At 42.3% G+C, this 136,644-nt stretch overlaps 2 protein-coding genes and 1 pseudogene across 2 annotated transcripts; 1 reads left to right on the forward strand and 2 right to left on the reverse strand.

Moving 5' to 3' along the window:
- Window positions 1–4,149: 4,149 nt before the first annotated feature.
- On the forward strand, window positions 4,150–112,191 carry SH2D4B (SH2 domain containing 4B). The gene is made up of 8 exons (XM_037805317.1): window positions 4,150–6,032; window positions 36,196–36,359; window positions 37,498–37,645; window positions 54,816–54,963; window positions 71,219–71,435; window positions 77,476–77,600; window positions 103,624–103,844; window positions 112,063–112,191. Exons 1-8 carry the CDS (start codon window positions 5,835–5,837, stop codon window positions 112,153–112,155), a joined length of 1,314 nt encoding a protein of 437 aa, XP_037661245.1. The 5' UTR covers window positions 4,150–5,834; the 3' UTR covers window positions 112,156–112,191.
- Window positions 11,121–11,650, reverse strand: LOC119510878 (annotated as a pseudogene).
- On the reverse strand, window positions 73,272–76,520 carry LOC119510731 (serine/threonine-protein kinase H2-like). The gene is made up of 4 exons (XM_037805096.1): window positions 76,510–76,520; window positions 76,202–76,218; window positions 73,619–74,162; window positions 73,272–73,569 (listed from the first exon to the last, which is right to left on the reverse strand). The coding sequence occupies exons 1-4, from the start codon at window positions 76,518–76,520 to the stop codon at window positions 73,272–73,274; spliced, it is 870 nt and encodes a 289-aa protein (XP_037661024.1).
- Window positions 112,192–136,644: the final 24,453 nt, after the last annotated feature.

Consider the following 136,644-nt stretch of genomic DNA (forward strand, 5'->3'; position numbering starts at 1 on the left):
GAACTACCATTTTGCTTATATACTAAATACTTACGTAGATATATAATTTTTTTTTTTTTTTTGCACCTGTGACTGGGCTTTATGTGCTGTTTCTCTGTTTTCAATCTGCCTATTCTTGTGCCAGGACTGAAATGTATGATTTTTTAAGTTTGAAAACCTGGCAGTATAGAGTTCAATATTCTTCAATATTTTCCAGGCTCTTCTCACCTGTTCATTCTTGTGGCTAACTTGGGAGTCATTTTATGAAGCCCCTCCTCACTTTCCAATTTCCTTTCAGGTTTGGAACTGTATCAAATATATACATGAATTTGAGATTGTATTAGTTAGGTATTGCTGTGTAACAAATAACCCCAAAAGTTAGCAGCTCAAAACAACACAGATGTATCTCACACCATTTCTGAGGGTTAGAAGTTCAGGAGCAGCTGAGCTGGGTGGGTCTGGCTCAGGGTCCCTGGTAAGTTTCCAGTTGAACTGTTGGCAGGGGCTGCAGTCTCTGAAGACTTGAGACTCACGAGACTGTTGGCAGGAGTCTTTGGTTCCTTGCTGCATGGGTTTCCCCCAGAGCGAGTCATGTGAGAGAGAGAGAACACCCATGATGGAAGCTGCAATGTCTTTTATAACCTAATCTCAGAACTGGTGTATCATCACTTCTGGCATATTCAATTGGTCACATGGTCCAGCCCTGGTTTGTGCAAGGGGGGACTACACAAGGCTGGGAATACCAGGAAGTGGGGATCACTGGGAGCTAGCTTGGAGGCTGACTAGCACAGAGAGGGGAACATTTTACACTATTAGGCCTTTTTGATGATGAATGTGGTATGTCCTCTATTAGCTTAAATCCTAGGCATGCCCTCAGCAAAGATTTTACTTCTCTTCATACAGGTCCCCACATGGTTTGTTCAATTCATGCCCAGTATTTCATTTGTCTGGTTCCTATTGTATGAACGGATCTTTATCCCACTGAATTCCCTAAGTGGTTGCTGCACTCATATGGAATCACTATTGATTTTTATGCCCATGGTTTTTCAGTGGAGCTTAACTGGTGACAGAGCAGAAACCACTCCAGACTTTATCTGAGTCCTTCGGTTGCAAGCAAGATCCTAAGTGTGCTCTTGGGAGCAGCTTCCCAAAATGATGCTGTGCCAGGGGAGGGGGACGGAATGTAAGGAAAGCCCTCCTGCGGTCGATCTTTCTATTCTGGTTGTGCCCTGTCTTGGCCTTGGCTGAAATGACAGGGTTCTCTAGCCATCAGTTGACCTTGCCTGTGAGGGAGGCTGTGTGGTCAGGGCATCAGGGGACATCCAGGTTCAGCAGTCCACCTCACGCCCCACAGATGTAGCCCATCTGCCCACAACTCCCCTGCCAAAGTTTCCAGTGACCTCTCTCTGGAGTCCTGTCCTGGACACCATTCCCCTGCATTTGCACAGGCTCTGGTCAGTCCTACCATGAAAGTTCCTTCCATTCTTCTCTTTTTAGATAGATATTTATCAAGTACCTGCCATATGCCAGACAATGTTTTAGGCACTGGGGACCTAGTGAGTCAACCACTTGGAGGGACCTGCCATTGTGGTGCTTATTATCCAGTGGGGAGAGAGGGACAAACACACAACCAATCAATCAATGGTATTTAGAAAGTTTAAGTTCTAAGGGAAAAAACAGGGCAGAGTAAGGGGGATCAGGAGCCTAGAGGAGTTAACATTTTAAGCAAAGACTTCAAGGAGGTGACAGCCATGCAGGTTCTAGGTAGAGGAAACCGCCTGAGGACACTGCCCAGCTGTGTTTACAGGGGAGGCCTGCATGGCTAGTGCAAGAGATGGAAGGGGGAGAGGTGGGACTTGGGTTTCCACTTGGAATAAAATGGGAGCTGTGGCAGTGTTTTGAGCAGAGGAATGACACGATCCAATTTAGGTTTTAAAAGGATTTGGGTGGAAGCAGGAACACCCTCTCGGAGGCTTTGCCTGAGAAATGTCTTCTGAACTGCACCCTCCTTGGCCCCCACTGGTGACACCCAACCCTACAGCCCCCATCACCTCCCTCCTGAATTTTGGCCCAAATCTGCAGGCTGTTCTCCCTGCTGTCCTTCCAGGGGGAACCAGAGCCATTTCTGAGAAGGCCTCAAAGTGCTACTCCAGCTTAGGAAGCTCCAGTGGCAGGGATGGTTGGTCCTTCCGGCCTGGAAGGTCTGGCTTTGCCCTCAGGTCCCTCGCTGGGGACTCATGCTGAGGGGTAGGGGTGGGACAGCAGGTCCTTGCCAGAGCTGTGCTGACCTCCAGGGGCAGAATTTAGCATTTTTGAAATACATTTCACTTCAGTCATATTAATTATATAATTATTTGTTGCTCACTGTATAAAACAATATAACTTATGTAAAGCGCTCCCTCTCCCCCTAACAAGAAGTAACCAACCATTCTGAACATTTAGCCGTGTGTCCTTCCACATTTTTCTCTTTGTCTACACAAAAGTAGGCAAACATAGAATTTAAAAAATGGATCGCAGTACACTCAATCTTATGCATGCTGCGTTTTCATTTTGTCTGCCGTGGAGATTTTCCCTCGCCAAGAGACAGCTCGACCCTGTTCTTTGTGACAGACGTAGCGTTCCCTACTGGGAGCCCCACACCTCCCCCGCTAAGGGGCCCTGAGGTGGTTTCGAGTCACTTGCACAACAGTTCGCGCCCTGCACCTCCCGCTCCCCGGAAGGAACTGCGTCAGCATGCAAACGTAAACACCCCACATCGACCAATTAAAAGTGAAAATAAAATCAGTTGAAAGACGGCAGAAACCCTGGCCCCTAAGATCCCAGGACCCCACCGCTTCGTTTCCAGCCGCCCGGAGCGGGCTCGGCTCCCCTGCGCGGCCCCTGCCCTGGGTCCCGGTCCTGGGACCCCTTCTTCTTCCAGCTCCCCGCCCGCCCGCGCGCCCCCAGCCACCCTTTACTCTCCGCCCCACATCCAGTCTGTCCCGCGCCCAGAGCGGCCGCGAGGGGGCGCCCCAGGCCCGGCCCAGCGGCCTCCACCGCTGCGGGAGCGCGGACTCGAGTCGGTAGGCGGCGCCCAGCCCCGCCAGGCGGCCCCACCCCCGCGGCGCGAGCGCGTCTTTCAGAAAACCTGATCCCAGCCGTGCTCAGGCCGCGCTCCGCTCCCGGGTCACGTCCCCGGGATTCCGTGTTTCTTGCCTCCTGCCCCACTGACCTGCCAGTGCCCGCAAGCACCCCTCCCCCAGCGAGATCCCCCCTGCGGCACCAAATGGGGTGCAAGCCGGGTGCGGAGTTGGGGGTTAGGGGGAGACCTTCAGGTGGGCATGGCACCCCTCAGACTGGCCGCCCCCGCATCCCACCCCCGCCCAAGGACACCATCATCACTCCTCCAGAGGACTGGACCTCGCCGCCACCAGGCCGGCCATTGCTGTCTTCTGTGGAGTAGGCTCTGGTCCCCAGCAAGAAGGAAGAAGGAAGCCGCCTTCCAGCGAGGCCCAAGGGGACCTTCCTGCCCCTGTCTACTCTCAGGACCTCTGGACTCCCACCTGCCACAATTAAAGCCAGAAAAATCATGGCTGTGCCAGAGGCTGAGGACTTTCTAACGCTCTAGAGGAGACTGGGGAAGGGCCTCCCTCAGAAACAACGGGGAGCCAGGACTTGGTGTGAGGGAAGAAGGTGAAAGAACTGAGGTGGGGAGAAGAGAGTTCCGCCATAGGTCTGCGGGTGGGGGAGCCCTATGTGTGGGAGCTCTGGGGGGGAGCCCTGTGAGGGGAGCCCTGTGTGTGGGAGCTCTGAGGGGGAGCCCTGTGAGGGGAGCCCTGTGAGGGGGCCCTGAGGGGGAGCCCTGTGAGGGGAGCCCTGTGTGTGGGAGCTCTGAGGGGGAGCCCTGTGAGGGGAGCCCTGTGAGGGGGCCCTGAGGGGGAGCCCTGTGAGGGGAGCCCTGTGTGTGGGAGCTCTGAGGGGGAGCCCTGTGAGGGGAGCCCTGTGTGTGGGAGCTCTGAGGGGGAGCCCTGTGAGGGGAGCCCTGTGTGTGGGAGCTCTGAGGGGGAGCCTCTGAGGGGAGCCCTCTGTGTGGGAGCTCTGAGGAGGGGAGCCCTGTGAGGGGAGCTCTGTACCCAGGCTCCAGGGGTTTGGCCACACGGGGGTGGGGGTGGGGGCATGGAGTCCTGAGACTTGCCTCCTGGACCTGGGGGACAGGCAGCCTGGCTTTACACTCTTCTTTTTGACCTTGTGGGTTTAAAGCTCATCTGAACCTGCTTAATTCTTCCTGTTATGTGTGCTTTCCTTGTGGAAGGAGGAGACAGCCCACTCATACCCCTTTTCCATCACTCGTGGGTGCCTGAAACACCTTGGGTCATCATGGGGAGGGAAGGAGACCTGAAGATCAAAAATCCAGCCAAACCGCAGGGCCATATCCTGTTTTTTTGTTGTTGTTGTTGTTTTTTAAATTTTGTTTTGTTTTTACCTGATAAGGTTATATTTTGAAACCATCAACAGATTCATAGTTGCAATGGACTTCCAATTTGCAAATTGTTGTCTGGGTAGCCAGAAACGTGTCACTTACCTTCTTGGAACCCCAATTTCCTTGTCTAAATATAAGAACAGCTGTGAGTGGCTTGAGCACATGCTTAGCATGAACTTTTGGTTTCAGCAACAGCGGCTCCTACCAATCCTCACACACAGAGAGAGGGTGGGTTCCCTCCAAGCAGAGGGCACAGTCCTGCCCTGTCCAGGTTTCCTATGATTCAAGGCCCTGAGAAGAGGGAGCTTCATTCTTCTTTCTGGTGAACTCCAGACACCTACAACAGCAGTGAGATCAGCAATGACAATCACAACTGACCCTGTCCCTGGGGAGTTAGTCTGCCAGCATATGCCTAGCTTTAGAACCTCATTATAGGGAAAATGTATCTGCTTGTTCTTGTCCTTGAATTACGTAATAAAGCCCCCATTGGTTGTCCCTACTGATTCTATTTTGTTTCCTTCCTTGGCATAACAGATAGGAGGAGATAGCTTTCCTCCTCCCAAGGCAGAGTTGGATTTTCATTTGTTTGTTTTACTTGTACAATTCAGTGGCATTATGTTTACAATGTTGTGCCACCATCACCAACTTCCATTATGAAAACTTTTTCATCCCTAAAACAGAAACTCTGTAACAATTTAGCAGTAACATCCTCCAAGATATTTTAAAAGCATTATCTCAGGGTGTGCCAAACATCCTGGAAAAGAAAGAGTTTGGGTGTGATGAAGCAGGTAGAGCTCCTGGATGGGGAGGCCAGAAGTTTCTGGTTGACTCTTCTGGCCTCTGTTTGAAATTGGCTCAAAAGACATGGAATTAGTAGGCAAAGCCGCCTCCTCCTTTTCCTCTTATCTGCAGAGATCGGTTCCCAGCTGGCCAGGGCAGTGTCATCGATACAGCTGGTGTCATCGTTACCTTCCACTAACAGATCACTCGACACCTGCCAGCCCAGTCAGGGCCGGGCCTGGGCATTGTCCTTCTGAGCTGGAAGCTTTAGCCCTCCCCATTCTGCCAGAGCCCGAGGTGAGGCCAAGACACAGGTGCTGTTGGGATGCAGGGCTTGGTAACCCAACAGAAGAACTAGATTGCTCCTGGTGCCCGCCCCAGCCTTGCAAGGTCCCAGCTGCCTCTCTGGTTCCTGCTGCCTGGTGCCTGCTACTGTCCAGGGTGGAGGAGGTGAGTTTGTTGCTGGCTGGTTGAGACTGCGGCCATGCTGCACAGAGCAGGAGCACGGGGTGTTGTCCCAGAGTGAGGAGCCAGAGGTGAGGAGCAGCCTGGGTGTCCCGCCTGGCCTGGCTCCCCTGCTAGCTGCCCCTCTGGTGTGTGCATCCCAGGTGGCATCATGCTGCAACAGATCCTGCATGACATGTACATTGACCCCGAGCTCCTTGCTGAGCTCAATAATGAGCAGAAACACATCCTCTTCTACAAGATGCGAGAGGAGCAGCTCAGGCGTTGGAGAGAGCGGGAAGCCTGGGAGGCCCTGGCCCAGTTGGAGGGACTCAGGCCCCCGAAGGTCAAGCGAGGTATGTGTCTGGGAGTTGCTGAGGGGGCTGACACATGGCTTCTGGGGAGGTGGAAAAGGGAGCCATGGCCAGGCTGGGTTCTTCTTCAAGAACTGGCATGAGGAGGGCTGTGGTCTATTTCTCTCTTCAAATCTGTCAGTATTTGCTTTATGTAAATTGGGGTTCTCATATGAGGTGCATATATATTAATAATTGTTGTATCTTCTGGATTAATTGACCCTTTAATCAGTATATAGTGTCTGTCTTTGTTTCTTGTAACAGTTTTAGACTTAAAGTCTATTTTATCTGTTATTTGTATAGTTACTCCAGCCTCTCTTGGTTACTATTTGCATGGAATATTTTTTTCCCCAACCTTTCATTTTCAACCTACTTGTGTCTTTGAACTTAAGGCGAGTCTCTTGTGAACATCATGCAGTTGGGTCATCTGTTTTATCCATTCTGCCAATATCTGCCTTTTGACTGGAGGGTTTAATCCATTTACATTTAAAGTAACTACTGATATTGCAGGATTTTCTTCTGCTATTTTGCAATTTCAGTTTTGTAAGTCATTGTTCCAGCTTGCTAAAGCTGCCAAAATGCAAAATACCAGAAATGGGTTGGCATTTTCAATGGAAATGTATTAGGTTATAAATTTACAGTTCTACGGCCATGAAAATGTCCAAACTAAGGCATCCAGAGAAAGGTATCTTGACCCTGAAGAAAGGCTGCTAGCATCCAGGTTTCCTCTGTGTACCAGTTTGAATGTATTATGCCCCCCAAAACGCCATTATCTTTGATGTAATCTTGTGTGGGCAGATGTATCAGTGATGGTTGGATTGTAGTTCTTTGGGTGTTTCTGTGGACATGTGCCCCACCCAACTGTGGGTGATGACTCTGGTTGGATGATTTCCATGGAGATGTTACCCCACCTGTTCAGGGTGGGTCTAAATTAAATCGCTGGAGCCATATAAATGAGCTGACAAACAGAGGGAACTCAGTGCAACTGAGAGAGACATTCTGAAGATGAGCTACAGCCAAGAGGGACACTTTGAAGCATGCACAGGAGCTGAGAGAGTAGTTGCAGATGAGAGACAGTTTGAAGACGGCCATTAAAAGCAGACTCTTGCTCCAGAGAAGCTAAGAGAGGACAAACACCCCAAGAGCAACTAAGAGTGACATTTTTGAGGAACTTCAGCCTAGAGAGGAACGTCCTGGGAGAAAGCCATTTTGAAACCAGAACTCTGGAGCAGACACCAGCCACGTGCTTCCCAGCTGACAGAGGTTTTCTGGACACCATTGGCCATCCTCCAGTGAAGGTACCCAATTGTTGATGACTTACCTTGGACACTTTATGGACTTAAGACTGTAACTTTGTAACCAAATTAACCCCCTTTTTAAAAGCCAATCCATTTCTGGTATTTTGCATTCCGGCAGCATTAGCAAACTAGAACACTCTGTCACATGGGAAGGCATATGGTGATGTCTGCTGGCCCTTCTCTCCAAAATGTCTCTGGGCTTCTGTGTGTTCTTGCTTGTTCCTCCTGGGGCATTTCTGTCTCTAAGCATCTGGGGATCCTCTCTTAGCTTCTCCCAGGGGTAAACTCTGGATTGCCTATCTTAGCTTCTCTCCAAAATGTCTCTCTCTCAGCTTTTCTTTAAGCATCTCTGAGGCAAACTCTGGATTTTGTCTCTTAGCTTCTCTCCAAATGTCTCTGAGCTGTCTTCAAAATGTCTCTGCATTTTATCCTCTCATAGAGGATGCCAGTAAACTAATTAAGACCCATCTTGAATAGGCAGGGTCACATCTCTATGGAAATAATCTTATGAAGGGTCCACCCACAATTGGGTAGGTCACATCTCCATGGAAACAAACTGATCAAAAGATCACATCCACAATAGGTCTGCCACCACAGCAGTGGATTAAAAGAACATAGTCTTTTTATAGTTGAATAACAGATTCAAACTAGCACAGTTATATACCACATTTTTTCCTCAGTTCTTCCATTACTGTCTACTTCCTTATTTATTTGATATTTTGTTGTGAACCATTTTGTGTCTCTTCTCATTTCATTTTGTGTTTATTTTCCAGATATTTTCTTTGTGGTTACCGTGGGGCTTAAATTTAGCATCCTAAATCTTTAAGAATCTTGTTTGCTTTGATACTAACTTAACTTCAATAGTATACACAAACTATGGTCCTTTGCCTCTTCGTCCTCTCACCTTTATGTTGTTTTTGTCATAAATTACATCTTTATACTTTGTGCATCAAAAACCATGGGATTATCATTGCTTTTTATGCATTAACATTTTAGATCATGTTAGAAGTACGAAGTGGAGCTAAAACCAAAATTACAATAGTACTGGCATTTATAATTACTCATGCAGTTACCTTTACTGGAGATCTTTATTTCTTTATGCTGTTTCAGTCCACTGTCTATTATCCTTTCCTTTCAATTTGAAAAACTCCATTTAGTATTGCAGATCTAGTGGTGACAAACTCTCTCAGTTTTTGTTTATCCAAGAATGTTCGAAAGTTTTTCAGCATTTTAAATATGTCATCTCACTGTTCTCTTGCCTCCATGGTTTCTGATGAGAAATTGGCATTTGATCTTGTTGTAGTTCCCTTTTACATGACACATTGCTTTTCTCTTGCAGAATTCAGGATTCTCTTTGTCTTTGGCACATGGCAGTTTGATAATAATATGTCTGGGTGTGGATCTCTTTGAATTTATGCTGTTTAGAGTTTGTTGCGCTTATTGGAGATGTATAATTGTGATTTTCATTAAATTTAGGAAATTTTAAGCCTTTATTTCTTTGAATATTCCTTCTGCCCTTTTCTCTCTTTCTTATTTTCTGGGACTCCCATAATGTACCTATTGGAACTTTTGATGGTGCTCCATAGGCCTCTCAGGCTCCATTCACTTTTCTTCATTCTTTTTTCTTTCTGCTGCTGAGACCAAATAATTTTAATTGTCTTGTCTCTGAGTTCACCTACTCTTCTGCCAGCTCCAATCTGCTGTTGAAACCCTCTAGGGAGTTTATTTCAATTATTGCCATCTTCATCTCTAGTATTTCTGTTTGAATCCTTTTTTTAACAGTTCTATTTCTTTATTGAAATGTTCATTGTGTTCATAAATCATTTTCCTGATATCGTTTAGTTATTTGTCTAAATTTTGCTATAACCCTTTTTTTAAAATTTTTATTAAAGTTGTAGGTTTACACAAAAATCATGCAGAAAATACAGAGTCCCCATATACTTCCCCTGTTAACACCTTGCATTAGTCTGGTACATTTGTTACAATTGATGAAAGAATATTATTACAATTTTACTGTTAACTGTAGTCTATGGTTTACATTAGGGTTCTCTGTGTTGTATAGCCCTATGGTTTATTTTTTAAAAATTTTTATTCTAGTAACATATACAACCTAAAATTTCCCCTTTTAACAACATTCAAATAGATGATTCAGTGCTGTTAGTTGTGTTCTCAGTGTTGTACTATCATCACCACCATCCATTACCAAAACTTTCCCATCAACCCAAATGGCAACTCAGCACAATTAAAGCATTAACTCCTTTCCCTACCCACTACTCTAGTTTTTTTTTAAATTGCGTATCTTTATTTTATTATTCATGTGACTATACACTGGATAAAGGAGGTTTCTTTAACTCTTTGAGGATATTTAAGACCATTTTTAAAAGTCTTTGTCTGGTATGTCCAGAGTCTGGCCGCCTTCTTTGTTATGGTTTCTTATGTTTTTCCTTGTTCCTCTGGATGGGACATCATTTCCTGTTTCTTTGTCTTGTAGGCTTTTGTTGTGTACTGTACATTTTAATATTTTAATGTGTTAATTTTGGAATTTAATCCCTGAGCTGTTTATTCCTTAAGTTTGTATACAGCTAGTGTTATGGCAGAGAGTTCCTTCAATGACAGGAGCTAACAAAAACAAACAACAACCACAAAAAACAAATCCACCTTTCATAATCTTTGCAGATTGGCTCTGTGTTGGCTGATTATCTCTTTCAGATCTTAGTCTTCCTACCAATGAACTGAAGGACAGCCGAAGTGAAAGTGTAGGGTCCTCTCTGGTCTTTTCCAAGCATGTGTCTTGTCCTAGGCATGTGCTCATGACTTTAGGAATTCCATCTTATACACAGATCTGAATACTCTTCTCCCTATGAAATAGTCTTTGCTCCCAGTCCTGGGCACTCTATTGTATGTCTTAAAACCAGTAGTCCTTTTCCTCAAGCTGCTTGGTTTGATTGTTCTTACATTTATTTGGCTGGCTAGCAAGCTGCTACTGCATGCAAGGCAAGTTCTGGGGCAGGGAGCCAGAGACAGGTGTACTGGTTTCATCCTTCAGGCTACCACCAGATAGATTGGCACCAACATACATACACCCTAGTATGCACATAGGGTTGCTATATTTTCTCTGGAACTGGAACCAGGGACCTGTATTGAGAGTACAGGCTGGCGCTACACCAGACCAGGGAGGGTGTGTATGGGGGGGGCAATAAGGGTACCATGGGGTTTTCCTACCATTTTTAAAAAATGCAATTTTATTGAGTTATATTCACACACCATACAATCCAAAGTATATGATCACAGGTATCATCACATAGTTGTGCATTCATCACCATGATCAATGTTTTAGAACATTTTCATTGCTCCAGAAATATAAATAAAAATAAAAACTAAAACCCAAAATATACCATACTCCTAATCCCCCCTATTACTGACTCCTAGAATTGGTGTGGTACATTTGTTACTGTTGATGAAAGAATATTAAGGTATTACTGTTAACTGTAATACATAGATTGTAATAGGTACATTTTCCCCATATACCCCTCTATAATTTTTTTTTTTTTTTTTTTTTTGGTGTGTGTAGATGAGAGTACCGTCTTATTTATTCAAAGTGTAGTGCTCTCTACTTCCTTTGTAAGACCCGAAAATGATCAAAATAGGGTGGATGGACAGTACAGGCTACAGATCATTCAGATACTTGGAAAGAATTTACCTCTCCCCCTTTCCACGAGGGCAGAATACAGAGTCAAAACTGAAGAGAGGCATAAATTCGAGAGGAAAAATTTTTCCTAGCGAAGCAAAGGGCACGCAGCTTGCAGGAACCAGGGCTCGGCTGCGGGGGAGGCGGCTCTGGTCTTCCTGGGGCCCGGACGGACCGTTCACTTCCCCAAATCACAGCAGAGTTGCTCTTTCCAGGCTTTTCAAGGCATCTTTCAGTTTCCCTACCAGGTCCTGTAATTGTTCCATGGTGCAACTAAAACTAATCTCGGGCTGGGATCCTGAATCAGTGTTCTCTGTATTTAAGATCACCAAATATGCAGGTCTGTGCATCTTATGAAGTTGATTGGTCTTTATCTGATATTCCAAACACCAAAAAACATCAGTTATGTGAGGGAGAGATCTGCCCATACTTCCCAGTAGGATTTCTAGGGAATTCTTATTATTCTGATACTCCATGCAAAACAGTTCTATTCATTCTCTGTCAAATTTACAGTCTTCTAGATAAGAGCCAGCACGGCCCCATCGGCCTGCACGCCCAGCAGGCCTGATGAGCGTGAAGGCGCCGGGCCGTAGGCGCCGGTGTTGGCCAGCAGCTGGAAGCCCTTCTGCACGCTTTCCGAGAGCTCCATTGTGCACCTACACCTCTATTATTAATTCCTTCTAATAGTGCTATACATTTGTTCTAGTTCTTGAGAGAACTTTTTTATATTGTATAGTTTATCACAATCATCATCCACCACAAGATTCACTATGTTATACATAGACACGTTTTAATCTCCAGCTTTCCTTCTGGTGACATACATGAGTCTAAATTTCCCCTCTCCATCACATTCACCCACAATTCAGCACTGTTAACTATACTACTGTCACCTCTATCCATTTCCAAACGTTTAAGTTTGACCTAGTTAAAAATTCTGCACATACCAAGCAACCGCTTTCCATTCTCTAGCCTCATTGTAAATAATGCCACTATGAACATTGGTGTGCAAATGTCTGTTCACATTCCTGCTTTCAAATCTTCTGGGTATTTATCGAGTTGTGGGATTGCCAGGTCATAAGGCAACTCTTATATTACTTAGCTTTCTGAGGAACCACCAACTCATCCTCTACAGTAACCGTACTGTTTTACTTTCCCATCAGCAGTGAATAAGTGTTCCTATTTCTCCACATCCTCTCCAACACTTATTAGTTCCCCGTTTATTCAATAGTGGCCATTCTTAGAGGTGTGAGATGATATCGTGATTTACTTTCTTTTTTTTTTTTGCAGGTTTTATTGTGATGTAGTCACATACTATATATTCCATCCAAAGTATACAATCAATATCTCACAGTATCATCACTTACTTGGGCAATCATAACACACAGTGCTCCAAAGAGAAAAATAACAAATAGACACACAATATGAAAACCCCAAACACCCCATATTCCTTAAATGCCCCCCCCCATTATTGATCCCTAGTATTGGTGTGGTACATCTGTTACTATTGATGACATAATATTAAGGTATTACTGTTAACTATAGTCTGTAGCTTGCGATGGGTAATTTTTTCCTATATACCACTCTGGTATTAACTCTTTGTACAAGTGTTATACCTTTATGGTAGTTCATGTAAGAACTTATTTATATTTGTAGTGTTAATCAGTGACATACATGACTTTAATAATCCTTCTCAACCAAATTCAGCTACAATACAACACTGTTACTTATAATCCCAGTAATGAGCTATCATCACCTCTATCCCTTCCCAAATATTTTTCAACCTCGTTACCAATTCTGTACATATTAGGCAACTGGTCCCCCTACTCTAGCTTCTCTCTTAAGGTACTCTATATTCTGTTTTAAGACTCTGAGTTTACAAATTTTAGGTAATTCATATTAGTGAAGTCATACAATATCTGTCCTTTTCTATCTGACTTATTTCACTCAGCATTATGTCCTCAAGGTTCATCCATGTTGTTGCATGCTTCAGGACCTCATTCCTTCTTATTGCTGCATTATATTCCATCATATGTGTATACCACATTTTGTTTATCCATTCATCTATTGATGGACACTTGGATCGTTTCTATCTTTTGGCAACTGTGAATAGTGCCACTATGAACATCGGTGTGCGAATGTATGTTCTTGTCCCTGCTTTCAGATTTTTTTGGGTATGTACTGAGTAGTGGAATTGCTGGGTCATAGTGCAACTCAATATTTAGTTTTTGGAGAAACTGCCAAACTGTTTTCCACAGCAGCTGTACCATTTCACATTCCCCCCAACAGTGAGTGTGTTCCTATTTTTCCACATCCTCTCCAACATTTGTAGTGTCCTGTTTGTTTCATAGTGGCCATTCTTATAGGTGTGAGATAATATCTCATTGTGGTTTTGATTTACATTTCCCTAATAGCTAGTGAAGCTGAGCATCTTTTCATGTGCTTTTTAGCCATTTGTATTTCCTCTTTGGAAAAATGTCTATTCATGTCTTTTGCCCATTTTTAAATTGGGTTGTTTGTCTTTTTATTGTTGAGTTGTAGGATTTCTTTATATATTTTGGATATCAAACTCTTATCAGATATGTGGTTTCCAAATATTTTCTTGCAATGAGTTGGCTGCCTTTTCACCCTTTTGAAAGAGTTTTTGGAAGCAGAAAAGTTTTTAATTTTCAGGAGGTCCCATTTATCTATTTTTTAACCATTGCTTACCACAAGCTCTTGAAGGTGCTTCCCTACATTTTCTTCTAGGAGTTGTATAGTCCTGGTTCTTATATTTAGCTCTTTGATCCATTTTGAGTTAATTTTTGTATAGAGTTTGAGATAAGGGTCCTCTTTCATTTTTTTTTGGATATGGATATTCAGTTCTCCCAATCCCGTTTATTGAAGAGACTGTTCTGTCCCAGGTGAGTGGACTTGGGAGACTTGTCAAAAATCAATAGACCATACATCTGAGGGTCTATTTCTGAACTGTCAGTTTGATTCCATTGATTGATATGTCTGCCTTTATGCCAGTACCATGCTGTTTTGACCACTGTGGCTTTATAATATTCTTTAAATTCAAGAAGCATGAGTTCTCCCATTTCTTCTTTTTCAAGATGTTTTTGGCTTTTTGAGACCCCTTACCCTTCCAAATAAATTTGGTAAGTAGCTTTTCCATTTCTGCAAAGTATGCTGTTGGAATTTTGATTGGTATTGCATTGAATCGGTAGATCAATTTGGGTAGGAATTGACATCTTAGTGATGTTTAGCCTTCCAATCCATGAACACAGAATGTCTTTCCATTTATTTAGATCTTCTTTGATTTCTTTTAGGAACGTTTTGTAGTTTTCTGTGTACAGGTCCTTTAATCCTTGGTTAAGTTTATTCTTAGATATTTGATTTTTTTATTTGCTATTGTAAATGGAATTTCTTCCTTGATTGCCTCTTTGGAAAGCTCATTACCAGTGTATAGGAACACCACTGATTTTTGCCTGTTGATTTTGTATCTCACCGCTTTGCTGAACTTGTTTGTCAGCTTAAGTAGCTTTGTTGTGTTTTTTCCCAGGATTTTCTAAATATAGGATTATATCATCTGCAAATAGTGAAAGTTTTACTTCTTCCTTTCCCATTTAGATGCCTTTTATTTCTTATTCTTGCCTAATTTCTCTAGCTAAAAATTCTAGCACAATGTTGAATAACAGTGGTGACAGTGGGCATCCTTGTCTTGTTCCCAATCTTAGAGGGAGAGCTTTCAGTTCCTCACCATTCAGTATGACGTTAGCTGTGCATTTTTCATATATGTCCTTTAGCATGTTGAGCAAGTTTCCCTCTATTCCTGTTTTGAAGTGTTTTTATCAAGAAAGGATGCTGAATTTTGTCTGTTGCCTTTTCTGTGTCAATCGAGATAATCATGTGGTTTTTCCCTTTTGATTTGTTAATGTGGTGTATTATATTAATTGATTCTTTTATTGTTGAACCACCCTTGCATACCCAGAATAAAACCCACTTGGTTATGGTGTATAATTCTTTCAATGTGCTGTTGGATTCTATTTGCAAGTATTTTGTTGAGGAATTTTGCATCTATATTAATTACAGATATTTGTCTGTAGTTTTCTTTTCTTGTAGTATCTTTATCAGCCTTTGGTATTAGGGTGATATTGGCTTCACAGAATGAGTCAGATAGTGTTCCCTCTTCTTCAATTTTTTTTGGAAAAGTTTGAGCAGGAATTGTATTAATTTTTCTTGGAATGCTTGGTAAAATTTGCCTGTGAAGCCATCTGGTCCTGGGCTTTTCTATTTTGGGAAGTTTTCAATGACTGATTCAATATTTTTACTTGTAACTGGTTTGTTGAGGTCTTCTGTTTATTCTAGAGTCAGTTTAGTTTGTTCATATATTTCTAGGAAGTTGTCCATTTCATCTAAGTTATCTAGTTTGATGGCATACAGTTGTTCATAATATCCTCTTATGATCTGTTTATTTCTTTGGGGTCTGTGGTAATGTCCCCCCCTCATTTGTCTTTGTCAGTCTAGCTAAGGGTTTGCCAATTTTATTGGTCTTCTTAAAGAACCAACTTTTGGTTTTGTTGATTCTCTCTAGTGTTTTTTAATTCTCCATTTCATGTATTTCTGCTCTAATCGTTGTTCTTTCTTTCCTTCTGTTTGCTTTGGGATTAGTTTGCTGTTCTTTATCTAGTTTCTCCAGCTGTTCAGTTAAGTCATTGGTTTTAGCTCTTTCTTCCTTTTTAATGTAGGTGTTTAGGGCTATGAATTTCCCTCTCAGCACTGCCTTTACTGCATCCTATTAGTTTTGCTATGTTGTGTTCTTGTTTTCATTCATCTTGAGATTTTTACTGATTTATTTTGTAATTTCTTGTTTGACCCACTGGTTATTTAAGAGCATGTTGTTTATCCTCTCTATGTTTGTGAAATTTCTAGTTCTCCAGTTGTTGATTTCCAGCTTCATTCCATTCTGATCAGAAAAAGTGCCTTTGTATAATTTCAAGCTTTTTAAATTTATTAAGATCTGTTTTGCCCCAGCATATGGTCTGTCCTGGAGAATGTTCCTTGAGCACTTGAGAAGACTGTATATCCTGCTGTTTGGGGTTGCAGTGTTCTATATATATATCTGTTAGGTCTAGTTCATTTATTGTATTATTTAGGTTCTCTGTTTCCTTATTGATCCTCTGTTTAGATGTTCTATTTATTGAAGAGAGTGGTGTGTTGAAGTCTTCCACTATTATTGATAGAGACATCTATTCCCTTCAGTTTTGCCAGCACCTTGATTAGGTGCATAAATATTTATTGTTGTTATCTCTTCTTGGTGAATAGTCCCTTTTATATAGTGTCCTTCTTTGTCTTTTATAACATTTTTGCATTTAAAGTCTGTTTTGTCTGATATTAGTATAATTACCCCAGCTTTTTTGGGTTACTGCTTGCATAGAATATCTTTTTCCATCCTTTCACTTTCAACCTATTTGCATCTTTGGGTTTAAAATGAGTCTCTTGTAAACACTATATAGGTGGATTATATATATATATATTTTGCCAATCTGTGTCTTTTGATTGTGGAGTTTAATCCATTAACATTCAATGTTGTTACTGTAAAGGCAGTACTTCAACCATTTTATCCTTTGGCTTTTAGCTATGAACCTTTGTTTTTTTTTCTCCTTTTCTCCTTTTAGTTACCTTTACTAATACTCTTCAATTCTGTACCCTCCTCCAGAGCTCTCTTCCCCACCTTTTCTCTTCAGCCAACAGAACTCCCTTTAGTAATTCGTGTATGACAGGTCTCTTGTTAATGAACTCTCATCTTCTGTTTATCTATGAGTACCTTAAACTCACCCTTATTTTTGAAGGAGAGCTTTGCTAGTTAGGGAATTTTTCTCTTTCAATATCTTATATATATCATGCCACTGCCTCTTGACCCCCATGGTATCTGAGAAGAAATCAGCATTTTGTTTTATTTGGCTTCTCTTGTAGGCAGTGAGTCCCTTTCTCTTGCTGCTTTCAGAATTTTCTCCTTGTCTTTGGCATTTCATGGACTGGCTAGTATTGGTCTATTCAGATTTATTTTTTTTGGAGTGTGTTGGGCTTCTTGGATTTGCATATTTATGCCTTTTATAAGGGTTGGGAATTTTTCAGTCATTGTTTCCTCAAATATTCTTCCTGGCCCTTTTCCCTTTTTGTCTCCTTCTGGGACACTCATGATGCCTATGTTTGTGTGTTTTGCACTGTCAATCATTTCCCTGTGACTGCTCAAATTTTTACATATTTTCTCCATTTCTTCTTTTGTCTGTTCAAATTTGGTTGCTCCATCTTCTAGCTTGCTGATCCTTTCTTCTGCCTCTTCAGATCTGCTGTTGTGTGTCTGTGGTGTGAGTGTGTGTGTGTGTGTGTGTGTGTGTGTATAGTTTAATTTTATTTTGAAATAAATTCAAACTTACAGGAACAGTTGCAAAAACAATACAAACCCCATACACAGAACTCCAGCACATCCTGACCCCCTCCCCCGAAACCCCGATCCACCAACTTTAACATCCTGTCACAGCACCATTTCTTTCTTTCCCTCCCTCCCTCCCTATCATCCATCTTCTATTGCTCTGTCTTCTGAACATATGAAAGCGAGCTGCACACATCCTTGAACAAACAATATAATTCATATATACATTTCCCATGAACAAGAACATTCTTTTATGCAATCCCATTAAGCGCAGCTAAGAAGTTCAAGAAATTCAACATTGATATAAATCTTACATTCTGTATTTCCTTTTTATTTTTTTTTTATGTCTCAACTATGTCCCTTTGAGCCTCCTCTCCTCCGTCCTCAGATCCCATCCAGGATCATCCTTGGCATTTAATTGTCATCTATTTAGACTGTTTTTTTTTTTTTTTTGTCCAATTGTGGAAACATATATACAGCCTAAATCTTCCCATTCCAACCCCTCCCTAGCATTCCGTTAGTGGGATTAATCACATTTAGAATATTGCAGTACCATTACCTTCCCACCATCCATTACCAGAAATTTCCCTTCACCCCAAACAGAAACCCTACACTCATTTCTTAACTCCTCATTGCCCCTTCCCCCACTTCTCGTATCCCATACTCTACTTTTCATCTCTATGGTCATATTCTCTGATACGTTCTTTATGTTTACCATGGGGCTTACATTTAACCTCTTAAATCTATAACAATCTTGTTTTTCTTTGAAACCAACTTATCTTCAATAGGACACATAAACTATGTTCCTATACTCCTCCATTTCCCCACCTTCATGTAGTTCTTGTCAAAAATTACATATTTTACATTGAGTCCAAAACCACTGATTTATCACTGCAGTTTATGTATTTTAGATTCTGTAGGAAGTAAATAGTGGAGTTACAAATCAAAAATACAGTAGTATTGGTATTTATATTTACCATGTGATCTTTACTGGAAATCTTTATTTCTTCATGTGGTTTCAGTCAATTGTTTAGTGTCCCTTCCTTTCAGCCTGCTCAATTCCCTTTAGCATTTCTTATAGGACTGATCTACTGGTGATGAAGTCCCTCAGCTTTTGATTATCTGGGAATGTTTTCATCTCCCCCGCATTTTTACCCTCCAGGTGTTTGTGAATTTTCTATGTCTCTGATGGTTATTGACTTCTATTTGTATTCCATTGTGGTCAGAGAATGTGCTTTGAATAAATTCAATTTTTTTAAAAAATTTATTGAGGCTTGTTTTGTGTCCCAGCATATGGTCTATTCTGGAGGAAGATCCATGATCACTAGAGAAGAATGTGTGTCCTGGTGATTTGGGATGTAATGTTCTATATATGTCTGTTAAATTTCTCTGTATCTCTCTCTCCTTTCTTTGCCCCTTCATCAGCAGGGCTCCCCCTAGCATCTGAAGTAGGGCAGGTCTTCCACTAGCAGAATCTCCCAGCATTTGCTTGTCTGCAAAAAATTTAAGCTCTCCCTCAAATTTGAAGGAGAGTTTTGCTGGACAAAGTATCCTTGGTTGGAAATTTTTCTCCCCCAGAATTTCAAATATGTCATGCCACTGTCCTCTCGCCTCCATGGTGGCCACCGAGCAGTCACTGCTTATGTTGTTTCCTTTGCACATGGTGAACTGCTTCTCTCCTGCTGCCCTCAGAACTTGCTCCTTCTTGCCAGCACCTGACAGTCTGATCAGAACATGTCCTGGAGCGGGCCTATTTGGATTTATTCTATCTGGAGTTCGCTGGGCATTTATGCTCCGTGTACCCATATTGTGTAGAAGGTTCGGTAAGTCCTTCCCAACAATTTCTTTGAATACTCTTTCTGGATCTCCACCCTGCTCCTCCCCCTCTGGGACACCAGTGAGTCTTAAATTTGGACATTTTATTTTATCTATCATATCCCTGAGATCCACCTTGATTTTTTTGATTTTTTCCCCCATTATTTCTTTTGTCCTTTCATTTTTCATTCTGTGGTCCTCGAGGACACTGAATCATTGTTCAACTTCCTCTAATCTTGTATTATGAGTATACAGAGTCTTTTTAATATGGCCAGCAGTTTCCTTTATTTCCATAAGATCATCTATTTTTGTTACTTACTCTTGCAATTTCTTCTTTATGCTCTTCTAGGGTCTTCTTTATGTACTTTATATCTGGTGCAATGCTCTTCTTCATGTCCTTTATATCCTGTGCCATGCTCTCATTGTTTGTCTTTAGTTCCTTGATTAATTGCACCAAGTACTTTGTCTCTTCTGATCTTTTGTTTTGGGTGTTCGGGTTTGGGTTCTCCATATCATCTGGTTTTATCATATGCTTTAAAATTTTCTGTTGTTTTTGGCCTCTTGGCATTTGCTTTACTTGATAGGGTTCTTTCAGGATGTAAAAAATACCACTCTCTAATTTGTCAGATCTACAGCTTGGTGGCATACACTTTCTCTAACCAGCAGATGGCATCTGTGGGTCACCTATTCCCCTCTAACTTTGTCTTTGTGGTATGTGGGGATCTGATTCTTGTGGGGTTCAATTGGTGCACTAAGTTTGGGTGTGTTGTTGATGCTGTCCGTCCTGAATGTGGGGTGTGTGTCTGGGTGGTCAGGGAGGCAGGGCAGCTTTAATAATCAAACATCCCAGGTGTTCCTGGAGATTTATGGCTGTTGCAAGAGTCTAAGCCTTCATTTCAGTCTTGCCACAGATTGTCTCTGCCACTGACCCACAAGTCCTTGGTATTGGTGTAGGGTCCCCAGGATTTCCAAGCAGGTCTCCTTTCTCAGCCATGCTCTTCCAGGACCTCTGCTGAGGGAGGGTTGAGCCCTCCAGAGAAGCCCTGGGCCACCGGGCCATGCAGGGGCATTCCCAGCCTGCTGTAAAGATGGTTGAATGGGGCATGTTAATTTCCCCCTTTTCGCACAGCTCCACCTTCCCAGCTCCAGGACAGTTAGCTGTGGGTGCATTAAAGGCCACTGTCCATGGCTGATGTTGTGGCATGTGTGCAGTGTTGTGGGAAACACTCCCCGTCATACTGGGACCCTTGGCGCGGCTCTGGGCTATGGCTCCAGCCCCGGGCAGGAGCGTCCCCAGCCCGCCGGGGAGATGGCTGCAAGGGGTGCAGTTTCTTTCTCCTTTTGGCTCCCCTCTGCCCCCCTGGCCCTGAGACAATCAGCAGCAGGTGTGGGAAGGGCTATCCTCCACGCCAGACACCGAGGCATTGGCATAGTCTGCTCCTGCTATGCTTCACTGCACAGTTCTCACCACCATATCCACAGCCGCTCCTGGGTTTTTGTTTTTTTTTAAAGAACTAGTCCATCTCCAAACACCAACCCACGGTTTCCCCACACCGCAGCATGGCCACTGGACTTTCAGCTGGCTCATTCACTCGTTTCAGAATGCAGACTCCCAGTTTCACCAAATGCATGGCCCTGTGGATTTAGCAGATCTTGTCCAGCTGGTGCATCACTGGAACTGGCGTTCTGGGTCACTTTCTTGTTTTTATCTAGTATTTTTCATGAAGGTGTTTTTTTTGCCCTGTCTCACCTAGCCACCATCTTAGGTTCTCTCCTGTGGTATATTTTTAATTTCATCTACAGTGTCTTTCATTTCCATAATGTCTGTTATTTTTTATGTATTCTTTCAAATTCATCCTTATGCTTTCTTAGTGTCTTCTTAATATCCTTTATCTGTTTATGCATATTTTCCTTCATCTCTTTGAATTGGTTTAGGAAATTTGTTTGAAACATCTTTGATTAGTTGTTCCAAATTCTGTATCTCCTCCAACTTTTTAATTTGTTCCTTTGACTGAGCTATATCTTCCTATGTTTTAGTATGCCTTGTGATTTTTTGCTGATATTCTGGTCATCTGATTATTTTGACAGGCCTGTTCTGAAGGTTGGTTTCTTTCTCTTGTGTAGGATTTAGTTACTTCCTGGGTTTGTATTAGGGCAAAGCTTTGACTGTTGGATCATCAGTATTTCCCAGCCAAAACAGGGGTGTCTACTCATGCAGGGGGTGTAGGCCAGCTCTGATTGATCTAGGATAGGGTCTGGAGAGGCTCGAAAAAGCCCTGTTTTTTTCCCTTGCACTTTCCAGAATGCCAAGCAGATGGCGCTCTTCAATTACTTATTTGTACTCAGAAGGCGTTTAACTGGTGGACCCAGCAGGGTCTTACCAGGTGGGACTGAAAACTCAGGGATCCTGTATTCTCACTTTGCTGGCCAATATCTGGCTCAGTGTTGGGCTGTGTCCCTCTCTGTACTTGACAGAGGACTCCCACAGCTGCCCTGGTCCACAGCCACCCCCCAGGTGTGAACTGGGCCTCCTGCTGCTGCTTCCCTCAAGGGAGTTACAGTCTCTGCCCATGTTTTTTCAGTCATCTTTCCTGCACTGACCTGGTCTTGAAATATCTCTCCTTGTCTCCTGGGTCCACAAACAATTGCTGACAGCTTCTGTCTGCCTACTTGCTGCTTTGGGGAAAGTAGTAGATTGTGCTGTTCCCTCCATAATCCTCCATTTGGTAAGTTCCTTCTTGGTGCCCTTTTGAGTTCCACTGTCCCCAGCAGCTTGAGACCTTACGTGAGTCCCTGTGGACTTGGGTCACTATGTCTGGGTATAGGTGTGGATCTGTCACCCTGCTGTGAGAGATTTTGTAGTCTTTCCCTGGTGGGAGGTGGGAAGAATCATGGTTGCTGCCTCTGGGCACTTCCCAAGCTGCATGGGATCAAGTGAAGGGGAGGGAAGAGGACCAGCCTGTCCAGGATTGAAGTTTCCTACCTAATATTTTTCTCTTTCTTTGATTCAGAGTTTTTGGAATCCTTCTGCAGTCCTTACCTTCCTCCAGAGTTCTGAGCAAGTGAGAGTTGCTATATCTCTGGGGAGTGGTTTTCAGTAGCTGTCTTACATCATTATGTTTATCTTCCTTCCATTTTTTAAGTTGATTTTTTCTTGATTTGGCATTCGCCCAGGTCACCCACCATGGCAGGAGAATTGAAACTGTTGTCCTCTGAGCCCCATCAGCCTGAGCCTCTTACTTTTGACCAGAACTATAGGGCTTCAAGGCTGCAGAGGGGGTTACCCAGGATCCCCAATGGAGTGGGGAACAGGGACTTGCTTTGTCTTATTGTAGGAAGTTCTGGGAAGTCACCAATGGGATCTCAGATTGTGTTCAGTTCACAGTTGGTGATTGTGTGGTCAGTGATGAAGGCATGCCTTTGACCCCTTACCAGTGGTTCTGGGACAGGAGGACAGAGTACCTGGAAGACATGCAGTTCCTCTCACCCCTGCATGTATGGCATAGTAGGTCTCAGCTGGGGCCAGTACAGGATACTGTGATTCCTCATCCTGTGTGTAAGGATGAGGGTCATGCCAGGAGACCCACCCAGCATCGGGGGAAAGGGTGTCAGGAATGTCCTGCATGATGAGTGGCCACCCACAAATGACATTAGCGACTACAGACAAAAATCAAGGGCCTAACCCACATTTCAGGTGGTTTATACCCATAGTCATGTGCCTATCAAGGCCATGGACTGGTGCACCTGTAAATGAGGGGGATTGTTCAGAACCCCTGGAACAGAAGCAGGCAGGCTGCTAGGGACACAAGGCACTGGCAGCTACATCACTAGCTGTTGATTTGGCAGCTTGCAAAGCCTCCTTCACCTTCTCTCTTGTTGGCTCCCCATAACAACCTTCCACTTGGCTTTCACACCATTCACCAGAGTGAAGTGCAGATTTGATCTGCCAGACATTTCCAGTCTGGGGCAAAGTCTTGTTTCTTGGCTGGGCACACAGGCCCTTGGTGGTCTGGCTCTTGCTCTCCACTCCAGATTCACCACTGACTGGTCCCTGCCATATGCCACAGGTCACACTCACACCCACCTGGAAAGGCTTGTTCTCGCCTCTGGTCTTTGCATGCATAGTTCTTTCTACTTGGAATGTCATCCTGCCTCATCTGCCTGACAAACTCCTTCAGTCTTTGGGGTATGCTCCTGGCACAGCTTCTTGGCACGTAGGACCCATCCCTGAACTAGCACTTGCCATACTGTTGTTAGTCATGCTTGCCTGGCTGTCCCAGTGGATGCAAAGTTACTGGAGTGAGAGGCCATACTCCATTCTGTCTGTCATCCTTGGGAGTTGGAATAGTGTTAAACCCGCATTTTGCAATAGGCAGAGCAGGACTCCAAGGCAGGGAGGTTGTGCCAGAGCTGTGACTTGACTGAGTGGCTGGGGCCTTTCTGCTCTGTCTTTCCAGGCTGAGCTGCACTGGCAGTGACGTCACTAGCTGTTGAAAAATGACAAGCTGCCTTTCCAGCCCTGCCCATCCAGAGCCCTGGAACCTCACATTCACCTATATGGTGGCTGTTCTGGGAGAGAGACAGATGCCTAAAGTTTTAACTGCAAAAATATTTATATGACAATTTGTCACACATTGACATCTACATTTCGTATATAAATTATACATTAAACTCATTTGGATTTCTGATGCAGAAAACTCTTTTTCTGGGTAATTAATCTTCTGATTTATAAAGAATGGAGAAGAGGAGGCAACATGCTGAGGACTGTGTGTCTCCCAGGTCAGGATCCCATTCAGGTCTCAGGTCTTTGCTTCAGTCCTGCCTTTTGGAACTGAAGGATGGCCCTGCCCCAGGGAGCTGGGGGAGCTTTTGCTGCAGGGTCCGGGATGCCCAGTGCTTCCTTCCTGTCCTGGGATCATGGATTCACACTGAAGGGTCTCAGCAGCCCCACATCTTGTCTCTAAGCTTTGTGTTTACCAAATTCTATACTTAATGCTCCCAGTAACCCTGTGGGGTGGCAGGGGGAGCCCATTTCAGATGAGGAAGCCGAGGCTCAGAGAAGTGACAGGGTACATCCAAGGTCACCCAGGCACTAGGTAATGGAGCCAGATGCACATCCCATGACTCTGTCCTTGGGTCCAGGGACTGATGTTCATCTACTTATTCACATCTGAACATAGGACTTCAATTAAAAGAATGATCTGCGCACACATTCACTGATTGACTCATTCACTCATTCGTTCCCTTATCCATCATGACCAAGAGCTGACTTTGGTGAACTAGATAGAGCTTTGACTCTGGAGACCATGGGTAGACAGACACCGCAGCAAGCACAGCCAACATTGCCACAGTGGCAGGTGTCAAGGTTGGTGCAAAGCAGCCTCCTGGTGGCTCAGAGGAGGAGTATGTGGGGACAGGCTCCCTGGGTCCTTTCTCTTCCCTTCACAGGCACATCTCTGGCCATCCCCCTGCCTAGTTTTCTCCTCCCCCAGTTTGTCCCAAAGGAGATATCTGTGTACTTCTGTTGAGCTGAGAGTCAGCCTGTGAAGCCTGATGCAGCATCTCATCCTATCCATCGTCCCCAGTTCTCCTTGTCCTCTGAGACTTCTCCTCCCACCCTTCTCCTCCCACCCCTCTCCTCTGGGAACATTTCCCAGCTCCCAGCAGGCCTGACCTTGCTGTCCCTAGGGCTCAGGTAACACTCCCCATGGTACTATAGAGCAGGGGAGGACAAGCTGTGCCCTGTCCCTGATAACCTCTCCGCTCTCGAGTTGTGCCTGGAGAGGGTAGGAGTAAACACTGATGACATGGATTGTTCTAGTTTACAGAACCTTGGGAATTCATACTGGGCCACACTGAAATAAGCTGGGCTGAAAGCTCAGAGGTATACGGTAAAAGAAAGGAAGGAAAGGAGGGGGGTGGCTGTCAGTAGCTCTCAGGGGCATTTCTTTTTTTGTTTTCACTTTTCACTCTGGTGAGAATTATCTGATATTCTATGCTGTTGTGGAAGATATGGACTCCCAGCTTAGGTAGTTTTCTTGTCCACCATCATTTTCACCATTTTATCACATTTCTGACAAAATTTGTTGTCCAAAGGGAAGATGTGTTACACTGAGACTCTGGGAAGGCATGGTATAACATCATACTCCTACAAGATTTAACTCGATGTCATTAATCATGAGGGAAATGCAAATCAAAAACACAAAGGATGACTATTGTAAAACAACAAAAATATAACAAGTCTTCACAAGGATGTGGAGAAATGGGAACCTTTGTGCATTACTGGTGGGAATGTAAATTGGTTCAGCTGCTGTGGAAAACAGTTAGGTGGTTCCTCAAAAATCTAGACATAGAATTATTATATGACCAAACAACTTCACCGCTAGGTATATATCTCAAAGAATTGAAAACGTGAACTCAAATAGAACTTGAACACCAGTGTTCATAGCAGCATTATTCACAATATACAAAAGGTGGAAAGAACTCAAGTGTCCATCAACAGATGAATGGATAAATGGTATGTGATGTATCTATACAATGGAGTACTATTCATAAACTAAAGGAATGAAGTTTGATGCATGCTACATCATGAATGAACCTTGAAAACATTATGCTGAGTGAAATAAGTCAGACACAAAAGGACAAATATATAATTCCACTCATATGAAACAAATAGCAATAGCAAATTCACAAAGACAGACAGTAGATTAGAAGGTAACAGGGGTCTGGGGAGAGGGGAAATGGAATTATTGCTTGATGGGTATAGAGTTTCTTTTTGAGGTGATGAAAAAGTTCTGGAAATGTACTTAATGCTGCTGAACATGGAAAAATGGCTAAAACAGTAACTTTTAAATTATGCCTATTTTATTACAGTAAAAAAGGATTTAGTTCAAGCTCCTCCAACATTATTATGACCTTTGTAATCTCTTCCCTCTTAGTCCCCGTTTGCCACCCTAAGAACCCAGTATGACACTCCATATTAGGCGTTGCAGCTTTCACAACCTCTGGGGCCCTTCTGTGCTTGCTCTGTTTCCCACAGTCTGTCGGGGCTGGGCTAGGTGTTGCCTGGGAACACAGAACTCAGGACACGTGTTCCCTTTGCCGCCGTGACCAGGGGGCTTTGCATGGTCCCCTCAGTTCTGCCACAATTGATGGTTTCTGCCAATGTTGACTTGGTCCTTCTGTGGCCACCTGCTTATCTGTCTGGATATTCTTTGCTTCGGAACCAGACATCTTTCCCCGAATCTTTCTTCCTACTTTCTTCTTTAACATGGCCAAAACCAACCACTCTGTGACTACATCTGTCCCTTCAGGTTGGTGGCCTATTCTTGGCCTTCCTTACCCATGCTGCTGGCCTGTGTTGTGTCAGAATTCCCACATCCCTCTGTGGGAGTTGATGGGCCTGCATATTTCAGCCTATGCAGTGTTCTGGTGGGAAGTCCATCTGGGCTCCAGCCTCCACTGCCTCCATTCCCATAACTGAGGTCAAGAGGCAGCTCCCGTCCCCTAAGCCCACCTTGACCACCCTCTCTGCCTGCCCTTGCTCCCCGAACCAGCCCAGAAGGGGAGCCAGAGGGACTTACCTGGCTCTAGCATCCTCTCAGTTTCTCAGCATTAAATCCCTCCCTCTGCATATCTGACTTGGTGGCTTAGGTAGGCCTGGTCCACCCATGCCCTAGGTAAGCTCTGTGACACAGTCCACCTCACTGGGCATCTGCCTTCGCTGTGTCCTGTGGACTAGTCTGGTAACCGTAGCAGCCTCACCTGCTAGGCTTGGGCCCTCCTAGTCTGAGTGTGTCCCCACTCTAGGCATGGAAGTACCGACCTTAAACACCAGGTGTGCTTGGGCCCTGGCATTGCCTGCAGACACTCCTGATGCAGCCATGTTCTCAATGCCCCCTGCCTCACGCTCGCCTCCCAGGACTCCTTCTTCATCCCTATACCCCTTCTCCACACAACAGCCAAAGTGACCTTTAATACTAATTAGCTAATGCATTCCTTTGCCTCAGTGGCTTCAATTGCATGCACAGTAAAAACCAAAGGCTTTTCACTGGCTTTTGCCCACCTCCCCACCCTAGTTTCCAGCCATTCATTTCCCTCTGCGTGAAATGCTCTTTTTCCAAATCCTCCATGAGGCTGGTTCCTTTTCATCATTCATTTGTCAGTTAAATGTTATAATTCCTCACTGACTACCCCCTCTCAATTAGCTGTATCCCAGTCTCCCTCTTACAACACTGCTTAATTATCTTCATAGCACTTCCGAAAGTATCTTTAAAAAATGTGTGTGTGTGTGTGTTTGTTTATGGTCTGTCTCCTCCACTCACCTGAAAGTACCCTGAGACCATGGATTGTATTGTCACTCACATCGTTCAAGGTCTTCCGCCCAGCACCTAGAGGTACGGGGCTGGGAGTGGGTGCATAGTTGCTAAGACCCTTGCATCCGTAGTGTGTCAGAGGGCCTTGATGGAAGGGACAGGTGTTACAAGATTTCTTTTTGGAGGAAAAGACAGTGTGCTATACATTGTGATCTCCCCTAGACCTTGAAAATAATTAGTAAAAATTACAGAACCCAAAATATCCTTAAGTTTTGGACTGAAGGTTCCTGAAGAGCTTGGGCACAAACGCTCTTGCCCAGGTTTGCACAGCTGATCAGTGGTCTGTAGACCAGCAGGAAACTAGAGTTTCAGTGTAGTTCCCTCTCTCTTTACTGTTCTCCTTCTATCTCCCAGCTACTGCCCAAAGCCCAAGCAAGTACTGTTTGCACAGGACACAGTTTTGCCCAGTGGTGGATGGAGGCAGGCACATCTCCTGCCCCTCATGCAGGGTCCCGGTCCAGGAAGGCTGGACTCAGCCGCCCAGGTTTAATTTCTCTCCCCTTGACTCAGGGATGGTTATAGCTGCCACCTCCCTGTTTCCCCACCTCTCCACCTGCCTGCCTCCCCTTCCAGCCTGGAGGTCAGTAGGGGCATTTTCTGAGAGAAGCCACCTGCTGGTTATCTCCTCACGCCTGTAACCCAACCCCAGGTCCCAGCTCCAGCTTAGAGTAGCAGGGTAACGGTTGCAGACAGCTGCCCGCCCCTCTGCTATCTCCCTGAGTGGCTAGCATTACGGCTTTCCAGGTTTTTCTCACCCGAGAAACAGCAAAGCTTCTTAGGGTTTTCCCATTTGGAAACAGATTTTGCATGTGACTTTCAGGTCTAAATTCTTTGGGTCCATTTTCACATCTATGACCCCCATGTCCTTTCAAAATTACATGACTTTGGACCTCATATTTTCATCCTCTCATTACATTGATGTGCTTATATTCTGGCCATCACGGTTGGGTCCTTACCTGGTCAGACTCTGTGCAAGATGCTGAAGTCCCTGCCCCCAGACATATACAATCTTCTTATTTTACCGATTGAGTGACCTGTGCATCACAAATGAGAAAACAGAGCTGGTAGGTAGCAGAATCCAGGGCTGCTCACCAGCACATTGTTTCTGCTGTGTCTCAGTACTGAAGGAATTTCAGACAGGAGGGAGTGCGGTGTGGGATTTCCCAATAATAATTACACTATATCCCAACATACATAGGTCAGGCTGGCCCTGGTGGAAGATCTTGGGTTTGTCCCTTGTTCTTCTCACAAGAGAGGCCAGGGATTCAGCAAGAGATATGGCCTTGAGCTGGGGGAGCCATTTCAGGAGCCCCTGGCCACTGGGTTGGAGAGAGTGATGTGATGGTTTAGTATGACCCGACCCTGTCTATGTCACTCTCCCACAGGACATTTCTGAATGCAAAATAAAACAGCCTGGCATTATTGACAATGTATCATATGACCAGCATCATGCGGTACCTTTACATCCTTGGTGATAGTGTATGGCACTTTCAACTTTACTAAACATTACTAAATATCTTCCAAGTGGTTGCATCAGGACCTTCTCCCGCCAGCAGTGAGAGTTCTTATTGCTCCATATCCTTTCCAACACTTGCCACCATCAGACCTTTTAATGCTTTCCAATCAGTAGAAGTGAAATGATAGCTCATTCTTGTTTTAATATGCTTGTCTCTGATTAGTGGTGAACCTACGTATCTTTTAGTGTGCTAGTTGACTATGTTTCCTTTCCTGTGAAATGTCTGTTCATATCAATAATCAGACAGCAATGTGTTGAGCAGCAAGCAACAGAAAACCCAACCACCAGAGACTTCAACTAGTGGTGGTGGTGGTGTTGTTTCCCTTTTGCCCAACAAACAATCTGGAAATAGGCAGTCCTGGGCTGGGGTGGGGGTCCCATGATATCATTAATGTCTCTGACTCTTCTTTCATGATTTTCAGGGTCTCCAGGTGGCTAATGTGCTGCTAGGCTTCACATCTGTGCTCCAGTCATGAAGGAGGGGGAAAGAGAAACTGAGGGGGGAGGCGGGGGAGAGGGGTACCTATATCACGACAGCCCGAAATTTCCCATAACATTTCAGTAAATTTCTGTATACGTTCATTGACACAAATCTTGTCATATTCCACCCTTTACCTGGAAGGGAGACCGAGAAAATGAATGTTTTAAAAAGGAATATTGCTGTCCTGATTAAGCTCAGAGCACTAATAGCAAGGAAACAGTGAGGGAGGAGGATAGAGGGATACCTGGGAGGTAACTAACATATTCTGCCACAGTATCTGCTGCCCATTTCTTTATAGGGTTGTTTATCATCTTCTTATTGATTTATAGGAATTCTTTGTGTATTCTAGATAAATTCTTTTCAACTGGGATTCTGTGAGAAAATTAAGCCCTGATGCCCTAGCAGAGATTCTCATAGTGTGGTCCGTGGATTCCTGGGGGTTTGTGAGACCTTTCTGGGGGTCCACAAGATCAAGACAATTTTCCCAATAATACTGAAATATTATTTGCCTTTTCCACCATGCTTACACTTGCAATAAGGATGGGCAATCAATAGTAGGTAAAACTGCTGACACCTTGGTAGTAACAGTCATTGTATTTTTCACCATCTCACACTCACGGTAAAAGTAATCTTTCACTCCTTGATGGAGCAGTACACTTATTAATTTTGTTAAATCTTGATCCTTGACTACATGTCTTTTTAATATTCTGTGTGACAAAATGGGAAGTATGCGTAAGGCATTTCTGTCGAGTACTGAAGTATGACACATGTTTTGAGGAAAAGCACTTGTAGGATTGTCTGAATTATGTGCTCAACTAGCCTCTTTATTCATGGAACACCATTTTTAATTGAATGCTGACGAACTGTTTTTTTCAGACTTGAAAATTTGAAAATGAATTTCAAAATGAATAAAGTGAATCTGTCACTTCAAGGAAAATGGATAACATTTATACCAATGATAAAATTCCAGCTTTCAAGCAAAAAGTAGAATTTTGGAAAACTTGTGAGCTTATTAGCTTCCCAATATATAAAGAATTTTCTCATGAGATTAGTGGTGATATTAGCACATTTGATTTTCTAAAAATGTGTCCAGTTTGGAAGATCTGCTTAACTCACTGAAACCAGTATTTTCCAAATGACCAATGAATTGTTGCAAAATCATGCATGGGTAAAAAAGATTCATTCAAAATACAAAAGATCATTGGATTTTTATTTTCTTTTCCTTTTAAAATTTTTAAACTTTTTAATTTTGAAGTTCCGTTAGACTTGGAGAGTTGCAGAGTAGTTCAGTGAGTTTCCCTATACCTTTCACCTAACTTTTCCTAATAGCACCATCTTACATTACCACACACTGATCAAAACTAAGAAATTAATATTACCAGTGGATTTTAATAGAATGAAGAATGAAAAATTCACTGATAAGATTTCAGATTCCAAATTGCAACTAATGTTTAAGAAACTAACACTTGTTCAAGTTTTGTTGTAGTATCAAAGAAGATTACCAATGATTATCTTAAAAGGCTATTCAGATATTCTTCTCTTTTCCAGCTACTTATTTGTGTGAAGTCAAAATTTTTTAATATACTTCAACCAAAATGACATATTGGAGCATATTGCAGAAGCAGATATGAGAATCCTGTTGCTTTCTATTAAGCCAGACATTAAATAGATTTGCAAAAATGTGAAACAAAGCCACTCTTCCCATTAAATAGTTTTTGTTTTGGCAAATATAATATTTCCAAAAAATGTTATATATTTTAATATGTAATGAGTTTCTTATTATTTTAAATGAATAAATATTTAATTTATTTTTAATTTCAAATATGTTAAATAATGATAGCTATAACCCACATAAACAAAAGTTCTTTGGATACTCAACACTTTTTAAGAACGTAAAGGTATCCCGAGACCAAATTATTTGAGATCTGCTGTCCTAAAGCATACATTGTATGAAATGAGTCAACTTTTCTACTGTGCATCTAGGCTAGTACTATCTTTGGGAGAATTGAGAAAAACCATCATTCAAATGATGTTTTGTGGGGCTTGTTTCTCACAGAAACCCAGTTGAAAAAGACTGCTTTAGATATTAATATGTTAATACATGTAAAATATGTTGAACACTGATTAGCAGATGATAAGGCCTCTGTAGATGTTAGCTTTTATCTTTCCTTTTATTATTGTCACAATCATTTGATGGTGATATGTATTCAAATATCTTCCCTCAGTTGGTGGCTCAATTTTTAATTGCCTTTATGATGTTTCTTTATGCAGAAATTTTAAACTTTAATCTGTATTCAAATTTATTAACATTTTCTTTTATAGTTTATGTTCTGTAGAAGAAATTCCTCCTTTGCCCAGATCATATAATTTGTTTTTATATATTCCTCTAAAAATTTCCAAGTATTCCTTTTCACAAGCTGATGAAATCACTCTTGCCAGTATCACCAGTGACCTCCATATTGCTGAACCCAGTGGTCAGTTCTCAGTTCTTGTTCTCATCAATCCATCAGCAACATCTGACACAAGCATCTCACCTTGCTTCCTGAAATACTTTCCCCACTTGGCCTCTCCTTTTGTTGTTTTCCTACCTCACAAGTCTCTTGCTGTGGATCTTCTTTGCTGTTCCTCCTCTTCTCCAAGTGTTGGAATGTTCTGGGACTGCATCCTTGGACTTTGTACTGGGCTCAGTAGTGTACCTCAAAAATTCACATCTGCCCAGAACCTATGAATGTGACCTTATTTAGAAATAGGCTCCTAGCAGATATAATCAAGTTAAGGTGAGGTCATGCTGGATCAACGAGGGTCCCAATCTAATTACTGGTGTCCTTATAAAAAGAGGGAAATTAGGATACAGACACATAGGGGAGAAGGCCTTGTGAAGAGACAGAATTTGGGTTGATGTCTCTACAAGCCAAGAACGCCAAGGATTGCTAACAACCACCCATAGCTAAAAGTGCCAAGGAAGCTTTCTTCCCTGGAGCCTTCAGAGGAAGCATAGCCTCAGCAACACCTTGATTTCAGGCTGCTAGCCTCCAGAGCTGTGAGAGATTACATTTCTGTTGTTTCAAGTCATCCAGTTTGTGATACTTTGTTACATCTCTAGGAAACTAAGGCAGACCGCTTCTGTTTTCTAGCTGTATTCACTCTAGCTGATCTCCTCCAGTCTCTTGGCTTTCTATACACTTTAAATATTGTCTATACACTGATGATTTCAAAAATTTATATCTTACTCCCAGCATCTCTCCTGAACTCTATTTTGTATAACTGCCTTTTGGAAGTCTTATAAGTCAAACAGAAAATTTGATTTCATCAACCTGTTTCTCCCATGTTCCCCGTCTCAGCAACATGTCCATTCACATCATCGCTCCAGCTGAAACACTGTAACTTTCCTGTTCTTCTCCTTTACCAATTTATATCCAACATTTAAGCAAATCTTGCTTTTTCTTTAAGAATATACCCTAAATCTTACCACTTAATATCTCCATCACCACTATCACCTTAGTTTTCTTTTCACCAAGAAAAGATCATCTTTCACCTGGAGTACTGCAAAGGCTAACTGGCCTCCAGGTTTCCTTGCTCCCAATCTATTTTCCACACCACAGGCAGAATGAGCATTTTGGAATGTTTGAAGGATAAGTCAGATCATGCCACTTTTTCTACTCTCTGCTTTCAGTGGTTTCCTTTCCCAGCATAAAAGCCAAAGTCTTTATAGGGCCAACAATGTCCAACATGATTGGGCCTGCAGCTGTCTCTTTAGCTCCATTCCTTCACCTTGCTCACTCTGCTTCAGACAAAGTGGCCTCCATGCTGTTCTGCACCCTGCCAAGCACGTTACCAGCACCTGGCTTCAATCAATGATCCTGTTCAGGCTCCTGTGTCACCTGGAGGACTTTTATTCTCCTTTACTTTGTAGGAGATGGAATCCAGTATGCCTGAGGCTTCAGTTTTGCCCTCCTTCCCCACCACCGTTTCACACTTCTGTTTTGAATGTGTTCCATGGAGATGTTTCTTGTATTTCTATGCATTTCTTCTTGTTATTTTGTATCTGTTACTGTTTGGAGATGAGAGGTATATTTTCACCAGGACATCAAAAAGAATATCTTTTAAAACTATAATTTTTCTTCTAACATCACTTTTTTTTTTTTAGCTGTGCTACATAGATTTTGCTACATTCCCCCCCTACATAATTTATAATTGCTATTTTGATTTTTTTTTAAGATCCAGTGGTTATTTAGGAGACATTTTCTTGATTAAGAGCAGTTAAGGGTTTTTAAAAATTACTTTAATCCATTGATTTCTAATTACTGAATTATTATTGAAGAATGTGGCCTGTAAAAATTTTCTTATAATTCCAGGATCAAAAGAGAAAAAAGTGTATTTTCAATTTTTGAGGAATAACGTTCTATAATTATCTAGTGTAATTTGTAGATTGTTATTCAAATCCTCTATATTCTTACTTTAAAAACATCTATTTGCTTCATCAAATTCTGAAATAGATATAGTAAAATCCCCCCACCATGAGTCTGTGTGTGTATATATAAATGTATATATATGTATATATATTTATATGTACATTTTCGAAGTCTCCTTGAATTGTTCGGAGTTTTTGTTTTATGCAGTTGGCTGCTATTTTGTTGGTTGTATAAAGTTTTATGACTGACATATCTTCAGGTGGGTTTTATCTTTTATTATCATATAATATTCTTCTTTGTCTTGTTTAAAGCATTTGTCCCTGAAGTTTGCTTTGTCTGACATTGCCACTTGTGCTTTCTTTTTGCTTGCCTTTGCATGGTCTATTGCTACCTAGCCCTTTATTTTCAACTTTTTTTTTTTTTTTTTTTTTTTGGCTGTTTCGTGTGTTTTCTTCAAGTAACCCATAGCTGGATTTTATTTTTTCATCAAACCTAACAGTCTCAGTTTTTCATCAGGATAATCTACTCTATTCACATTTATTGTGCTAATGAATGTACTTAGGTTTCATTGCTTCTATTGTATTTTGTGTTTATTATCTGTATTAGTTAGGGATGGCTTTGACTGGGAGTAACAGAACACATAACGAATAGTAGCTTAACTAAATAAATTTTTCATGTTTCTATTATTATATTTTATTTAATAATTACCAAACTTTTTTCCTGAAATTTTCTCAAATGACAAGAAACTGGAGTTGGGCTAGAAGAGGTGGTATTAATTTAGCTGCTCAATAAGATCATCAAGGACCCAGACCCTTTTTTCTCTCTGCTTCCCCATCCTTAGCATGTAGCTTTCATCCTCATGGTTGCAAAAGTCTTCAAGTAACCCTAGGTGTCACTTCCTCAATCCAGGTAGGAAGAAAGAGGAAGGGTAAAGTAGCAAACAGTGAAAGACTTTCTGTTAAAAAGACTTTGCCTGTTTATTGGGGAAGGAAAGCCCTGCACTGGGACTTCGGCCTGTATTTGCTTTGTCAGAAATGGGGACATCTGGTCACTCCTAGATCTATCAATTGTCAATGAGAATACTATTAAATGAAGGGTTTAGACTAATTATCATTTGTCTTTTGAGGCTGGGATAAGACTTGTTTTTCCTGAACCTTAGAGATCTCTGCTACTTCCTGGACAAATTGGGGTTCTGTGTTCAGGGAGGAAGATGGGCTGGTTCATTTTATTCATTGTAGAAGTTTTACTGGGCTTGTCATGTGAAACCTTTAAACATCCAGTCTCTTGTAATTTGGGCCCTTTAAGCAGACAGTTTTCCAATCCTGCAAGTCCCAAATTTCTGTGTTCTCTCTATTGCCTTCTACTTCTACTTGCAAAGCACTCATTCTTCCTTGAACTCATTTCTTTTTCTTAACATCTTGCCAAACACAGCCACTAGCAACCAACACACACTATTAACGTTCTATTTTCCGACCTTTTCCCTTACCATGACAAATACAGGGGCCAGGCTTTCAGTTATAGTGTCCAACAGTTTGACAAATGGTTTTCTGTTACAAAATGTGGATCTCCAGCCACCCAGCTGTGAAACATCACTCTCCACCAAATCGCTGTTTACATTTCAGTTTCAGCAGCACCCCACTTTGGGGATCAATTTCTTTGTTATCATGGTAATTAATGGAAGTTGTTGCAATAGGCAAACGGAGAAATTATTTTTAGCCCACAGAGCAGTCTGATGTGGTTTGCGCATTTTCCTGTGAGGTTCTCTCCTCAGGGGACACTCAGGATCCTTGACTGCTTCCTCTTGCAGCTGCACAGTCTCAGGGTCCTTATTTCCAGCCAGTGGCTCCTAAATGCCTTTGCCTGGGAACGACACAGTCATTTCCTCTCAAGAGTTCTGGGCTGTCACCTGCTGTCCTCTCTGCTGAAGATCTCAGGAGAGTTAAGCCTCAGTCACCGGCTCCAGCCCCAGACTTGGCTGACCTGGTGACTGTGTTGCTCTCTAGAGGAGTGGGAGGGAGAGAGGGTTGTGGACCCATCTCTCTGGAATCCTTTTTTGTAGATGACAATGCTCTGTAGTGTGGTGTGATGGTTGTGCACCATCGGCCAGCTTAGGTCATTGCTTGACTAATTAGAAATCAGACTTGTCCTTCTTTCTTCTTTGTTCCTCCTTCGGTTGTGAGGCAGCCAGCGACAAGCACATCCAGTGGCTCCTGGGGGCAGACGGCGAGGTCTGGGTCTGGGTCATGGGTGAGGGCCCTGGTGACAAGCCCTACGAGGAGATCTCCGAGGAGCTGATTGCAGAGAGGGCACGGCTGCAGGCACAGAGGGAGGCAGAGGAGCTCTGGTGAGGAGCCCCCAGGGGAGGGAGGGATGCTGGCAGGACTTGAACACAGAGCCTTGGGGTGGGTCCATGCTGAGGACAGCAGATGGTGGGTGGGAGGGAGGAGGTGCCAGGCCCCTGGCTGGCTGTTTTGAGCTCTGCTAAGATTGCATGACCAAAGCATCAGTCTTGCATCAAATGGACCTTTTAGATTCAAATCCTGGCTTGTAGTAGTTGATCTGGGGCCTCAGTATTCATGTCTGTGATGTGGGTATAATAATACCCTTCCATATAGATGTAGCTTGGAGTCGCTAAGGAAATACCTATGGCATTGTTTTTCTTTTTCCCTCACTGGGTTGTCCAGTGTGTAGTCCAGGGACAGTAGAGCAGTATGGATTCATTTTTGGGACCTTCTTGCTCCCCTTCTTATTACCCTTGTTTCACAGATTAAATAAATGGACAGTTGAGCCCCAAGTGAGGTTTGGAGTCAGGCTCCTTTTGTCAACAACTTTAAAATTTTTTTCACCAAACTTGGAAATCCATGTGAAGTTGACACCAACACTTTCTTCCCAATTTTTAATGATAGTGTTTTAATTGTAAAATTGTAAAAATGCATAAATAATACTGAGAACTATAAAAATAAATTAAAGAACACCTCAACACCCTTCACCTAAGATAACCATGGTAAACATTTAGGCAACACATGCTTTGTGAACTGCTTTATTCATATTTTAACATATTAACTACTATAGATCCACCATTGTGGGCATTATCTAAGATTCTTATATAGCATTCCATTATATGAAAAACCCAATTTATTGGTCCTACTGATAGACACTTGGGTTGTTTACCATTTTTTAATGTTATTAAAATCTTCTGATGAGCATCTCTACATACATCTTTGTAAAACTGAGCATGAAATAGGATTTCTGAGTCTTATTTTTTTGGGCTCCCAGAAAAATTCTACTGATTTACACTCCTATACATGAGATGCCTATTTCTCCAGACTTTTGTCCACACTGAATTTTGTTGACCTTAGATAATAGACCAAAAAATAATTGCTCGTTATTTTTTAAAAAAAATTTAAGCTCTGTTGTTATATGGCCTTCAATTTTTTGTTTGTTTTTCACATGAGCTTATACCTGCTGGTGCTCTCTTGAAGGAGACAGAAGGAGGCAGAGATCACTAAGAAATTTCGGGATGCTCTGGCCAATGAGAAAGCCCGGATCCTGGCTGAGAAGTGGAAAGTGGAGATGGAAGACCGCAAGGCAGCCAAAATCCTGGAGGAGCGGATCCATGAGGAATTCAAGGTGGGCCAGTGGATAGGGTACCTGTGTGCACCCACCTTCTCCAGCCTGGAGGCCATTGAGGCTGATCTCTGGCTTTGGCTGTTGGTCAGCACTGGGTGCTCCGTGAGGGGTCCTTTTAGGAGAATGGAACTCTGGCAGGTCTGAGCAGAAAGAAACTTGACACACTGTTTGGGCCATCTTGTTATCCAGATGGAGGGTTAGGTAGGGGAAGAGACCTTCTAAGGCCACATGTAGTAGTGATTAGGGACAGAGCCAGGATCAGAAGTCAGACCTTCTGCATCCCCAGTCAAAAGTTCTGAAATGAGAACAGGAGCTGGGTTTATGGTCAGGCCTGGGATACCAACCTATTGCTTATTGCTGTCTGACCTTGTTTCCCAAGGTCACTGAACTTCTCTGAGCTTTAGCTTTATTGTCTGTAATACTGGGGTCATAAAAACACCGTGTTTAAGTTTTTTGTGAGGATTCAAGCAGATGAGGTATATGTATTTTCTGGACCAATACAGGGAGTCTTTGGTAACCGTGCCACTCACTCATCCTGGGGAAGTTTGGATTGGATGGAGAAGGTAAAGGAGCTTTACGATAGCTCTGGTAGGGAGCTTAGGTTGGCTGAAAAGAATTTTTTTTCCTGGTTCCCCTTCTGAGATTAGTTTTTGCTACAGAAATAACACATTTTTTTTGGGATTAGAAAACCCAGAAAATCCAGATAAGAAAAAAGAAAAGAAAAGATAAGAAAAATCATGTCCAATCTCTACATTGTATTATTTTGTGAATTGTATATTTATGGCATTTGCTCATTTTAAATAAAAATTGTTTTCATACTGATTAGATGGTAAGGACATTGGCCTTTTTTTTTTTTTTTTTTACATTCAAAACATGAAAACATGGCATTTTTCTTTGTTTTATTTGATTATATTCACAGACACATATCATTTATACACATTACCATAAGTGGGGAATCATTTATGCATGAGTCATGGAAGTGTCAAAGGTAAAATTAGTTAATCTGATATGGAAATGCAACTTAGACTGTTACTACTCTCTCTTGGCTAGCCTATTAACTGGACTCTGATTCCAGGATCAGTTTCTCTCCAACCCTACCTCTCTAGACTCATCAGGTAAATATTTCTGAATTGCTGCTTTCATAATGGTAAGGACATTGGCCTTTTAAAATCATTTATGTTGCAATTCTTTTTCTCAGTGCTGTTATTTAAAAAAATTTGGTTATAGTACTTTGGATGTAAAGAATATTAAAATTTTTATTAGCCAAATCAAACTTTTTCTTTATTATATATGCATTTCATGCTTAGATCTATGCCACCACAAGTTTATAAACATACTATTCTACATTATTGTATATATATTTCATGATTTCATTTCTTTACAATTAATTTTCATTCATCTTGGGTTGTGGTATGATGTAGACCTCTATCATTATTTTCTTGCAAATGGTTGGCCAGTTTTTCTAACATCATTTTTCCCTCTAATAGTACTGTACGTATTCTTAATTCTTTCTTCTTCTGTGTACCTGGATCTCTTCATGGATTTTCTCTGATTATTCCTGAGTCAGACTAATTTTTTTAATTAATTTTATTTACACACACTCCTTATCCATACCAAACATATGCTCCCCTTTTTCCCAACCCTTTGTTACCGCTAATCTACTTTCTGTCTTGGTGGACTTGCTATTTCTAGTCCTTTCTTATAAGTGATATCATGCAATATTTATACTTATGTGTCTTGCTTATTTCACTGAGCATAGTGTTTCCAAGGTTCTTTCACGTTACAGCATGTCTCAGCACTTCATTCTTTCTTATGGCTGAATAATATCCCATTGTTTGTATGTACCACATTTTGTTTATCCATCGATCTGTGGATGGGCACTTGGATTCTCCGGTAGCTTGAAGCTTTTACATACCCCAGAAAAGGCCATGTTCTTTTTTTTTTTTTTTTAATTAAAAAAATTTTTTTGGCCATGTTCTTTTTTTTCCTTGTAATTTTATTGAGATATAGTCACATACCTTACAATCATCCACGATGTTCAATCAGTTGTTCACAGTGTCATCATATAGTTGTGCATTCATTACCATATTCAATTTTTGAAAATTTTCATTACTCAAAAAAAAAAAGAATAAAAATAAAAGTAAAAAAGAACACCCAAAACAACCCATCTCCCCCCACCACACACATTATTCATTTACCTTTTTGTCCCCGTTTTTCTACTCCTCTGTCCATACATTGGATAAAGGGAGGGTGAGCTACAAGGTTTTCTACAATCACAGGGTCACACCATATAAGCTTTATACTTATACACTCATCTTCAAGAAACAAGGCTACTGGGTTGCAGTTCAACAGTTTCAGGTATTTCCTTCTAGCTATCCTAATACACTAAGAACTAAAAAGGAATATCTATATAATGCATAAGAATAACCTCCAGAATGACCTCTTGACTCCATTTGAAATGTCTCATCCACTGAAACTTCATTTTGTTTCATTTTTCTTTCCCCTTTTGGTAGCCCCCAAAGCTTGTGAGTATATCATTGATTCCCCAGGTGGGGAAATTTAATATTTCCACATTTTTCCCCAGTCCCTCAAGGGGGCTTTGCAAATACTTTTTTATTCTCTGCTCAGAATACTCTGGGATGAATCTGGGCTTCACACTAACCTGTACAAACCAACCAGATCTCACTCCCTATTCAAGATTCTGTGTAATTATGGTGTTTGAGTAAACTGAACCTACAAGTTAAATTATATAGTGTGCTACAGAAAATATAGATTTTGCACCAAATAAACATCTCCTTCTTTGGCTCCAATCAGAAGCCGAAGTTTTAAAACATAGATAATATCATCCTCTACCCTTTAGTCTGACCTACCCAAGTCTCAATCCCCATCCGTTTCATTCATATCTCCAATCGAAGTTTGATCTCCTTTTCAGCCACTTTAACGATTGCTGCATGGGGCAATGCCAACACTCATAGCTGCCAAACTCTGGCTCTGAGTCCCAGGTGCCATACAGACACCCAAAGCTCCAGGGACCAACCAGGTTACATACAAACAGCTCAGCTTCTCAGAATTTAGAGATAAGTGTTACAGCTCATAAATAGATGTGACTGCTGTAAGAGTTTACAATGTAGAAACCTTTACATAAGCCTTCCCCTGATAACCCATGCTCCCAGATTCAATTCTCAGAGTTTGCACATTATTATTAGTTCATATTAATGAGGCATTATAATGTTTGTCTTTTCATTTCTGGTTTATTTCACTCAACCTACTGTCCTCATTGTCCATTCTCCTAGTTACAGACCTCACAACTTCATTCCTTCTTGCTGCTGCTCAGTATTCCAGTGTATGTACACACCACAGTTCACCATTTAGTTTATCAGTCGATGTACCCTTAGGCCACCTCCCTCCATTGCCAATAGTGAATACTGCTGCCACAAACACCATTTGTCTACTGAAGTCCCCATTCTCAGTTCCTCCAAGTATACAAATAATAGCAGGGTTGCAGGACCATATGGCAACCCCATACTTAGCTTCCTGTGGAATCACCACACTGCCCTCTAGATGGACTGCACCATTCTACTTTCCCACCGACAGTGAATAGGTACTTCCCTCTCTTCACATTTTCTCCAGCACTTATATCCCTCTGTTTAATTTTAAAACAGTTTTATTCACACATCATGCAATCTATCCTAAGTAAACTATCAGTGATTCCTGGTATAATCACATATTATGCATTTACCACCACAATCTATATGAGAACATTTCCATTTCTTCCACAATTGAAGAGGAAGAGGAGAAAAAAAAAGTGAAGAACAAAAAAAGATAGAAGAAAAAATAAAATAAAATACAATGAAAAGGCCATATAACAACAACACCAACACCAAGAATCCCAATCCACTCCCTTATGTCCCCTTCTTATAGGCATTTAGCTTTGGTATATTGCCTTTGTTACAATTAATGGAAGCATATTACAATGTTACTGTTAACTATAGACTCTAGTTTGCATTGAGTGTAGTTTCCCCCATACCATCCAGTTTTCAACACCTTGCAAGGTTGACATTCATTTGTTCTCCCTTATGTACAAACATTCTTATATTAGTACACTTAATCACCATCATTGCACTCTAGGCTTCACTAAGTTATACAGTCCCAGTCTTTATCCTCTGTCTTTCCTTCTGGTTTCATACATGCCTCTAGCTTTCCTCTTTCACCCATATTCACACTCATCTTTGTTCAGAATACTTACAATATTGTGCTACCATCACACAGTATTGTGGTATCTATTCTAGATCTATACAATCAATCCTGTTGAGCATTCTGTACTCCTTCAGCATTAGATGCCCGATCTCCACCCTCTTTCCGTCTCCTGATAACCGTTTTCTCAAGTTTAACTTTCAAGTTTCACTCATTAATGTTAGTACACATTAGTGAGACCATACAGTATTTATCCTTTTGTTTCTGGCTAATTTCACTCAATATAATGTCTACTGTCTACCATTTTGTCTTTTGGATTTTATATGTCACATCTTATTTTGTTTTTATTTTTTCTCCCTGTTTCTTTTTATACTTACTGATAGTCTTCAATTCTACACTCTTCTCTGAACTTCTCTCTCCTGTCTTTTCCTATCAGCCTATAGTGTTCCCTTTAGTATTTCTTGTAGAGTAGGTGTCCTGTTCACAAACTCTCTCAGTGTCTGTTTGAAAATATTTTAAACTCTCCTGCATTTTTGAAGGACGGTTTTCCCAAGTACAGAAATCTTGGTTGCCAGTTTTTCTCTTTCAGTGTCTTAAATTATATCATACCAATGCCTTCTCACCTCCATGGTTTCTACTGAGAAATCCACACATAGTCTTGTCAAGCTTCCCTTGTATGTGACGGATTGTTTTTTTCTTGCTGCTTTCAGAATTCTCTCTTTGTCTTTGACGTTTGATAATCTGATTATTAAGTATCTTGCAGGAGGTCTATTCAGATCTTTTCTGTTTGGGATGTGCTGTGTTTCTTGGATGTAAAATTTTATGTCCTTCATAAGAGATGGGAAATTTTCAGTGATTCTTTCCTCCATTATTATTTCTGCCCCTTTTCCCTGCTGCTTCTGGGACACCTGTGATATGTATATTCATGCGCTTCATATTGTCATTCAATTCCCTGAGACACTGCTCATATTTTAGCATTCTTTTCCCTATCTGTTCTTTTATGTGTAGGATTTCAGATGTCCTATCCTCCAGTTCATGAATCCTTTCTTCAGTCTCTTAAAATCTGCTGTTGTGTGTCTCCATTTTGTTTCTTATCTCTTCTATTGTGCCTTTCATTCCCATAATTTCTGCCATTTGTTTTTTCAAGCTTACGAATTCTTCTTTATGGCCACCCAGTGTCTTCTTTATGTACTTCATCTCTTTTGCCACATTTTACTTCAGCTCATTGATTTGATTTAGAAGATTTATTTGAACATCTTTAATTAGTTGTTTCAACTCCTGTATCTCATTTGAAGTGTAAGTTTGTTCTTTTGACTGTGTCATATCTTCATTTTTCCTAATGTGTGTCATAATTTTTTGTTGTCTAGGCATCTGATTTCCTTTATTACCCCAATCAGATTTTCCCAGATAGATAGACCCAGGTCTCAGGAGGAAGATGTAATCAGTATCAAGTTTCCCTGAAGATGAGACCAGAAGGTTGTCAGACTTTCCTGTGAGGCCTCTAGACCTTGTGCTTTTCCTATCCTGCTTAGCAGATGGCACTTATCAGCCCACAGCTTCCCACTGGTGTAAAGAGGTGCAGTGCCTTTAATTATCAGTGGACCCTTTCCTGGCCAGTGACCGAGGGTGTCAGGAGCCAAGCTTAAGCTGTTTCTGGTTTTCTTTTCCCCAGGCCCTGGGGTCTGAATTCTCTGAGGGAGGGCAGCCACTTGAGCTGGGCCCCACCCCACTTTTCTTAGGGATGATATGCCCTTTAGGGAATTATCTACTTCACTTGACTTTTTCCTTTGTCTCTCTGACTCTTAACTCCACCTGTGCCTGGGTCAATGCTGACAATTGAAAATGCCTGAGGCTTTCTCTGATGAGCTACTTTGAATGAGAGAATAAAAAAGAAAAAAGAAAGAAATCCTCTTTTCAGAGCTAGTCCCCAGCCCCCCTTTTTGGCCAGTGTACCAGAGTTGGTACCTGGTTCTGTGTGCCCCTTTTCCAGTATTCTGAGCTCAACTGTCTCCAAAAGCCTCTGTTTTTATTTTTTTATTATTTTTTTTTCTTTCAGTCCCACCTCCTTTCTGTCAAGAGAGACCTCAGGGTTCTTTTCCTGCTCATCCCAGGTTTATCTGTGCTCATAGCTTGATAGCTTGTATTCAGCATCCAAATTTATAAATTAAAACCACCATTGGAGCTTGGTTGAGTTACCTCCCTTTGCACCTGGTAGACTGCTTCTTTTTCCCACAGGGGAGTGTTCCAATTCAGCCTGTGTGCCAGTGGGGGAGGGGTGCCAGCTCCACAGTCTGGGGAACTTTACTTACAGTTCTATGCAGCAATCTCAGCTGTTCCACCCATTCCAGGTGTGTCCAGTCATGGATGTCCTCCAAACAGTTGTTCCAGATTATTTACTAGTTGTTCCTGGCTATTTAGTAGTTGCTCCAGAGGACTAACTAAATTCCTCACCTCTCTATGCTGCCATCTTGCCCCACCTTCCAAATATTGTCCCCATGTTCTTTTAATCTGTTCCTGTGGGTGAAGACTTACTGTAGATGGGACATTTTGATTAGGTTATTTCAATGGAGGAGTGACCACCTCATTCGAGGTGGGCTGTAATTCTCTTACTGGAGTCCTTTATAGTAGGATAAAACACTTACAGAAGCAAAGAGATGAAATTAAGAGAAGCTCAAAGAGAAAAGCCCTGGAGAAGCCAAAAGAGGACCCACAGAGAGCAGAGAGGAAACCAGTGAAGCCAGAAGCTGAAAGCAATGAAACCCAGGAGAGAAGGACCAGCAGACACCGGCCATGTGCCTTCCCATGTGACAAGAGGTAGCACGGATGCCAGCAGCCTGTCTTCAGGGTCCACGTAGTGCCTTGTTGATCCCTTGAGTTGGACATTTTCATGGTGTAAGAACTGTAAATTGTAAGCTAATAAATCCCCCTTGCAAAAGCCAACCCATTTCCGGCATATTGCATTCGGACAGCTTTAGCAAACAAAACAGATTGTTTCCACCCTTGGGCTATTGTGAATAAAACTGATATAAACACTAGTGTTCATGTATCTGTTTGAGACCCTGTTTTCACTTTCTTTGGGTATATACCTAAAGGTGGAATTGCCCCCGAGTCAGACTAAATTTTGTTTATTGTAATTTAAAAATAAAATTTAACATCTGCTAAGGCAGGAACTCTATCATTACTCTTCATTTCCAAATGTACTTGGCTAATCTCACCCATTTTTTTCCTGCCAGGGCAGTTTATAAATCATGCTGTTCCCTTGTACTGCTCTCCCCCTCAAAAAAGACATGCGGATTTTCATTGGAATGGCATCAGTGTTATAGTTGTGTTTGTGGAGAATGGACATTTTTACAGTGTTAAATCTTCTTCAGGAATGTGGTATGTTGTATGTTTTTCCCATTATTCAAAGCTTCTTTTTGTCTTTTGGTAAAATTTTTTTTTTAAACACTTCAGAACCCACTGTCCACCCAGTCCCAAACATTATGAGTAGCTTACATATACTTACATGTTTCTATTTTTGGACTTTGCTAAAATTTATAATTTTATTTATTTAAGTCTCCACATTTCTTTTTAAATTAAACCTAAGATTTAATGTTTTTTGTTGCTATTATGAATGAGATGGTTCCCATTATTTTAAAACTTATTTTGATTAATAGTTACATACTTATTTTGTTAATTAATCTCCTTATTTAACTTGCTTATGATTTAAAATTTTAAGGTGATTCTCCTGAGTTTTTAAGTAAAACGATGTTTACTGCTCAAACTTTTTGTTTTGAAAAAAAAATTTCAAACATACTGAAAAGTCAAAATAAAAATATAATGAACACTCATATATCTTCCACTTAAATTCACCAATTATTAACATTTTGTCACATTTGCTCTCTCTCTCCATATATTTATAAATACATACATACATGCACATATACACATACACTTTTTTTTTGTTTTGTTTTGCTAAACCATTTGAAAGGAAGTTGCAAACCTTATGACACTTCATGATGCTCTCATCCAGCGCTTAGCAAACTTTTTTTTCTAAACATGCAGACAGTAAAGATTTTAGGCTCTGAGAGCCATATGGTCTCTGTTGCAACTATGCAACTCTACCTTGTAGTACAAAAGCAGCCATAGCAAAAAGGGTGTGCTGTATTCCAGAAAGTCTTTATTTACAATAATAGATGGAAGCTGGATTTGACCCAGGAGCCTTCATTTGCTGACTCCTGCTCCAACCCCAAATCCTTCAGCATGCATCTCCTATGAACAAGGACACTTTCCTGCATAGCCACATGATCATTATTGCATCCATCTAAATGAATAATAATTCTGTAGCAATATTTAAAATCCAGTTCATATGTGAAGAGGCATTTAGTTTATATTGTTGGATTTTGCACATGACTGTTTACATCTGCTGGGGAAGAAAACCAAATCTTTGAATATATCTCAAACAGTGAGAATCACCTGTTCCAATTTCTGGTCTCTCTCTTTCCCAGCTGGAGAGGACAGTGGCTCAGTAAGGGATGCAGTTACTAGCAGAGATTTTCTGGTGGATGCCCTCCTTGAGAACCTCTGTGATAGAGGGGATGGTAAATTGTGGGGCGCTCCACACCAGGGCTCACGGAGAGGTCAGTAAGGCTAGCTGGCCAGGCCCTCGCATTCACTGAGGGACTCAAATGCAGGTTTTTGGTGCTGTTTCTAAATGAGGTTATAGTTATCACATATTTGTTTTAGCTTTAAAATCAGTTTGCTAAATGTGAATATTTAAATTTTAATACAAATACTAAATCTGATTTGGTGTGTCTTCATTTTGAGAAACCTCAGAAATGCAAGTAGCCTCATGAGGGCAGTATCTTAGTCTGCCAGAGCCACTGTGACAAATACCACATGATGAATTGGCCTAAGCAATAAGCATTTATTGTCTCATGGTTTTGAAGGGTAGAAATCCAAAAGCAAGATGTCGGCAAGGCCATGCCTTATCCCAGAGTGGGTAGCCTTCTGGTGGTGGCAGACCTCAGTCACATGGCACACTCTCTGTCCTCCCTGGCCTCTACTTCTGGCATTTACTGGTTCTAGCTTCTCTCCCTGCATCCAAATTTCCTCTGCCTCTGGTCATATGGATTAATACCCACCCTGTTTTAATTTGGCCACATCTTAACTAATAATAGCATCTTTAAAAGGTCCTATTTACAGATGGCTTCATACCACAGGAACACCGATTAAGACTTCAACATGTCCTTTGTGGGTGTATGATTCAATTCCCGAAAGGCAATTGGACACTGGATCAGATCATGGGCCCTAGACCTGGATGGTCCTGGTTTATAACTGAGATATTTTCTGCCAGAGCTGTCTGTAAATGAACCGCCCTTGTGTTGTGGTAAGCTTTTCATTGCAGGGAATATTTAAACAGAGGCTGAAATATTAGCCAAAAAGGTTTCTGTGGTTGTTTAAAGATGGCTAGCTGCAAATTCTATATCACTCTTCCCTTCAAGAGGTGGGGTCTACTTTTTCCTCCCCTTAAATCTGGGCTTTAACTTGTAGGATGCAGTAGAAATGACTCTGTGTAATTTAAGAGCTCTTCAGCTTCCACTTCTGTCCCTTTTGGAATGCTCACCTTTGGAAGCCAGGTGCCATTTAAGGAGCCCTACACACAATGAGGGTTTCAGATCACTGTGCTGTAAGGAAACCCACTCTAGCCCTGTGGAGAGAAAGGGGCTGTGTGGAGGAGCATCAAGGCACCAGACGTGTCAGTGAAAATTTCTTGGTTCTTCCAGCCTGTTATGGATAGAACCAGGTCTTCACAAAGACATGCTCAAGCTCTAAACCCTGGTGCTGTGAATGAACTCATTTGTAAATAGGGTCTCCAAAAGTCCAATTGGGTGAGATGAAGCCAACTGAATCAGGACGGGCTTTAATCCAATGTCAGGAGGAAATTTGGTCACAGTGGTGGGAGACAGGAAGAGACAGATGGAGAGAGGGATGGCCAAATGGCAGAGGCAGAGGCTGAGTTATGGATTGCCAGGAGCCACGACCAGAATGCGATGGACTTCAGAGCCAACACATTGATGCTGGGCTCCTCACCTCCCAAAATGAGAGGAAATAAATTCCTGTTGTTTAAGCTCACCGCTCTGTGGTATTTGTTACAGCAGCCCTGGCAAACTGAGACACAGCCCATTCCAGTGGATGATCCCAACCAAGGGAATGACCTCAGTTGACACCTTGTCTAGTCGTGGAGCCTCCTGGCTGAGCCCAGCCCAAATTATTAACCCACAGAATCATAAGGAAAGAAAATAGCTGTTGTTTTAAGTCACTAAATCTTTTTGTAGTTTGTTACTCAGCAACAGATAACAGAAACACCTTTCCCGATAGGATTTATGCACTGGGTTAGAGATTGGCTTAGATGATTTTTACAGTGTCTTTCAAATCCAGGATTCTAGCATTCTGTGGGTCAAGCATGTAAGATTGCACAGACAGCCTTCATTGAATTTAAGACCTTGTTTTTCTTCTGAGAACCTACTAAGTGTGAGTTATTTGGGAGTTACAAACTCCCTACTCTCAAATGGTTTACAGTGAGCTAGGGGAGAGAGGCAACTCTACCAACAACCCTCAGGCCACACCATACCCTGGGAACTACCCTGGAGGGTAAAGGAGTGTATCCAGGAGTCTGGGCATGAGCAAAGGCAGGAGATGGAAAGGATATAATGTGCAACCATGAACGTTCTGCTGGGATGAGAGAGAAAAGCATATCATGGGCACAGTTGGACATAAACCTGGAAAGGTAAGTTGTGGTCAGATCATGGAGACCTTGAATGCTAAATTAAGGAGGTGGACTGTCCTTTGTAGGCAAAGCAGAGCCTGTGAGGATATTGGTCCAAAGAGGGGTTTGGTCAGGTCCAGGTTTTATGAGGACAACTTGTGGCAATGGTGTGAGTCAAGTGATGAAAATTTGGGGCAAGGAGGCTAGTTAGGAGATTTTGCAGTGATCCACATGGAAAGTGATGAGGGCATGGACAGTCCGTGACTGTTAGCGAGGAAGGGATGGGACAAAGAAAGGGTGGTGGCCAAATCAATTTGATGTTGGGATGTGGGAAAGCAAAGAGCAAAACATTTGTGCTCCAGGCTGGGGGATGAGTAGAGGAGAACCACACTCCTGCCTTGGGGAGTTGGGGAGGAGGCCTGGACTTGGTGGCAAGAGAATCTGCTGGGTTTGGCTGTGCTGAGGCTGGTTTAACATGCAGAAGAGGGAGATGGGGTGGAGGCTGGTGGAGAGGAGAGAGCCTGGAAGAGAAAGCCTGGGTGATAGAGGTAGGTTGGCTGGGCTGGGCTCATTTTGGGCAGCCTGTGTTCTGCTAATTCTCCTGGTCATAGAAAAGATAATGAAAATTCCTTTTAGAAATTAGGAAAAAATATCCCAGAATATTTGTGTAGAATTAAATGGTGGTGTTCTGGTTTGCTAATGCTGCCATGTTGCAAAACACCAGAAATGGATTGGCTTTTATAAAGGGGGTTTATTTGGTTACAAAGTTACAGTCTTATGGCCATTAAGTGTCCAATGTAAGGGATCAACAATAGGGACCTTCAATGAAGAAAGGCCACTGGCTTCCAGGAAAACCTCTGTAAGCTGGGAAGTCATGTGGCTGGCATCTGCTGAGCCTGGGTTGAGTTCCAGCTCCTCTCTCGGTTCCTGTGCATTCTTCAAATGTTTCTCTTGGGGCATTTGTCCTCTCTTAGCTTCTCTGGAGCACAAGTCTGCTTTCAACAGTCATATTCAAACTGTCTCTCTAAGTTGCAGCTTCTCCTTCTGTCTGTGAACACTTTTATAGGACTCCAGTGATTCAATTAAGACCCACCCTGAATGGGTGGGGTAACACCTCCATGGAAATTATCCAATCAAAGATCTCGTCCACAATTCATTGAGTCACATCTCCATGGAAACAATCAAAGAATTCCAACCTAATCAACACTAATACGTCTGTCCCCACAAGATTGCATCAAAGATGATGGTGTTTTGGGGGACATAATACATCCAAACTGGCACAAGGGGAACTCAATAATAGAAGTATACAGACATCTGGAAAACTGTATTTTGAAGAAAAAAAATTCTATTGTGTTTGGTGCCAATTTACATGCATATGAGAATATTCCTTTAAAAAAAGGAGATGGGGAGGCCAGATGAAATTTGCAATTTTTTTCTGCTTCCTTAACTCATAAGATTGCTTTTTGTTGCTTCTCTCTGTGCTCAAGACCACTGAACATGGATCAGTAAGGATGTCGCTGTATCCCTCTCCTTCAGGTCCTGTGATCCTCCTTCTCCACCTCCAAGTCCCCACTCCACACCTCTCCTCCCAGTTTTCCTGGCAAGGCAGACACAGTCAATACAGTTAAGTTATTTTTCAATTTTTCTCCATTTTCTATTCAAGGCACTGTTTTTTTTCTCCTTTAAGGTTGGAACTCGTTTTGGTCACTGAGTATCTTCCTCTCAAGCTGTAGAAACTTTCTCTGCTTTACTACCAAGGAGGTTCTGAGTGGTGAGAAAATTGTCCATTTTTTAATTTTCTCTTGAAAGTTTTAAACTTTATCTGCGTGGACAAGGGTGACATCAACAAACAAGATGTGGCTGAACCCACCCCTCTCACAGTTCATCACAAACCTTGTCTTACTTTTCACCTGTTCTTCCATTCACTTTCTCCTCTGCTGAGTATTAACTGAGCACCTACTACCTGCTAGGCCCTCTGCTGGGACCCGGCAGAGGAGGAATGGGTGACACAGACCCTTGTGGAGTCCAGCACCTTGCAGAGGCCCAGTGGTATTGTTAGGGTCATACAGACAACACAAACCACAGTGTCTTCCAGAAAAGGCATCTGTCTCGGTGGCATTTTCCATCGATGTGAAGCATGCTGTGCCTCTGTAGGCTCCTGCGGCGTGCTGTTACCAATGGGTTATCAGGGAGATTGAATGAGCTGGACAGCTCAGGGGGCTTGGGACTTGCCAGAAAAAAAGCATTTGATTCTGAAGGTGGAAGAGGAGGGTTTGCGTATCTGCCTTTTGGCTGCATTAGCCTTTGTCTGATAAACATAAGGGGAATTTTACTTTAGCAATCTCCACGGAAGGGGGAAAAACAGGGACTAGGGCTGATGTGGGACCTGGTCTGGGCACCTTACCTGGAAATCACTGCTGCACCTTGCCTGTACCGGGGAGTGGAGGAACGGTTTTTGGCCAATCCCAGGGGGTCTAGAAGAAAAACTTCCAAAGAAGGTGTTTCAAAGCATGGGGGTATCCCTGAACTGTGGGGCCTAAGAAGGGGGCCCTGTTTGCTTAGGTCTAAAGGCTGACCCCCCCTGGAATGCTGGGAGTCAAGTACCACCTGGTCGGATAGAGGCGAAGACACTGAACACAGTGCAAGGATCTCTAGATACTTACCTTTGAAGGTCTCTCAGTGAAATGGCTGGTTCCCCATCCAGTCACCCTAGAGAGAAGCCCACCTCTCAGCAAAGCCCCACCTACCCACTCCATGCCTCACAGTCAGATATTTGCTTCTTCTCTGGAATATGAACAGAGAGCCAGGGAACACCAGGTCTCTGGGGAAAGCCTCCAACGTGAACGACAGGACCACATCAAAGAAACTGAAAAGAAAAAAAGCAGAGGAAAGAGACCTAAATTAAAGTATGGGGAAGAAAAAGCTCTAAAATCCCCAGAGAGATGGGCTACTGCATTCATGAAACAAGTGTAGGATGCAATGAAGAGAAAGGAACAACCAAAGAATAAGTAAGAGGGCTTGGTAATTACAAACACGATAGCTGAAATAAATTCCATAGAAAGTTTGGAAGGTTAAGTCAGTGAAATCAACAAGGAAGGAGAAGAAAAAAAGACAAGGGATGGAAAATATAAGAGGGAAACGATAAGGGATTTAGAGGATCATCTCAGGAAGTCCAACATTTGACTAACAGGAGTTTTAGAAAAAGAAAAATAAGAGGAGAATAAATTATCAAAGAAATCCTAAGTAAAGGTGTATTAGAACAGAAAGCCACGTGCCTCCAGATTGACAGCACCTTGAGTACCTAGCACAATGAATGAAAGAAAATCCATCCTAAGACACATAATTTAGAAAAATTCAGACCATCAGTGATAAAGAGAAGAGCCTAAAGGCTTCCAGAGAGAAAAATTAATGTCTCAAAGAGGAGACTCAGAGTGGCGTTACTGGATTCTAGAAGATAAAGGAGCAAAGTCTTCTAAATTCTGCAGAAAGATTTTCAATCAAATTCTATGCTTAGCTGAACTTGCAGTTACATGTGAGGGTAGTTTATTGATATTTTCAGAGATGTAAGAAGTACTAAAAGGTGTGTTGTTGCAAAATGAGCAAGTGACAAGAAAGAAGACATGGGGACAAAGAAGCAGGGGCTCCGCAAGAACTTGGGGAAGACTCAGGGATGGGAGGTGGGATAATGGATGGATAGGACACCTGGAAAGCAGGAGCAACTAGTTCAGACTGGGAAGGAAATATGGCTCTCAGGGGGAGGGAAGTTCCCCTTGGAAAAAGATAACTGCTGTATTATCTGTTATAATAGAAAGAATTTGGTTAAAACAGAGAAAGATTTCCTACAGATCTGAGAGAGATTTGGGAAAATTCAATATTCAACTTCAAGATAAAACAATTATTAGCCCAGAAAACAACAACAACAAAACACATTTGAAAAAAAGCAATCATACCACCATATGTTTCTGAATTTAAGATGCCGTTAATTGAAAAATGCATCATTTTACTTAGTAAGAAGAAAAAATGGTTGCCAATTGAAAAGGCAAGTTATAAGTTGTAAGACACCTGTGTCAGAGATGTTGACAAGTTTTAACTTGTGCTTCTTAAAACAGATGAAAATAGCAGCCTATTTGGCTTTGCAGCAAATTATATTTACACTGATTATTGATTTAACCACAAATAGTGGTGTAAATTTATTGTAAGGTTAAGGAGAAGTATGGGTGTATACATGTGGGGGAAATATGAATGCTAATTACTCATTTACCAAAAAAATAAAGGCAGTAGTTATGTCTAGAATTGATAAATTAAGAATTGGCAGCATTATTCAGATATATGGGTGTAAGCATCCAAAAGGACAGCTAAAATAATTGAAAATGCTGGCCTCTGATTACCAGCCTGGGCTGGGGTGAGTTGAGGTGAAGTGGTTCAGAGACCTGCCATTTTTCATTATAAGCCTTTGGTACTATTTGATCGTTTAGCAAACACATTTTACTTAGACATAAAAAAAGGTAGAGGAAAATAGACACAAACACACTATTTTGTTGGTGCTTAAAATGGGACAAAAGTTGGAGCCATTTGGGGTACCCACACCTGCTCTCTCTTTGATCTATGTTAACCTGACATAAGGTTCAGGCATGATCTTATCCTGCTGAATTGTCTTGCAGGAAGAAGCGCACCCCCCAACTTACCTTCCTTCCCCCTACCTCCCTCACTCTCTCCCTTCCCCAAACTTCCCCTCCCCCACCCCTGTGAAAACACACTGGAGTCCTCTTATCTTTGCAAAAAGCTTTTTTTTTTTAAATTAAATTCAATTTTATTGAGATACATTCATATGCCATACAAGCATCCATGGTGTACAATCACCATTCACAGTACCATCATATAGTTATGCCTTTATCACCCCAATCTATTTTTGACCCCTTTCCTTACACCAGAAAGAATCAGAATCAGAATAAGAAATAAAAGTAAAAAGCACCCAAATCATCTCCTCCATCCCACTGTATTTTTCATTCAGTCTTTGTCCCCATTCTTCTACTCATCCATCCACACACTGGATAAAGGGAGTGCAATCCACAAGGCTTTCACAATCACACTGTCACCCCTTGTAAGCTACACTGTTATACAGTCGTCTTCAAGAGTCAAGGCTACTGGGTTGGAGTTTGATAATTTCAGGTATTTACTTCTAACTATTCCAGTACATTAAAACCTAAAAAGTGTTATCTATATAGTGTGTAAAAGTGTCCACCAGAGTGACCTCTTGACTCCATTTGTAATCTCTCAGCCACTGAAGCTTTATTTCATTTCATTTCACATCCCCCTTTTGGTCAAGAAGATGTTCTCAATCCCATGATGCTGGGTCCAGATTCATCCCTGGGATTCATATCCTGCGTTGCCAGGGAGATTTACACCCCTGGGAGTCAGGTTCCACGTAGTGGGGAGGGCAGCGAGGTCACCTGCCAGGGTGGCTCAGCTAGAGAGAGAGAGAGAGAGAGAGAGAGAGAGAGAGAGAGAGGGAGAGGGCCACATCTGAGCAACAAAGAGGCACTCCAGGGGAGACTCATAGGCACAATTGTAAGCATTTCCCTGTTAGGCTGTGCTCTAAGATTCAATTCTGAGTTTACACATTGTAGTCAGACGATATTGGTGAGGCATTACAGTGTTTGCCTTGGTTTCTGGTGTACTTCACTCAAGATGCTGTCTACAGGATCCATTTACCTCATGGCATGTCTCACAGCTTCATTCCTCGTTGTTGTTCAGTATTCCATTGTATGCGTACACCGCAGTTCACCATTCTGTTCCTCAGTCGGTGTACCCTTAGGCCACCTCCACCCACTGCAATTCATGAACACTGCCTCCACAAACACCAGTGTGCAAATTTCCATTCCTGTCCCTGCTCTCAGTTCTTCCAAGTACATACCCCATAATGAGGTTGCAGGACCCCGTGGCCCCCACATACCCAGCTTCTGCAGGAATCTTTTGAATTTATAAATTGTCCCACATATTTCCATCCACCTGGTCCTTACCACAGCCTTGCCAGTTACGTGTAATCGTTGCCATTTCATATGTGTGGAGACCAGGGTATGGTGGGGTGGGGGTAGGTGGGGGTGGGTGGGGGAGTGGGTGGATGGGAAGCATCGGCCTGCACTGACCTGATGCAGAATCAGAGGTGCTTCTCCTCCCTCGTGAAGGATCCGGGTCACCTAACTTCATTCTGTCCTCGCCATGTTTTAGAGGAAAGAGGAAGAGGAGAGGCGGAGAGGAGAAGAGCAGATTCGCCTCCAGGAGGAGCAGAGGGCCAAGGAACTCTACTGGACCCTGAAGCAGGCCCAGCTGCAGAGCCACGCCAGCGAGAAAGAGGAGCGCGAGTGGGAAGAACAGTGTGAGTAGAGCTGCTTTTTAGGGGCCGGGGGACCTGTCCTGACTCTCCCACCCACCGTCTTCCCACGTGTTGGTTAGCTCAGTCATCGTTTCAGGTGTTCACTCATACACCCCATAAGCTTTTACTGAGGACCAACCAAGTGCATGGCCCTGCTAAGGACTCAGACAGAAGGTAAGGGCTCCACCCTCAAGGAGCTTCTGTGCTTGTCGGGGAGATTTCTTGAAAAATAAAATCCTACTTTTATTGAGTTTATAATTTCCTAGCTCTGTGCTAAACCCTGGGGATCCAGAGATGAAGGATCATGGCCATTATCCTGGAGGAACTCATTGCCCAGGGCAGGAGGTAAATGCACAAGGCTTTGAGGGGTAATATACTATGCACAGTTGGAGCACAAAGTGACTGCTCTGGTGGGGTCCCAGAGGCAGTGAATAGGAGTCCCTGAGGCAAAGAGGCTGGGGAGTGCAGTCTAGACAGTGCCCACCATCTGCACATGCGTGGCAGCAAGGAAATATGGCATGCTAGGAAGTCGGAGGTGTATGGGATGGCTAGAGCTTGGAGAATGTCCAGGATGGTGAGAAGTTTGAGGGGAAGGGAAGGTGCAGCCAGCTTTGAAGGGTGGACAGTGGAAAACTTTTACAAGTGAGTGACATGATTAGGGCTGGGTTTGGGGGTGAGAGGGAGATGAGGAGATTTGCAATGGTGCAGTTTGGAGATGATTGGAACTAGAGCCACAACAGGGACTGGAGAACAGAGATGTAAGGTGCCATCCACTGGCCGTCCCTCTGTTCTTAGCCACGTGCCAGATTCATTAAAGTTTTTTTTAAAATTGAGATATGATTCACATACCCTAAAATTCACTCTTTTAAAGTGTACAATTTGTGGATTTTAGTATATTCACCAAGTTGTGTAATCATTGCCACTGTCCAGAACATTTTCATCACCTCCAAAAGAAACCCTATTCCCATTCACAGTTAATTCCCCCACCTCTTGGCTGTTTTCTGCCTCTGTAGATTTGCCTTTTCTGACATTTCATATAAATGGAATCACACAATATGTTGCCCTTTATGATTAGCTTCTTTCATTTAGCAAAATGTTTTCAAGGTCCGTCCATGTTGTATCAGTACTTCATTCCTTTTTATAGCTGAATAATAATCCATTGTATGGAAATACTACATTTTGTTTGCCCATTTATCAGTTTATTGATATTTGAGTGGTTTCCACTTTTTGACTATTATGGATAATGTCGCTATGAACATTTGTGTGAAACTTTTTGTGTGAACATATATTTGCAACTCCTTTAGGTATGAACCTGGGAGTGGGATTGCTGGGTCATACGTAACTTTATGTTCAACATTTTGAGGAACTGCCTAATCGTTTTCCAAAGAGACTGCACCATTTGACATTCCCTCTATTGATGTTTGAGGGTTTCAGTTTCTCCATATACTTGCCAACACTTATTATCATCTGACTTTTTGATTATGGCCACCCTAGCAGATGTGAAATGGTATCGCATTGTGGTTTTAATTTCTATTTCCCTAATGACAATGGATGTTAAGCATCTTTTCTTATGCTGATTGGCCATTTATATATCTTCTTCAGAGAAATATCTGTTTAACTTCCTTTCCAAATTTAAAAATTGGGCTATTTGTCCTTTTATTGTTTAGTTGCAAGAGTATATATATATATATATATATTTTGTGTGTGTGTGTGTGTGTGTGTGTGTGTGTGTGTGTGTGTTCTGGGTTCTAGATCCCAATCAGATATTTTCAAATACTTTTGCTTCTTCCCTAGGTTGTCTTTTCATTTTCTTGATAGTATCCTTGGAAGTATAGAAGTCCTCGATTTTGATGCAGTCCAATTTATTCATTTTTTTCTTTAGTTTCTTGTGCTTTGAGTGTCATATTTAAGAAACAATTGCTTAATCCAAGGTTATAAAGATTTACCCCTATATTTTCTTTTAAGAGTTTTAGTTTTAGCTCTTATTTAGGGTGTTGATTCATTTTGATTTCATTTTTGTATATAGTGAGAAAGTAGGGTTCCAACTTAATTCTTTTACATGTGGCTATTCAGTTGTCCAAGAACCATTTGTCAAAAAGACAAGTCTTTCCCCATTGGCTGGTTTTGGGACCCTTGTAAAAAATCAATTGGCCATAGATGTGTGGGTTTTTTTCTGGACTGTCAGTTATATTCCATTGATCTATATGCTTATTCTTATTCCAGTCTTTTTTTTTTTTTTCATTTTTATTGAGATTGTTCAGATACCATACAATTATCCAAAAATCCAAAGTGTACAATCACTTGCCCCTGGGTACCCTCATAGAGCTGTGCATCCATCACACTTAATTTTTGTTCAATTTTTAGAAACTTTTCATTACTCCAGACAAGAAATAAAGTGAAAGATGAAAAAAAAAAAAAAAAAAAGAAAAGGAAACTCTAATCCTCCCCTATCCCTAACCAACCCCCCTCAATTGTTGACTCATAGTATTGATATAGTACATTTGTTACTGTTTATGAAAAAATGTTGAAATACTACTAACTGTAGTATATAGTTTGTAATAGGTATATAGTTCTTCCCTATATGTCCCTCTATTATTAACTTCTAATTGTATTGTCATACATTTGTTCTGGTTCATGGAAGTGATTTCTAGTATTTGTACAGTTGATCATGGACATTGCCCACCATAGGATTCAGTTTTATATGTTCCCATCTTTTGACCTCCAACTTTCCTTCTGGTGACATATATGACTCTGAGCTTCCCCTTTCCACCTCATTCACACACCATTCGGCGCTGTTAGTTATTCTCACATCTTGCTACCAACACCCCTGTTCATTTCCAAACATTTAAGTTCATCCTAATTGAACATTCTGCTCATACTAAGCAACCACTCCCCATTCTTAAGCCTCGTTCTATATCTTGGTACCTTATATTTCATGTCTATGAGTTTACATATTATAATTAGTTCCTATCAGTGAGACCCTGCAATAATTGTCCTAATGTGTCTGGCTTATTTCACTCAGTATATTGCCCTCGAGGTTTTGTCATCAACCCATTTTAATATGGTTTTGTTCACTCACCATACATTCCATCCCAAGTAAATAATCGATGGTTTTCTGCATGGTCATACATTTATGTGTTCACCACCTTCACCATTATCTATATAAGAGCATCTACATTTCTTCCACAAGGCAGGAGGGAGAGTCAAAGAAGGTAGAGAGGAAAAAGAAAGAGGTAAAAAAAAGACAGCTAGGAAGCAGCAAAAGGAAAAATAACCTTAAATCAAAGTAGAATAAAGAATCAGACAATACCACCAATGTCAAGTGTCTAACATGCCTCTCCTATCCCCCCCCTCTTATCTGCATTCATCTTGGTACATCACCTTTGTTACATTAAAGGAAGCATAATACAATGATTTTATTAGTTATAGTCTCTAGTTTATGCTGATTGCATCCCTCCCCCAATGCCTCCCCATTTTTAACACCTTGCAAGGTTGACATTTGCTTGTTCTCCCTCGTAAAAGAACATATTTGTACATTTTATCACAATTGTTGAATACTCTAGATTTCACCAAGTTACACAGTCCCAGTCTTTATCTTTCCTCCTTTCTTGTGGTGTCTCACATGCTCCCCACCTTCCTCTCTCAACCGTATTCATAGTTACCTTTGTTCAGTGTACTTACATTGTTGTGCTACTGTCTCCCCAAATTGTGTTCCAAACCACGCACTCCTGTCTACTATCACCCTGTAGTGCTCCCTTTAGTATTTCCTGTAGGACAGGTGTCTTGTTTACAAAGTCTCTCATTGTCTGTTTGTCAGAAAATATTTTGAGCTCTCCCTCATATTTGAAGGACAGCTTTGCTGGATACAGGATTCTTGGTTGGTGGTTTTTCTCTTTCAGTATCTTAAATATATCACACCACTTCCTTCTTGCCTCCATGGTTTCTGCTGAGAGATCTGCACATAGTCTTATTAAGCTTCCTTTGTATGTAATGGATCGCTTTTCTTTTGCTGCTTTCAGGATTCTCTCTGTCTTTGACATTTGATAATCTGATTATTAAGTGTCTTGGCGTAGGCCTATTCATATTTGTTCTGTTTGGAGTACGCTGCGCTTCTTGGATCTGTAATTTTATGTCTTTCATAAGAGATGGGAAATTTTCATTAATCATTTCCTCTATTATTGCTTCTGCCCCCTTTCCCTTCTCTTCTCCTTCTGGGACACCAATGATACGTACATTATTGTACTTTGTTTCATCCTTGAGTTCATGGAGACGTTGCTCATATTTTTTCATTCTTTTCTCCATCTGCTCCTTTCTGTGTAGGCTTTCAGGTGTTTTGTTCTCCAGTTCCTGAGTGTTTTCTTCTGCCTCTTGAGATCTGCTGTTGTATGTTTCCATTGTGTCTTTCATCTCTTGTGTTGTGCCTTTCATTTCCATAGATTCTACTAGTACGTTTTTTGAACTTTTGATTTCTGCCGTATACATGTCCAGTGCTTCCTTTACAGCCTCTATCTCTTTTGCAATATCTTCTCTAAACTTTTTGAATTGATTTAGCATTAGTTGTTTAAATTCCTGTATCTCAGTTGAAGTGTACGTTTGTTCCTTTGACTGGGCCATAACTTTGTTTTTCCTAGTGTAGGTTGTAATTTTCTGTTGTCTAGGCATGGTTTCCTTGGTTATCCAAATCAGGTTTTCCCAGACCAGAACAGGCTCAGGTCCCAGAGGGAAGAAATATTCAGTATCTGATTTCCCTGAGGGTGTGTCTTAGAAAATTGCTCCGCCCTTTGATGCCTCAGGTCACTGTGCTTTTCTGCCCAGCAGGTGACGCCTGTTAGCCTATAATTCTTGACTGGTGTGAGGAGGTATGGCCGTGTTCCCCCAGGCTCTGGGGTCTGGTTCTGAATGGAAAGGGCCCCACCCCTTTCCTCCTAGAGAAGACAGAGCCCCCAGGTGGAGGTCATTAGCATTTCAATGGTCTCACTCTCTGCTTGTGGTGTCTCCACCCTTCCCAGAGTCACAGCCCTGGAAACTGAAAATGACTGGGGCTTTCTCCACTGAGCCGAAAAAGAAACAGATAGTCCCCTTCAGACCCAGTCCAAGGCGACTCTCCGGCTCTCCCAGGTCAGTCGTCACCCAAAGCCTCAGTCTGTTTTTTGGGGATGCGTACCTGTAGTGAGCAGTTCACACTCGCTACTTAAAACCCCAGTTAGAGCTCAGCTGAGCTATATTCGCTTGCTGGGAGAGAGCTTCTCTCTGGCACCACGAGGCTCCGCAGCTCGGGCTATGGGGGAGGGGATCTCCCGACCTGGTTCCGCAGGTTTTACTTACAGATTTTATGCTGTGTTCTCGGGCATTCCTCCCAATTCAGGTTGGTGTATGATGAGTGGATGGTCTCGTTTGTCCCCCCGCAGTTATTCTGGATTATTTACTAGTTGTTTCTGGTTTTTTGTAGTTGTTCCAGGGGGACTACTTAGCTTCCACTCCTCTCTATGCTGCCATCTTGTCCCTCCTCCCTTATTCCAGTCTCGATTACTGCAGCTTTGTAATAAGTTTTGACATTGAAAAGTGTGAGTCTTCAAACATTGTTGTTCTTTTTCAAGATAGTTTTGACTATTCTGGATTCCTTTCATTTCCATATGAATTTTAGGATTAGCTTGTCAATTTCTTGAAAAAAAGAAAAAGTTCATTGGATAGGAATTTTGTTGAATCTATAGATCAGTTTGGGAAATAATTCCATCTTAATAATACTGTCTTCCAATCCATGGACATGGGGTATCTTTCTATTTATTTAAGTCTTCTTTAATTGCTTTCAATGACATTTTTTAGTTTTAGTATATGCCTTGCATTTTGTTTAATAAATTTATTTTTTAGTACTTTACTATTTTTAATACTATTGTAAATGGAATTATTTTCTTAATTTCATTTTTGGATTGTTCATTGCTAGCATGTAGAAATACAATTGACTTTTATTGACTTGTGTCCTGCAACATTGCTGAACTTGCTAATTAGCTCTATTAGTTGTTTTATAGGTTCCTTACAATACTCATACATACAAGATCAATTTGTATGCAAATACAGATAGTTTTCTTTCTCCTTTCCAATGTGTATGCCATGTATTTCTTTTCTCTTGCTAACTTGCCCTAGGCTGAAACATCCAGTAAAATATTGAGACGTTGAATAAAAGTTGCAAGAGAGGACATCCTTGTCTTGTTTCTGATCTTTGGAGGAAAATTTTCAGGCTTTCACTGTTAAGTATTGTGTTACCTGTAAGTTTTTTTTTTTATTTAAATTTTTTGTAGATGCCCTTTATCAGGTTGAGGAAGTTCCCTTCTTTCCTAAATTTTTGAATTTTTTTTTTTCAGACACGAAAGACTGTTGGATTTGTTAAATGCTTTTTCTGCAGCTCTTGAGATTACTATGTGGATTTTTTATATGTTAAAACAATCTTGCATTTCTGGGATAAATTCCACTTGGTCATAGTATATCCTTTGTGTGTTTCTGAATTCAGTTTACTAGTACTTTTTTGAGGATTTTTGTGTCTGTATTCATAAGCGATATGAATACAGTTTTCTTCTCTTGTGATGTTTTGTGTCTTGTGATATTTGGAAGTATCAGGGTAATACTGGCCCCAAAGAACAAGTGAGGAAGTATTCCCTTCTCTTCTATTTTTTGGAAGAGTTTGTGAAGAGTTAGAATACTTCTTTAAGTGTTTGATAGAATTCACCACAAGCCATTCAGTGGTCCAGAGCTTTTCTTTGAGGATTGTTTTTTGATTACTAATTTAGTATGTTTACTTGTTACATGTCTATTCAGATTTTCTGTTTTTTCCTAAGTAGGTTTTTGGTAGTTTCTATTTTCCTAGGTATTTTCCAATTCAACTAGTTACCTTATTTGTGGCTGTACAATTGTTCATAATATTCTATTATAATCCCTTTTATTTCTGTAATGCCAATAATACTCCCTCTGTCCTTGCTAATTTTAGTAATTTGAATCTTCTCTCTTTTTTTTTTCTTGGTCAAACTAGCTAAAGTTAGTCAATTTTGTTGATCTTTTCAGGGAAACAACTTTTGGTTTTGTTGTTTTTTCTATTGTTTTTCTAACCTCCATGTCATTAATTTCTGCTCTACTCTTATTATTTCTTTTTTCCTGCTTACCCTGGGTTCAGTTTGCTAGTCTCCTTCCAATATCTTAAGTTGGAACATTAGGGTATTGATTTGAGATCTTTTTTAATGTAGGAATTTATAGTAACGAATTTCCCTCTAAGTTTTGTACTTGCTGCATCCAAAAAGTTTTGATATGTTGTGCCTTCATTTTCATTCCTCTCAAAATATTTTCTAATTTCCTCTGTGATTTCTTCCTTGACCCGTTGGTTATTTAGGGGCATGTTTTAAAAATATCCACATATTTTTGAATTCCCTAAATTTCTTTCTGTTACTGATTTCTAATTTCATTCCATTGTGGTTGGAAAACATACATTGTATGATTTCAATTCTTTTAAATTTATTTAGGCTTGTTTTATGGCCTACCATATGGACTTTCGTGGAGAATGTTCCATTTTTTCTTGAGTCAATGCTCCTCAGATTTCTAGCCTTATAAGAAAGTTGATTCTGGTAATTTTTGCCTGTGTTCTCATTGCTTTTAGGTAGTAAAAGATTTTTGGAAGTCCTTAATCCACCATTTGCACTGACATCCTCTTAAAGTGATATTTATTTAATTTGTGCCAGTCATAAACACTCAGAACTTCAGGAGCAACTTTGGAGACATTATTTTGGACACCTGGCAAAGGGAATGGGTGGGAAAACCTTATTTTTAATGTTGGATTTTTCTTTTTTAATTCCAAGTGACCTACTACATAATGAAGTGGTTGAGAAGAAATAAGCCAAAACAGAAATTGGATGAATTGATAAATTGGTTAAAATTTTTATATTCAATATTTATTTATTTTTTACTTTTTTCTGGGGCAGTTGCAATCTTTAAGATGCCAGCGTTCTTCCTCCATCTTAGCATTGATGTCTTTGACCAGATGTTCCCAGGGCCTCTTGGGCTAGGGCAATCTGAGGGGTGTGTCCAAGCCCAGGGCAGGCATTTTCCTGTGGGCTGAAGCCTCTGAGCACCGGGACCAGCGTGCTCCAAGCCCCATCTTGCTGTTTTATTCATCAAAGAGCTTGAAAACCAGGCTGTCTTGGCTCTCCAAGTTCCCCTTATGGCAGTTGTTTTCACACTTGTTTATGCTGACGCCTCCTGGGTAAAATGGGGGTGAGCAGACATCTCTGGTGGAGAGGATGTGGTGGACCTACAGTCCCCTGTCCCCTAGTCCCCTCCCCACTGCTGCAGCTTCTGGGGCCCCTCAGTGAAACGCTTTGAGTTCCGTTAACACTATTGCCCAGGCCTTCTAGCAACTGCCCTTAGCTTGAGATCGTCTCCTCTCAAGGAAAATTCCTTTCTTATCTGAGTGACCTCGGCTCTGGGCTCTCCCATTCAGGAGAGCACAAGAGATGTGTCATCCAGATAGGACTGAATCTCTGCCTGCCCCTTGTACTCATCTGGCCGTGGTATCTGGGTCCTGCGATACTAGTCACTTCCTCCTACATTGCAAATGTGAATACTGTTTTCAAACCTAATTTTCCTCCAAGGGCAGGCTCTGAAGTGATGCCTCAGGGGTGGCTACAGGAGGAGAAGAGAATCTTCCCCCCACTCATTGGTAACTGCTGGGAAGATGCTCTTTAACTGTTTCATGCCCATTCACATATGGGTTAGAGTTATTTTAAGGATTGCCAAATATTGTTAATTACTTTGTTCTCACAGAATTCAATGGAATGCCCCAACCCCTGACAAACCCTTCACAAATCCTTCTTACATCCAACCACTCATGCTTAGAACAGCCTTAGAGCAGAGTGGGTTTTTGGCATTTTTATTTTACTGGTAGGGAAACTGAGGCTCAGACTCAGTAGGCAGGTTGAGGAAGCTTCCTCTTCAAGCTTGGGGGAGATGCTCTTGATCTGCACCTAGGGCAGACTGAGGAGCAGCAGTATACATTTATTAAGCACCTACTGTATGCCAACCATTGTGTTAGACATATTTCCTCTAAAAAGTCTCACAGTCTGGAAGAAGAGAATCACATATACAAGTTCTTACAACTTGGTGAGTAAGTGTTCCAATAGAGGTTTTTCTAAAATACTCAGCGAGAACAAATCCCTTTGGAGAAGGGAGAGCATTTGGAAAGGCCTTAAGGAAATGGTGTTTGGTTTGGGTTTTTTTTTTTTTTAAACGCAATTTTATTGAAATATATTCACATACCATATAGTCATCCAAAGTGTATAACAGTTGTTCACAGTATCATTATATAGTTGTGCATGCATCACCACCATCAATTTTTGAACATTTTCCTTACTCCAAAAAATAAAAATAACAATAAAAATAGAAGTAAAAAAGAACACCCAAAACATCCCATACCCTTCCTCCCTCCCTTTTATTCATTTACTTTTTCTCCCCATTTTCCTACTCATTTGTTCATACTTGGTTTGGATCTTGATTTGGGAAAAAATGGAGAGGTAAAGATGGTGGGGAACAGCATCGTAGCAGAGGGAACAGCACTGAGCAAAGGCAAGGTCATTGTGTGCCTAGATCATGCACATGCTGAGATGTGGCCACAGCCTGGTGTTCTTGGTGGGCAATGAGGAAAAACAAGACTAGAAAGTTAAGATAAGGTAAGAGCTAAAGAAGGATTCAATCATTTAAATTCAGAATGGAAGTAGCAGCAGGTGGAGAAAGAAGGCAGGGCAAAGGTTTATACTGAATAAAATAGTGAACACTCACAAAGTGAAGTCATGCGAGGCTACTGCAGTGTAGGGGAAAGAGCACTGGACTGGCAGTCCTGTCCCAGCTCTGCCTCTTGGCAATGTGGCCTTGAGCAAGCTCTTGCTCAGTTGCTCAGCTTCCTCTTTCCGAAAATGGGGCTAATTATGTTGAGTTGGCGGGAATTGTAAGGGTGAAATTAGAGAGGAAGTGAAAGTGCTTTCTAAGCTGTAAAAGACTGGTGCACTCATAGGTGAGCTTCTTTTTGTAGCTACCTGATGAAATGGAAAGTTATGGGCTGGGCTGGTGTTGTATTAGGGATGGAGAATGGAAATCATCAAGCCCAGGTGCTGCCTGATTGCTAATTAATGTACTGTGTGGCAACAAAAAAAATGAAGGAAAAAAAAACAAAAAAAACCCAAACAGAGAAAATGTGGTAATTCAAGGCCCATGATTTTAGTTCCTCATTTTATGTCTTCTTCAAGAATGATAAGCTAAACTGTGGAGTCTGTCATTCAAATCCAACAAAGCTATTCTGCACTCAGTTAATTTAATATGAAAGATATAGTGGGCTATTAATCTGCCAGGGAGCAGCAGTTTTTGATAAGACACCTAAATTAAATTCTCCAAGTTAGAAAAAAAAAAGGGTATTGTCCCCTTTAGTATCACTTGAATACAGAGTTACTCATTTTAAACAGCAGAGCAGGCTCTGGTTTCTGAGAAGCTCTGAGTGTATCAGGCACAGAAATTCATTTAATAATTTGTCAACCGTGATCTTGTGGGAATGGAGCTGGGTCCCATGGAGATCACCAGAGATTTAGACATGAGCTAGTGTTACTTGGTAAATACTATTACTTAAAAAATTGGACATTTATTGTTGTTGTTGCTGCTATTTGATTAGAAGTGTAAGCTGATGTTTTGGAGACACCAGTGGCACTTGTGTTCACCCCCAGCTCCTCGAACGGTGTGATTCCCATGTGGCCTCAAACCAATCTGTGCTTGAGTCTTCTCACCCTTTCCTGGGCAATTGTCAGAGCCCAATGAGATAATGTGTGCTCAGGCTCAGTACTGAGTCAAGTTATTTTGGTTCCGTTACCTTCCCTCTTAGAAAAGAGTGTGCTTTGGAGTCTGCCTTTAACATCAGTTTTTATAGGAAGAACCTACTAGGGCTTGTGGGGATGGGATCTGGCCTGGAGGTGAGGTGGGACAAAGCAGAATTTTGGGCTGGAAGGAAAGCTAAAGGATAACTCAAAGTGTGGAGTTTTTTTTACCCACTGATGGGATAGGGAAATCATGCAGTTTCTCCTTGGAAATAACCAGTTTGAACTGTTCCCAAAATTCCAGGTACAAATGAATGCCACCTATTTTTGGTTCTATAACTCAGAGCAGTGCCAGTCTGAGCCTCCAAATGCCCTATGAATGCCCTCTTTAGGGTTCTTTCTCTCTTTTGAATTGCTCAAGGGTCCCTGGTTTATGTTGCTCCAAAGCGGAGTTGTTCCAACATCCATTCGAGGTGTGGGTGTGCTGATCTTTGTGGAGCTCCTGTAGTTGCAAGTGGCTGCCACATGGGGTCACTGTTGGCAGTCATCAGGAATTGCTGACTGGACAAGGGCTGTTGGCAGCTGAGGTCGGAATCCTTGGTATTGAGAGCCCTTTCCCTCAGACCAGGCGTGGCTGTGGGTGACCTTTGCTTGTTTTCTACGAGGCTCATCTCTCAGGGTTCATGTCTTGAGTGCCAAAGCCAGCCGTTCTCCCAGGTAACAGCTGTTCCAGCAGGCTGGGTCACAGGAGGCCTTTGTCTGTACCCCTCGACAGCTCGGCAGCCCATTTCTCTCATCCAAGAGTCGGGAAGAACCCCCTTTCAAAAAAGTTTTCATTTTTGACATTGACAAGAGTCCATGGCTGCCCCCAGAAGGCTCTACTAATCCCCACCCCTACCCTACTTCCCCACCTCCACATTGGGAGAAATAACCAACCTTTGTGCCTCAGTGGGGATGGACCCTTTCCGAAGACGACCGATGTGTCATTCCAGCCCCTTATCTCATGGCAAACACAAAACAACAACAACAGATAATATTTAATAAATCTGTACCATAGGCCCAGGACTGTCCGAGCTCTTTCTATACACTGTCTCCTTTAAACCTCAAAGCAACCCTGTGAGGCCCCCACTTTACAGATGAGGATATGAAGTACAGATATGGTAATTAAAGTTGCCCACAGTCACATGGAACAGAATTTAAACACATCTACACACTCACACAATTTAAATCTTTATTGAGGCAGTCAAATGTACATAGGAGTATTCACTTATTTTCAGGGATAGTTCGCTTATTCAGCCAAGAGCTTACTATAGATTGTTGTTGTTTTGAAGCTCTTGGTTTCCCTGTAGGATGTAACTGGCTCTTCTGAAGTCCGTATAGCAATGACCCTTTTTTGCCTGGGCAGGGGAGAGAAGAGGGTAGGGGGCCAGGGAACCACGGGCCAGTTCACCAGAGAGGGAGCCCATGAAGCAGTAGAGATAATGATCTTCCAGAACCAAAGGCTTACTAGACCTTTCTCCCTGGAATCCCACTGGCACGTCTACCTCAACAGGGCTGAAACTCAGTCCTTTTCTTCCCCTCAACTTGCTTCCATCCACTGGGCTGTTAAAGGCAGAAACTTGGTTGTCATTCTGCACTCCTTTTTTTTTAAAAATGCAATTTTATTGAGATATAATCACATAACATACAGTCAATCAAAGTGTATAATCAGTTGTTCATGGTATTGTCATATATTTGTGCTGTCATCACCACAATCAAAACTTTGAACATTTTCATTACTCCAAAAAATAAAATAAAAATTAAAATAAAAAAAGAACATCTAAAGCATTCCATTCACTTCCTCCCCACATTGTTCACTTACTTTTTAAAAAAAATACAGTTTGAGATATATTCAAACACCCTGCAGTCATCCACAGTGTACAATCAGTTATTCACAGCACCATCATACAGTTGTGCATTCATCACCAGAATCAATTTTTGAATATTTTTCTTAACTCCAAAATAAAAATAAAAGCAAAAAAGAGCCCCTAACTCTTTCCATCCCCTCCATCCCTCCATATTCTTCATCTAATTTTTGTCCCCATTTGTCTACTCATCTGTCCATATGCTGGATAAAGGGAGTGCGAGCCACAAGGTTTTCACAGTCACACAGTCACACTATACAATCTGCGTAGTTATAGTCTTCAAGAATCAAGGTCACTGGGTTGCAGTTTGACAGCTTCAGGTATTTCTCTCTAGCCATTCTAACACACTAAAGACTAAAAAGTGATATCTATATAGTGCGTAAGAATACCCTCCAGAGTGACCTCTCGACTCCATTTGAAATCTCTCAGCCACTGGAACCTTATTTTGTTTCATCTCTCTTCCCCTCTTTGGTCAAGAAGATCCTCTCAGTCCCACAGTCTGCACTCCCTTTTGCTCACTACTATTCCAAAATAACTTGCCATTTTTAAGAAGTCTATCTCCTAAATAGTCTTTGAATTTACCCTCCTCTCCCATTCTCCTGACAGTTTCTTACCTTAGACCCTCATTGCTCTTTGCAAAGATTTTTGTCTTCCAAGTCTTCATTCTTGTTCCCATTAGACTCATTCCCCAAACTGTAGCTCAATCTTTGAAAAGGCAAATAGCATCCTGTTCTCCTGCCTAAAACCTTTTAGTGGCTTCCTATTACCCCTCTGTAAAACATTAAAGCTCATTAATTAGCTAGAATTTATTGGTTTCCTATATGGCCTTTTCGTTTTCCTCAGCCTCCGTTGAGCTCTTGCCCCTTTTATAGGAGGGCTTCCCTCCAGTCACACTGACCCATGCCTTTGGTCCCTTGTCTCTGGACCTCTGACCTGAGCTTCTACAGTACCCTCTCCTTGGTCTCTCTTCCTCTCTTGGTTGAAGCCCACATGCCCACCAGGCATCAGCTCGGCTGTTACTCCTCCAGAAGGATTTCCCTATCTGAGTTAGGTGCCCCTTCTCTGGGGTCTCACAGCACCTTGTGACACACCTCACCACAGCTCCATTCAGTATTTATTTGGGGTGTTTCTCCTGCAAATTCTTTGGGGGCAGTGATAATCCACGTTCATCAGCATCAGATTTGATTTCAGGAAAGCAAGGTGGTCTGCTTGGGCCAGGGCAGTCATTAGCCTTGCACAATTAGGAAAACAAGGTCAGCTTCAACAGCTCTCTACAAAAGAACTGGATTTTAGAGGCAGGAAAGGAGCTGACAAAATGCAAGCAGACCACAAAATAATTAGTCTTAATTCAGGACCTTATTTCCAATAGGCTTTGTTCTTTCTCTCGGCATTTTCCCAGTTCCAGATCTGCCTTTTGAGTTTTAGAGCAGCAGCACACAGATGTCTTTTCAGGGTCACTTGGCTGAGTCACAGCCCTGCCTTGAGAAGCACAGAAAGGTGAAGGCTGGAGAGGAGCTGCTTGGCATTTTAATATGTAGAATGACAGGGTTATCAGAGGATCCTTTTTCCCCTCCTTCCAACACACCAACCTACCAGCTCTCACAGTCACATTTATCAAAGGAAAGGCTGTACCAGACAATGTTAAACAGGCAAAGTTGACTTTATTTGGGGCTACTGTAGCAGGGGGCAATGAGTAGAACTTAACTCCCTTGAAACGAAGGACATTGTTTTATTTTCCAGGCAGCCAAAACAAATACCATACATTGGGTTGGCCTAAAAAGTGGGAATTTATTGGCTTGTGGTTTTGAGGTGGCTAAGAGAAGTTAAAAACTGAGACATCAGCAAGGCAATGCTTTCTTTCCAAAGACTGTGGTGCTCTGGGGCTGGCTGCTGGTGATCCTTGGTCCTTGGCTTTTCTGTCACATGGCAGTGCACATGGTGACATCTCCTGGCTTCTCTCTCTGACTTTCATTCTGCTGATAAAGGACTCCAGTAACCCGGCTCAAAGCCCAACCAGATTCAGTGGAGCCCCACCTTAACTGCAGTGGCATCTTGAAGAAATCTTACTTACAGTGGGTCCACACCCACCAGAAGGCAGACCAGGACTGGGTCTGAACTGGAGTACACAATTCAATCTATCACGGACAGCAAGATTTTTAAGGGCTGGCAGTGGGTTGGAGGAAAAGCCCTGGATAATTGGGGGTTGATCACTGGGGTGGGTGAGGGATTTACTGAGGTTGCACTAGGACCACTTGATTAGGAATGTTTTCCTTTGCCATAATTAGGCCACCTGGAATCTGTAAGGGCTGGGAGAGAAGGAGGGAGAGAAGGACCTGCCTCCTTAGGAGCTTCTCAAGGGCCTGGGTAGCTGGTGGGAGAGGGAGAGAGGAAGGGGAGATTGGGGGCAAGTATGATACTTAGAATACTTAGGGTCTGAAGTTGTCTTTCTTCCTTTTTTTTTTTTTTTTTTTTAATGCAGTCGGAGTTACTTTTTCCCTGCCATCCCACAACTTCAAGACTGGTTTCAAGGTAGTCAGGATGGAGGAGCAGGGAGGGGTGCCCAAGGAGCAAGGCTGGTAGCTTGGTCAAGAGTTAGAAAAACAGTCTTTGTCACAGGAAACCAAAAATGAAAGGGCACCAGAATTAGGGCATGGGTGTTTCCAAAAATTCATCTTGTGGTAGCAGAAAGGATGGTTCCTGTCCTGGTTTGGCTCCTGATCCAGCTGGGCACATCACTGTCCCTCTTTGGGCCTTGTTTCCACAGGAGCAGCATGAAGAGGTTGATTTGGTGGCCTTTAAATGCTCGTGTGGCCTTTTGTAAGAAAGAGCAGGGGCTCTGGTGTCGGATACACCTGGTTTTAAATGAAGGAAGCTTGAAAGTTGGGGTCCATGTGGTGGAAAGAGCTGCATGGGTTTAGTGCCAGGCACACCAGGTTTTGATCCTGGCTATTTGGCTTTGGGCAAGTTGCTTAGATTCTGAGGAGCCAGGTTTCCTCACCTTTAGAGCGGGAATCACGATGCACCCTACCTTGATGTTTGGGAGAAGTGCAGGTAAACTTCTGAGTCCAGGGCTTGGCATAGAGTAAGCCCCCCAATTAATAGGAGTAATGGGGGTGATGGCAGTTTGGAGATGCTGAACAGGTGCCCTTGAGGCTGTGTAGATGGGTGCAGGGTTTGAGAAGCTGCCCTGGGCAAGACAGTTCCAAAAAGAAATATATAGGGGATGTAAATTTCCTTCCAAAGGTTGCTTGGTAATCCTGGAATGGGGTCACAGGATCAGCCTGATGACCCTCCACTGTCATGAATGTCTTTATCTGATAGGAACAGGTTCCCCTAAGGCTGCCAGCTAGGACTGGGCCCCTTGCCATGCCAGGACTCTAGGACTCCATGGAGCCGACGATGGGCCTGGGCAGTGGGTTCAGGGTGAGTCCTGGGGCTCCTGGCCTGCATCCTGGCCTTAGCTCACGCAGCGCGCGGCCTGGGCTGCAGGTCTGGGCTGACGCACTCTCTCGCCCGGTCCAGTGCGCCGGTCCAAGGCGGCGGATGAGGAGAGGAGTCGCAGCGCCCAGCGCGCCCGGGATGAATACCGGCGCCACTCGCTCCGCGCCATCCAGAAGGGCACCGTCGCCGGCCTCAGCTCCATGTTCCAGGAGCTCAGCCAGGGCCAGGAGCAGGAGCAGGAGGAGAGACTCCACCACCACCTCCCAGGCCCCCGGCCTCCGCTGCCCCTCACCGTCAGGTGGGTCGGGGACCCCGCGTGGGCGCGGTTGGAAGAGCGTGGGGCACCTGGGTTCTGGCTCTGCCCCTGACTTGCTGTGAAATTTTGGGCCTGTCATTCCTTCAGGTTCCCAGTAGTAGGGAGGGAGATGGAGGAGAAGGGTGAGGGTTGGGGATTTTTGATAACCCTAGAATGCTAGGAGTCTTGACCTTTTTAAGGTCAAGGATTCCTTTTTTGAATCTGAAGAAAGTGCCTTCTTCCCCCACCTCCAAATGCACGTGTAGAAACACAATTGTTTGCTTACCATTTCAGTCCCTTAAAGGTCCACCGACCCCAGGTTAAGAATTTGTAAGACCTCAAATACGTTAAATATGACTCAGCAGCCTGTCAATGAGGACTAGCTGCATTTTGTAACCACAGGCAATGCTGGTTCATCCCCACTTCTAACTGGTTTGCGGATGAGTTGAGGTTGGTTGCAGGAGGGTGGTAATGCACACCTGCTCCTCCAGAGGGGCTTGGCAAAGACACTGGCTGGGCAGGTGAAGCCTCCAAGAAAGGGCTGTCACCTGGAGCCCCTCCGCCTTCTGCTTGCTGTGTACCCACAAGTTTTGGCTCCTCTCCTCTGAGGTCCTTTCACTTATCCTTGCTGAGCAGTCATTGCCCCTGGGGAAGACCCAAAGGCAAGTTGGGAGGGGGTGCCTTCCGGCTCCTTCCACCTGCTGATAATGGAGGGTTGTCTGAGTTTTGCTTTAATTGGGATTTGGGATTATTCATAACCCCCTTCTCCCTCTCTTTGTAGTGGAGGGAGAGCTGACCATGTCTTCAATCCCTTCCTCCTTCCCTTCCTTTCTTTCTTCATCGTTCATGTGGTTCCCCAACCAGAAGGTTTAAAAAGTTACACAGAGAAAAGTCTTACTCCTACCCTTGTCCTCTACCCAGTTCTCTCTCCCGCAGAAATCACTGTTCTTTTTAGTTTATACGTCCTCACAAGCTTCTTTTTGAAATTACAAAGATGGAAAATCTAATTAGCCCTCCTTTTTTATTCTTGCATAAAAGATTGCATATTATACATAGGGTTCTGCACTTTGATTTTTTTGTCCATTTAACTATATTTTGACAGTCTTTTTGTATTGATTATTAGTTTGGTAGGTTTTTTTTTGTTTGTTTGTTTACAGCAGCTTTATTCATAATTATGCAAACTGGAAACAACCAAAATGCTCCAATAGGTGATTAGCTAAACAGACTGTGGAATACTAGTCAGTGATAAAAAAGAAATGAGCTTTTATAAAGCCACAAAAAGACAGGGAAGGACCTTAAATGCGTATTGCTAAGTGAAAGAAGCAAATCTACACAGGCTACATACTATATGATTTCAACTATGTGACATTCTGGAAAAGACAAAATTATAGAGACAGAAAAATGATCAATGGTTGTCAGGGATTGAGGGTTCAAGGGTTCTCGATGAATAGGTGATGCACAGGGGATTTTCAGGCCATGATATGTATTTGTCAAAACCCAAAGAACTGTACAAGTGGACTGTAGTATTTAACTTTAGTTAATAATCATGATGTACCAATACTGGATCAACAATTGTAACAAACATACCACAGAAATGTGATGTAAGATGTTAATAATTAGGGGAGAATGTGGAGGGGAGCTGAAGGTAAATGGGAACTTGCTGCACTATCTGCTCAATTTTTCTATAAACCTAAAACTATTCTAAAAAATAAAGTCTGTATCTTTAATGGATGCCCTAGAGTGCCTTAATCGTGTGAAACGGTCCCCATTGACCTCATCTTGTTAATGCAGTTAATAAATCTGGCTTAAAATAGCTAAAATGGTTTTAAAGGTCATCCATCACAAAAGCGGTGATTCTTCTACCTCTAAGTTTCTCTTGCTCCTCCTATGCCTTGATTTGTGAGGATAATATGACTTAGAAGACTGTGCAGATCTGGGACCCTGTGAATAGGGAGAGGACTTCCGCATGAGGTTCCAAGAAATGGCCCTCTGAAGATTCCTCCTGGAAGACCCTGCAGCCATGGTGATCACCCAGGGGTGATCCAGGACCTGGCCAGCTGACATGCGATGACTAGCGTCCACAATCAGTAGTTTGTCTATAAAGTCTTTCGCCAACTGGGAAACACTTGGCCAAGGCAACACATAGCACATACCTAGAGAACACTCTAGCTTTGGATCCCTTGTCCTCTTCCGTATAATGATATTTGCCTTTCAGAATTTTCCTATACAGCCTCATGTGGCTTTCATCGTCAAAAGGCAGGAATCCACTGAGTAGAACGTATGTAATTACACCAAGAGCCCACATGTCCACTGCACTGGTATAAGGTTTTCTTAGCAAAACCTCGGGGGCTATGTACTCCAGTGTTCCACAGAGCGTCCTCATCATCCAGTCACCACTTTTGTCCCCAGAGTTTGCCAACCCAAAATCGGTGATTAAAATTTTCGACTCAGCACCTGGATGATAGTATAAGAGATTTTCAGGCTTTAGGTCCCGATGAGTTATTCTCAAAGTGTGCAAATACCTGATCCCATCGGCAACCATCCGGAGGATTCTCACAGCGTCCTGCTCTGTAAAGGATCTCTGAGTAACGAGTCGATCGAAAAGGTCACCTCCTGTGGCCAGCTCCATCACCACGTAAACTCGATCACATGCCTCAAAGATCTCCATGAGCTGGACTATGTAGCAATGGCTAACCCGCCTCAAGACGCTGAGCTCAGACTCACACGCTTCTCTGCCTTCGGTAGGTTATTTATTGATTTATTTATTTCACCTGTGTAGTATTCCACTGCATGAATGAGCTATAATTTATTTAACCAAAAATCTTTTAATGGGCCCTTTTTTTCCCCCTTTCAATTCTTTGACTTTCACTCACAGTGGTGGTCTTATTGGATTGCCTTGTAGAAATTCATGGTATAGATGTGCAACTATTACCTGCGGGAGAAATTCCCTAAAGTGGGATCACCAGGCCAAAGGCTGTGTGCATTTCCAGCTTTGAGAATTATTGCCAACAATGCGTTTGCTGTGAGAAATAACATGTCAGGGCCAGTTTAAGTTTGCAAATCTATTTAAGAGTGTGATCAAACACTTTGTGTATGTTTAAGGGCTACTGGTATTTCTTTATCCATCTGTTTCTTCCCCTGCCTGTTTTTTGATTGCCTTAGTTTTCTTTAAAAATAGGTTTCTCAGAACTCCTTATATATTAGGGAAGAGGATCCCTTTATCTGTGATGAAAGTTTTTTCTCAATTTGCCATCTGTCTTCTGACCTTTGTGATGAAGTTTTCTGTCAAGCAGATATTCTTGATTTTTATAAGGTCAAACATTTCTTTTATTTCCTGAATTGGGGGCATGATTAGAAAGGCCTTCTCTGTGCTTTTGTAAGGAAACCTATAATTTGTTTCTGCAGGCAAACACCGATGCTGCATGGACAAGGGTGCAAGCTGGCTCTAGGCTGTTGTGTGTAGTTATTGGTAGCCGTGGGCCTCTTCAGTGAGCTGCTGAGCTGGGCAAGAAGACAGGTCCCCCCTGCCTTTCCACTCCTGGCCCTGCAGTGGTGGCACTGGCCAGCAAACAACTTGTCTGGTTGTGCTGAGGGGTGGCAGCACACTGCCAATGGGAGAGGAGTTCCGGGGTGCAGGGGGAGGCTTCTGGCCAAGGCAGTCCCTTAGAGCACCCCATCCTAGCATTTATATTCTGGGGGTCAGATTTTCTGCTTGGAAACCAAAGGAAAAGAGTGAATGAATTTCCTTTGTTGTTATTTATACCCTCCCATTATCCTTCTAAGGAGAGTGAGTCCTAGAAACTAGAGGATTTTTTCCCCCTAAGCAGTTATTTATTGGGGAATGCAAGTGTGGAGAGAGAAGCTGGGGCAGGGCAGCACATGGTGCCTAATAAAAGGGAAGGCATCTGCGGTTACTGCAAAGGGGGATATCCTGAAGGAAGGGTGCAGTTGAGAGCAAAGCTGGTCATAGGGGAGGCAGCAGAGGAAGAACAAATTCGACTGATGATGGCTTTTAAGCTGTGCAATGTAATCTCACCCTCTGTCTTACATCTTTTCCAAAATCTACATTGCTCACTTCTTTGTGTGTGTGTGTGTGTGTGTGTGTGTGTGTGTGTGTGTGTGTGTTAGTAAGTGAATTCATTTTAAAGTGAGTGAAAATATGCCAAGTGGATTCATTCTGGGGCTTGCAAGGAGGTGCTGAGCTCTGTGTCACAGTGATGGTGCAGTGTAAATAGAGAGACTATGTAAGGGGGCAGCTGATGTTTATTTTATAAAAATGACCACAGTGATGAATTCTGAATGCCGGTGGCTATTAGGTGGATAACAATTAAAAATAAGGGTTTTACGGGTTCCTGTCACTCAGTTGAAAGCAGTGAAAAGGCCATGGTTTGGGGGTCATGGGCTTGCTCCTCAGAACCTGTGTTTTCATATCATAAATGTACACAATGTGGTCTTAGCAATCCATTGAATAGTTTCTGAATGCCTGTGGATGTGTCATGTGCCGTTGAGCTCTCACTGTGCTCTGTTTTAGTGTAGCTCAATTGGGAACAGGGGTCTTACATGGCCTATTTGCTGTAGGCATTACAAGAACCACATTCAGAAGCAAAAGCAGCTAAAATCCTGGCTCACTTATGAGAAAACATCAAAAAGTATCTGATAGTCTTACTGATAAATTCTTTAGGCACTCCTATTTGTCGCATTCTCAGTATCTTCAATCCCTCACCGGAATTCACCACCAAAAGTCAATCAATACAATTCTTCTTCCCTACCTCTCCCTTTCCTCTCTCTTTATTCTTTTTATCTCCTCAGTGGTCATTCTCAGCCATTCCCAGTGCGGGCCAGGTTCTCCAAGTTCTCTCAGTCACTTGCCCTGATTCTGCTTCACAAGATCCCAGGAACTAGCTGACAAAGGCAGCCTTCCCCTTAGAGGGCAGGGAAGGGGAGGCATAAAGAGGGTAACACTAAACATCTCTTTAGCAGTGGAATGGGGGAGGGGGGGACAGAGGACACTCACATATTAACACTTTTACTGCTGTTACATTAGGATCCTTCTTCAAACATAGATGCTGATGTTTACACTCTGGCCATCTGTGCCAGTTTGAATGTATTATGTCCCCCCAAACACCATTATCTTTGATGTAATCTCGTGTGGGCAGATGTTATCAGTGTTGATTAGATTGTAATTCTTTGAGTGTTTCTTTGGAATGCACCTTGCCCAGCTGTGGGTGATGACTCTGATTGGATAATTTTCATGGAGGTGTTGCTCCGCCCATTCGGGGTGGGCCTTGATCAGTGGAGCCATATAAATGAGCTGATGGGCAGAGGGAACTCAGTGTAGCTGTGAGTGATGTTTTGAAGAGGAGCTACAGCCAAGAGGGACACTTTGAAGAAAGCACAGGAGCTGCAGATGAGAGACAGTTTGAAGACGGCCATTGAAAGCAGACTCGTGCTCTGGAGAAGCTGAGAGAGGACAAATATCCCAAGTGCAACTAAGAGTGACATTTTTGAGGAACTGCAGCCTAGAGAGGAACGTCCTGGGAGAAAGCCATTTTGAAACCAGAACTTTGGAGCAGACACCAGCCACGTGCCTTCCCAGCTAACAGAGGTTTTCTGGACACCATTGGCCATCCTCCAGTGAAGGTACCTGATTGCTGATGTGTTACCTTGGACACTTCATGGCCTTAAGACTGTAACTGTGTAATCAAATAAACTCCCTTTCATAAAAGCCAATCCATCTCTGGTGTTTTGCATTCTGGCAGCTTTAGCAAACTAGAACACCATCCTAGAGGGAAAATACACCTTTCCTTTCCCTCAGACTTCCCCTGTCCCCTTTTCCACTCCCACTTGTGTGGGTTTTTTCAAAGCAAGTGAATAAATAATAACAGCTGTTACATTATAATCTACAAAGTGTCATCAAGTACACTGCCTCATTTAATCTTCTCCCCTGGCAGGAATTTGGGCACTGTGCTGATCTCACTGCAGCTCACTCCCCTTTGCTCCTTCCTTCCCTGATTCTTCCACACCCCCTCTTTCATCTTGGCAGGGCTTGGGAGCGCCCACTGCGTCCGGTCTCCAGAGAAGTCATAGTCCGCTGGTTTAAGGAGGAGCAGCTGCCTCGCCGAGCTGGCTTCGAGAGGAACACCAAATCCATTGCCTCCTGGTTCCATGGTAGGACTGCTTTCCAGGCTGCTGGAAACTTGATTTCCACATCTTTGCCTCCCTCTGGGGTTGGGAAGAAGGACTTGAAGGACTCTGATAATCAGGGGGAGTAGAGGACTTTAGACCCTGTGCTGCCTCCACTGTCCCCACTGCCCACGAATGGTGGCAGTTCCTGGCCATATCTGGTGCAAAGCAGGCTCTGAATACACGTGTTGATTAGATTACAGAATTACTGAAAGAATAGGTCAGAGTCATCCAAAGTTAGAACATGGGAGGCCCTTTGCAAGCCATCTACTCTTATCCCTTTATTTTACAGATGAGAAAACTGAGGCTCAAAGAGGGGAGGAATTTTTCATAATGTTGCTAAGAGACTTGTAAATGCAAGATCAAGAATACATGTCAAGGCTCATGACTCCTGTCTGGTGATCTGAATATGCAGAGACTTTAGGTGGGAACAGGCTTGTGACCTCAGCAGACTTGCTTTTGGGAAATAGGAATGACAGTCAGGCATCAAACCCCTCTGTATCCCATAGCATAACAAATCCCACACCTCTACCCCTCCCTGAACTCAGTAGCTTAAACAAATAAGTCTTTGTTATGAATTTATGAATCAGCTGGGCAGTTCTTCTGATCTGGGCCAGTCTCAGATGATCTTGGGTGAACTTGCTCATGCATCTCCAGACACCTGGCAGGTCAGCTGAGATGTCTCCTCTGTGCTTCTTATGGTCTCTCAGCCTCCAACAGGCTAACTTGGTCCAGACTGACAAGTTCCTCTGGATAAGCTGTATCTTGGCCTTGCTCCCTACCCTTCTTTACTGCATTGAGCTCAGGTTTCCCTGGGGACTCTCCTGGTTGGAATTGATTTTGTCTGCCACAGTTAGCACCCAACTAATCCTTGCCTGCCCATTTCACTTTTGCCAGTCTCCTGGGGACTTGACTAGTCTCCACTTTCTGTACATCTCTTGCATCTACTTCCTGCTTCCTGCTTCCTGGCCAGCTTCCATGGTTCTCAGCCCCATCCATATGGAGAGATGAGTCCGGTGTCAGGGTGGTCACTAGAGACTCTGGGATCTTTAGAGTTGAAAGGTAGCTGGGCAGAAGGAGGCCCTTGTGGTCTGGTTCTGGGCATAGCTTCTGGCTCTAGAAAAGGCAGCTAGAGTGAGTAGATGAAATCATGCGGGGGTCAGCAAGGCCATATAAATCTTCATCCCCATCTCCTGAAGCCAAAAGAGCTTGTAAACTATGATGTGCAGTCAATAGCCTCATTCTGCAGATGGGATAGCTGGGACGTCACACTGCTAAGGCCCTGCCCAAGGTCACAAGTCCAGGCTGCAAGAGTGTCCTAATTGGTGTCTTCTCTTTCACTTTCTTCCTCCACATCATATCCCAAGAATATTTTAAATGTAAATCAGATCCTGTCACTTCCCTGATCAAGACTTCCTGATTCCTTTGATACGTGCAGTGAACTTCAAACTCCATGCTGGACCCCACAATGCCCCAGATGAGGGCCTGACTCCTGCTTTAGCCTCGTGCTGTAATTCTCTCCTTACTCATCTTGCTTCCACGACTCTAGTTTCTTTTCTGTTCCTCAAACAAGCCATTCTCTTTTCCACCTCAGGGCCTTAGCACTTGCTGCTGCCTCTGCCTAGAGTGCTCTTTCCCTAGCTCTTTGTGTGGCTGGTACATTCTCAGTTTTCATCTCCATATCACCTCCTCAGAGAGGCCTTCCCTGAACCCCTTACCTAAAGCAGACTTCCCTGCTTTCTCTGTCTCAATCCACCCTCTCTCTTTAAGAGCACTCACCCAATTTGTATTTTTATTGTTGGTTTATATATTTATTGTCTGTTCTCCTACCTGAAGGTAAGCCCATGAGGCTAAGGACCTTATCTATTTCCCCTAATGTCTGACACAGTAAATAGCCATGGAAGTGAGATGGATGGAGGTGAGAATAAAGTGTGAGAGTTGGGATTAGATCCTAGGCTTTCTGATTCCAAAGAACAGCCCTTGCTTCTCTACACTGGGCCCTGGAAGATGTGTGAGTCTCCTTGGGCCTGAAGGGTGAAGTGAAGGGGCATCAATCAGAAAACCCTGATCACACACAAAAGGGTTAGGCTGGGCTTCCCAGTAGGCCATGCGTTCACGGGGCCAGGGCCCTCTGTGCTAAGGCATCTCCCACCTGCGTACAAGTGGATGAACTCACCCTCTTCCTGGGTTGCCAGTGCTGTTGAGCTCTTCCCCTCAAGTAATGGCATCGCCATTGTGTCAGTCAGGTTGGGCTTGATTATGCTGCAGTAACAAATGAATCCAGTCTTAGTGACTTACACCAATCAAAGTATATTTCTTACCAGCATTACATGCCTGTTGGGGAATGGTTATGGAGTTCACCCTAGTCTTCATTCTTGGTTGGAAACTTTGAGGGTCTCATGGCAGAGGGAAAAGAGAGACATCATGAACCATTCACTGGCTCTTAAAGCTTCTGCCTGGCCCTGATACAGCCATTTTTGCTCACATTTCCTTAGCCAGAGACAGCCTGGTATCCATGGTGTGGTAGATATTTTTGAGCCATAATATATTTTCTCAAAACCACCATCCACTCTCTCATTCAGCCAAACATGTTATTGTTGTCTAGATGACTTCTTTTTTTTTTAATTTAATAAAGTTTATTTTGAAATAAATTCAATCTTACAGGAACAATTGCAAAAACAGTACAAACCCCATACATAGAAATCCATCATGCCCCGACCCCCCTCCCCCGATTCATCACCTTTAAGATCCTGTCACACCACCGTTTCTTTCTTTCCCTCCCTTTCTCCCTTCCTCCCTCCCTCCCTATCTGTCATCCATCATCTATTGCTCTGTCCTCTGAACGTATGAGAGCAAGCTGCACATATCTTTGAACAAATAATATAATTCACATATACCTTTCCCATGGACAAGAACATCCTTTTATGCAATCTCATCATTAGCTCATTCTTAGCTGCACTAAGAAGTTCAAGAAATTCAACATTGATATGAAGCTTACATTCTATATTTCCTTTTTTTTTTCCTTGTGTCCCATCTGTGTCCCTTTGAGCCTCCTCGCCTCCATCCTCAGATCCTATCCAGGATCATCCTTGGCATTTAATAGTCATCTATTTAGACTGTCTTTTTTTTTTTTTTTTCAGTTGTGGAAACATATATATAGCCTAAATCTTCCCATTCCACCCCCTCCCTAGCATTCCATTAGTGGGATTAATCACATTTAGAATGTTTCAATGCTATCACCTTCCCACCATCCATTTTTAGACGTTTCCCTTCACCCCAAACAGAAACCCTACTCTCATTTCTTAACTCCCCATTGCCCCTTCCCCTACTTCTCAGAACCCCTACTCTACTTTTCATCTCTGTGGTCATATTCTCTGATACTTTCTTTCTGTTTACCGTGGGGCTTAAATTTAACTTCTTAAACCTATAACAATCTTGTTTTACTTTGATACCAACTTAACTTCCATATGACACATAAACTATGTTCCTGTATGCCATCATTCCCCCACCTTTATGTAGTTCTTGTCAAAAATTACATATTTTATATTGAGTCCAAAACCACTGATTTATCATTACAGTTCATGTATTTTAGATCCTGTAGGAAGTAAATAGTAGCATTATAAATCAACAATACAGTAGTATTGGTATTTATATTTACCATGTGATCTTTACTGGAAATCTTTATTTCTTCATGTAGTTTCAATTGTTTAGTGTCCTTTCCTTTCAGCCTGCTCAACTTCCTTTAGCATTTCTTATAGGACTGATTACTGTTGATGAAGTTCCTCAGCTTTTGATTGTCCGGGAATGTTTTCATCTCCCCCTCATTTTTATCCTCCAGGTGTTTGTGAATTCTCCAAGTCTCTGATGATTATTGACTTCTATTTGTATTCCCTTGTGGTCAGAGAATGTGCTTTGAACAAATTCATTTTTTTTTATTTTATTGAGGCTTGTTTTTATGTCCCAGCATATGGTCCATTCTGGAGAAAGATCTGTGATCACTAGAGAAGAATGTGTGTCCTGGTGACCTGGGATGTAATATTCTATAAATGTCTGTTAAAATTCTCTATATCTCTCTCTCTCCTTTCTTTGTTTCTCTGTCGGTAGGGCTCTCTTTTGTATCTGAAGTAGGGCAGATCTTTTATTAGCAAAATCTCTCAGCATTTGTTTGTGAAAAATTTAAGCTCTCCCTCAAATTTGAAGGAGAGTTTTGCTGGATAAAGTATTCTTGGTTGGAAATTTTTCTCTCTCAGAATTTTAAATATGTCATGCCACTGCCTTCTTGCCTCCATGGTGGTCACTGAGTAGTTGCTACTTAGTCTTATGCTGTTTCTTTTGTATGTGGTAAATTGCTTTTCTCTTGCTGCTTTCAGAACTTGCTCCTTCTCTTCAGTATTTGACAGTCTGATCAGAATATGTCTCGGAGTGGGTTTATTTGGAATTATTCTATTTGGAGTTCGCTGGGCGTTTATGCTTTGTGTATTTATATTGTGTAGAAGGTTTGGGAAGTTTTCTCCAACAATTTCTTTGAATACTCTTTCTAGACCTTTACCCTTCTCTTCCCCATTCTGTGATACCAATGAGTCTTAAATTTGGACGTGTTATTTTATCATATCCCTGAGATCCATTATGATTTTTTTGATTTTTTTCCCCATTCTTTCTGTTGTTCTTTCATTTTCTGTTCTGTGGTCCTCAAGGAGGCTGAGTTGTTGTTCAGCTTCCTCTAATCTTGTATTATGTGTATCCAGAGTCTTTTTAATTTGGCCTAAAGTTTCTTTAATTTCCATAAGATCTTCTATTTTTTTATTTACTCTTGCAATTTCTTCTTTATGCCCTTCTAGGGTCTTCTTTATGTCTTTTATATCCTGTGCCATGCTCTTCTTCATGTCTTTATATCCTGTGCCATGCTCTCATTGCCTGTCTGTAGTTCTTTGATTAATTGTGCCAAGTACTGTGTCTCTTCTGATCTTCTGATTTGGGTGTTTTGGTTTGGGTTCTCCATATCGTCTGGTTTTATCACATTTAAGATTTTTAAGATTTTCTGTTGTTTTTGGCCTCTTGGCATTTGCTTTACTTGATCTTTAATTTATCAGAATTGCAGCTTGGTGGCGTACACTTTCTCTAACTAACCAGCAGATGGCGTCTGTGAGTCACCTATTCCCCTCAAGTCAGTTCTCCCCAACTTTGTGGTATGTGGGGATCTGATTCTTGTGGGGTCCAATTGGTGCACTTAATTTGGGTGTGTTGTCGATGCTGTCCGCCCTGAATGAGGGGCATGTGTCTGAGCAGTTAGGGAGGAAGGGCAGCTTTAATAATCAAACCTCTGAGGTGTTCCCAGAGATTTAAGGCTGTTCTTTGCTGCTGACCCAAAAGTCCTTGGTATTGGCATAGGTTACCTGGGATTTCCAAGTGGCTCCCCCTTCCCTGCTGTGCTCTTCCAGGACCTCTGCTGAGGGAGGGAGGGCCATGCCATGTCATAAGAGCGCGCCAGCCTCCAGGGAAGCCCTGGGACACTGGGCTGTGCAGGGGCATTCCCAGCCCACTTTAAAGATGGTTGAATGGGATGTGTTAACTTCCCCCTTTCTGCACAGCTCCACCCTCCCAGCTCTGGGACAATCAGCCGTGGGTGTATTAAAGGCCACTGTCCACGGCCGATATTGTGGTGTGAGCAGTGCTGTGGGAAAGACGCCCTGTCACGCAGGGTTTCTTGGCACGGCTCTGTGCTGTGGGTTCGGCCCCGGGCAGAAGTGCCCCCGCCTGTCTGGGAGATGGCTGCAAGTTGTGCGTTTTTTTCTCCTTTTGGCTCCGTTTTGCTCCCCTGGGCCCGAGACAATCAGCAGTGGATGTGGGAAGGGGTATCCTCCATGCCAGACACTGAGGCGTTAGCCCAGCCCGCTCAGGTCATATCTGCAGCTGCTCCTGGGCTTCTTTTTTTTTTTAAAGAACTAGTCCGTCTCCAAACACCAACCCACCATTTCCCCACACTGCAGCGTGGCCGAGGGACTTTCAGCCGACTTACTCACTTGTTTCAGAATGCAGACTCCTGGTTTCACCAAATGCACAGTCCCTGTAGATTTAGCGGACCTTGTCTGGCTGGTGCTACTCTAGAAGTGGTGTTCTGGGTCACTTTCTGGTTTTTATCTAGTATTTTTTATGGAGGTGTTTTTTTGCCCTGTCTCACCTAGCTGCCAACTTAGATTCTCCCCTAGATGACTTCTTTATCCCAGGCCTCCTCACCTCCAACTGAGGACGGTGTGGCTCTTTATGGAGGAGACAGTCAATGCTCTGGTGACTGTGCCATGTGTCCCTGGAGCGGCCCAAGGATTCCCTGCCTCTCAGTTCTGCCCTAGTTATGTGTCTCCATAGCTGCTGATAAAGCTCCATTTGAATCATCACTTTCCCTTTAATTCATGTGTTACCATAACCATAGAAGCACAGCCCTAGTACCTCAGGCACCTGCATAGTACAACTCAAAAGTTTTGTGGCAGAGGGGATTGGCAGGGGCACTAGTTACTTGGATGTACTTGTAACCAATGGAAAAGGCACGACGGAGGTGCTGAACTTTATCTTTAACTTTGCTTTTGTCTGGGTTAAAAAAAAAATCGTTAACTTACATATTGCCACAGAACAAACAGAACCATGATTTAAGTCTCACAATTTCTGTTACTGATTTTATGTTCTTTTTTTTTTATCTTCACTTTATTGAGATATATTCACATACCACGCAGTCATACAAAACAAATCGTACTTTCAATTGTTTACAGTACCATTACATAGTTGTACATTCATCACCTAAATCAATCCCTGACACCTTCATTAGCACACACACAAAAATAACAAGAATAATAATTAGAGTGAAAAAGAGCATTTGAAGTAAAAAAGAACACTGGGTACATTTGTCTGTTTGTTTCCTTCCCCTATTTTTCTACTCATCCATCCCTAAACTAGACAAAGTGGAGTGTGGTCCTTATGGCTTTCCCAATCCCATTGTCACCCCTCATAAGCTACATTTTTATACAACTGTCTTCGAGATTCATGGGTTCTGGGTTGTAGTTTGATAGTTTCAGGTATCCACCACCAGCTACCCCAATTCTTTGGAACCTAAAAAGGGTTGTCTAAAGTGTGCGTAAGAGTGCCCACCAGAGTGAACTCTCGGGTCCTTTTGGAATCTCTCTGCTACTGAAGCTTATTTCATTTCCTTTCACATCCCCCTTTTGGTCAAGAAGATGTTCTCCGTCCCACGATGCCAGGTCTACATTCCTCCCCAGGAGTCATATTCCACATTGCCAGGGAGATTCACTCCCCTGGGTGTCTGATCTCACGTAGGGGGGAGGGCAGTGATTTCACCTTTCAAGTTGGCTTAGCCAGAGAGAGAGGGCCACATCTGAGCAACAAAGAGGCATTCGGGAGGAGGCTCTTAGGCACAACCATAGGGAGGCCTAGCCTCTCCTTTGCAGCAACCGTCTTCCCAAGGGTAAAACTTATGGTAGAGGGCTCAACCCATCAAACCACCAGTCCCCTATGTCTGTGGTCATGTTAGCAACCATGGAGGTGGGGTAGGCGAATATCCCCTGCATTCTCCACAGGCTCCTCAAGGGGGCACTACATCTTTTTTTTCCTTGTTTTCTTTCTTTTTTTTTTTTTTAACTTTCCCTTCTTTTTTAAATCAACTGTATGAAAAAAAAAGTTAAAAAGAAAACAAACATACAATAAAAGAACATTTCAAAGAGACCATAACAAGGGAGTAAGAAAAAGACAACTAACCTAAGATAACTGCTTAACTTCCAACATGTTCCTACTTTACCCCAAGAAAGTTACATAATATAGCAACATTTCTGTGAACTTGTTCCTACTATATCCATCAGAAATTAGCAGACCATAGTCATTCCTGGGCATCCCCAGAACATTAAATAGCTTATCTGTTCTTCTTGGATTATTGTTCCCCCTTCCTTAATTGCTCTCTATTGCTAGTTCCCCTACATTCTACATTATAAACCATTTGTTTTACATTTTTCAAAGTTCACATTAGTGGTAGCATATAATATTTCTCTTTTTGTGCCTGGCTTATTTCGCTCAGCATTATGTCTTCAAGGTTCATCCATGTTGTCATATGTTTCACGAGATCGTTCCTTCTTACTGCCGCGTAGTATTCCATCGTGTGTATATACCACATTTTATTTATCCACTTCATCTGTTGAAGGACATTTGGGTTGTTTCCATCTCTTGGCAATTGTGAATAATGCTGCTATGAACATTGGCATGCAGATATCTGTTCGTGTCACTGCTTTCCGACCTTCCGGGTATATACCGAGAAGTGCAATCGCTGGATCGAATGGTAACTCTATATCTAGTTTTCTAAGGAACTGCCAGACTGACTTCCAGAGTGGCTGAACCATTATACAGTCCCACCAACAATGAATAAGAGTTCCAATTTCTCCACATCCCCTCCAGCATTTGTAGTTTCCTGTTTGTTTAATGGCAGCCATTCTAACCGGTGTTAGATGGTATCTCATTGTGGTCTTAATTTGCATCTCTCTAATAGCTAGTGAAGCTGAACATTTTTTCATGTGTTTCTTGGCCATTTGTATTTCCTCTTCAGAGAACTGTCTTTTCATATCTTTTGCCCATTTTATAATTGGGCTGTCTGTACTATTGTCATTGAGTTGTAGGATTTCTTTATATATGCAAGATATCAGTCTTTTGTCAGATACATGGTTTCCAAAAATTTTTTCCCATTGAGTTGGCTGCCTCTTTACCTTTTTGAGAAATTCCTTTGAGGTGCAGAAACTTCTAAGCTTGAGGAGTTCCCATTTATCTATTTTCTCTTTTGTTGCTTGTGCTTTGGGTGTAAAGTCTAGGAAGAGGCCGCCTAATACAAGGTCTTGAAGATGTTTTCCTACATTATCTTCTAGGAGTTTTATGGTACTTTCTTTTATATTGAGATCTTTGGTCCATTTTGAGTTAATTTTTGTGTAGGGTGTGAGGTAGGGGTCCTCTTTCATTCTTTTGGATATGGATATCCAACTCTCCCAGCCCCATTTGTTGAAAAGACCATTATGACTCAGTTCAGTGACTTTGGGGGCCTTATCAAAGATCAGTCGGCCACAGATCTGAGGGTCTATCTCTGAATTCTCAATTCGATTCCATTGATCTATATGTCTATCTTTGTGCCAGTACCATGCTGTTTTGGCAACTGTGGCTTTATAATAAGCTTCAAAGTCAGGGAGTGTAAGTCCTCCCACTTCGTTTTTCTGTTTTAGAGTGTCTTTAGCAATTCGAGGCATCTTCCCTTTCCAAATAAATTTGATAACTAGCTTTTCCAAGTCTGCAAAGTAGGTTGTTGGAATTTTGATTGGGATTGCATTGAATCTGTAGATGAGTTTGGGTGGAATTGACATCTTAATGACATTTAGTCTTCCTATCCATGAGCATGGAATATTTTTCCATCTTTTAAGGTCCCCTTCTATTTCTTTTGGTAGAGTTATGTAGTTTTCTTTGTATAGGTCTTTTACATCTTTGGTTAAGTTGATTCCTAGGTACTTGATTTTTTTAGTTGCTATTGAAAATGGTATCTTTTTCTTGAGTGTCTCTTCAGTTTGTTCATTTCTAGCATATAGAAACATTACTGACTTATGTGCATTAATCTTGTATCCCGCTACTTTGCTAAATTTGTTTATTAGCTCTAGTAGCTGTGTCGTCGATTTCTCAGGGTTTTCTAGATATAAGATCATATCATCTGCATACAATGACAGTTTTACTTCTTCTTTTCCAATTTGGATGCCTTTTATTTCTTTGTCTTGCTGGATTGCCCTGGCTAGCACTTCCAGCACAATGTTGAATAACAGTGGTGACAGCGGGCATCCTTGTCTTGTTCCTGATCTTAGAGGGAAGGCTTTCAGTCTCTCACCATTGAGTACTATGCTGGCTGTGGGTTTTTCATATATGCTCTTTATCATGTTGAGGAAGTTTCCTTCAATTCCTACCTTTTGAAGTGTTTTTATCAAAAAGGGATGTTGGATTTTGTCAAATGCTTTTTCAGCATCTATTGAGATGATCAATTGATTTTTCCCTTTTGACTTGTTAATGTGTTGTAATACATTGATTGATTTTCTTATGTTGAACCATCCTTGCATGCCTGGAATGAACCCCACTTGGTCATGGTGTATGATTTTTTTAATGTGTCTTTGGATTCGATTTGCAAGTATTTTGTTGAGGATTTTTGCATCTATATTCATTAGGGAGATTGGCCGGTAGTTTTCCTTTTTTGTAGTATCTTTGCCTGGTTTTGGTATTAGATTGATGTTAGCTTCATAAAATGAGTTAGGTAGTGTTCCATTTTCTTCAATGTTTTGAAAGAGTTTGAGTAAGATTGGTGTCAGTTCTTTCTGGAAAGTTTGGTAGAATTCCCCTGTGAAGCCATCTGGCCCTGGGCATTTATTTGTGGGAAGATTTTTGATGACTGATTGGATCTCTTTGCTTGTGATGGGTTGGATGAGGTCTTCTATTTCTTCTCTGGTCAGTCTAGGTTGTTCATATGTTTCCAGGAAACTATCCATTTCTTCTACATTATCCAGTTTGTTGCCATACAGTTGTTCATAGTATCCTCTTATAATTTTTTTAATTTCTTCAGGATCTGCAGTTATGTCACCTTTTTCATTCATTATTTTGTTTATATGGGTCTTCTCTCTTTTTGATTTTGTCAGTCTAGCTAGGGGCTTGTCAATCTTGTTGATCTTCTCAAAGAACCAACTTTTGGTGATATTTATCCTCTCTATTGTTTTTTTGTTCTCTATGTCATTTATTTCGGCTTTAATCCTTGTTATTTCTTTTCTTCTACTTGGTTTAGGATTGGTTTGCTGTTCGTTTTCTAGCTTCTTCAGTTGATCCATTAGTTCTTTGATTTTGGCTCTTTCTTCCTTTTTAATATATGCATTTAGTGCTATAAATTTCCCCCTTAGCACTGCTTTTGCTGCATCCCATAGGTTTTGGTATGTTGTGTTCTCATTTTCATTCGTCTCTATATATTTAGCAATTTCTCTTGCTATTTCTTCTTTAACCCACTGATTGTTTAGGAATGTGTTGTTTAACCTCCAGGTATTTGTGAATTTTCTAAGTCTCTGATGGTTATTGAGTTCTAATTGTATTCCATTGTGGTCAGAGAATGTGCTTTGAATAATTTCAATCTTTTTAAATTTATTGAGGCTTGTTTTATGTCCCAGCATATGATCTATTCTGGAGAAAGTTCCGTGAGCACTAGAAAAGTATGTGTATCCTGGTGATTTGGGATGTAATGTCCTGTATATGTCTGTTAAATCTAATTCATTTATCAGATTGTTTAGGTTTTCAATTTCCTTATTGGTCTTCTGTCTGGTTGATCTATCTATAGGAGAGAGTGATGTGTTGAAGTCTCCCACAATTATTGTGGAAACATCAATTGCTTCCTTTAGTTTTGTCAGTGTTTCTCTCATGTATTTTGTGGCACCTTGATTGGGTGCATAGACATTTACGATTGTTATTTCTTCTTGCTGAATTGCCCCTTTTATTAGTATGTAGTGGCCTTCTTTGTCTCTCAAAACATCCCTGCATTTGAAGTCTATTTTATCTGAGATTAATATTGCTACACCTGCTTTCTTTTGGCTGTAGCTTGCATGAAATATTTTTTTCCATCCTTTCACTTTCAGTTTCTTTGTGTCCCTATGTGTAAGATGAGTCTCTTGTATGCAACATATTGATAGTTCATTTTTTTTGATCCATTCTGCTAATCTATATCTTTTAATTGGGGAGTTTAATCCATTTACATTCAACGTTATAACCGTGAAGGCATTTCTTGAATCAGCCATCTTATCCTTTGGTTTATGTTTGTCATATTTTTCCCCTCTCTCTATTAATATCCTTTATTGTACCCATACCGAATCTCTTTAGTACTGAACCTTTCTCCAAGTCTCTCTGTCCTTTCTTTGTTTCTCTGTCTGTAGGGCTCCCTTTAGTATCTCCAGTAGGGCAGGTCTCTTGTTAGCATATTCTCTCAGCATTTGTTTGTCTGTGAAAAATTTAAGCTCTCCCTCAAATTTGAAGGAGAGCTTTGCTGGATAAAGTATTCTTGGCTGGAAATTTTTCTCACTCAGAATTTTAAATATATCGTGCCACTGCCTTCTCGCCTCCATGGTGGCTGCTGAGTAGTCACTACTTAGTCTTATGCTGTTTCCTTTGTATGTGGTGAATTGCTTTTCTCTTGCTGCTTTCAGAACTTGCTCCTTCTCTTCTGTGTTTGACAGTGTGATCAGTATATGTCTTGGAGTGGGTTTATTTGGATTTATTCTATTTGGAGTTCGCTGAGCATTTATGATTTGTGTATTTACATTGTTTAGAAGATTTGGGAAGTTTTCCCCAACAATTTCTTTGAATACTCTTCCTAGACCTTTACCCTTTTCTTCCCCTTCTGGGACACCAATGAGTCTTATATTTGGACGTTTCATATTATCTATCATATCCCTGAGGTCCATTTCGATTTTTTCAATTTTTTTCCCCATTCTTTCTTTTATGCTTTCATTTTCCATTCTGTCATCTTCCAGGTCACTGATTCGTTGTTCACCTTCCTCTAGTCTTGTACTATGAGTGTCCAGAATCTTTTTAATTTGGTCAACAGTTTCTTTAATTTCCATAAGATCATCCATTTTTTTATTTAGTCTTGCAGTGTCTTCTTTATGCTCTTCTATGGTCTTGTTGATTTCCTTTGTATCCCGTACTATGGTCTCATTGTTCATCTTTAGTTCTTTCAGTAGCTGCTCTAGGTACTGTGTCTCTTCTGATCTTTTGATTTTGGTGCTTGGGCTTGGGTTATCCATATCGTCTGGTTTTTTCATATGCTTTGTAATTTTCTGTTGTTTTTGGCCTCTTGGCATTTGCTGAACTTGATAGGGTTCTTTTAGGATTTGTAGACCAATTGAAGTCCTTATCTCTAATTTATCAGATCTACAGCTTCGTGGAGTACACTTTCTCTAACTAACCAGCAGGTGGCATCCACGAGCCACCTGTTCTCCACAAGCCAGTTCTCCCCTGCTTAGCCTTTGTGGTGAGTGGGGGAGTGAGTCTTGTGGGGTCCAATTGGTGTACCAAGCTTGCGTGTGTAGTTGGTGTTGTCTGCCCTGTATATGGGGCGTGTTTCTGGGCAGTCAGGGAGGGGGGGTGGCCCTAACAATCAAATCTCCCTGGTGATCCTAGAGTTTTAAAGCTGCTGCAATAGTCTAATCCTTCAGTTCAGTCCTGCCACAGTTTGTCTCTGCCACTGACCCACAAGTCCTTGGTATTGGCGTATGGCTCCTGAGACTTGCAAGTGGGCCCCTCTTCCAGGCTGTGCACCCCGGGTCCTCTGTTGAGGGATGACTGTGCTATGTCACAGGTAAGTGCCGTCCCCCCAGGGCAGTTCTGGGCTGCTGGGCTGTGTAGGGAGGCTCCCAGTCTGCTGAAATGATGGCTGAATGGGGCTTTGTTAATTCACACTGCTCCACCTCCCCAACTCTGGGACAATCAGCTGAGGTTGCAGGGAAGGCTAATGTCCACGCCCAGTTTTGTGGTGTGTGCTTGTTATTTGAAGCACTTCCGTCACACTGGGTTGTCTGGGGCAGTTCTGGGCTGTGGGGCTGGCGATGGGCAGGAGTGTTTCCTGTCCACCAGGATGATGGCTGTGAGCGGACACCCCCCTTTTCTTGGGAAGTTGTGGTGTTAAGTGAATTATCTCAGCCACTGGATTATTGCCTTTTGTCTCAGAGCTCTCTTAGTTCTGCTCTTGACTTGACCTGCCCAAATTGCAAGTCTTTGAAGCTTTCTGTATTGGGCTTCTTAGAGTAATTGTTTTAGAAAAAGAAAAAAGGATTAAAAAAAAAAAAAAAGGGCCCTCCTCAGAGATCTAATGGGTTATTGAAATGCTAAGAGACAAAGCAACCAGGGCCATTAAGGAAAGGTCCACAGGGCAGAGAGATCAGCTTTTCTTCGGGATTTGCATATGCGCCTCAGGGCCTGAGCTCTGCCCTTCCCCTTTCTATGTTCATCAGAACTCCAAAAATCCTCCGCTTTTATTTTGGAGTTTTTCGTGTTGTTTTTTTTTCTATGCCTGTCTCCTCTCTGCTGGGCTGGCTGCTCTCAGATTCTCTGGTATCTGGTCTCCGTCTATCTATGGTTGGAGTTTGGATCAGTAGAATGAGTTTCCGATAAGGGCTGCCACTGCAGTTCTCCCTTCTCCTTCCCGGAGCTGACGGCCCTTCCTCCCACGGGACTGAGCCTGGCAGGGAGGGGCGCGGGTCTCCTGGCCGCAAAAACTTACAGATTTCGCTGATCTCAGCAGTTCCACGTTTTCATGAGTGTTGTATGAAGTATGCCCAAAGTCAGATTGCTCTGTGGTGTCTAGTCCACGCAGTTCCTGGCTTTCTACCTACTTTCCTGGAGGAGTAACTAAAACATACAGCTCAGCAGTCCGCCATCTTGCCCCGCCTCCTCTCTCATGTTCTTTTGACAGTTCTATCATAAATCAGGCAGGAAAGTTGCCAGTACGTGGACTAGAGCTATTTAGTGCAAAGTTTTCATTGATCAGTGATGGAATGAAAGAAAAAGACTTACATAACCAACTATCTTTGCTTGGAAAGGGCTGTGTCATATTCTCAGATTATATATTTTGTTCTGCTTTAGTGTTAAAATGTCCTGTCTTTTATGAAATTATGGTGATAGTTAGCAGTAATTATTTTTATATATTGCCATTGCCTAGAAAAGCAAAAAGTTAGCAGCCCTGTGTTGGTTTCCAAGATCTTTTGTGTAACTTTACTCATTCTTTAAATCCCAAAGTCCAACTTCTCTCCCAGTGTAGGCATTCCCTGGCAGCATCCCTGGTATGACTCCCCTGTACTGATTCTTGTAGAGATGGGGACCTCGCTGTCCCCCAGCAGCCTGCATTTGAGTCCAGTTGTTAGGGAGTCTTTGCTGCATGGGAGCTGGAGCTGTAGACTGGACTCGACTGGGCATTTTAGCTGGGGCAGCTCAGCTCCATGTAGCTCTCATCCTCCTTGTGGGGCCAGTGGGCCAGCCAGGAAGGATGTTCTCATGGTGACGGCAGAGACAGCAAGGGGCAGTGTGCTAGGCTCTTGAAGTCTAGCCTCAGAACTGGCACACTGTCACTTCTGCTTCATGCTGTTAGCCACAGGATGTCATAGAGTTGAAGTGTGGGGAAATGTATTCTGCCACTTTTGTGCAAGGAACTGCAAAGCCATATGTCAAAGAGTATAAAAACAGGGAGAGAAGAAGAATTTGGCCCAATCTATCACAATCCCATTGTGGGTCTTTTCTTTCCCAGGTAAAATATTCCTTGTTAATTCAACTGGATTTTAGGGTAGATTAAAAATGATTACTGTGACTTCTATTTCCTTCCTTTCCTCAAACACGTTTGGCTGCATTGTGGTGTAATCCAAAGAGTATTGTGCAATAGGAGTCATCCGAAGACTCTAGAACCTGACAGCTCTGGGACTTTGGGAGTGTCCTTTAAATTACTCATTTGTAAAATCAGGATTATATTTCTACCTTGCAGGATTTGTAGGAAGATGAAGCGACAGAAGTACTTTGTCTGCTCTAACAGGCCATGTCGGTGTGACTACTGTTGTCTCCTGGAGTCTAAGGTTGACCACCCACCCCCCTCCCACCTCCTCTAGGAAACTGAGTTTCAGGAAATGAGCTCAGAACACAGAGTGGGAAGAGAGTGGAGCAGTAGCTTCCCACTGGGGCCACAGGGTTTTTGATAAAGTTCTCCTCTGATAAAAAGAATGATGGTAAATTAATTCCTCCTTTTGTATGTTCCAGGAGTTATAAGAGACTTCTAATTATTCAAAAGTGCCCCTAAGAAAAGCCAGTGCATATAAGCTTATCTTTGGAAAAAAATCTATTTTTGGATTTCAGCATGTACCTAAAGTTATTAAGTTATTAAGAATCTCCTCTGTCTGAATATTGGCTTGTTGGAGCCTATTTCTCTTATTAAGCTACTTCTAGAAAACAGTCGTCTTGGTTTATTGTCTTAGCAATAACCCACTGCCTTAAGGGCAGGTTTCCCTTAAGGCATTGCACAGAAGGGGCTTTGCTGTGGATGTGGTAGGTTATTCCCACGGGACTGCAAATGTGCTGGGAGTGGATTTCAAGTGTGGCTTCATGTGGGCTTAGATGGGGCCAGCTGTAGGGGTAATCCTTCCTGCAGGATATTGCCGTGCAGCCCCGTGTGTTTGTCAAGCAGTGTAAATAAACAGAGTGGTTTGAGTGCGCCATCTTCCGGGCACCCTTAACCCCTTCTTGAGCTGGGCGTGGCTAGCCCTTTATAGAAGACCGCATGGACCCACCAGAAGACCTAGACAGCTTGAGAAACCCAAATTTACTCAGCAGTAAGCAAGGGAGCTGGGCTTCTGATTCCTATTTTAGGCCAGTTTTTCCCACTGCATTCGGCCAACTCCTTGAATATACTGCAATCACTGGAGGGGAATTGGGGCAAAAAAGTATCCTCTCTGGATTTACAATCCCCTGCTGTGTAGTCATTGAATGTCTCTTAGGCACAGCCAGCGTTCTTCGTTTTAAGTCTCATAACCTCCTTATTCCATGACCTAGCAAACATAGCACTGCTCTCTGCCTGGGTTGAGGGATAGTTTGGAAATGTCCTTTCTGGTCTTTGGGATTACTCTCAGGAACTAGAGTTCCTGGGGCCAACATGGAGAGGTTGAGTCAGCCCAGGCTGACTTCTGTCCTTGGCTTCCAAGATCAGTGGAAGGGAAGGAAACTCGTGTAAGGCTTTGCAGCCTGTTGATAGGTGGCAGCCAGGATGGGTTGTAGGGGAGTGGGAGATGGGGAGTGTGGATCCAGGCAGTAAAACTCCATGTTAAACAAGGAATAGCTGAAGAAACCAGGGGTGGTTCTGGTGGAGAAAGTTTGACAACTTTCAGGGCCCTTAACAGTTTTCTTACTCCTTCCACAAGTAGCCACTGACATGTAGTAGGTAGATAGTTTAGTGGTTCAGAGCACAGACTGTGGCTACCTGTGTTTGGATCCTGGCTCTGCCACCTAGCAGCCCTGTGATGTGCAAGTTAACCTCCCTGTGCCTCAAATACCTATTTGTAAAATGGAGATAGTGATCATACCCACTTCATAGTGTTATTATGAGGATTACATGAATTAATATTTATGAAATGGTTAGAACGTGCCTGGCATGCGATAAGTGTGTCTGTTTATTAAATGGAATAAATAAACTTGGTAGCCTTTGGAGATGCATGTCAGGAATTGAAGCATGTACAATGGTGGCTTCTTACCCTTAGGACATATTTAAGTCACTGCTATCACTTAGAAGTAAAGAGAAATGATGGTATCAAGTTACCATATACAAAAGGAAGATGGTATGGATTTAGCCTTAAAAAACAAACACAAGAATGAGTACAGGTCTAAACTTTCTTTCATTATGAGTATGATACCCATCTCTGAAAATTTTCTAAAAGCCGTGAGGTATATATAACACATGGGTCATTTGGAAACTGGTTACCTTGTCACGATCCATCATGTCAAGTCAGATTGCTAATTTTTCCTCTCCTGAGCAGAGAATTTGGAATGGAGAATTTCCACCAACTCTTATCCCAAATGCAAAAATTTCTAAAGAAGAAAAAAGTAGGTCACTTGACATACTTTCCTCTTAAGTTCTTGCTTAAGCTGTTCCAAGTTAGAAATTAAGGAAAAATTTCCTTTCCTTTTTTAAAGTGTACTCAGGCTGTATATACACTCAAAAAGGGGTTACAAGGAAGGGGCAAAATTATTTTTGCTTCTGGAAAGCATATTGTTACAGTGTTCCTGAGAGTTTAACTGTCTTTCCTTTTGTCTGTCTCTAATTCTGTGTCCTTGTTCCCCGGTCCTTTGTCTCGTGTCTACTTGATCCTTTAAGATGGGATTTTTTGCTGGGGAAGATCTGTTTGTCTACTGATCTGCACATGTGGGCAACTAAAATGTAAAATGTGTAGGGCCAGGGGTAGGGGGACCTCGATGACTTGGATTTTTTTTTAATTCATTTTTATTGAGATATATTCACATACCATGAAGTCATACAAAGTGTACATTCAGTTGTTCACAGTATCATTATATAGTTGTGCGTTCATCACCAAAATTAATTTTTGAACATTTTCATTACCACACACACAAAAATAATAAGAATAAAAATTACAGTGAAAAAGAACAATTAAAGTAAAAAAGAACACTGGATGCCTCCCCCTCCTCCCCAATTTTTCTACTCATCCATCCATAAACTAGACAAAGGGGAGTGTGGTCCATATGGCTTTCCCAATCACATTGTCACCCCTCATGAGCTACATTTTTATACAATCGTCTTCAAGATTCATGGGGTCTGGGTTGTAGTTTGATAGTTTCAGGTATTTACTGCTAGCTATTCCAATTCATTAGAACCTAAAAAGGGTTGGACGACTTGGATTTGATGGTGCATGTATTAGTTTCTTAGCTGCTAAAACAAATGCCATACATTCAGTGAGTTGGTTTGACACTGGGAATTTATTGGCTCATGGTTTCAGAGGCTGGAAGGCAGGCTTCCTCCTGGGATCGGTATCTACTGGCTACATGGAAATCTTTGAGGTTCTCTTCCTTTTCCATCCCATGGCAAGGTAGTATCTTCTTTCTCCTCTGGGTTCTGTTGACTTCCAGCTTCTGGCTGTTCCCTGCAGCTTCTCCTTCTGTGTCCAATTTCCTTTGCTTATAAGGACTTCAGCTATATTGGATTAAAGCTACCCTCATTTAGTTTGGGCACACCTGAACTAATAACACCTTCAAAGGTCTTATTTACAAATGGGTTCACAGGGAATGATGACGATGTTGATGAAAGTGATGATGATGATGGCCAGCATTTATTGAGCAATCGTGATGTTCCAGATACAGCTCTAAGCACATTAACTATATCAACTCATTTAATCTTCCTTTAAAAAACTATGAAGTGCAGGCACTATTAGGATTCCACTATAATAGTGCGTCCACTATTATGATTTTTCAGGTGAAGAAATTGAGCCCCAGAGAGGGTAGTTTGCTTGCCCAAGATATGCCTTCTTCTGAGCCTGGCATCAAAAACTTGCTGCCCTTGCTGCCACCTTACCAGCTGTGTGGGCTCTGGCAAATCATTTAATGTCTCTGGACCATGTTTTCTTCATCTATAAAATGGGATTAATACCCCCTTCTCCCCAAGGGTGACATGAAGGTAAAGCCAGACCATTTATGTGAAGGCATTTTATAAACTTTAAACCCTACCCAGATGAGAAGTAAAAGTATTGTTATTGTGCCATTTTAAGAAGGGGACTTGTATGGCATGGGGTCAGAGGGTGGGGGTGAGAAGCTCTGCTGTTCATGGTAGTGGGCATGTGGCTGGGCAGGAAGAGAATAGACTAGCAAGCAGAGTGGGGCACATGTGCATGCCACGTGGTTGGGTTCACATGGCAAATGCAGTCTTGACCTGATCCCCACAGCCATGTCAGCTCCACTGGGCAAGGATTTTTATCTGTTTTGCTCACTGCTCTGTCCTCAGTGCCTAGAAAAGTGCCTGGAACACTGTAGGCTTTCAGTAAATATGTGCTGAATTGAATCTGCAAATCCTTTCCCATTTGTTGAAGAAGACACTGGCTTCAAAGTCCAGCTTCTCCAATTTCCATTTGTGTAGTCTGGAGCAAATTGTTGTATCTGTCTGAGCATCAGTTTGCTGATCTTCCGTGAAGATGAGATGGGCTATGAATCTGAATCAGTCTTGGCTCCATCTTATATATAACCTGTGAAACCTTGGGTAAGCCTCTTAACCTCCATGTTATAGTCACCTGGTCATTGCCTTGATATGTTCTCTATGCATAGGAATGTCAAGCCAGGTTGCAAACAGGTGTCATTTGTAAAGTGCTGCATTGAAATCAACACCAACCTTTCCAAAAGCAGGCCTTCTTAGCAAACATGGGAAGGGCTGGGATATGCCTATACTGCAGCCCATTCTCAGCCTCTTTCTGCAGTTTTTAGGTTGGAATCTACACCTCTTCAACAGTACTGTGATGGCTGTAGGCAAATCTGCTCTTAATTGTACAGCTCATTGTCGACTGCTAGCTCTGCCACATGAATATGACATTTCTCTACCACACTGCTTTTTGGACTTCTCATTGTCTTTTGCTCTGTCCTCCAACTTGCCTTCTATTCTCACCTTTTAAATCTGTCTTCCCAGCTGTCCTCTGCACTGCCAAGTACTTCTTGTTGATGACAGTGGCCACCTGGAGTGCTGCCCAAGGAATATTCTGAAGCTACATCCAGACCTAGGAGGAAAGAATGAAGAGGTTGATTAATAATGTCTGCCACAGACAAGGGGGCATAGGGTGGCAGCCTCAAAGCAACTTATTTGCCACCTCTGACTAATGGCTTGGCCACCAAGGCCAATCTCTATTGTCAGTGCATAGGGAAGGGGGAAAGGTGGATGAATGGATAGTCCCTAACTCTGGTGGCACAAGCAACATACACATTGACTCTGGACTGGGAAAGGCTCTCCTTCCTACCAGAAATGATGTTCAAGTCTTTCTTTTTCACTCGTATCCCTTATGGCTTAATACCTAGATCTTTGCTTCTCAACACTTTCACACCAACTGGTTTCCCAGTCAGGTCCAGAAACCAATTCTGGCTATTTTAACAGAGAAAGAAGGAGAGGGGAAGGGATGGAGAGAGAGAGATAAGAAAAAAAAGAGAGAAAGAAAATCAATATATTGATAGGAATGTGGAAGAATTAGGTTTAGAATATGGCCAGAGATCAAAGGAGTTCTAGGCCAGGCCTGTGAGAACCCAGCCAAGGTCAGGCCTCAGGACAGACTAGTAGGGGTTCTGGTTCTGGAACTCCCACCTCTGGGCACACGCAGCCCCTACTGATCTCTGTCTCTTGCATCTTTGCATCATTCCCAACAGCTTCAAAGCCCTGAATGGAAGCATGTGATTGGCTGAGTTCAGGCCACATGCTTGTGCTCTAGTTGCCAGCAAGCAGGAAAAGAAAAGGGGAATTAGTCAGTTATTGCCTCAATATTGCTGCATAACAAAGTACAAGAAGCATTTAATCTGAGAATTTCTTAGCTCATGTGACTGAAAAACCCAGAGGTAGATCCAGCTTCAGGATTTGCTTCACCAGCTGGCTTCTCTCCATCTCAACTCTGCTCCTCTTTCTGTTGTTTCCATTCTCAAGCAGGGTATCCGACTGTGGTTGCCTGCCCACATTCTCTTAGGCTGAATTCCAGCCAGAAAGAGGGCATGCTTTTTTCTCAGTAGTCCCACTTAGTCCCAGGATTGTGTTCCGTTGACTCTGGTTTGGTCACATGCCCACTCCTGAACCAATCAGGATGGCCAGCTGTCTGATTGGCTAGGCCTGAGTCACATGACTGCACCGGGTTTGAAGGCAGTGTCCATCCCACTGGAACTACATAGAGGGAGTGAGAGGATGTGGTTTCCCAAAAGAAGGTCAGGTACCCTTGCCAGAAGAAGAAGGAATGGTTTGTGGCAGGAAAAGCCAAACAATGCCCATCACAGAGAGGAAAAATAACCTGGCTTCTGCCCTAGCAGAGCAGTCAGCCCAGTCAGTGAGACTGACATTAATCAAATAATCCTAGCAATAAGTGAATAAATCCAGCCCAGGTAAGTGTCACACAGGACCTTTGCTGCCAGATTCAGAAGTCCATCTGCCAGGTGGTACAACCCTTCTGTCATGAAGGGCAGCAGTAAGGATAAGAATGTGGCATGTCAGCTTGGAGCAGACAATTGTGGGCATGGGGCATTGCCTCTTGTGCATAAATATCTCTGGAACCAAGAAGCTCATCCAGTGAAACCCTTGTCTCAGCAGTTAGCTGCGGTTAAATTTCATTTGGAGTTGTAAAAAAATGAAGGCATTTGAACCCATTCATCACAATCTCTGTGGCTTTAGGATGCTTTGAGAAACTGTTGAGAATGAAAAGCTTAATAATTCTAACCTCCTTAATGATATCATCTGGAGAGAGTATGGCAATAAGAAAGGAAAGTCACAAAACTGAATGAGAATGAGCTAAGCGGTAATGGAGGAGTTGTCGGCTGCTGAGGCGTAGCTGCAGTGAAAGCTTGAAGAAATATGCGTGGCAGATAAATTGAGACCCATAAAAAGTAAAATGTCGTGTCTGGCCTGCCTGCATTTCTTTCTTTTCAGGAAGAAGCCCTATCAGGGAAATAAAAAGAGCTCATTTGGTTACTCAGGTTCAGTACTGAGCTAATGATTTTGGGAAATGGTTTGGAGGTGGAGGTGGGGCTGGAACCCAAGCCCGAGCTGCTTTGAGGATTTGTGAACCTGTGGATTTATGGGTCCCTTAGTGCAGAGTGTCTTTTGAAAGAGTCCTTAAAGTGTCTTGCCTTTCCCAGGGCTGCCACTGATTAGCGCTGATGGAATGAACACTTTGACAGTGAACATAAAGTTGTTGGTGGTGCTTGAGGGATCCGTCAGGAATCTAGGATGATGATCGGGGTGATGTGTCAGGAAGAATGGACAGGGGTTTGTGCTCAGGGTGTAGGAACAGGTTGGGACTGGGAGCTGTTGGTCCCACCTCAATATTAATGTGTGCAGGTTTGGGGAGAGTGGAAGCCAACCTGGACTTCTTTGCTCAGCTGGAGTACATCTTCCCTTCTGCCCAGAAAGGCTCTCTTCTTTCCATTGTTGTCTGGCAGGGACTTCTCACAGGAGCTATCCTGGATCTCCTCTAGAGAACTTCTTTAAAACTCTGTTCCAAACTCCAAGTATTGCTCTGAATGTAGAGGGACTTTCTAGAATGTAAAAACCCCTTTTCATCTCTCTGCCAAGACTGGCTTGCAAGAAGACTAGAGACTCTAGCTCTGTGAGTCTCAAACTTGGCCACATATGCAGACATTACTAATGCATGTGAAAGGCTCTTTGGAAGTGGGATCTGGAGAACCACTGTTGAGGGGACTCGAGTCAGCATCTAGATTTAAAGCTCATTAGTGACCTTTTTGTTCTAGGCGATAATGTCCCCATCTGCACAGAAGGGCATGACTGATTTTGATACATGTCGTAGCATCAGTATGTGGGAAGATACAGAGAAACATATTAAAATATTTTAAATATTAAATATTGAATATATACAACACAAGTACATACATATGTGAAAGGTATAAAGAAAGCTTAACAAGTGGAAACATCATCAGTTCTTGGAAGCCCCTGTGTGCTTCTCACCATCCCAGCCCTCTCCCTTCATCCAGTTATGATCCTTATCCTGAATATTTTGTCCATCATTTCTTTGATTTAATATGCATGTGTGTGTGTACTCTCCAAGCAATATGATGTTTAGCTTTGCAATATTTCCAACTCAGTCTAAATGTAATCATAGTGTATGTATTCTTCAGTTATTTGCCTTTTTGACTCTGCATTGAAATTTTTTTCTCATTCCATTTTTCTTCTTCTGTACTTTTGAGGTTATACCACTCTCAATGCTTGTCTTTTAGTGGCTAATTTAGATAATTTAGCATGCATACTTAACATGCTCTAAAGTTAATATAAATACAAATATATATCTTTACCCTCTTTCTGAACGAACAGAAGTTTTTACTCCAATTACCCTCATCCCAAATGATGTGATGTTGTCCAGTTTTACGGTTCTATCTTTTTAAAGCCATCAAATTAACTACTACTATTATTTTATAAGTCAATATTTGTTTAGTGTGATCTAAACAAATCTGTTTGTAGCAATTTATAGATTTTATCTTTGTTTAACATTCCTTCTAGCATCTCATATTCTCCATCCAAGATAGTTTTCTTCTTCTTTAAATATATCCTTTAAAATTTCCTTTAGTGGTCAACTCCCTCAATTTTTTTCTGAAAATGACTATTTTAATCTTATCATTGAAAGATGGTTTCATTGAACACAGTTATTTTTCTCTGAGCACACTGAAAATTTTATTCCATTGCCCTTTGGATTCTATTGTTGGAACTGACAAGTTTGCCATCAGTCTAATTTTTTATTCTTGTAGGTTTTTTTGGTTTGCTAAAGCTTCCAGAATGCAATATATCAGACATCAGTTGGCTTTTTTAATGGGAATTTATTTGCTTACAAATTTACAGTTCTAAAGCCATGAACATTTCCAAATGAAGGCATCAACAGGCTGGTAATTCTCTGAAGAAAGGCCTCTGGCGTCTGGGATACCTCTGTCACATTGGAAGGCACATGGCCAGGTTCTGCTGGTCCTTCCTTCCTGGGTTTCATTGCTTTCAGCTTCTGGCTTCAGTGGCTCCCTGTCTTAGCTCCTCTGGGGGCTTTTTCTCTATAGGCTTCTGGGCTTTTTCTGTCTTTTATACTTTCATAAGATGTGGTGGCCAACATCTCAAATTGGAATAACCTAACCCAAAGGTCCCACCCACAACAGGTCTGCACCCACAGGAATGAATTAAAAGAACATGGCCTTTTCTGGGATGTATAACAGCTTCAAACCAGTACATAGGTAATCTGCCTCTTCCTTCCAGTTGCTAAAATGGGACATTGTGTAGCTTTGTGGAGTTTCACTGTTATGTGTCTTTGGTTAATTCTTAACCATTCACTCTTTAAATATTGCCTCCTCCCCATTCTTTTCGCTTCTCTTCTCTTCTTTGGGGCTCAGAGTATATGTTTTTAGACCTTTTCACTTCATTCTCCATGTGACTTAAACTTCTGAGATTTAGATTAGCTTCTCTCATGTTACATTTATATAAATGTCTTATGGATGTTTCATTCTTATTCTTCACTCTGACTCTTATCCCCTCTTCTCACTCTATACCTCGTTACCACTCCTTACTGCTCACATAGAATCTACCCTGCCCTTAAGGCCCACTTTACTTTCCCATTCACTGCCTCACTGCTTCAGCTACCCTCTACCCTCTGCTATGCCATTGACAGTGAATGATCCCACTGAATATATGGTGTATGTGTATGTGTAAAGGGACAATGTGGTACAATTCATCTCTCCCCCAATGCAACAGGTGATAACAAGACTCAACATTTCCACAGCTATTTTTTCTTACTTTATAAAATGATTTTAAATTCTTTATCAATTTGAAAGTCATCATACACCTGTAATGTAGATGGGTTAAGATTATCATTTAAATGTCAAAAGAACATTAGAGTAGTTGAAGGCTTGGCTGAAGATGACATAGCCAGGTAAGGGTGGAGTTGAGGCATCAGCCAAGGTCTTCTGATTCCCTTACTCTTCTTCCTGCCACCCCCGTCCCCTAACACCTTTTAGAGCCTGGTCTACCAAACACATCACCTGTCACACACTACCCAGATGCGGGCAGCTCCCTAAAGGCCTTTCTGGGAATTGCCAGATCTGATTCCCAAACACTGTGTAGGACCTGAGGACATTAGAAAATTTTGTTCTTTGAGTTGAATGACTCTTAATTAGGTACTCCTATTATGAAACTGCTTGCCTCAGCGTCCACAGGTTAACAGAGGAAGTCTTTTTCCTTCTTAAGGGGAAATACAGTTTTCAGTGCTCGTTTATGGGTTCCAAAGAGATAACTGAGGCAGTAATCATAAGTCATTCTTGTCTAGTCATTAAATCAGGATGCTTAAGTCTCTCCACAGGGCACTGCTTGTTTGCTTGTATTTGTAATCAATAGATGCTATAATTCCAGCTCATTACGGATTCCTTGCTTATCCAATTAATCCAAATTAGTGTGGCTTAATTTGAAGGAAAGTGTGCTAAACTGAGGTCCCAGGAGAAACTCTGCCTCCAAACTCACAGCAGTTTGCTCTGGACCACAATGCCCCCTCTATGGCCTGAGGCAGGTGACTGGACAGCCCCTGAGGCCCTTCCCTTCTCCAACACCCTTGAAGGCATGTGGACTGATGAGCAGGTGTGGGACAGAGACCAGGGGGTGAAGGTGGCAGGGGAAGAGTTTGCAGAATCTGCTGAGTTTTCCTGTCTTCACTTTTTTTCAACCCAGGAATTATTAGCCGAGAAGATGCTGAAGATCTCCTCGAGAACATGACTGAGGGAGCATTTCTTGTCCGGGTCAGTGATAAAATCTGGGGTTACACCCTCTCCTACCGCCTGCAGAAGGGGTTCAAGCACTTTCTTGTGGATGCCTCGGGGGATTTTTACAGCTTCCTGGGAGTGGACCCCAATCGCCATGCAACGCTCACAGATCTCATTGATTTCCACAAGGTATCCCTCTTGGGGGTACTGCTTGGGGGGTGTTTCTGGGAGAAATTTGAGGTAAAGAGAGAGCAAGGTAGGCAGAGCAAGGCTGGAGGCCTTCTAAGACAGGGGGATAGAGAGTGAACAGGCAGTGCCAGAAAGGTCACAGAGATATAGAACATCAGGGCCGAAGAGCCCGGAGGTTGTATAGATCAAGCTCTGGGTCCCACTGTTCTCTCTGGTTCAGTCTCTCACCTCACCAGCTCTGCTAACCCCAGTACCCAGGCCTCATCTCACCTTAGGGGCTGGTTGCTTGGCCCCCTGTCCAAGCTCATGTCTCACCCTGAATTCATTCTCAGGAATGCCCCCTTGACATTCTGGCCAAACCTCTGGCAACTCATAGAAGTATTGTGGGAAACCCCACAATTAGGAAGCTTTTCTAGTAGTGGCACTATTATTGCTTTTGTTCGAGCACCAGCTTCAACACTTAATTTGCAGGTGACCTTGAGCAGCTTCTGTTTCTCAACCATGCAACTGGATATAAAAAATACATAGCTTGTAGCCCCATGAACATTAAATAAGGTAATGTACATGACTGTGCTCTAGAACTGTAAAATGGTTAGGAAAGGTTTTTGTCTCCTAGCATTCTTTTTGTTATCCCTACCCCCCTACCCTGGACCCCACATTGGGAAAGATATTGTTTTCCATGTATATAATAAGAAGCAACTTCAGTGTAAATGTGGCTGTTGGCATCAGTAGTAACTGGGAGAAAGCCAGAAGTGGAACTCAGTGACCTGGGAGGACAAGGCCCCTGAGATTCCAGGGGTCCAACATCTTCTGGTCCCCAAGCTTTGCAGGTATAGAAAGGTTCTAAGAATCATTTGTCTCATGAGGCTTTTGCTATAATAGGGACTCGTGGGTTTGTATCCTTTTCCCTTCATGGACGTCCCCAGGGATCCAGGGAATAGCTCTTAATCTGACTTTATAAGCAAAGCGTGGTAGAAAATCACCCCTTTATTAATACTTGGATGCTGGGTTTAGAGTACAGCCTTCCAATCTGGATCTAGGCAGATTCCTACTTGTATTGGGTAGAGCCTTTTAATAACCAGAAGGAAGAAAGGGAAAGAAGGTGTGCTATTGGCACTTCTCTGTGCAAAGCCCTATGCCAGTTGCTCTACATCCATGATCTCATTCGATCTTCATGACTGCTCTGGAGGGAGGCATATTAGCCCCATTTCACAGATCAGGAAAGCAAGGCTAAGGAGCCTGAGTAACTTGTCTAACTTATCGTGACTGGTACTAGCTAGGATTGGGAGTTAAGCTTTGGGATGTTTGCCTCTAAAGCTTTTGTTTTTTCCTCTACACCACGTTGTTTGCTCTTCCTGTCCAATTTAAGTTGTTTTGAGCAGTGATGAGCTCCTTGTCCCTGGAAGTGTGCAAGCAAAACTTTAATGTCCATCTCTCAGGGATGCTGTGGACAGGATTTCTGCACAGAATGTTCAGACCAGATGTCTTTTAAGGTGTCCAAGTCTAAGCTTTTCCAATGGCTAACTCAGTTTGTAATACTCTTAGTTACTATCTAAACCCATATGGAGACCTGGTGGCCAGCTTTTATAAATTAAAACTTTAATTACACAATTAATGATTCATTCTAAGTAAAATGAAATACAATACAGAGTGAATGCCTCCTTTACCTCATTTCCCTAATTCTATCCCTAATTTTGTATGATAAGTTTGCCATGTACTTATCTGAGTATTTTCCAGGGCATTAATATTGTAATTAATGTACATAAGGAAATACAGAGTTTTGGTATTTTTCGCATAAATAGGATAATTCTTTACATACAGCTTAGCAAACAGATTTTAAAAATACTTAATAAATCATAGAATGCATTTAAGAAAAACACAATCCTTGGAATCAGGCTGCCAAGTTTTAAATTCCAACTTCATTATTGAGTGGGACTTTGGGCAACTACTCAAACTTTTCATGCCGTAGTTTTCTCCTCCATAAGGTAGCACTAACCTTGTAGGGTCACTGTGAGACTTAAATCAGATATCACTGTATAAGATGCTGAAACAAGATACCTGACACCTGTAAGTTATCAGGAAATGCTGGCTATTATTAAAATATGTCTAGGAGATCTTTCCATGTCAATATAGGTATGCTACCTTTGTAAATACTCCATTGTATTTCATGGTGTGGATGTATATTACAGTTTAGTTAACTATTCTCCTTTTGATGGCCACTACGTAGCTTCCAGCCTTTTGTGACCACAAGTAGATCTGCAGGGACCTCTTGTATATGTCACTTTGTGTACATGTGCCAGTAGGATGGATCTGTAGAACTGGAATTGCTGGATAGAAGAGTATCCACATTTTAATTTGGAAAGATCTGCTGAGTTGTCCTTCAAAAGTGTGGTGCCAATTCTCGCTCCTGGTTAAGCTGTAGGAGGCTGTCTCCTCATACTGCTGCTAACACTGGAGATTATCAGTCACTTAATTTTTTTCCCTTCAGGTGGGCAGACACTGTGTCTCACTGTTGTTTAACTTGCATATCTCTGATTACCACTGAGGCTGAGGATCTTCACATATGTTTAATGGTCACCCAGATTTATTCTGTGAATTGTCTGTTCATATCCTTTTCCATTTTTCCTATTTAGATGTTTCTTTCTTATGGATGTGTCAATTCATCCAGCTACTGAATTGCTCTTTAGTTATGTCCATCCTGTTATTCAGTTCTGTTATTGAGATTTTTCTTTTTAATTTAAATGGTCATGCTTTTCATTTCTAGTTTCTTTAATAGGTTCTTTTTCTGTAATAGCTGGTTCTTGTTTCATGGATAGCTAATCTTGTTCCACTGAGGAGATTAAGACACACCTCTTAAAGGCTTTTTCTGTTTGTTTTATAAACATTAGATACTTTCTTAGGTGTCAGTTCTACTGCTGAGTTTGGCATCTTTCTTTTATGATTATGGTTTCCCTTAAACATTTATAAATTTTGGGTTATGAAGTCATGTTTGAACTTTATGTTTCCTGTTTATACATCAGTGGACACAGTTTCTTTATCCCATACCCAGACCTTTCAGGCTGTAGGGGTCAGAGTTGGCATCTTGTGGGCATGGGAGCATCTTGAACTTTTCAGGTCATTTCGTCCTCCCAAAGAACTGCATGTCACTTCCACACTTCCTGATCTGCCTGTAGCCAACACTTTTTCTGCCTGGGGTACCCCAGCCTGTCCCACTGATGCTTTCTTCAGCCCCTAGCTCATGTCTTCTCAGACAGTCTCATCCTGGATGCCTTTTGTTTTTCAAGTATTCTTCAACATATATGCTTTGTTGAAAGTCTTCCTTCTTATTTTCCAGTACCTTTATGGATTTATTTGTTTTTTTTTAAATATTCATTTTATTGAGATATATTCACATACCACACAGTCATACAAAACAAATCGTACATTCGATTGTTCACAGTACCATTACATAGTTGTACATTCATCACCAAAATCAATCCCCAACACCCTCATTACCACACACACAAAAATAACCAGAATAATAATTAAAGTGAAAAAGAGCAACTAAAGTAAAAAAGATGTTTTTTTTTTTTTAAGGCAATTTGATTGAGCTATAGTGACATACCAGTTAATCATCCAGAGTATAGAGTCAGTGGTTCATGATATCATCATATAGTTGTGTATTTCACCACAATCAATTTTTGAACATTTTCATTACTCCAAGAAAAAAGAATAAAAATAAAAAAGAACACCCAAAACATCCCATACCCCTTTCCCCCACTATTATTTATTTATTTTTTGTTTTTATTTTCTCATTAATCTGTCCATAAACTGGATAAAGGGAGTGCCATTCGCAAGGTTTTCACAATTACACAGTCATATCATAAAAGCTATATAGTTATACAATCATCTTCAAGAATCGAGGCTACTGGATTGCAGTTCAACAGGTTTAGGTATTTCCTTCTAGCTATTCTAATACACTAAAAACTAAAAAGGGATAGCTATGTAATGCATAAGAATAACTTCCAGAATGACCTCTCAACTCCATTTGAAATCTCTCAGTCTCTGAAACTGTATTTTATTTCATTTCTCTTTCTGTTTTGGTCCAAGAAGGCTTTCTCAATCCTACAATCCTACAATGCTAGGGCCAGGCTCATCCCTAGAGTCATGACCCACGTTGCCAGGGAGATTTATACCCTTGAGAGTCATGTCCCCCATAGTGGGGAGGATTTCTTTCTTTTTTTTTTTTTTTTCAGGCGCCCCCTCCCTCCTACCTGTTTTCATTTTATTGAGATATAATTGCATATTGATAACTACACAGATCTTAAAAGTACAATTTTGACAAGTACACCAATATCAAGATATAAAATATTTCTTTTTCCGCATAAAATTTACTCTTATTCTTTTTCTACTGTTCGCTCCACCACCACCACACCAAGAGGTTACCAGTATTCTGATTTCTGTTATCAAAGATTTGTTTGTCTATTCTAGAACTTCATCTAAATGGCATACGTAATATTATATACAATATATACTTTTCAATATCTAGTTTATTGCTCATGATATACGCATATTTTAAAAATCTATTTCTTTCAGGTATAATATACATGTAATTATATGCATCTGTTTTAAGTAAACAATTTAAGTTTTAATAAATTTACACACCTGTGTGATCACCACCACAATAAAGACATAGAACATTTGTCACCCCAGAAATGTTCCCTTGTGCTTCTGTTCAATTAATCCTTTTCCCCATTCCTAGTCCCATGCAACCACAGATCTGCTTCCTGTCACTATAGATTACCTAATTCATCTTTTCTGGAATTTTATATAAATGTAGTAATATGGTAGGTACACTTTTGTATCTGGCTTCTTTCAGTCAAGGTAATGTTTTTGAGATTCATCCATAGTGTTGCATGTATTAGTTTGTTCTGTGTTATTGCTGGAATAGCGTTCCTTATATGAATATACTACAATGTATTTATCCATTCTTATTTGGTAGACATTTCGGTTGTTTCCAATATCTATTTTGAATTAGGCTGCTACGAACATTCTTGTGCACATGTGTGGACAAGTGTTCTCATTTCTCTTGGGTCTTGCTCTATTAAGTAGGTGCATGTTTAACATTGTGAGGAATTGCCAAACTGTCCAAAGCAGTTGTTCCATTTTATACTCCCACCAGCAATATATGAGAGCTCCGGTTGTACCACATCCTCATCAACACTTAACATTGTCAGGCTTTTTAATTTTAGCCATTCTATTGGGTTTAGAGTGGTATCTCATTGTGGGTTTTTGGTTGTTTTTAATCAATTAATTTAATGTTTAAATTAATTTTAACCTTTATGAAGTATAATTTATGTACAATTAACTGAATCAATTTAAAGTGTACGTTAATGAGCCTTGACAATTTTATATACCTGTGAAAACACTACCACAATCACTACACTGAATTGTTTTCATCACCTCAGAAAGAGCCTCATGCACTTTTGCAGCCCATTTCTCCCTCTGCCCCCAGCCCTAGACAAAAACTGATCTCTTTTTATTATGATGATTTGCATTTTCTAGAATTTTGTATTAATGAACTCAATATAGTATTTACTCTTTTGTATCTGGCTTCTTTCACTCAGCGTGATGATTTTTGAGATTTATTCATGTTCATTCTTTATTTTTGCTGAGAGGGATTCCATTGTATGATGTGCCACATTTTGTCTATCACTTGGAAATGGACATTTGGGTTGTTTCCAATATGAAGCCATTTGTGAATAAAACTTTTATGAACATTCATATATGAGTCTTTGTGTGGATACACATTTTCATTTTTCTTGGGTAAATATCCAGAAGTGGAATGGCTGAGTTGTATGGGAAGTGTACTTTTAATTTTGGCAGTTTTAAAAAATAGTTATCAAAAGTAGTTGTACCATTTTACATTTCCACCAGCACTATATGAGATTTCTAGTTGCTTCATATCTTAGTCAACACTTGGTATTGTTAGTGTTTGTAATCTGTTTTAATGGGCATGTAGTGGTATCTCACAGTAGTTTTAATTTTAATTTCTCTGATGTCTAATGATATTGAGCATTTTTTCACATGCTTATTGGTCATTTGTCTATCTTCCTTAAAAGAATCTTGTGCCCAATTTTGTTTGGATGGTCTCTATTCTTATTGAGCTGTGAGAATTCTTTATATATTCTGGCTACAAGGACTTAGTAAGATATATGTTTTGCAAATATATTATCCCAGTCTGTTGGCTTGCCTTTTCATTTTTTAATGGTGTTTTTTGAAGAGGAGATGTTTGATGAAGTCAAGTTTATCAATTTTTAAATTGATAGTTTGACTTGTAAATCAATTGTATAAGGGAAAGTTTATTTAACTGATTAATTTCTTTGTTTTTATGCCATTACCACACTGTTTTAATTGCTGTAGTTTTATACTAAGTCTTGAAATCAGGTAGTGTATAGGCCTTCAGCTTTATTCTTCTTTTTCAAGATTGTTTTATCAATTTTTAATAAATGTTAGATCAGCTTGTCAATTTCCATAAAATCCTCCTGGAATTTTGATGGTGATTGTCTTGAATTTATAAATTGATTTGGAGAAAATTGATATCTTAATAATTAGGCTGGTGATCCAAGAACATGGTATGTCTATTTAGGTCTTTAATTTCTTTTAGCAGTGTTTTGTAGTTTTTTGGTGTAGAGGTTTTATAAATTTTTAACTTTACCTCTAAGTATTTCAATTTTAATGCCACTTTAAATGATATTTTAAAAATTTTATTTTCCATTTGTTTGTTTCTAGTATATAGAAACAGTTGACTTTTTTCTTTGCCTATGTATCCGACAATGTGCCAGTTTATGTAATCTCTCTCTTTTTTTCAAGATTCCTTAGAATTTTTTAAAGTACACAGTTATATAGTCTGCAAATAAAAACAGTTTTATTTCTTCCTTTCCAATCTTTGTCTTTTTATTTATTTTTCCTTCCTGATTGCACCGACTTAGACCTTTAGCACAATATTGATTGAATAGAAGTGATAAGTTTGAACATCTTTACTTTGTTCCTGCTCTTAGGGGGAAATCATTCAGTGTTGCACCATTAAGTATGATGTTACCTACAGTGTTTTCATAGATGCCTTTTATACCTGAAAATTTTGTCATGTGGTTGTTGAATTTTGTCAAGTGCTTTTTTGCATCTATTGAGATGATCATATAGTTTTTCTCCTTTATTTTGTGAATGCAGTGAATTATAGTTGCTCGATTTTTCCATTATTAAACCAACCTTGATTTCCAGGGTAAACACTATTTGGTAGTGACTTATTAGTCTTTCTATACATTGTTAAATTCAGTTTGCTAATCTTTTTAAAGGATTTTTATGTCTGCAGTCCTAAGACTTTAGTGTGTATTTTACTTGTAATGTCTGCCTGTTTGTTTTTTTTTTTGATGCCATTTTATTGAGATATATTGACATACCAGGTAATCATCCAAAATGTACAATCAGTGGTTCATGGTATCATCGTATAGCTGTGCTTTCATCACCACAATCAATTTTTGAACATTTTCAGTACTCCAAAAGAATAAAAATAAGAATAAAAATTAAAAAGAACACCCAAAACATCCCAAACCCCTTATACCACCCCCAACCATTATTTATTTATTTTTTGTCTTTATTTTCTTACTCATCTGTCCATATACTTGATAAAGGGAGTGTCAGTTGCAAGGTTTTCACAATTACACAGTCACACTGTAAAAGCTATATAGCTACACAATCATCTTCAAGAATCAAGGCTACTGGGTTGCAGTTCAACAGTTTCAGGTATTTCCTTCTAGGTATTCTAATACACCAAAAACTAAAAGGGATATCTATATAATGCATAAGAATCACCTCTAGAATGACTCTTGATTCCATTTGAGATCTCTTAGTGTCTGAAACTTTATTTTGTTTCATTTCTCTTCCCCCTTTTGGTCAAGAAGACTTTCACAATCCCATAATGTCAGGTCCAGACCATCCCTGGGAGTCATGTCCCACATTGCCAGGGAGACTTACACCCCTGGGAATCATGTTCCACATAGGGGGGAGGATTTATTTGTTTTTTGAAAAAAATATTTTTTTCAGTCATTTCTAGAAATTTGGGCGAGGGGGAGGCAGATGCATGTTTTCTGGCTTTCTATCTTGAGCCAGTCTCTCTCTGGTGGGTGTTTATTTTCACTTCTTGATTATAAGCAAATTTTCCTCTTTTTTTCCCATTTAGGAGGAAATTATCACCGTTTCAGGGGGAGAGTTGCTGCAGGAACCCTGTGGACAGAGGGACAGCCCACCAGACTACCATCTGTTGTTTGAATGATATTTTTCTCCTTATCAATTGGACTTCTTTGGGCATCCTTTTTTTTTTTTTTAAATACATTTTATATTGTGAAATTTAATATATATACAGAACAGTGATAACTTTCAAAGTATGTTTTAACAAGTAGTTAGAGAGTGAATTTCAAGGAATATTATGGGTTACAGTTCCACAATTTCAGTTATTTCCTTGTTGTGATATAGAACATATATCCAGAAAAGAGATAACTTTCAAAGTACGATTTAACAAGTGGTTTTACAGGTAATTTCGAAGAATGTTATGGGATACATTTCCTCAGTTTCAGTTCTTTCTTAATTGTGAAATATAAGATATGTACAGAAAGGTGATAACTTCCAAAGTACAATTTAACGAGTAGCTATAGAGCAAAGTTCAAAGAAGTTTATGGGTTACAGTTCTACCTTTTCAGTTATTTCCTTATAGCTATTCTAATACCCTAGCATCTAAAAAAAATATTTATAGAAAGATTCAGTATTCATAATCCTTTGTTAAATCCTGGCTTGTCTGTTGCTACCCCTTCCTCTCATTTAATCACTTTCTCAATCTTCAGGGGTGTCTAGGCAGTGACCACCCTAACTTGTTCAGATTGAAAAGGGGTGTCAATATTATGGGGAAAGGGGCTGCGTAAGTTGATGCTCTTAAAGAGGCTGTTGCCTCTGGGTTTTAGGACTTGACTGGTTTAGGAACACTCTGGTGGATTTAAGTTTCTGAAAATATACTTAGTGAGTAAAACTTTTATAGAGTCTCAGATCTGGACCTAGGTATTTCAGGACTATTGTTGATTAGGGCTTGGTATACTATGGCCATTTGGGAGCTTGCATAACCTGAAGCTGACGTAAGAGTAACCTCCAGGATAGCCTCTAGATTCTATCTGAAGTCTCTTAGCCACAGTAACCTTATTTTGTTTACTTTCATCTCCCTCTTTTGGTCAAGAAGGCATTTTCAATCCCTCGATGCCAGGGCCAAGCTCATTCCTGGGAGTTGTGTCCCACATTGCCAAGGAGATTCACTCCACTGGGAGTCATGTCCCACATAGGGGGTAGGTGAATGAATTTATTTGCTGGGTTGGGTTTAGAGAGAGAAAGGCCACATCTGAGCAACAAAAGAGGTTCCCTGGAGGTGCCTCTTAGGCATAATTATAGGAAGGCTTAGCTTACCTTTTATACCATAATTTTCACAAGAGCAAGCTTCAAGATCAAGGGCTTGACTTATTAAGTAGGGGGTTCCTAATTTCACATAGCATGTATTCTGTCCAAGATAAACAATCAGTATCCCACATTAATTTCACTTAGTTGTACAGTCATCATCACTCTAAGTATTAAACAATTATCAAAACAGAAAACATTCCAAAGTTTTATCAGCCCCTAATTATTCATCCCTAGTATTAGCGTAGTACTGGTAAGGTATTCCTATTAAATATAGTCTATAATATGTAATAGGTAGTTTTTCCATGTACCATTCTGTTGTTAACTCTTTGTACCAGTGTCATACCTTAGAATTATATCATGTAAACACTTATTTATATTTGTTGTGCTAATCTGTGGGATACATACCTTTAAACAACCACTTTCAATCATGTTTGCCTTCAAAGCAGCCCTGATATTTATAATCCCATTAACAAACATTCATCACCCCTGTCCATTCCCATACCTGTAAGTTCACCCTCATTATCATGTCCGTATATATTAGGTTATCATTCCCCCTTCACTTAACTTCTGTGTATCTCTATGTCCCCTCTATTCAACATTATAAGACACTTATTTTACATTGTTCAGTTAGTTCACATTAGTGGTAAAATATAATATCTCTCTTTTTGTGTATGACTTGTTTCACTCAGCATATGTCTTCAAGGTTTATCCATGTTGTTCCTTCTTACTGCTGCATAGTATTCTATCATATGTTGTGCCAGTTTGAATGTATTATGTCCCCCAAATGCCATTATCTTTGATGTAATCTTGTGTGGGCAGACCTATCAGTGTTAATTAGATTGAAATTCTTTGAGTGTTTCCATGGAGATGTGCCCCACCCAACTGTGGATGATGACTCTGATTGGATAATTTCCATTGAGGTGTTGGCCCGCCCATTGGGTGGGTCTGAATTAAATTGCTGGCACACTATATAAGATCAGACAGAAGGAGTGAGCTTGCTACAGCCAAGAGGGACACTTTGAAGAAAGCACAGGAGCTGCAGATGAGAGACAGTTTGAAAATGGCCATTGAAAGCAGACTCTTGCTCCAGAGAAGCTGAGAGAGGACAAATATCCCAAATGCAACTAAGAGTGACATTTTTGAGGAACTTCAGCCTAGAGAGGAATGTCCTGGGAGAAAGCCATTTTGAAACCATAACTTTGGAGTAGACGCCGGCCATGTGCCTTCCCAGCTAACAGAGGTTTTCCGGACACCATTGGCCATCGTCCAGTGAAGGTACCTGATTGCTGATTTGCTACCTTGGACACTTTATGGCCTTAAGACTGTAACTGTGTAACCAAATAAACCCCCTTTTATAAAAGCCAATCCATCTCTGGTGTTTTGCATTCTGGCAGCATTAGCAAACTAGAACGTATGTATATACCACTTTTTGTTTACCTACTCATCTGTTGAAGGACACTTGGATTTTTTCAACTCTTGGAAATTGTGAACAATGGGCATCCTTTTTTTAACAACTTAAGAACTTCCCAGATCAAATCTTTATAGCCTTCTGGAAGCCCTGTCACCACCCAGAGGAACAAGTATATTCATATGTCTCAAGGGATATGAAATATATGGCATCTGTGCTACTGGTCTCCATCCCAATGCCCACGACAGAAATTGCTAATGAATGATGTTACTCTTTCATGAAGAGCTTGGACATGACTTCCAAAGAAGATGAGGCTTGTTTGTCATCTCTGCCCTAAACTGAGCTCCTAAATCACATGGATCATGTTTTAATAATCCAAAATAATTCTAGTGCTAAACTCTGAATTTAACATTGGTATACAATAAATACTTGTTGAATGAATGTACTTCTGAAAGTTTTCCAACACCATTCAGCAGTAGTTCCTAATATGTTATTTCCTACTTGTAACTTTTGTAAAGTCATGGAGATTATAGAAGAAAGGTTTTGAAGAATATGAATGGTAGATATGGAGGCTGCATCTTTAATACATGTTTATTGTTCCCCTCATTGCTATTATCCCATTGAAATTATGAAAGTCTTCTGAGCCCCAGCTTATGGTGCAGATATTGCCCTGCCTTCCTTATTTGTCTTTTCTTATGCCATCCCTCCTCTGTCTTGGGATCATGTCTTGACCCTTGTTTTGTAATATTGAGGCAGTGGTTTCATGTATTCCTACAGATGTGCCCAAGACCTGGGGTGAATTATAAATTCAAGAATGGTTTATAGACCGCTGATAAGGCCTTTGCTGTCTAGGATGTGGCCCTCTTTATGCAGGCTACTCAAATGATTACCTCTGTCCCATCATCGTTTTGATTTTGATTCTATTCCACTTAATCTTAGTAAATTCTTCATATTAACAAGGGAATACTTGTCCAGAAACTCTCAGGGATGGTTTCTCTTTGTGAACCTATTGTATTCCACATTTATGGACATATTCTTAGAGGCAGCATGTTACTATGGAAAGAGTCAAGCAGGCCTCGGTTTCAAATCCCCACCCTGGAACTTACTAAATTTTAATGCTAGTGGTACTGTATTTCGTTGGAGTTAAAGGATGCATGGACTTTGTAGACTTTGATGAACTGGCTTACCTTACTTGATAGCTGTATCAAACATCTCTGATGTCCCACTTCTGTTACCTCATCAGTTCCTCAGGTCTTTGGCCACTTATTTCACCCCAGTCACCACCAAGGCAAAGAATTTTGCATGGGCTTTCTCCAGTCCCCACTGTGCTGATCAGCTTCATGTGGGCATAAATCTATGGCACTGCCACGTGTGGTGTTATGGGCCTCTCATCTCCTCCTGTTGCTTGCAGAGGCATGAGACAACATGCAACCAAGGAAAGCTGGGAAGTCAACATCCCAAGTGCTTTGATCAAGGGGAGACAGCAGCTTGCAGATCAGTTTTTCTCCCTTCCTCCTCCTGGTGGGATTGTCTTGAGAGGCAGTTCTTCATATGGCTTCTCAGAGGACAGTCCCTTGACATTGAACAATCAGTTCTGATGAAACCAAGCAGTGGACAGCTTAGTAACACATCCTCCTATTCATTTTTCCTCCTTCTTTGCCTCAATCCCCTTTCTTTCTCACCTGCATTTTTGGGATTGCACTCCTGAATAAAGTAGTAGCACATAATCTTTTACTTCAGGCCCTGTTTTTGGGGAAGCCTGGCTAAGACCCATCATACAAATGTGTTCAATAATTTCTATTTTGCCACTTGGCTCCACGGCTTCCCTTCAGTCTGCCTGTATTAAGGCCACTAAATGAATAAAATGAGGTGATGGCGGGAATCTGTTTTCTGACTCTAAAGTGCTTTAATATGATAACTGATTACTATTAAAATTACCTTATTTTTATTAGGACTCATAGGAATTCAATTTTAGTTTCAGCTCCATTTCTTATCAACTATATGACTTTGTTCAAGTCATTTAACCTTGCTATAACTTGGTATAACTGAGAAGGGGATCTTTTATGTGCCCATCACTAGGTTCTTTGGCAGGTCAGTTAAGTGATAAATATGAAAGCTCAATCCAGGTGAAGGTCATTGCAGACAACAATCACAGTGACACCAGCAACACCTTTATGCTCATCAGTGACATGTCAGGGATATGATGACATTTAAGGCAGAAGAATGTTCTTGTTCTAAGAATTAGCATCATTGAAGGCAGACCAAGATGGGTTGAGAGTCTGGATCCCTGGGCTGTTGTTCCTGTCACCTCTAATCAATAGGTGAGACATAATAGCCAAGTTTTCCATCCCTAACACACTTATTTCATTTTCTGGGGCCTGCACTTTCTGCATCTCATATATTTTAGGTTTTACCTGGCCTTAAAATAAATTCCTTGTAAGTTGTCCTGCAAATGAAATTACTGTCTGGAAAACTACAATTTTGCCTTGAGGGTTTTATTATGCTAATAAGTGTCAGGATTCTCAAATAAAGGAATTGCTTATTTTATTTTATTTTTATCCTGAGCCCTACAAATATAATGAAAAACAATCAGCTACAAGACTCAGCAGAGGGAAAATTTACAATCTGTAACTAGAAAGAAGTGAAAAACACCGTGCAACTTGATGTAAGATGAATTTCAGGGAATTAAAGGGGAATTTGGGATGCAGGTTCAGGGTGATCCTGGTGTGGTGGATTTGGGGAGCTGAGCATTTGGGAGGTGTGGTGCATATTTAGAGCATAGGCTAAAAGAGGCCGCTGAGAATGGACCTTTAGAAGGACCCGGCAGCGTGAAAAGCTGAGAGCCTCAGGAGTTTGTGTGCCTTTTGCATTTTTAAGTCCTTCATTACTCTTGGGACTAAATTTGGGGGCAGAAAGACCTTTGTTTTGTGACCCTAGACAAGCTTCTCTAATTCTCTGGGCCAAAGTTTCTTCATCTGTGAAATAGGATAAACAATGCCTATTTCAGAGCGTCATTGTGAAAATTAAATAATTTGAGCTTTTGTAGTACTAATGACCAACATTGTTTTAAGCTCTTTCATTCTGTGTGAATGTGCATACATAAGTGTATGTTAATCCTTACCAGCATGCTTGAGGGAAACGATGCTACCATCTCCTTCTGACACACAGGGAAACTGAGGCATGGGGTCACTTCTCCAGGAAGGTGTAGCACTGGAATTTTACCCCAGTCTGGCTTTGCTATCTGTGTAGACCACATATCAGTGCCTTCTGCTTTAATGTGCAAACCAAACAACTGGTGATGTTGTGAAATGCAGATTCTCATTCAGTAGATCTGAGGTGGGGCTTGTGATTCTGCATTTCTAACAGAAATGGCTGCTTGTCTGTGGGCTACACTTTGAGAAGTGAGCCTTTAAATAAAGCAGGAGTTGGCAAATTATAGCTTGTGGGACAAGTTTGGCCACCATCTGTGCTTCTACAGCTTGTGAACCAAGTTTTTAGATGGTTGGAAAAAATGAAAAAGAAGACTGATATTTTGTGACCTTTGGAAATTAGTTTTATTAGAACCCAGCCATGCTCATTTGTTTACATATTGTCTATGGCTGTGTCTGGCCCACAAAACCAAAAATATTTACTATCTGACCCTTTACAGAAAAACTTTTCCAGCTCCCTGCTTTAAAGTATGGTGTGTATGTTAGGAATTATTTTGCTTCCTTCTTTCTCTGTTTTATCTAATCTATTCTTAGGAAAGACTCTAACGCTATTGTTTATACTTTAGAGAAACCTAGGAAAATGTGTTAATCTTTCTAGTGGTGTTACCATTTTAATTTTGAATCTTATCTCATTGCTAAATAAGCAAAATGAGGGTCTTTCCCTTGTCAAAGGATTTTAACCAAAAACAAGCAATTAATATCACAGTTACATAGTTACTTTAATGGGTATATGATAATTTATTTTCTAGAACATACCATTCTTTCCTGCATTTAACTGTGTATATATCTGTTTGCCCTTCTGTCTGTGAGGTCCTGGAAGTCAGGCAATGTCATATTTATCTGTGCATTTCATAGTACCTGGAGCAAAGTCAGTATTTTCTAATATTGTTGAACTGCAGTTGTTTTGGGTTGGGACAAATGGATTGCACAGATTTCAAAAACCTGCTTGGAGTAGGTCTATTCAGATATATTCTGTTTGGGGTATGCTGTGCTTCTTGGATCTGTAATTTTATGTCTTTCATAAGCAACGGGAATTTTTTGGTGATTATTTCCTCCATTATTCTTTCTGCCCCTTTTCCCTTCTCTTCTCTGTCTGGGACACCCATGACATGTATATTTGTGTGCTTCATGTTGTCATTCAGTTCCCTGAGACACTGCTCATATTTTTCCATTCTTTTCCCTATCTGTTCTTTGTGTGTAGGATTTCAGTTATCCTGTCCTCTAATTCATGAATCCTTTCTTCTGCCTCTTCAAATATGCTGTTGTATGTCTCCATTGTGTTTTTCATATCTTCTATTGAAACTTTCATTCTCATAAGTTCTGACAATTGTTTTTTCAAACTTTCAAGTTCTTCCTTATGTTTACCCAATGTCTTCTTTATGTCCTTCATCTCTTTTGCCATATCTTTACTCAACTCATTGATTTGATTTTTGAATTAATTTATGATATTTGTTTAATGATCTCTAATTAGTTGTTTCAACTCCCATATCTCATTTGAAGTGTAAGTTTGTTCCTTTGACTGGGCCATATCTTCATTTCTCCTAGTGTGACTCTTAATTTTTTGTCAGCTAGGCATCTGGTTTCCTTGATTACCCCTATCAGATTTTCCAAGACGAGACGGGCCCAGGTCTCAGGAAGAGGATGTAATCAGTATCAAGATTCCCCTGGGGATGAGACCCAACAGATTATCAGACTTTCCTGTGAGGCCTCTAGACTCTGTGCTTTTCCTATCCTGCCCAGCAGGTGGTGCTTGTCAGCCTGCAGCTCCTCACTGGTCTAAAATGGTGCAGCGCCTTTAATTCTCAGCAGATCCTGTACCTGCCAGGGACCAAGGGTGAGTCTGTTTTTTTTTTTTGTTTTTTTTTTTTGCCACCCCCCAGGCTCTGGGGTCTGAATTCTCTGAGGGAGGGCAGCCACTTGAGCTGGGCCCTGAAACCCCTTTTCTTAGGGAAGATACTTCCTTTAAAGAATTATCTCCTTCACTTGACTTCTTCCTTTGTCTCTCTATCTTAATTCCACCCTTGCCTGGGTCAGCTCTGACAATTGAAAATGCCTGAGGCTTTCTCTAATGAGCTACTTAGAATGAGGGGGAAAAAAGAAAAAAGAACAAAATCCTCTTTTCAGAGTCAGTCTCCTGCCCCATCCCTCCACCACCATTTTGCCAGTCAAGAGCTATAGTTGGTACCCAGTTCTATGTGTTCTTTTTCTTGGGACACAGACCTTTTCCAGTATTCTGTAGCTTAGCCTACGCCAAAAGCCTCTGTTTTTATTTATTTATTATTATTTTCATTTTTTTCCCATCATCTGTGTCTCCTCTCTGCCAGGAGAGACCTCAGTGTTCCTTTCCTGCTTGGTCTGAGTTTATCCATGCTCATAGCTTGTATTCAGTAGTCCAAATTTGTTAATTAAAACTGCAATTGGAGCTTCATTGAGCTATCTTTCCTTACTCCTAGTAGAGACTTCTTTTTCCCACAGGAAAGAGTTCTAGCTCAGCCCACCATGCCAGGGGCACCAGCCACACAGGGGCTTTACGTACAGTTCTTTGCTGAGATCTTGGCCATTCCACTTATTCCAGACTAGGTATGATGTGTGTCTTGTCATGGATGTCCCTCAAACAGTTGTTCCAGACTATTTACTAGTTGTTCCTTGAGATTTAATAGTTGCTCTAGAGGACTAACTGAATTCCATACCTCCCTACACTGCCCTACTTTCAATTATTAAGAGGAATATCTAGACTAATAAAGTGAAAAACAGCTCTGCTGACAGCTAGGTTGAGATGGAAGAACTGAGAACTAAAAAAGTTACTATGTCTTGCAAAACTCTGATTTGCAAAACAGAAAAACTCAACCAAACCATGGCAGACAAGAGAAACTCTTAAGCTCAAACTCCTTTAACCACAGCTCATGCAGACACATTTGTTTTAGATAAGACATTAGACAAACCGACCTAACAGTAACTCTGCATGGACTCTTGTGTTCTAAAGATAACCCCACAGACTGTTCTGGCAACTTTCTAGTTTACATATTCTGAGCAATCTCTGTCAAGGCCATTCTGTGATCAATTTCAGCACCCCCCCCCCCGCCCCCAAAGGCTCTCTCCTAACTCCCACCTTTGGAGCCATTCCACAATTCCTCCTGTGTGTGCTCTCCCTTGCAATAAGCTAAGAAACCTCACTTTGGCTCCATGTGTGTTCCTGGCGGTCTTTAGCTGGTGGGCTTTAACAGGATGAGATCTGTGGCCTGTGGCTTCTACGATACGTGCTTGCTTGGTGCCAAATGTCTTCTCTCCACTGATGACACAGAATTGCAGCAGTGTTAAGTTCCTGTTGGAACAGTGAGTGGTGTGTCTGTTTATAATCTCATCTCAGAGGACAAGCTCACGGAACTTGCTGGCTTGTGAGCTCATTGCCAAGAAAACTGTGTCAAGTGGAGGATGGTAAGGGTACAGAGACAGACTCAAAAATGGTGATGCTAGCCACTCTTCTGAAGGGCACTTTGTTACTCTGCAGGCCCAGCAATCACACGGACACCGAGAGGGAAGTTGATGGAGAGGAGGTGCAGGGGGCACCCATCTGCTGAACAACAAGGAGACTGGCAGAGCTTGTCTGTGGTGGGCCCTTGATCCAGTCACCAAGGGACCTCTGCTCTTTGCAGACAGCCCCTCCTGCTTTCCCCCACAGGTAGGAGGAGGCAGCTGAGTGTAGTGGGGAGAGTAATTATTTTGAGGTTATCAGTATATATCAGAATTTAATCGGCATAAGCAAAACTTTGGAGGTTTGAAACTGCGTGTGTGTTTGTGTTGTGTGTGTGTGTGTGAGTATAGGCCTGAAATGAGCTCTTTAGCTTACTATACACTACCTCTCCCTTATCACACCAACTAAACATTTGCACAAGGTTCAGCATAAGAGACAAACTGCCCAAATTCTCAGCCATCAGCAAATCATCTTAGACACCTCTGCTGGCTTATAGGGCAACAACAATTTGTACCGATAATTTGATGTTGCCTGAAAATTTAGCCTAGGCCTTCCATAATTTGGTTTGCTTCTCATTTCTTTTTCTGACTTCTTTGATCAATATGGCATATTGCTAACTACTTTTTATGTCCTTATGCTGGCATGCCTCTGCTTAATTTCCCTTTTAGTCTCAGCATTTTCATGGGCTTTTGGTGCCTTTTTACATTCAGTTTGTTCAGATTGGTTGTAATTATTGCCTTTCTTTCTGCCTTTCCTTAACCCCTGGGTTTTTTTAAATTCTGGAGAACATGGACAGCTCTTGGGAAATTTTAGGAGAGCCCCACCCCCTTATATCTAGCTTGTGTGTTCTTTTAGGCCTCACAGAAAGTTCCTTAGGGTAATTAAGGCTCTCCTCCCTTCTCTGTTTCTGAGGATTTATGAAATGCAAGAAAACGCTTTTGGCTTATAGGCAAACAAAATCAACACAACTAAAATATTAAGCTGAGATTAAAAAGAAAATTTGTAGTTTAATATATAAATTAATAAAAACATCTGTGAGCTGGTGGCCCAGAGTCTGACTCTAGCACATTGTTTTAGGAACAAATCATACCTCCCCAAGCCTTCTGTAAAAATACTGTTTTCCATTAACAGCTTAGCAATTTGTTCAAGAGTCATAGAATCCCTGAACAAATGGGTTACTGGACAACTAATTAATGATACTTTGTACCAGAAACATTCCTAGCCTTAAAAAGCAGACACTAACTCATAGCTGAATCAGAAACATAAAATCATTTTAGAAACAACCTAATTTTTATGATTTAATATATACCAAGGGAGGAATACTGGGTGTTAAAAGCATTTGCCTGACATGTATATAAAAACTAAAGCCCAGGCTGGTAGATGTCACATACTTAACCGTTAAACAGAATGTCAGTGTTCACAACAGAGATTTATGTTCTCAGTTAAGCAATTCAATTATTGGTTTTAGGAAGGTGCCATTTTAGAAGCCCCTGAACACTAATTTTTAACCAATTGTACCCAAAAGTACAATGGCTATTCAAAAAGGAGAAAAAGTTGAGATACTTCATAGACTTTTACAAGCTCTTTCTCATCTCTATTTCCTTCTTCTTCTGATGCATCATTCTGCTATCTCACAGAATATGTAATTTGTCTTTTTCTGTAGGCACCTGAGAAAGGCTGGGGAGAAGGAGACTCGGGCTGTTGGTGTCTATATTAGTTAGGGTTCTAATAGGAAAAAGGAGGGAGCCCCCCAAAAGGGTCGTTTTGATGCTGGACAGCCCTGGGAGTTCTCGGAGAAGTCAAGACCTCAACCAAGGGCTGGCACCATGAGGGTTCTTGACTCAGTCACGGGAAAGAATTCAAGGACTAGTCAATGTGTACAGCCAGAAAGTTTAATGCAGAAGTACATGCTCGAAGGGGATGAGCGCAGTCATTCTCCAAAGGAGGAGAAGTGCTCTGAGGTTGGGATCCTTGCATTATAAGGACTTGGAAGGGCCCTTACCCCTCTGGTTATGCCAGTAAGGGATGGATGAGCTGCAGTTTTCATTGTTCTTTTCGGGTGCCGACCTGAGTGAGGGCACCAAAAGGAACTTCGTTATGGGGCTTAGGGTCACTTCCCCCTCTCTCCTTCCCCATCTAACCAGCCTCAATTTGAGGAGGGGTTATTTACAAAAGTGTGAGTGTAGGGGAGCCACAATGGAAAGTACAGTCAACTGGGACTTACTAGAATCCCAGCCATTAGTCCCAGAGGCCCAAAGGACCAAGGGAAGGAGCAGTTACGGGATGAGGAGGGAGAGGCACATAGAATTAGCCATCTTGAGAGGAGCAGTAACTTGGGTCCAGGGACAGGACAGCACAGGGAATAAATAAATATCCTGAACTCACCCTTCTTCCTCTTTCTAATCTCTGCTGGGCTCCCCATTGGCTGAACCAGGCTAGAACTAGTAGGGTCCGGAACTGTTGGTGTAAGCCACAGAAGTCTACCTCCCAAAGTGGAGAAGGGCAAAGAGTGGCTCTGGAGGGGCCAATTTAGTTCACTGGTGTCCCAGCTTGCCTTGTCAACCTTGAGTCCTCTCAGTTATTCAGAGGTAGTTTCTCTGTCTGCTCTCCTGTTCCATCCACCATGTCACCTTCCCAGGTCCCCTTGCAAAGTCTCTCAATGTGCTTCTTGATCTTGCTTTGATCTTATTATAAAAGCTCCAGCTTTTAAACGCTATTGTGGTGTTTCAGTGCACCCACCACAAGGTGACTCTCACCTTTCCCTTCTCACTTGAGGAGGTAGACAACATGGCAGTGGTTACTGAACCCCAGGGATCCAGGCTGCCTCATCCTTCATGCCTGGATGTCATTTTGGTATGCTGCTTTTGAGGACTTTTTTTTTTTTTTAGCAATGAACCCATTCTTGGCTTGGTGGTACATTTCTGTCCTCAGTGTGACCATTTCAACAGTTCCTAATTAGAGACTTATTCCACTTCTTCCAACCTTCTCCACTCTCTCCTTTTTTGGGGGCTCCAAAGAAAAAGTAACAGTAGGAGACTTATGAGATGCATCAGAAAAGGACAAAATTGGAGATGATATACTCTGACCTCTGATGTCCTGGCCTCCTGAGAGGATCTTCACCTGAACTGTGGCCCAGGGTTCCTGTGTGAGTTCTTTAGGGTCTGGAAGTCAGGGCTCTGCTTCTGGGAGAACGTATATACTTTGGATCTCACCAACTGGACAGTACTTTCCAGTTTCTCCATGAAGTTGTTTTATGGTTTCTGAAGAACTAGAGGATGACCATTCAAAATGGCTGCTGTCATCTCTCCACTGGTTAGTCTGTTCATGGGATAAAGTTACTAGGGCAATTTCTGGCAAATTATAAGGGAGAGGTAAAATGTAGCTATATTTTGGGCTCCAGGCTAAGTCTGATATGGCTGCATTTGAAACTTTGCAAGAACAGAAGGACAGAAAACAAACCCGAAAAAAGGTGAAAGATCCTCAATTGTCTGGCTATGTTTGTCTAGCTTGGAATGAAAGGATTAGCTGCCAGGCATGAAAAGGAAGAACAAAAGTGGTTACCAATTGTATTCACATGGAAATAATCCAAGAATCTTGCAAACAAAAATTCTGACTCTAGAGAGGCTGATACAATTGCTCTTGGATGGGGATTTGAATCAGTCCATCTTGAGGAAATGGGGACTCTGCTTCTGATGTTAAATATCCAGTCCCCAGCTCACAGGCTAGAGGACACACGCTGTCTTTGTGGGGATGATGACATTTATAATCCTCTTACCTCAGGTAGATGTTCAAGAAATATAACTTTAATTTCTTGTAATCAATGTAATTTTTATCAAGTCACCTTTCTTCTGAGCAGCAAAAAACTTAATTTTACCTATTTGGGATTAAACTTGGTTATTTCATGTTAATGTCAGTCAGTTCACTATCCTCTTTTCTTCTGGGAGTGGATTTACAGCTTTGGGTGATTCTTGACATATCCTGGTATCTGGTGGGGGCTATCAAGGTGTCTAACTTTCAGGAGATGTTCCATCCTAATCCATGCAGGATCTCTCTGGTCTTTGGGATTTGTTCTGCTTCCCTACTGGTCCCTGGTAGAGACTCCCAACTAGTTCCCAGTCATAAGATTCACATTGTACCAGCTGATAGTCAGTGCCCCAGCAGGCTCACCCTCTGCCAGAGGTACCCAGGAAAGGATTTGTCTGCTTCCTGGACTCCCTCGATCAGGATATGTGGGGTCTCACTGATACTGTCTTGGGGTCTGCTTCCTGCCCCTCCCCACCCAAGTAGCCTTCCTGACTCTGCTTTTCTGAGCCTTCATGATGAGGGGATCTCTGGGAGGGCTTACTCTCTCCCAGCGCCCCTCGGCTTTCGGACCCTAGACAAGCTGGATGAGCCATGCCTCTGCCATGGGGCTCAGCTGGAGGGCTCCAGCATCTGGGCTTCTTTTGGGGGTGCTCAACAGACTATAACTTATCTTGCTTTCCTCTCCAATTCTTTTTCCCTTGCCAATTTGGAGGACCTCTATTAATCCAAGATTTATAGCGGGAAAGTTTGAAATGGTTCAGTCTAATTTGTGGTCTTCTGAACACTTGGACTGCCACCTTGGGACTTAGAGCCAAACTGCATCAATTGTGAAGCTAGGTGATGGGTACTTGGGGGTTCATTATACAATTATTTCTATTTGTTGTATGTTCAAAATTTTTTATAATGAAAAAAAAGGCTGGGGAAAACTTTTAAAATGGTAAGGATTTAATATATAGGTTTCCTTGCAAAAAAAAATCTCTAATGATGCTTCATGTCTAGCTTTTTGAATAGGGGAGGGTATCAGGGGAAAAAAATAAAGGAGTGTGTGTATGCATGTGAGCATGGGTGTATGTGTTTGTGCATGCATGTGCATGTGTGTGTGCATGAGTGTACCTGTGCCTATGTGTGTGCATGTGTGTGGTTACAGGCTCAGTGGAACACCAGAGCACCCTCCTTCTCCCTCAGTCACTTCCCTGTGCCCCTGCCTTGTCCTTGCTGACTGCTCAGGTGTGATGGTTTGGAGGCTTTCTGGAACATGATCTTTTCTGGGGTGTAAACCTATTGTGGCTGGGATCTTTTGATTAGGTTATTTCAGATGAAGCATGCCCCAGGTGGATCTTAATCCTCTTACTGGAGTCCTTCATAAGAGGATGAAATTCAGAGACAGAATCCAAGAGAAAGACACAGAAGCTGAGAAAGAAAGCCACAGATGGAGCAGCCAGAACCTGAAAGCAAAAAAACCTGGGAGAGAAGGGAGAGACCAGCAGACATGCCATGTGACTTGCTGTGTGACAGAGGAGTCCGAGATTGCTAGCAGCTGGTCTTTGGGGAGAAAGCATCACTCATTGATGCCTTGATTTGGACATCTTCATGGCCTCAAACTGTAAGCTTGAAGTTAATAAATCCCCATTGTAAAAGCCAACCTATTTTATGGTATCTGCGGTTCTGGAGAATTACCCTAAGTCCCTTTGGCTTTTGATTTAGACTTTTGCAGCAGAACCCCCACCACCATTCTGCTTGGCCCCATTGTTTCCAGGGCAGGCAGTTTCCCATTCCTTCTTCTTAGGGGCACTTCTTGAGTCCTATCTACCCTTCCCTCCTGCCTTCTGTTTCTGGCAGCACAGTCAGTCCCTCTTTCCCCCTTGACTGAGGGCTGTCTCTGTGCTGGAGGACCAGGCCATGCCCATTGGAAAGCATCTTTGCTCCTTTACTTGATGGCTTATCAAGGACTGGCCAATGAACCATTCAGAGCCTGGTGCCATCTCTTTGCTCGGCCAGCTCTCTAGTGAGCCTTTAGGGGTCCTGGTTCTCAGCATCTCAGAGTGGTCTCTGAGCCATCATCACACCATGCCAAACAAGGCAGGATGTGTCAACGGGTCAAGAAGGACAAGGGCCCCTGAAAAGAGAACAACTTCAGGGATGAGAATCCTCATATCTGAACACCTATGGTCCTGCCTTCCTGAAAGAGACAGCCCAAGTCCCAATGTGAGGAGGAAGCCTTGCTGCTCAGCCACAGTGCTGGGGTGGGAGGACCTGCTAGTGGCAGCAGCAACAATATACACTGAACACATTCCTACTAGATTCCTTCTAGACCAGATGCTTGCTAGACATTGCCTAGACTTCCTCCTTGCCCACTTTCTCCCTGACACCACTCTGCTGGGCTTTCTGATCCCAGCTTCAGCTCTGCCTCAGACTCTGGAACTGTGCTTGGTTTAGCTAGATGTCCCCTGGCTTGTTGGGGGTCTCTGCAAGACTCTTTGGTGCAGTCCTCTGTATGGAAAGTCACACTGGAGACCACAGTGCCTCCAGCTCCCTGCTAGCCTATCTGGCGGAAATTCCCTCTCCTGGAATCTGATGCCCCAATCTGCATCTACCTCTCTGGTTTGGATGACTGCCCTTTTAGTGGCCAGGCCCAGGTCTTGGTGTTTGAAGACAGCTGGGACTGTTTTTTTTGTTTGTTTGTTTTTGTTTTGTTTTGCTTATAGCAGCCCCTAACTGCAGAGGATAAGGAAAGTTCTGGGCTGTCCACGCTGGTGACATGATCTGGATCATGGGGACCCTAAGGGTGGATCTGTCTGGTGGTCTCGTGATGGTCTGCTGGCCTCCTGGGTATACAGCTGTTCCCAGACTGCAAAGGCCCTAGATCTTTCTGGCCTCCCAAATTCAGTCTTTGCCATCACTCTACTTTGCTTCTTCAGCCTAAAATGAGAAAGGGAAATAGTCCCCTGGGCTCTGCTCTTTCTCTGAGGTTGACCAATTAGAAATCCTAGGATTAAAAATAGCCCTGTCTCCCGAGGCTGCCAGGATGACTCCTTCTGGGGCTCTCTTCTGAGAGCACATCTGTCAGGGGCTTACAAGCTGTCCAGTCCTGCCTTCCACTTGCAGGCAGGTGAAGGGAAGCGAGCCACCGCAGCAAATTGCCCGTGACCTCTGGGTATTTTATGTGACTTCTGGAAACCGCCGGCGTTAGCTCCAGTTCCCATCTTCTTCCCTGAGGGAATGGGAGGTTGCAGCCCTGCTTCGCTGGAGGACTCCACAGGCTTGCTCGCTGCTCTGGAGACAAGTGTTCATTGGGCCGGAACAGGAGTCTCCACACTGGATCCTTTTAATGACGGGTGTCGGGGGGAGGGTCCTCTGACCTTGGAAACCTCAACCAATTATTTCCTTGGCTGGAGACAGTGTGGCCAGGACTTGCAAGATAATGAAGGGAATATAAAGCTAGATCGGAATTCCCTCACCCTTGCCTGTCTGTCTCCTGTCTGGATCGGCAATTTTCCTGTTGCGCTGACACCCTGGAAACAATATACCCCTTCTAGTCAGTGTTAATTCATTTTTTGGGACATTTTCTGGGTGTCTGCTAAGTTAGTGCCCCCTGTTGGGTGTTGGGGACAAAAGGACAGACCAGCCACAGGCAGTGCCTTCCAGGGGCTCCCAGACCAGTGGGGTCACTGGAGCAGAGTGCTTTGTCCCATCCGCGTGGATCCTGTTTCACCATCTCTGCTGCCAGTGCTGTGCTTTCCAGAGCTCACGCCTGCTACGAGCCCTGTGCTGTGGCTGCTAGAACCACCTTGCCAGGATGTGCCTTAGAGTTTATGCCTCTGCCCTCCTTGACCCGCCCTGGCTGCCATTAACCAATGCTGTTGGGTATGGCGCATAAAAGCCCAGCTCCCTGGCTGTGCATGGGGCGATTCTGAGGCATAATGTCCCCCCCTGGGTCCACTCTGGAATCAGCCTGAAGCCACCCTCTGCAGGAATTTTGCCTGAGGTCACACCCTTGTGTGGCTTCCTCCTCTTCTGTCCCACTTCCCCACCCCCTCAGTTGTCCTCCCCTGGAGAACTTAACATGATTTCTCATCTCAAGGCCTGCTCTTGGGGAGTCCATCCTAAGGCAGCCATGGACACCTAATCAGCAAAAAACATAGGATCAAGTTCAAGGGGTGCTGGAGCATTTTCTTTCTGGCTTTTCAGCATCTGAGCCCCTTGACTGAATGGGTCTTGCTGGAATGCAGGCTCTGTGTTCTATCACAGAAGTTGAAACACCTGATGATCGCATTCTCAGCCCTCCCTTGTAAGTAGGACCTAGTGCCAGAATTGCCCAGTTATGCAGGTCTGCCTGGGACCTTGTGAGCTGATGAGTCTCATTTCCAGGCTTGAGAAGGGCAGCTCACAGTGGCAGGGTCAGCCTCCAGGGCTGGTGGCCTTGGTGGTGCCCACAACGATGGCTTCCAGGGCTTGGCAGTGGTGGCAGAGCTACCATCCCTGGACTGCTCTGAGCTGCAGTCTTGGCTGTGGCTCTGACTGCCCCTTGCTTTGTTTCTACCCATCTGCCCAGCAGCTTTCTCCAGCCTTCCTGGTGATTCTGTGAGCTCCAGGATAACCTCTAATATACTATTTTATGCTTAAGTCACCCAGGGACAGTTTCTGTTGCAACCAAGAGCCCTGACTAATCCTTGAGCCTGGGAGTTTGGGAAGATGGGGGGAAAGGGGAAGGGAAGAGCATGAGAAAAGCACAGAGGTGAAAAAGGGTACCAGAGTCTGGGAGCTACAGAGTTTAGTGTTGTTGGGGGTGGAGATGGGGCTGAACCCTGAGAGGGTCTAGAAGCCAATGCAGAAGGGTCTTCTGGGGCCTGCTGTGGAGATGGGATTTATGCTGTTTTGGTCACTGTTTGCATCAACATGTAACCCAGAGGGGGAGATGGATCTTTGACACTTAGTGCCTTAATTCTCAGAGTGTAAAATAAATTGGAGTGAGTTTTATTTACAGAGGAGCATTTCTGTAGCATCTGCTGCCTCCAAATTCCAGCATCCTTGGGTTCAGAGCTAACAGTGGAGAAAGCACCCTGATGTATGTGAAATTCGAAGCGCTCTCACACAAGAGGTGCCACGCAAGGAGGGTGAGACTTCCTCTAGCACTTCCCATCCTGTATCTAATTTGGATGTATTGTTATCATCCTCTCATTTTACAGGTGAGGAAACAGGCTCACTCGGTTGTTGAGATTGCAGAGTTATAGAATACTGTTTTAGGGCAGGAACCCAAACCTCCTATCTCCAAAGCATTAGATCTCTCCCTGTGTGCTCCCAGATGATTTTATTTGCAAGTCACATTCCAGTGTCTGCTTAGAGCATGCATGAAATACAGCTCAACTCCAGTGTGGCAATGAGGCATCAATCTTATTTCTTCAGTGTCTTTCCAGTTTGGATGCGAGAGAAGATGTTCACTCATCAGGGATGCCGAGACCGCTGTAAACATTTCAGCTCTAACTGACCGTCAGGCTTTGCAGTGAGAGGTGGGTCTAACCTTGGAGGCGAGGGGAAATAAATGTAATAAATGAAGCTGTGACATCCATATGCTTGAGACACTGAGATTTACATATTTGTGTGAATCAAAACCCTTTTCCCAGTATGATGGAGCAACAAGCTGCTGAGCACATGAACCTATTGGGAGAAAACCCAGATGATGACAATAGTTGCCATTTACGAAATGTCTACCATTTGCCAGGAACTGTACTAGGTGCTTCTGTTTGGTATCTTCTATGATGTGGGAGGTGTGGAAATGCCCATTTAACAGCCTAGAATTCAAGGCTGAGGATGGTTAAGCGTGTTGTCTGAGATCACACAGCTAGTTCATGGCAAATTGGATTCAGAAACCTTTGGTTTGACTCCAAAGTTCATGCATGTCCTTCTAGATCCTTACTACTCAAAATGTGGCCCTTGGACCCGCAGCATCAGCATCCTTTGGGAGCTCATTAGATGTACAGGATCTCAGACATACATTTTAACAAGATCCCCAGGGATGTTGATGCACGTTAAATTTCGAAGCACTGCTCTGCCTCAGCCTTTCAGGATCTTGTGGATGGAATTTTGATTGTCAGTCTCCACTGAGCATGAGGAGAACAGAGTCTCATGGAATATTTCGTTTCCCCTCTAATGTGCAGAATTGTGCCACTTTAGGACTCATGTCTTACGAACGGGCACTTCTAGGGCTAGAGGTGGCGGCAGGGTCTGTGAGAGGATGGCGAGAACTGTGATACTAGAATTGGCCAGCAGGGGTGGGGGGGCCCATGGCACCTGCCACAGCAGCCTCTCCAACAGCAGGAAAAAAAGGGCAGAAGCTCAGACCCTGGCAGTATGGAGGATGGGATGTATGGAGTCAATAACAACACTGGTAAAAAAGAAAATTCCTTGCTCTCTGCTTGCTTGACCTGGGTGACCTGGCTTTGTGGTGCCAAGGTGGAAAGGGGCTTTTGTCACTCTAAGTGGCATCAGAGGAAGTGATGGGCTAATCCCCTGGAAAAGCCCAGGCACCTGGGGGCAGCCCGCAAGCAGGTGCCTGGAGGCAGGAGCACGAGGACAGGAGGCAAGGGGCTTGGCCTCTAATTCTGGCTTTGCCACTCACTCATAATGTGATTTGGGGCAAGTCTCCTCCTTTTCTGGGCCTTGCTTCCCTCAACTGTTGCAAGAATAGGTGCCTAAGTTCACCTCTTAGGTGTTTTCAAGTGGCAACATTCTATGAAGTCGTAATTAAAATGCCCTGGGAGAGCAACTCTATTTAAAAGAGTTTTTGTTGAAGCAAACAGTGCAAAGCTAATTATCACTCCTTTATTCATCTATTTAATAACTTTTGATATTTTTCTTTCCAAGTTTTTCTAGGTACCAAAGTGAATATTTATTTAAATAAATAAATTTGGGTAAGTTGATAAATACCACAAATGTCCCCAAATCCAGAAAGATGGCATAATATTACTAAGTAACTGCCTGAAACACCTCTATACTACCTTTATCTTCCTACTTTTTTTCTTTTTTTTTGGCTTCATACTCTTGGATCATCTCTCCATATTGTTGCATTTTTGTAGTATTTCCCGTATGAAGTTAACAAGATAAGCTAGTCTTTCCTCTAACAGAGTTGATCAGTATTTATGTTTTATTACTGAAGTTGGGGTGCAGAAACCGTGTGTCTTCGCATACAGACAGATTCACTGTTTGGGTTACTGTTCCCCTGCTCCCCGCCTCCCCCACTTGTAGGTGAAACACAGGGAGGGCAGCAGATGTGCTACTTAGAGGTGACAAGCATCTCAGTGCAGGGGGTGGCAATAGGGTTGGGGGGGGGGATAGATCACCAAACTGTTTTCTTCCCATTTCTCCCATCTCCTCCTCATCCCCATGCTGTTATGTCTTTTCTTGCCCTTGGGCTTTGTTATGCTGTTGCCACTTCTTGGGCAGCCCTCCCTAACCTTCTTTCCCTTCTCTGCGCTCCAGCCTGCCTTAAGGTACATAACGCCCAGCTCTGGTCTCCTCCGTAGCACACGCCTTCCACACCTTCTCTAAATGCCCATTGTGCACCCACTGAGTTTATAGTCACTGCTTACAGGTTAGCTCTCGACCGTGTGCTCATCTCCCCAGCCGGAAAAGGGACTTTTGAGGAAGGGTCAGGGCTGGGTCTGATAGTAAGGCTCCTTCTCATCCTACGTGCTCAGAAGAGGCTGAATGAAAAAACCCTTTATTTTCTAGAATACGTTGCATAGCGATTGGGTGACCCCAGTGGGCCCTGTATCAACTAAAGTTGAGTTTCGACTTAGGGGGAACACTAGGTGCACCTGCAGAGGCCCCAGAGGTTAATGAGTGAGGTGGCCTTGGGCTCAAGGCCCATCACATCCCATCCCTGATCATGGCATTCCAAAGATGTTCTCCTGAACAGTGAAGCAGGAGTCCAAAGGCTGAAGAAGGTGCCTTTGTTCTCTACTGCAGTGCATTTCAACCCTGCCACACACTAGAATGACCTGAGGAGCTCAAACACAATCTTGAGACCCTGTCTCTCCTTAAGACTAATTAAAACCAAATCTCGAGGGGATGGAGGCCCAGACTTCTTCTTTTTAAAAATCCATCCAGATGATTCCAGTTGCAGCCAAGGTTGAGAACCACTGGGTTGTAGAAATCTTTGCCCCACCACCGAGCTGGGATTTAATGGAGCCAGTTACAAACCTTCCAGCTGATCTTCATGGGCTTTGCCAATAGAGGGAACCAGCTTATAGTTTTTATTTCTGTAAAATACAGTCAGTGGTCCCAATGGTAAACAAGAGAAGGTTCTTAAAGCCATATGCTTCAGGAGGAAGTCGGGGTCTGGCTTGGCTGCCAAGAAGAGAAATTCAGCAGGATGGTTTAGGCCTCTTTGCCAAAGGAAAGGGGCTGGGCACTCATAGTGAAGCTTTACGATTCCTTGTTTGGGGAAGAGAGTCTGGAAGAGAGGAGGCTGGAATGTGGGGTGGAAGGCAGTGGGGAAGGGGTGGGAGGAAGGGGAGCTGGGGGAAGTGCGGACACCTGTGGGATTCCTCATCAAAGGAAGAAAGCTCTGGCAGTCCTGAGAGGAAGGGTCTGCCACGTGGTCCCCCCCACCTTTTCTCACCTTGGGATTAAAGGGTCACTCTGCCTGGGGACCTGGAACCCTGGTGAAGGCCTGCATAACACTGCCAGCTATTGCCAAGAGGACAGGGCTTGGTGGGGTGTAGACTATGGAGGGATCCCCGTAGGTGGTGACTTTAGCTTGGTGCCCTCTCTCAGGCTCCCATGGCAGGGGTCCTTCCTACCCTTGATGGCACTTGCTCCCTTATATGGCTGCTGCTTGGGTAAAAAGTATGAATTCCTTATGTGACACTTGGTGTGTAAAAAATGACAGTTCTTAATTTTTTCTAAATAATATTCACTCTGGCTCTGAGATTCCACCCTTTGAGAAGTTGAATCACGCTGTTTCTGGGATTTCCTTAAAGGAGAGCTCTGAGGCTTATGTGATCCATGGTAGCTGCCTGTTTCTTTTGCTCCTTCTGTTAGCAATGTCACTGCTGGGTCATGGATTCTCTGGGAAGGTTGCTGAGATGTCAGAGGCAACCACCTTTTCCTCTGCCTTTAGTCTGGGCTACCAAAGCTTTGTGCCTCCAGAACCTCTGGCAGCCATCTCAGCGCTTTCTTGGTTCCTATGTAGTGTGTAAACCCAAATACGGACCCTACTCCAGCTGATCGTGAGGGCCAGTGACACTTCCTTCAAACCTCATTGCTTAACGCTGCAACCTCTCATGGTAGACCAGCTGTTCCCATTGGAATCACCTGGGGCACTTTAAAAACTACCGATGACTGGAGTTTATCTCCAGATGTTCTGATGTTATTGGTCTGGGTGCAGGATGGTCATGGGTCGCTTTTAAAGTTCCAGGTGATTCTAACCTGCAGCCGAGACTGAGAGCTACTGCCAGCCCAGTTCCTCTTCATTGGCCACAAGAAGGTTCACAGACCCTGCTGCCTGTGGGGGTGAGTGGTGGACATCAACACTGAATGCCAAGGCTCCCACAGCCCAGTACCAGTGTCTTTACACTGTGCACCCAGTACACCTAGTAGCCTTGATTCTTAAAGATGAGTGTATAACTATATAGCTTATATGGTGTGACCATGTAATTGTGAAAACCTTGTTGCTCACACTCCCTTTATCCAGTATATGGACAGATGAGTAGAAAAATGGGAACAAATTAAGTAAATGAATAATAGGAGGGGATGGGGGGATGGGTTGTGTTGCGTGTTCTTTTTTATTTTACTTTTTTTTTTTTTGGAGTAATGAAAATGTTCAAAAATTGATTGTGGTGATGAATGCACAACTATATGATGATACTGTGAACAACTGCATACTTTGCATGATTGTATGGTATGTGACTGTATCTCAGTAAAATTGCAAGGAGAAAAAATTACAAAGCAAAAAACAAAACATAACAAAACAAAACACCTTTGCAGGCTACAGCTAAAAGTGGCAGCTACAGCTTGGCCCCCAGAGATTAGTCTGGGACCCCTTGCCTGGACTCTTGAAAACACAAATTTAGTCACTCACCCGACGGGTAAAGGAAGCTCAGGTCTTCAGCACCCAAAGCCCTGGAGATCCTTCTGGGGAATAAGACACAAAAATACACTATAATCTGGTTTAGAAATAACTAATAAAACACCCTGCTACACCAGTTTACTTGTTTGTATGCTCCTTGATTGCCAGTTCCATGAGGGCGGGCACCATGGCCGTGACTTCCCCGCTGTATCCTTACTTTACAGTACAGAGGCTGGCACTCAGCCAAATGTTGTCACAAGAACAGATGAATGTCCAAATGGATGGATGGATGGATGGGTATGTGATGAGTACGTAGCTGGATGAACCAGAGTCACTGCCTCCTGAGAGGTTCTGGAAAACCAGCCTCTCACTCAGGGTTTATGGCTCTTTGCAAAAGCCAGAATTGGCAAGGGACATCTGAAAGCAGAGAAACCCATAAAATCAATTTTTTAAAAGGCCGGAACCTTGAGCCCTTGAAAGTTTTATTTTAGCTCTTCACATGGTTGCAATTTAAGATTTTACAAGAGTACTCACTGCATCAGCTTCTCTATCTTGTGACACACCGAACCTATGACTGAGGAATAGAAAGAAAGCAGATTCTTAAGAAAGCTGTCAACCTCAAAGCGTGACCTTTCAGATACAATGATTTGTAGAAGGAGGGGAAAGTGCTACAATGAAAAGGATAAGATTTCTTTCTTTCACTCTTTTCCAGCTACCTTTATTCCTGGAAGGAATATCTTGGGCTGCCTCTTTTTATCCCATCATTGTGCAGGCCTTCTCTCTGCAACCGGTACAGAAGGAAACCCCCCAGGGCAGAGGCACTTCTGGGCTGGTGGAGGGAGGTGGGGGGAGATGGGGGGAGGTGAGGCCACCGCAGGCAGCGGTGACCTGGTCTCCTTCCAGCTGTCCCTCGTCAGCATGCAGGGCCTGCGGGCTTCTCACTGCTCTTGACAGGTGAGTGAGCAGGAAGCAGTCAGCCACACACCGGAAGCACCGTCCGCCGTGGGCCCAGTCTGTCTGCAGGGCCATCTGGGGTGGCAGGCAGCTTCTGTCACCTGCCCTATGGGAGCTTTCAGAACCTGGTGTGGGTCAGTCCTCCAGGACACAGGGGTGGAGGGCAAGGAGGCCTTGGACTTAATTTCTCTCTCTCCCTTTGTGCAGTAAGTGCTCCTGGGTCAACAGTCCGTTCCACATCCATGATCAGCTATCACCCCTGACCCCTGACCCCGACTTGGGCAGAGGCTGAGTCCTCTGAACTCTGTTTATAGATGTGGTTATAAACTCAAATATGTGCTCTGCCAGTTTGCGGTGGGGAGTGCAGGAGATCAAGCCTGTCTAAGAGGGGGCACTTGATGGACCAACAT

The sequence above is a fragment of the Choloepus didactylus genome, chromosome 15 (assembly GCF_015220235.1).
Source record: "Choloepus didactylus isolate mChoDid1 chromosome 15, mChoDid1.pri, whole genome shotgun sequence".
NCBI classification, from domain to species: Eukaryota; Metazoa; Chordata; class Mammalia; order Pilosa; family Megalonychidae; genus Choloepus; species Choloepus didactylus.

Bases quoted from the DNA above. Each gene is read 5' to 3' on its own strand.
- SH2D4B (XM_037805317.1), top strand. From the start codon at position 5,835: ATGCTGCAACAGATCCTGCATGACATGTACATTGACCCCGAGCTCCTT. The intron at 36,360-37,497 runs GTGAGGAGCCCC...GCTCTCTTGAAG, and splicing joins AGGGAGGCAGAGGAGCTCTG to GAGACAGAAGGAGGCAGAGA. The intron at 54,964-71,218 runs GTGAGTAGAGCT...CGCCCGGTCCAG, and splicing joins GCGCGAGTGGGAAGAACAGT to TGCGCCGGTCCAAGGCGGCG.
- LOC119510731 (XM_037805096.1), bottom strand. The intron at 73,570-73,618 runs GGACAAGGGATC...GTGCTATGTGTT, and splicing joins AAATATCATTATACGGAAGA to GCCTTGGCCAAGTGTTTCCC.